The 136,882-nt window shown below is 57.4% G+C and overlaps 6 protein-coding genes across 14 annotated transcripts; 2 read left to right on the top strand and 4 right to left on the bottom strand.

The window, feature by feature from the left end:
* Positions 1-6,750: 6,750 nt before the first annotated feature.
* Positions 6,751-10,039, bottom strand: LOC113187645 (odorant-binding protein 2b). The gene is made up of 7 exons (XM_077798036.1): positions 9,871-10,039; positions 9,215-9,351; positions 8,904-8,974; positions 8,349-8,465; positions 7,732-7,833; positions 7,424-7,450; positions 6,751-7,002 (listed from the first exon to the last, which is right to left on the bottom strand). Exons 1-6 carry the CDS (start codon positions 9,961-9,963, stop codon positions 7,425-7,427), a joined length of 546 nt encoding a protein of 181 aa, XP_077654162.1. The 5' UTR covers positions 9,964-10,039; the 3' UTR covers positions 6,751-7,002; position 7,424.
* Positions 10,040-22,983: 12,944 nt separating this feature from the next.
* Positions 22,984-29,649, bottom strand: LOC113187668 (odorant-binding protein 2b-like). Its single transcript, XM_077797366.1, has 6 exons — positions 29,332-29,649; positions 26,331-26,479; positions 25,299-25,366; positions 25,111-25,215; positions 23,152-23,247; positions 22,984-23,020 (listed from the first exon to the last, which is right to left on the bottom strand). The coding sequence occupies exons 1-6, from the start codon at positions 29,647-29,649 to the stop codon at positions 22,992-22,994; spliced, it is 765 nt and encodes a 254-aa protein (XP_077653492.1). The 3' UTR covers positions 22,984-22,991.
* A 1,819-nt stretch (positions 29,650-31,468) lies between these two features.
* Gbgt1 (globoside alpha-1,3-N-acetylgalactosaminyltransferase 1 (FORS blood group)) lies at positions 31,469-40,733 on the top strand. 7 transcript variants are annotated; one of them, XM_026395585.2, is made up of 9 exons: positions 31,475-31,541; positions 31,681-31,804; positions 32,434-32,641; positions 33,185-33,250; positions 37,758-37,808; positions 37,882-37,951; positions 38,364-38,498; positions 39,486-39,720; positions 40,054-40,733. In XM_026395585.2, exons 2-9 carry the CDS (start codon positions 31,784-31,786, stop codon positions 40,168-40,170), a joined length of 903 nt encoding a protein of 300 aa, XP_026251370.2. In that variant the 5' UTR covers positions 31,475-31,541; positions 31,681-31,783; the 3' UTR covers positions 40,171-40,733. The 7 variants fall into 7 exon arrangements, with proteins under 7 accessions (XP_026251368.2, XP_026251370.2, XP_026251364.2 ...); XM_026395579.2 differs by having other exon boundaries at positions 39,486-40,733; XM_026395583.2 differs by lacking the exon at positions 31,681-31,804 and having other exon boundaries at positions 31,469-31,541; positions 37,882-37,917; positions 39,486-40,733.
* Positions 40,734-43,973: 3,240 nt separating this feature from the next.
* Ralgds (ral guanine nucleotide dissociation stimulator) lies at positions 43,974-84,865 on the top strand. Of its 3 annotated transcripts, none has more exons than XM_026395523.2 (18): positions 43,974-44,106; positions 73,298-73,408; positions 74,263-74,456; positions 74,934-75,029; positions 75,815-76,023; positions 76,228-76,637; positions 77,302-77,517; positions 77,783-77,886; positions 78,277-78,361; positions 79,701-79,769; positions 80,208-80,294; positions 80,690-80,722; positions 80,914-81,035; positions 81,221-81,316; positions 81,604-81,805; positions 81,981-82,223; positions 83,182-83,296; positions 84,007-84,865. In XM_026395523.2, exons 1-18 carry the CDS (start codon positions 44,089-44,091, stop codon positions 84,180-84,182), a joined length of 2,586 nt encoding a protein of 861 aa, XP_026251308.1. In that variant the 5' UTR covers positions 43,974-44,088; the 3' UTR covers positions 84,183-84,865. The 3 variants fall into 3 exon arrangements, with proteins under 3 accessions (XP_026251308.1, XP_026251307.1, XP_026251306.1); XM_026395522.2 differs by lacking the exon at positions 43,974-44,106 and adding an exon at positions 65,346-65,528 and having other exon boundaries at positions 74,970-75,029; XM_026395521.2 differs by lacking the exon at positions 43,974-44,106 and adding an exon at positions 65,346-65,528.
* Positions 84,866-90,813: 5,948 nt separating this feature from the next.
* On the bottom strand, positions 90,814-98,328 carry Cel (carboxyl ester lipase). The gene is made up of 11 exons (XM_026395624.2): positions 98,263-98,328; positions 96,198-96,348; positions 95,992-96,114; positions 95,570-95,767; positions 94,959-95,089; positions 94,729-94,836; positions 94,466-94,583; positions 93,138-93,324; positions 92,770-92,973; positions 92,125-92,322; positions 90,814-91,849 (listed from the first exon to the last, which is right to left on the bottom strand). Exons 1-11 carry the CDS (start codon positions 98,326-98,328, stop codon positions 90,814-90,816), a joined length of 2,520 nt encoding a protein of 839 aa, XP_026251409.2.
* A 6,617-nt stretch (positions 98,329-104,945) lies between these two features.
* Gtf3c5 (general transcription factor IIIC subunit 5) lies at positions 104,946-121,402 on the bottom strand. The gene is made up of 11 exons (XM_026395517.2): positions 121,016-121,402; positions 118,701-118,917; positions 117,257-117,455; positions 113,333-113,528; positions 112,299-112,403; positions 111,126-111,240; positions 110,683-110,763; positions 110,402-110,499; positions 109,305-109,387; positions 108,497-108,639; positions 104,946-107,763 (listed from the first exon to the last, which is right to left on the bottom strand). Exons 1-11 carry the CDS (start codon positions 121,166-121,168, stop codon positions 107,597-107,599), a joined length of 1,557 nt encoding a protein of 518 aa, XP_026251302.1. The 5' UTR covers positions 121,169-121,402; the 3' UTR covers positions 104,946-107,596.
* Positions 121,403-136,882: the final 15,480 nt, after the last annotated feature.

Here is a 136,882-nt window from a genome sequence, read left to right as displayed (position 1 = left end):
GGGAATCGGCCCCAGGGCCTCCTCTGGGCCTATGAGGTGGGTGCCCCACCGGGCTCCCGGGGAACTCAGCCTCCTGGCACCCAAGGCCCGGAGCCCCTGCCCTGGAGGAGTGTGGGACTCAGCACCAGGCATCTGCAGAACAGAACAGGACACAGTGACAGGACACCACGTGCAGGTGGCATCAGTAGCCTGTGGCTTCTGCAGGGCCCCATCCCCTGTGCTCTCCCTCTCTGCCCTCCTCTCTCATCCTGGTCCAGGGAACCAAGCTGCGGTCTCATGGCTGCCCAGCAGGCCCCAGGGGCCAAGGTCTCACAGTGCTGCAGCCAGCCTCACAGAATCCTGCCACTGGCACCAAGAGCTGGGAGGCGGATCCTAGCAGCCGGGCCTCAGTGGAGACCGCAGGCCCAGCCTCCTGAGAGGCCTGGAGAAAGATGCCCTGGGCTGACCCAGCCTGGATCAGGAAGTAGTGAAACTATGACATTTCACACTGTGGCTGCAGAGGTGAGTTAGGGGATGCTGTCGCACAGCCACAGATGACTGGTGTGGTCCCCAGGGCCCTGTGTGGCCTGCCCTGCCCTGCCCCCACCCCTCCTGCCCAGTCTCTCTCCAGCCACACTGGCCTCCTTTCCAACCTCCTCTCTGGCCACACCCTCTTCCGCCTCCCAGTGGGCTGAGTCTTCCCAGCATGCTGTTCCCAGGCTTCGGAGGGCTGGGTCCTTCCTGTCCCAGCAGACGTCACCTCAGCCAGCCCCTCAGCCCCCGCCTAGGACCCAGCCCTCTCTGCAGTGCCTGCCTGTATTCTCACAGCCAGGGCCTGAAAACCACTTGCTCTTTGCTCTTATGTACATTTGTTTCTGTGATGTCCACCCACACACCGGCAGGTCCTGGAGGGCAGGGCCCATGGCGGTCACTTTAAGGGTCACATCCAGGACCCACATGGTCCTTGCCTGGGGCGAGTGCTCCGGCATAGTATTTAGGGAAAAGATGAGAGGAGGTCTGAGCCCCTCCACACCCCTGAGCGGCTCACACTGTGGGCAGGGATACTAGTGATGGAGGTCCCTGGGTGGAAGGCAGGGCAAATAGACCATGACCCTGGGCACTCTTTCCTGGCTGCACTTTCTTCATTGGCACTTCTGCCCCCTGGTGGCCGGCGCTAGCACTGCAGCCCAGGCAAGAAACCCAGAAAACAAAACACACACCTTTGTTTGGATGTTGTCAAGGCAGCAGCTCTCCCAGGCCCCAGGAGGCAAAGGAGCAGGACCCAAGGCTCCAAGAGGAACAGGAAGGACCTCAGCAGCCTCACTTGCTCCCCTGTGTCCCTCTGCTGGCCCGAGGTGGCACGCTCACTCAGGAGGCCTCCTCACCCAGCTAGGACAGTGACCCTGCCCACTTCCAAAGGAGGACCCCAGGCTCCAACAGGGACAGTCTCTTCCCTGGACCTGAGATGCTGGTCCAGTGTGGGGCAACACTCTGCATGACCCCTACTGTCCTCAGTCCTCCAAGGCCCCCGCCTACTGTGTTCAGAAGGACCTCTAGAAAGGACAAAGCATTTTCCAAAGGGCTTGGTGGACAGTGGGTCACTGACGGAGAACTAAGGCCACTGGAAACTTCTAGGAACCTATGGAAACTGGGTCCCTGGTTCATGCACCCCAGGTTATAAAGCAAGAATTTGAGTCTTTCTCTCCTGTGCCACTCCACACTGCAGGGGTCTCATTCTACATCTCGGCCACCACACTGGAGACCAGGACCCCACACCTGTAATGTGGAGGCCACCTGGGAACCTAGGGAACCTCTGCCCACAGTCCCAGGCTTTCTGCCCCATGTTGAGATGCCACCAACGTCCCCCTCCTTCCCCCTTTGTCACCTCCCCTGACCTCCCACCTGGCAATTCAGTGTGTGTGTGTGTGTGTGTGTGTGTGTGTGTGTGTGTGTGCACATGTATATGCATGCATGTGCTTCAGGCTACTTGTAGCTGGACCTTGGACACCCAACAGGAAAGGGACACACCTGGGAGTGGAGGACAGAGGTGGCCAGGATATTAAGGGCTTCATTCTCAAAACAAATCCCCAAAGAGGTCATAGAGCCCAGAAAACTCTTCTGCTCTGGGCTCGACCCATCTCATGGACCCTGGGACAATCCAGCATCTCTACTGCCTCAGATTCCTGACTGTGTGACTAGGGGGTGGGCGTGGGCAAGGTGGGGTGCATTCTGGGGCACACACTGGCCTCTTCCCCACAGGCAGACCGGGTGACTTCTTGTAGGGCAGGCAGGTCTCGAGTCCAGGGGTGATGTGCGCAGGGGGTCTGCGTCGGAACCCAATGGCCCATGCAGATGACCTGCTGCTCCACGTGCACACCTCCCAGCAGGACACAGGACCATTCCTGTAGGGACTGCCCCACAGCAGCACTCCAGGCTGCCGGCTCTAAGGGACTGTGCCCAACCTTGCATGGAGAATACATCTCTTATCCCTGCTGATGGTCCTGGCCAGTGGACCTCCTGGGTCCAGCACTTTAGCCCCTTCATCTCCTTATTTTACTCCCAGAATACAATCATGGGGCGTGGTTACTGACCTATTTTCAATTCAGGAAACAGGCTTTGAGAAGTCACCCATGAGCCTGCCTGTCATGGGGCTATGGAGGCCCAGCTGTGGGTTGAAGCCAGGTCAGTGGAGCCCAAGGCTGAGCTCTGTAGAGGAGCTGAGGAGGTGGCTGTTGCCCAACTGTGGATGTGAGTCCATCTTGGATGGGGGCTTCCGGATGGTGCTAGGGCTGGGGGGCGAGTCCCTGGTGTAGAAGGCTCCAGGAGGCTCTGGTTATGGTTCAAGGTGGCCCCGGGAGGGTGCTGGGCCAGATCCCAGGGCTCTGAAAGCAGGCCATAATGCCCTGCTCACCTTGGGCCCAGAGCCAGGGGCGGACCACCGACCATGGACGGAACCTCTGAAACCATGAGCCACAATCGACTTTTCCTTCTCAACAGGCCTTTTGGTCACAGTGACACTACAGCTGATTGTGACAATGGTTCCTTTGGGGTTTATGGTGCACACACCACAGCCCATCCTGAAACAGCACTGTGCCTCTGGACAAAAGCCTTTGTCCCCTCTGGCCTTTCTCTTCTGGGTGTCACACACTCTGCATTGACTGGACTATAACCCCTTAACCTCGTCTAAGCCATTAAAAAAGCTTAAAAATGAGAAAAATCTTACATAATCACCACGCTCTTGCTCTTCCTGTGTCCATCCCCATGAGCACAGTGAAGGGGCTGACAGCTGCACTGGCTTGTCACGACCCGGATGACACCTGTCCTCCAGCAGCTCCCCTTCCCCTCAGCTGAAGATCAGTTCCCACAATGGAACTTTCCAGATGACATAGCATGGACCACCTCCGCTTCCCTGAGGTCCTCCTTCTGACCAATGGACATTTCCTGGGAGCATGCCTAAATTTTGTGTGAGGGTCTCCTGCTAAGATGCCTAAGCCGAGACAGTGGAGACCAAGGTGGTCTTAGGGACCAAAACTGGGACAATGGAGTTGGATCCGTCACCGCTCAGCTGCCACAAGGACCCAGGCTGGGGCACAGTGAGGAGTGAGAGCCCCCAACAATTCTACCAGGGTGAGCCAGGATGAGCTGCAGGGGAAGAGGCGTCCCCGTGCACAGTGTCTCCGGCATTCAGAGCTGCAGGGAACAGAGATCATGACAAGTTTGGAGTTGGCTGACCAAAGCCACCAAGTGCTAAGGAGATAGAGGGACACTCTTGTGGTCTGAGTCAAGTCAGGGTGTGAAAGTCAGAGGGCTTTTACAAGGGCTGGGGGTCTGTGTCCTCCAGACTCGTTTGTTGAACCTGACCCCCTGGTGACCCCTGGTGAAGGTGTCAGGAGGGGCAGCCCTACTGGGCATGGGGTGGAGCCTTCATGGATGGGATTGGGGCCCCCGTAGGTGCTGAGAAGGCCAGGGCTCTTCCTTCCCTTCCTCCACATGAGGACACAATGAGAAGGCGCCACCCATGAACCATAAAGCAGGTCCTCAGCAGACACGGACACTTCCAGCCTCCACAATGGCAAGAAATGAATTCCTGCTGTTTATGAGCCCCATGGTCCATGAGTATTACAGCTGCAGCCTGAGCCGACCAACACGCTCTAACGTGGCCTTCAAGCAGAGCTGCATCTTGGTCCCCAGAAGTAGTCAGAGCCGAGGACCAGGCTCAGGAGCTAAAGGAAGATGGCAGAATTTCAGAGGGGGACACATCTGTGCCTAGCGATTCCCCAGGGTCGCACACACCAAGCCAGGGCTGTGGGGCCTGGGACCAGGTCACCCAGGTCAGTGCCTTGAGAACCGTGATCCCCATCTACCCGAGCCTCTCTGGTGGCCACGAGCCTGGTGGACACTGGCACAGGCCCCTCACCTGAGGCCATGCAGAGGTCTCCACAAAGACCAAACCTAGTGGGACAATGCTCTTTTCCTGGGGGTCACAGGCCCAGCTATGGGCCAGCTGGTGACTGTCCCCTGGGGGTTGCTGTCCTGAGAAGGAATGGGGCCTTTCCACTGAAGGTCAGTCGGGCATGGGTGACCTGCAGGGCAGGACCCAGAGCACATTTGTTCCCAAGGGGCTGGAGCAGACAGTCCCTCACCCAGCTGGTTAAGGGAGAGGCTGGATGGGGACGCCCTCTCCCTTGGCCTGGAGCCTGCCTGGTGTGACACAGGCATGGGGCCTGGGAGCTCAGATGACAGTGGCGCCCAGCAGAGCTGCAGGGGACATCAAGGAGCCCACAGAGCGCAGCAGTCTGGCTGGCTCTGGGATCCAGGCCCCATTCCATCCTGACGCCCTGGTCAGGGGCTGCAGGAGCCGCCCGCACCCAGCTGAGGACACTCTCCATGACTGGCTCAGAGCTGGGCCCCAGAGCCTGGGAGGGCCCAGGAGAGGATCAGGAGAACGGGGGCTCCCAGGACAGGGGCAGCGGTGGCCACAGGTACATGACCACAGAGATCAGGAAGGATGGTGAGAGCCCTGGGCCCCGCCCCAGGAGGGGCTAGCTTCCCCCCACACCTGAGCCCGCTCAGCCCAGAGACACCCTGGGAAGGGAGCAGCCCCCAGTGCCACAGGCAGTGACTGTCACATGAGTTGGCTCCCACGGGGACAATGGACACTCACCTGAGTCACAGGCAGTTGGGAAAGGGAAGCAGGCAGGAACCAGGGCTGTGTCCTGGAAGGTCCAACTCACACTGACCTTGGGGAGCCGCACCCCCTCATGCGCCCTGTAGGGGGCCAGGTGGAAATGCAGTGCTGGCCCAGGTCCAGCCCGGGGGTCCAGCAGGGCCATGGGCCCTTCTGGCAGTCCGTTCCTAGTGCCAGTGTCTAAAGAAGGGGTGACTCCCCTGGGGTGGAAATAACGGGAGGGCACAGGGACCCCAGGCATCTCTCCCAAGCCCAGAGCAGGAGTCCCTCCCCTCCGCAGTGCTTAGGGAACAGGTGGGGCTGTGTGCAAGACGGAGCCCCAGGAGCGGCTCCCAGGTGCCACCCAGTGGGCAGAGACAGTGCCAGGGGGTTCCTGCCCTGTGAGCCTATTGGTGGATAATCCCAAGAGAGGAGAGGGCCCACAGGGAAGACTGGGGAGACAGCAGTACTGTGGCCTGACTGGGGAGGTAACACGGATTCACATGAGTTAGGATTCATGCCACGGTACCAGGGAAAAATCCACTTCACAGCTCAAATTTTTATTAAAAATGATTTCTGCAATGACGTTTTATTCTTCTTGTAATCAAATTTCTGTCTTTTCAACAAAGGTTTCCCCTTAGCTTCAATGCTTTGAAAATCTTCACCCTGAAATGAGGAAGCTTTTTCCTACTTTCTTCTTATCTGGGATCCTGGCACTGCCATAATTTACTTTGGGCCTGGAGTGTGGGGAGACAAACCTGCCCCCTGTCCTGAAGGGTCAGACCTGCTCTGCCCTCCCAAGTGCCCAGCTGTCTTGGGCTCCACCTCGCACCTGCTGGGTGGGCTCCATTGCAGGATCATCCAGAGGGCCAAGGAGGGGAGGGGGAGAGGACGGCAGGTCAGAGTGGAACTCAGGTAGCTGGGTTGCTGAGCTGATGGTCAGGCGGCTGAGCCATCAAAGGCCCCTCAGAGGAAGAGGTGGGCACTGCAGGCTGGCTCCCTGGGGAGCCGGGTCCCTCAGGTCCGTGGTTACTGGGGCCGCGTTTATCATCTCCTGGCTCACTGTGGTCCCCCACCGTCTGTGGGCCCAGTGTTCACAGAGACCAGGGCCTGCACAGACCACAGGGAGGGCCAGGGCGAGGGTGCAGACCAGGGGAGGCTGTGCCTGGCTCCGTCTGCCTGAGGGGTGACGAGGGAGGTGCTGGCACTGTCCCCATCACCTGCCCTGGGCCCAGCCTGCTTCATGTCTGGCTCCTGCAGGATCCTGGAAGCCCCCGTTGAGGCAGCAGCCCTGCCAGGGACCTGTGCACCTTCTGCAGCCCTGACACAGAGGTCTCCCCAGTCCTGCCCACCCCAGTGACGTCCCCAGTGCCCCTGCCCAGGGCCTGGCACCTTCCCAAGCCACTCAGGGCCGTGGCTCATGAGGAGGACCTCAGGACAGCACCCCTTTGTGCTTGGGGCCTGACCACTGTTGGAGCCAATATCTCCCCAGCTGCCCCCATGGCTCCCCCTCCTAGCAGGGCCCCAGGGAGCCATCGCCAGGCCCCTAAAGACTCGACCAAGCCCAGAGTGGTGCAGAAGGTCTTTATTTAGAGACAGGAGGGATGTGGGTGGGGACGGTGGCTGCATGGGAAGGGTGGTCCAGCAGGAGGGGTGGTCCAGCAGGAGGGGTGGTCCAGCAGGAGGCGTGGTCCAGGAGGAGGGGTGGTCCAGCAGGAGGGGTGGTCCAGCAGGAGGGGTGGTCCAGGAGGAGGGGTGGTCCAGCAGGAGGGGTGGTCCAGCAGGAGGGGTGGTCCATTAGGGCACAGGCCTTGTCAGTGGCAGAGGGGGCTCACGGGGTGCAGACCCAGGTGGCTCTGGGGACAAGAAGAGGTGCTGAGGTGGGAGACCCTCCCATGGGGAGACCAGGGGCAGGGCTGCAGGCTGAGCAGATCCAGGTGCACCTTCCTCCTTCCGCAGGCTGTGGAGAAGACCCTGATGGACAGCCATGGGCCAGGGAGGGCTCCCAGGTTGCCATGACCATCCGGGTCATTGATGGGCAGAGTAGATTGGATCTGGGGCCAGGGTGTGGGAGGGCACAGGAGCTGACCCTCACTGGTAGAGGAAAGTGTCCCCAAGCTTCCCGGATCGCCCCCAGGGCCAATACCTGAGGGCATCACCCCTGCCTGGCCAAGTGGGGTCTCCCCCTTGGGTGGATGGGAGGAGGCAGAGAAGGTGGACTGAAACTCCAGAGCCGGGGACTCTGGGCGTCTCCAGCGTCCTCCCGCAGTCACTTACCCTAGTCGTGCTCGGGAACACAGGTGTCTGCAGAAACCAAGGAAAACTCAGTGGTGAGGAGGCGCCAGGATGGGCCAGGCCCCCTCACACCCACAGCTGCAGCCCTCCATGACCAAGACCCAAGCAGGGCCCTGGTGTCCCTGAGGGGCTCGGGACATGGAGAGACAGCGAGGACGTAAGGACACAGAGGGGACATTGGGGTCACAGAAGGACAGAGAGACACAAGGGAGCAAAGACATGCAAGACATAGGGTGGCACAAGGAACACAGAGGGGACGTTGTGGGGGACAAAGGCAGCCGGCCCCTCACCCGTCTGCTCAGGGGTGAAGATGGTCTCGGCCAACAGTCCCTTACGCTGTGTGAATTTCCTAAATTCTTCCAGGGCCTCCAGGTTCTCCTCGGGGCTCCTCCCTGGAGAGAGGGGACCAGGAGAGCTGAGGGGGGCTGGCTGCACATGCTGTGGGGACAGGGCCACCAACTGGCATCCAGAGCTTTGCCCTGGAGGGAGCAGGTCTGCAGTGTCAGGCCCCTGAGCTGAAGCACCTCATGTCCCAGAGTCACAGGGCTGTCCCCTGACCCTGGAGGAACCCTGTCCCATGAAGGTCTTTGCCAGGACCCTCCCCCTTCAGGCTGAGCTGTCCTGATGCCCAAACACTGGGAAGTGGCCCTTGGCAGCCCGAGTAGCTGGAGCCCCCTCCTGAGTGGTCAGGACTCTGAGGGCCCTGTCTGTCCCTGTGCCTGACAGTCCCCCCCAAGCCGACCCCTGCCCACTTCAGAGCTCATCTCTGCCTGGGCAGCTCACAGGGCCTGGCACGCAGAGGCCAGCCAAGGCTCTAGTGCCCGGTGCCAGGGAGTGGCTGCTGTTCCTTGGCTGTGGGGAGTGGGGACCGTGGGGCAGGAGACGGGGGTCTCCCAGGAACCCTCACCCATGAGCTTGCCCATGCGGAACTTCTTCCCCGGGCCCTGGCTTTCACAGTAGAAGATGCAGTGGTGGCTCTCGGGCAGCTCTTCTATGTACACGAGCTTCTTGCCGTGGTCTGTGGCTGGACAGAGAGGGCAGCTCTTCAGTGTCTTCATTGTTAAAAACAAAACCCTGGAGACCACGTTGAGGAGGAGCCTCTACTTTCCCCTGTCCCCCAGGGGCCACAGCCACCCCAGCCAGGGAAGGAGCCACCCAGCTGTGGAGTCCAGGTGCCAGAGGCTGGAGGACGTGGAGGCTGGAGCTTGGCCCTGGCCCGGGCAGCTGCCCTGCCCTGTCCAGGACTCCAGTCCTCAGTTCCCCAAAGGTCGAGAGCTAGGACCTCTCAGAGGGAGCGACTGCCCAGTCAGCCCCTGCTGGGGACAGCGTGGGACACCTGGTGTCTGGGGTCAGAGCCACCAGGCCCTGGGAAGCAGAGGCAGCCCTGCTGGGAGGTGGACAGGACCCTCCCTCCCCCAGGAGCTTCCCTGCAGGGGGCTCCAGGCTCAGCGCAGGGACTCACAGGCGCTGTATCTGCCAGGCTCCTCGGTTTTCTGCAGAGTAACTTTCTTCTCTAGGCACCGCCCCTTAATCCTGGAAGCAGGAGGCACACGGGCAGCTGCTCTCAGGACAGGCACCTGAGCCAAGCTCGGCTCACCTGGTGGGCCAGCCCTCACCAGGTGAAACTGAAAATCCCACTTGACCTGCCTGAGCCTTGGGAAGCTTCCTGGACTGTGTCCCCTCATAGTAGGGGATTTGTTTCTGATGACACTCAAATGTGGATGGGTGATGGGAAGTGAAAGGGAACCGAGGGTCCTGCAGGGCAGCACTCACAGGAGGGTGGTCTTGGCCTCCCAGCTCCCATCTTCCAGGGCTGTCACCGTCACGGGGAACACCTTCCTGGGCCCCTTCCAGTCTGGTACCAAGGACTTGTTGACCACAAAGGCCTTTGGGTACCAGGTCCCTGTGATCTGGAGAAGGTCAAGGCATGAGTCACCTTGGCCCCGCCCAGATTCTCCCATCGCTCCCTGGCACGGGGACCTGCAGCCCAGGGGACTCCCAGAGCCCAGGCTGAGCCCCCCGAGACGGCTTCCCCCAGGCCTGCTCCCTGCCCTCAGTAGAGCAGGCCCCACACTCAGGTCTCCTGGATCCCACGGAGGTGGAGGGTTCGGCCCCCAAGGATCTGTTCATTTCAGGGACGGGGCCTGGAATGGATGAGTGTCACTCCAGAGGGCCCTGTCCCTAGAGGAATTCAGGTTCCAGTGTCACTTCCACAGGACCCTGGCCTGAACCTCCTCCCTGCGCCAGCCCTGTCCCCAGGAAGGGCCCTGTCTAGGGCCAGCAGAGGGAAGACCATCTCTGACCCTCAAGGGCGGGAGTGCAGGGTCAGCTGGCCTTAAGTGACCCCTGAAGCAGGGCTCCCAGCTGCTGCCCGCTGACCAGGGCTCAGGGCATTTCTCCCACCCGCCCCCTGGCCCACCCAGCCTCACATCCAGCTCCTCCGAGGGGAAGGTCAGGAGGTCCTGGGCCTGCAGGGCAGACAGCAGGCCCAGCAGCCCGATGGTCAGGAACAGGGACTTCATCTCCAGGCTCTGCTCTGGGCCAAGGCGGGTCACCAAGGCAGGTCACAGGGCGTCAGGACGAGGCTGTGCCTGCTCCTCACAGGACGCCCTATATGTCCCCCATGGCCAGTGTCCTGTGTGGACTTGGCACAGGACACACCCACCGCCTGTCACTCAGGGCCACATCCCCATCATCAGGGAGGGGAATGTCGTTATTGTTGGATCCCATGAGTCACCATTTGGAACCACCTAAAGGTGAAAGGCTCACAAGGCCATTCAGTGTCTGCACCCCCCAGGTGCTGCTCCAGCCCAGCCAGCCTGGAGGGGACAGGCGTGGGCTGTGGCTGGGAGCCCCGGGGAGGGAGGGCCCCGCTTCCCCAGGGACTGGCTTCTCTCCTGCTGCTGAGGGGGGCTGATCTCCAGGCCTCAGCTGTGCCCCAGCCCCCAGAACCCCGCTCTGCACCCTGGAGCTGCCCTCCTGGCCCTTCCTGCCTGGGTGCCCTCCCCAGAGCTCCCTGGAAGTGGGGACACCAGCATATGGCCAGGAGCAGTTTAGCCATCACCCCTCAGAGCTGCCCCAGGCCTCGCTAGGGATGGAGGAGCCTCCTGATCCACCCAGTGTGTGCCAGGAGGCCAGCTCTGCTGTCTCGAGGGCACTTCTGTGTCCCTCGCCCACCTCCTCTGTGGCAGCTGACGTCCCCAGGAGAGGGGCTTGGCTCCGCGGTCCTCTGCTTTATCAGGCAGCTGAGGAGCTCGGCCCGTGTTAGGGGCATGAAGACGTGTCTCCTGGGTTATTCGACTCTGCGAGTCTCCGTGGACTCCCTCTAACAAGGGGACACACAGCTGCTATCGCTCTGGTCGTCTGAGGACCCCCTGCCCCCGGCACAGCCGAGGCTCCCTGGGTGTTCACCTTCCCCCTGGAGCGGGCTTCAGGGGCGGGAGCCCTCACGCCTGCGTGAGCCCTCCCCGGGGCGTCCCTCCTCCTCATTCCTGCAGAGCCCCTCCAAAGGCTTCCCCTCCTCGACACCTTGACCCACCACAGGTCCCCATGACAGCCTGCTTCCCTGTGGATAGATCTCCTGAGAGGCTCAGGAGGCCTGGTGCCCACCTGTGCTCAGAGTTCATGCTGAGTCCCCTGGGCCCCTGCTCTGCTCCTTCAACCCCAGCTGCCCCCAGCCGGAGCTGAATCTTTCCCTTCGTCCTCCAGACCCCACAGTTCCTAGGCCTGAGCACCTGCCCTGAGTCCCAGGGGACCTTGGCTCTGGAGTCAGGTGCTGGGCCCACAATGGTGTCTTTGTGCCTCTCTGGCCTGGGTCTGGCTAAACAATACTAATGAGCACCCTCTGATAACCGTGGGGGTGTCCTGAGGGTGCTGGCTGATCCAGGATTGACCCCAGCCTGGAAGGTGCTCTGAGCAGGAAGCCTGTCCTCCCCGGGGTGGGGAGGGAGGGGCCCGTGCTCTTTAGGAGCAGAGGCCAGGGAGCAGCTGGAGGCTCCACACAGGGGAGACTGGTCTGCCTGTGCTCTGGTTTGACTGTTCCCTAGCTATCTTTTGTCCCCTGTTTTGTATGAGCCACTGATGGTTGGTCTTGTGACATGGGTACAGGCCTATGTTGGGTTTAATGGAAGATCTCCAGGCACCTCCTGCCGGCCACCCACCTTGCCCCTTGTCCCAGCAAGCTGACCTCGACAGAGCTCTCTAAATTTGCTCCTCCTAGATACTGGTTAAGTTCAACTTCTGGTGGACACCCTCACGAGGTGATAGGGCAAGGAGCAGGGATCATCAGATGGTGGACAGAAGGTGGGACAGCAGTTTGGGTCGATGCATGCCAGACAGGAGACAAGGCAGAGGTCAAGGTCCATTGATGGTTAATACAGCTATGGGATGACATGGCAGGAGGTCAGAATGGACCGGTGGTAGACACTGTCAGGATCCAGCAGGGAAGGAGGTTGGGGTCAACCCATGATAGAAACATCAGGAAGCTACAGGGTCAGGAGACGAAGGACAGGGACCTCTAGATCCATGAGGGTTTTTCCCTCCGTATTACTTCTTACAACTGCACGTGAATCCACAATTCTCTCAAAGCAAAAGGTGTCATTTAAAATCACCACAAGCATGCAGATGCCTTTAAATCAGCGGTGGCCCAGGACTCAGCAACTCCACTCAGATGTGCCCTTCCAACAGGGACAGTCCCCCGTGTGCAGAGCAGATGTGACCCACAATAACTTTGCTTAACTTACATATCGTGGAAATACCTTCAATATCCCTCAGAATCACAATGGCTCAGTGGAAGCGCCTATCTCCAGGAGATGAGGCATTAACGGGGCACTGCAGGAGCAGACAGGGCTCCCCTGTGCAGGACTTGTGTGCACTTCCTGCAGGCCCTGGGCAGGCACCAGGGAAGAAAAGGAGCCCGAGGCCCGGCTCTCAGCCCCCTACCCGCTCACCTCTGCACTGACCATGACCAGCGCTGACCCAGGCAACCTGGCAAACGTGCCCCCAACCCTGGGCGGCAACACCCCATCTCCCACCAGCTCTGACCAGCCTTGTGGAGGGATCCCCATGCCCCTATTTCTTCCTCCTCCATCTCCTGACCCCGAGCTGTTCTCATAGCTCTCCTGACACCTCCATTGTTACTTGTTCCTTGTACAACTTCCCTGCTCCGCCCACTGTGTGGCTCTGTCCCCTGGTCCAGCGTCACTCCTATAATGACCTATTATTTTAAAGGGAGGTGAGTGCTATGGGGAAAAGCAAATGGAACAAGCCGGACGGGCAACGGGACCAGGGTGTTTGTGTTGTAAATGGAAGGGTGCAGCCGGCCTCACCAGGTGACATTTGCACACAGAGCTGAGGAAGTGAGCCATGGAGGAGTCAGGCGGGAGAGGGTTCCAGGAGGGGACATGCGGTGCAGGCCGGGGGAGAGGGTGCCTGGCATGTGCCAGGAGCAGCCTGGAGGGCGGAGCAGCTGGAGCAGAGGACACAGGGCTAGACTGGCCGGATCCCAGGAGAGAGGGCGGCAGGACTGCCGGGCTGGCCGTGGGCCATTGGAAGGACTTGGCTGCTACTCTGACACGGGGGCCTGGGAGGGCTTTGGCAGAGTCGGGATGTGGCTCACTCTTCTAAAGGGCCCACTGGTGGCTGCAGTGGGGGCAGACATTTGGAGGTGTGGGGAAGCTATACAGCCTGAGAGATGAGTTGGAAGATATTGCCATAGTCCAGGCCAGAATGATGGTGCATGACATCTCTCCAAGAAGCAGGGAGTGACAGTGTGTGGACATCTGGATTGACCACGAATGGTTGGAAAATAAGTCAGAACTATTGAAATGATTGATTTTAGAGGTTGGGCCCCAGGTAATGCTGGTTTTGATGCCTTAGAGAGGGAATTAATGATGTCAGCCATTGTCAAGGCCACTGTGAACCTGGAGGGAATCCCATCACCAAGCAGAGCGGGGAATCAGAGGTCAAGACAGCTTTGCTGGGTTGATTGGAGGAGATTGGAGCAGTAGCAATGACCAGAGCCTGTGAGACAATGCCCAGATGGGAAGCACCTAAGGAGGAGGGGCCCCTGAAATGTGCAGAGAGTCCTGTGAGCAGGTAGGGAAATGCCCGTGTGTGGGAGACCAACCTTGCTCGTGACTGAGTCACACTCCCCGGCTGGGTGCTGAGGCGCTCAGTCACAGAAATGTGGCAGAGCTTTCCCCACCCTTCTTGGATTCGAGGGTCCATGTGTCGTGCATGGGTGTGTCTTCCTGTATCCCCATGGGTGGAGCTACGCTCACCTGTTCCTTTGTAATATAACCCCTTGCCCTGTTTAGGACAGAATCTTCCATGGAAGTGCCTTGTGTGTGTCCCCTTCTCTTACTGTGCCCTTGGGTGTGGCCTACCCAGGTGTCAGTCAACCTGCTGACAGTGGACATCATGAGGATAGACTCAGCCCCCTGAAACCTGACCCCTTGCCTCATTTGAATAGCTTCTCCTCAATAAAAGGTATCAGTGTGTGCTCTTGCTCTCTCTCTTCCTGTGGACCCTTAAGGTCAGAGGAGCCGTCACAGTGACCCCAAAGAAAAAGGTATTTGTGGGTCTTGTGTGGTTATCTCATGCAGCCCAGTCAGCCCAGTTTACCTGGAGTGACCCCTGAGCCTTTTAGTCATGAGAACAGAAACCCGACACCCATCCACACCAGAGGACAGAGCTCCACAGACCTGAGAGGTCACTTGCGTTAAGAACGCTTCCAAGAACTGAAGGGAAAACTGTTAGCTAGTAGTTGGTAATGAACAGTAGAATACAAACAAATAAATGTTCAGGGTCACAGGATTTTTTTTAAAAAATTGCTTTTAAGTCTAATGAATAATAATCGAACAACTTACAGAAAAATAGCACGTGCACAAATCTTGAGAAGAAACAGGTGGAAACTAAAGGGTCCAGTTCAGAAATACATCAAGAAAGAAAGACCAATGGCACAAACCCAGGCAGGTCTATGGGGTTGTTGTAAAGTGAGACCCACAAACCCCTCGTGTCTTTAGAAGAGAAACGTCTTTAGTAGCACAGGCACACTAAGGCACGTTCTGCCCATCGCCGGACCCCAGGACCCACATATTCACAGAATTGTCTCCCAGATGAAGCCCCCTGAATAAGATGGTGGCTGTGACAGTTCCCAGAGGACCAGCTAGGGTCACAACTCCCCTGCCCAACATGAAGGAGGAGCTCACCAACCAATGGCGAAGGCTGCAGAGGGTGGAGTCTGAACTCTGGAAAACACCCAGCAGCGGTGAGCGGAGGCAGCACTGTGGCTTTGTCCACTCTCTCCTGGGAGTCCACCTGAGCCTCGCCTTGCTTTCACTTACAATGAAGTCCTCTGCTTGGCTTGTCAGATCTGACTGAACTTTCTTTCATCGGAACCCCAGAACCAAGATCTCAGCTTCAGCTCCCCACGCTCCTGTGACCTGTGACCTGGTACCGTGACTTGGATGGATGGCCATCTATGGGACAGGAGTCTCCCCTCACCTCGTTCCCCTCCCAGCTTTGGCTGAGACGATGTCTCATTGGCCTCTGACATCCTGCCTTTGGCCTTGGGCTCCTCCACGTACACGTCCCTCCACCAACACTCTGAGGGTCAGGTGCTGTCTTGTGACATCGTGTCATTTTTGCTCAGCCGTCCATCACTGCAGTGACACCTCGTCTCTTCTGGGTAGAAGGCAGACCTACACTCTCTCTTGCCTTGGTGGCACCTTTTGGAGCGGGGCCACTGCCGAGGCAACGAGAGAGTCCCACTGCCGAGGCCGTTGTCCAGCGCTCTGCTCCTGACTGTCCTCAGGAGCGGGCTTCACAGTCTCCTCTCAGGGCTTCTCCAGAGGTCACTAAGTCACCTTCTTGGTCTACCTGGTCCTCATTGCTCTCTCACAGTGTCGATCCTGTTGAGGTTCAGACTTGCTGAGTTTCCAACACTGCCGCAGTCCGGCTGCAGCAAAATAGCCGGGGGGTGACGAGCAACTTGTGTAGATGGATACAGCAGGAGTGGGAGCCGTGTATTGTAGGACAGGAGGGGTATATATACATTCCACACAGCTTATCTAATTAACATAAACTAGATACAGCAGTCAACCAATCAGGAATCTCCACACTTAATGGCTCGCTGGCGTTACTTCACAAACCACTCCCTCTGGCAAAATGCCAGGCGCCATCCAGACTTGTTTACAGACCCTAACACAACACAGTGACACCAAAATATCCGCTCCCCTCTCCTCCTCAGCATCAGGCCTGTGCTGCTCTGGGGTGCCACATGGAAGGAGGAGGGGCCACTTCCCCAGGCTAGGTCAGTTGGCTGGCGTTTCTTAAATTGATTACAAACTTGAGTGGCAGGGTTTAGCAGACAAGGTGTTAGATATGGGACTTGGACAGGCATGCCATACCACGTTCTCAGGAGCCACACAGGGACGCCTCCTGGCTCTGGGTTTAGAATGGAATTTGTGGGAGAGATGCCTTCAGATATCCATCTCCCTAGGACCTCAGTGCTGCTGCGCTTGACAGACTCTAGCCTCACTGTTTTATAGATGGGAAATCAACCATCCCTATTGGCTACCACCCCACTGAGAACATCCTGGGAACCTGGGACCATCTTGACCCACAGATCCTGAAGAAGAGATGAGGTTTCTTTTTTCCTGTTACACTGAGAACAAAGACAAATGGCCCATCAATGGGAGCCTCACCTACCATGATCTTTAGATTAGATTAGATTCCTTTCCAATTAGATTCCTTTCGTAGGAAGGAAGCCAAATGGTCAGAGGTCCCCTGTGGACAAGCTTTCTTCCTACTAAGGGACTAAAAAGACTTGTGTGCTGCATGTGGCATTGATGACGCCCTTCTAACATGATGAGTCGGGACATTGCTGGCCTAGGGACCCCCAACCACACCTTCCTCCCTCTCAACAGGGTGCTTCCCACTCTGACCCGTCACCCCTAATTCTCCCACTGTTCCTCTGTTCCCCCATCATCGATGGCTCCCGCTCCCTGCTATCCTGGTTTGCCTCATCATAAGCCTGACCCCACTGAGCCCATTATCAGGAGAATTGGGGCCAGTCGGAATATAGGTGACGTTTTCTAGGCATCCACCTATAAAAGAGTGAAGTTGGACCTCAGGCCGTGAGCAAAAGTTTACTCAGAATGAATCCAAGACCCAAATGTGGGAGTCAACATCTTAAAGCTCTCAGAGGTCGTGGAAACCTTAGTGACCTTGGCTTTGACCAGCCATGTTTACAGACGACACCCACAGATCAGGGAAGAGTTCCCCAGGGGTTGAGTGGACTGTGGAGTGACCCTCACCAATCATCCCACACAGAAGCAGAAACCCAGAGAGGGGGAGGTGGCCATTAGAGCAGGTTCACTGCAAGGCACAGGAAGAGCAAGAGAAAGTGAGACGCACCCCCAGGGCCAGGCAGGCAGGTCAGCCAGGGACCAGGTGCTCCCAGATGATTTGGGGTGGGCTGTCATTTGGGTGGGACTGTTTGAAGTGACCCTGCTCTTGGGCCTGGCACTTGTGCAGCTGCTGCTCATTGGGGGGAAATGCTATGCCTACAACATGTGAATATTGAGGATACATGCCCGGGGCTTGCCCTTTCTGGGCAATCGCCACAGGGAATAGGCCATGTAAAGGTCAACTGACCCTCAGAGTAGCTGTGGGCACATGCACAGCCTTGGGATACCACATGTGCCCTTAAGCTAGAGAGGAGTGTGGTGGGCGCCCTGTGTGGAAGCAGGGGGAGAGCAATGGTGTGCTTGGTGGCTCCGAGTCTGGTTTCTCCCACAGCCACCCCACAGCAGAGGGGTGCTGTCCTCACAGCCGCGCATGACGGGGATTGGGTCCTCTGGGTCAGCTGCTGGCCAGGAGCCCTTTTACATCCTCCCACTCTCGGCTCCTCCTCTTCTCATTCCTGCTCATCTCTAGCTGCCTACCCATACTAACGGAACCCAAGGAAGACACAAAATGGATTTCATGCAGACTTAGGGCTTTGGAATGTCAAAGGAATCTTCACAGGAAAGGAAATGGCCAGACAAGGATGTGAGATCGAATTCATAAATCGCATATCGGAGAAGCACCAGTGACAATAACACAGGGAGTGCTCTTACAACTAAGAGCCCAGTGGAAAATGCCAATCAAAGCCCTGTGAAAGACTCATTCACACCCACCCAGGGGGCTAGAATCCAGTCACAGAATAGCAAGGGCTGACAGCAGGGTGTGTGGAGAAGCCCGCACATGCACGGTGGGAATAGGAACTGGTGCAGCTGCCCAGAAGAGAGAAGATCAGCATTCACCCAACAGTGAGGCAGAATCGCCACGCCACCGTACTTCCACCCTGGGTCCCTACCCGGGGAGATGAAACGCTATGTTCACACAAACACTGCACATGGATGTCCATGGTGATACCCAAAAGTACAAGTGGCCTTGATGTCCACGACAGATGGTTCCGTGGACACAGTGTGTGCAGCCTTATACACATGACAGAACAGTATTCAGTCGTGGAAAGCTATGGAGGTGTGGATCCCACTAAAGCACAGATGAACCTGGTGTAGCAGGTATGGCTCCCTCTACAGCACAGATGAACCTGGTGTAGCAGGTGTGGCCCCCTCTACAGCACAGATGAACCTGGTGTAGCAGGTGTGGCTCCCTCTACAGCACAGATGAACCTGGTGTAGCAGGTGTGGCTCCCTCTACAGCACAGATGAACCTGGTGTAGCAGGTGTGGCTCCCTCTACAGCACAGATGAACCTGTGTAGCAGGTGTGGCTCCCTCTACAGCACAGATGAACCTGTGTAGCAGGTGTGGCTCCCTCTACAGCACAGATGAACCTGGTGTAGCAGGTGTGGCTATCACTGCAGCACAGATGAACCTGGTGTAGCAGGTGTGGCTCCCTCTACAGCACAGATGAACCTGGTGCAGCAGGTGTGGCTCCCTCTACAGCACAGTTGAACCTGGTGTAGCAGCTGTGGTACCCTCTACAGCACAGATGAACCTGGTGCAGCAGGTGTGGCTCCCTCTACAGCACAGATGAACCTGGTGCAGCAGGTGTGGCTCCCTCTACAGCACAGATGAACCTGGTGCAGCAGGTGTGGCTCCCTCTACAGCACAGATGAACCTGGTGCAGCAGGTGTGGCTCCCTCTACAGCACAGTTGAACCTGGTGCAGCAGGTGTGGCTCCCTCTACAGCACAGTTGAACCTGGTGTAGAAGGTGTGGCCCCCTCTACAGCACAGATGAACCTGGTGTAGCAGGTGTGGCTCCCTCTACAGCACAGATGAACCTGGTGCAGCAGGTGTGGCTCCCTCTACAGCACAGTTGAACCTGGTGTAGCAGGTGTGGCTCCCTCTACAGCACAGATGAACCTGGTGTAGCAGGTGTGGCTCCCTCTACAGCACAGATCAACCTGGTGTAGCAGGTGTGGCCCCCTCTACAGCACAGATGAACCTGGTGTAGCCGGATTGGCACCCTCTACAGCACAGATGAACCTGGTGTAGCAGCTGTGGTACCCTCTACAGCACAGATGAACCTGGTGCAGCAGGTGTGACTCCCTCTACAGCACAGATGAACCTGGTGTAGCAGGTGTGGCCCCCTCTACAGCACAGATGAACCTGGTGTAGCAGGTGTGGCCCCCTCTACAGCACAGATGAACCTGGTGTAGCAGGTGTGGTACCCTCTACAGCACAGATGAACCTGGTGCAGCAGGTGTGGCCCCCTCTACAGCACAGATGAACCTGGTGTAGCAGGTATGGCTCCCTCTACAGCACAGATGAACCTGGTGTAACAGGTGTGGCCCCCTCTACAGCACAGATGAACCTGGTGTAACAGGTGTGGCCCCCTCTACAGCACAGATGAACCTGGTGTAGCAGGTGTGGCACCCTCTACAGCACAGATGAACCTGGTGTAGCCGGATTGGCACCCTCTACAGCACAGATGAACCTGGTGTAGCAGGTGTGGCATCCTCTACAGCACAGATGAACCTGGTGTAACAGGTGTGGCTCCCTCTACAGCACAGATGAACCTGGTGTAGCAGGTGTGGCTCCCTCTACAGCACAGATGAACCTGGTGTAGCAGGTGTGGCTCCCTCTACAGCACAGATGAACCTGGTGTAGCAGGTGTGGTACCCTCTACAGCACAGATGAACCTGGTGTAGCAGGTGTGGCTCCCTCTACAGCACAGATGAGCCTGGTGTAGCAGGTGTGGCTCCCTCTACAGGACAGATGAACCTGGTGTAGCAGGTGTGGCCCCCTCTACAGCACAGATGAACCTGGTGTAGCAGGTGTGGCACCCTCTACAAGCACAGAAGAACCTGGTGTAGCAGGTGTGGCACCATCTACAGCACAGATGAACCTGGTGTAGAAGGTGTGGCTCCATCTACAGCACAGATGAACCTGGTGTAGCAGGTGTCGCTCCCTCTACAGCACAGATGAACTTCCAACATGGCGCCAGGGGAGAGAAGCCAGTCTCAAGGAGCATCTGTACCATTGCAGGTGCATGGAACCTCCTGAACCCACAAATCCCTGGAGATGGGAGGCAGCTGAGGGGCTGCCATTGCTGGGGGGGCTGAAGGGGTACAAGTGGTGACAGGAGTGAGGAGCCTGGTAGATTATGAACTGCTTTACTCAGATAGTGGTGATGGTTCCTAGCCTGGAGAATACACTGAAAACCAGTGGATGATTTCATTTTAAAGGGTGACGCTTATGGCATGCAAATGACTTCAGTGTTTTCCCCGCCTCCTCAGCGAGGCCTCCCATACTTCCCAGGACGCCCCTTGCTGGGCTCTGCAGGAAGGTCTCTCCCTGGGCTTCCCTGCTCATTCACTCACAGCCCCACTGCTTGTGAATCTCCCATGTGGTAGGTAGGATGCGTAATGGCCCTGGAGCTGTCCTGTCCTCATCCCAAGAGCCTTGAATGTGTGTCCTCTTAAGGACTTTTCAGATGTGGTTCAGTTGAGAGTCCTGAGATGAGCCGTTCTCCTGGTACCTGGGTGAGTCCAAAGCAGCCACAGGGATCCCTGTGAGAGTGGGGGGAAGGGAAGAGGGAGGGGAGAGAGGAGGGACCGCGAGGGATTATGTGGGGATCAAAGAAGAGGGCAGAAAAGAGGAAAGACCTGCACTGCTGGCTGGGAAGAGAGAGGAGGAGCCGTGAGCCCAGACAAGTCCCCCTTGCCAGCTCCCCGCAGCCCTTGATTTCAGCCCATGAAGACGGATGGGAGTCACAAGTATGGACCTGTCTCATCAAAAGCTGAACGTTTGGGTTTGGGTTTGGTCATTATTGGGCAGGAGGAGCACGCCCAGGCTCCCAGCGCACAGGAGGGAGGGCAGGGCCGCCGTCGCCTCACCCCGCCGTCGACAGAGAGCAGTGGTCTCCCCACTGCCCTCTCCGCCAGCTCAGGCGGCCGAGCAGTCAGATTGTCCTCTAGCTCCTCAGTGAAAGGCGGTCCCCACTCTTGCCAACCACGGTGCAAGGGTGACGATGCCTATACTTGCAGAGCATAGGGGCATCTCGCAGATGGAAAATGGGATGTGGGAGGTGCAGGCCACAAAGTGACCCCCCAGAGCCTCCAGGTGTGAGCTGAGCTTGCTCAGGGACAGTCCCTGTGGGAAGCCAGGCTTTAGGAAAGGAACCAACATGTGGCTGCAAACAAAGACAATAACCAGAAGGACCAGGGATGGAGAGACTGCTTCTGACTGTGGTTTAGATGTGAGGTGTTTCCCAAAGCTCATGTGTGCGACTGCAAGAATATTTAGAGTTGAAATGATTGGGCTGTGAGAACCCTGACATAATCAGCACATTAATCCTGATAGGGACTAACTAAGTGGTAACTGGAGGCAGGTGGGGTGTGCCTGGGAGAGGTGGGCTCCTGGGGTGTGCCTTTGGGCTCTATATTTGTCCTTGGTAAGAGGAGAAGTGTCTCTGCTTCCTGATGTGATGTCCAGCCTCACCTCCGGCCCCAAGGAATGGAGACGGTTGTCTATGGACTGAGACTTCTGAAACCATGAGCCCCAAATCAATTTTTCCTCCTGTAAATTGTCATTGTCAGGTCTTTTGGTCACATCATTGAAAAAGCTTATTAAAATATGACTGTACTGGGGATTTCTGGAAGGAAATGTCAAGTTTTGAGCTCAGGTAGAGAAAAGAAACTTCTAAAGAAAGTCTTTAGAAAGAAGAGAGAAAACTATAAAGCACTAATTTTAAAAAAATGGTGGGGCGGGGGACAGAAAGGCTGTACCATATTCTTAAAACTATATGTGGCTTTCGTAGCCACAGGACAGCAGACCCCAAGTTTAATAGCAGGGGCTTCAGAATTACTTAGGGAGTCGCATTCAAACCTGGTGAAGTCCCAGGTCAATAGGGGGACAGGTTGACACACAGAATTGGGATGACAGTGAGGGTGTTATGGTATGGATCAAGGGTTCCTGTGTTTATGCAGGAGTGTTCAGGGATAAACTCATTGGATTGTAAGAATTGTGACCTAGTCAGTCCTTTCTAGTTTGAATGGAGTAACAGGGTGGTGACTGGGTGGTTGAGGCATGACTGGAGGAGGCAGGTCGCGGGGACCTGGGAAGTCATACTTTGCTTCTGTCCCTGACTTGCTCTCTCTTGCTCCCTGGCTGCCATGAGCCGAGCAGCCTTCCTCCACAGGGCCCTTCCCCATGATGTGCTGCCTCTCCTTGGGCCCAGTGGACTCAGCCATCTATGGACTGAGACTTCTGACTATGAGCCCCAAATAAACTTCTCCTCTAAATTGTTCTTGTTAGGCATTTTGGTCACAGGGAAAAACAAAAGCAAAAACCTGACGCAGAATGTCTTGATCCCCCATGGATGCCCCTGAAATCTCCTGCCTTGCCTGAGACCAGACTGTTCATTTGTGGCCTCCTGCTGCTGAGGCGGGGGGGGGGGGTAGGAATGGGTTCTAGGGTACGACACCCACAGTGTTGAATCAGGCTGAATCAACATGTGTGCGACGACAACCCCAGAACTCTCGACAACTCCCTACAAACTCTGCACGGTATGACCTCACTGTGGCAAGGATCCTCGCAGCATGAGGCCTCAGCCCTGGGGACCCCAGCCCTGCTCAGGTGCCTGCCTGAGAGCCTCCAGCTGCCAGGAGAATTCGCTCTTTTCTCTGGCCAACCCCTGGCCTCCTTTCTTAGAGCATTTACTGAAAAGGGCTTGCAGCTGTGACTGGTCACTGACTCAGCCCCCAAAGGGTCTCTCCTAGGGGCCTGAAAGCCTTTCCTTTGAAATGTGACCGTCAGGGGGCAGAGGACTGTCTCCCTGTCTCTGCGGGAGAACAGGGTCCTTAGGTGGATAACTGCCACCAGTAGGCGCACCAGCCTCATTTCATCACGCTGACCAAGCTCTGGGGTTTCTCATGTGGCCAGGGGCCATTGTCCAGCTTTATTAGGATGAGGTGTGAGGCGGCGTGGGCTGGGCCCTGCTCTTTCTTGCCACAGGGAGTTGCTTGTGGGAGGGAAAGGGTGGCCAGGGTTCTCAGCTCCATCCTCCGGGGTGCTCTGCAGCCCCCTCCTGCTCTAGGACTCTCTGGGCAACTCACAGGCTTCTGCAGACCCAGAGAGACACAAGGGATGGGAACAGGTGGTCATCATCTAATAGGAGGAAGGAGACCCAAAGGCCCAGCCGCTGGTGACGGAGATCACAGGTGGAGGGAGGAGAAAGGAGGCCCCTGGTTACCAAGGTGGGGAGGGGCGGTGATCTTGTTCAGCCCTTTGTCTTTCACAAACTTCTCAAAGATGCTCAGAGCCTCCGGGTCTTTCTCCAGGGTGCGGCCTGCAGGGCAGATGGAGGGAGGTGGGTGTGGAAGGTGGTGCCCCGTCCAGGGGGCATGAGGAGAGGGAGCTTGGGATCCTGGTGGGGCTTATCTCTCCAGTCCAGATACTGTCGTTCCCCCAGGGGGTTCCAGCCACTGAGAGGACTCAAGCCCACTGTGCCAGGGGCTCCAGGGACTGGGATGGAATCTCCCAGCACCAACCTCTCGGGAAAGAGCCAGCCAGGGGGCGTCTCCAGGCCACAACCACTTCTGCGTCTTCTTTGGGACTAGACACTTACACCTCTGAGCTCCCGGCAGAGCTCAGGGGCCCCAGGGGATTCCTGTCTCCCAGGTTTCCACAGGAAAGCGGTGCCACTCCCCAACCCTGGCAAGCAGAGGACCAATGAAGATTCCCTGCATGGGCACATCCTAGGCTCAGGGACACCTTCCCTCCAAACCCCAGTCACTCCAGGAGAAACAGCCCTGAGTGTGACCCCAGGGGGAGCAGAAGGAGGGAAGGGGTGGGGCCTACCTGTCAATGTCCCGTCTCCATGAGTCAGACCCCTGCCCCACAGAGATGCCCATCCTTGAGGATTGTCCCCGTGTGCGCTCAGCTCCTCCAGACCCCCATCACCCCCACTGCCCAGTCTCCCTGGCCCCAACCTCTCCTTGCAGACCTGGTCTCAGAGGCTGCACCCTGGGCCCCTCTAGCAATGTGCACATCACCCCAAGTTCTGTCGAGGCACCCTGCTCACACAGGGGCACTGGGCACGGACAGGGCACACTGCCTTCCTGCCCATCTCCCCCCAGCTTCCACCCCAGGAAGCCATTCCTAGGACTCTGGGACTCTCAGCAGAGAGCGATTTGTGAGCTCTTAGCCTCTCCAGTTCTCAGCTCAGATCCTGCCCAAGACCACACTCCACATGCACCCTGTTTGGTGTGGAGGTATGTCCTGCACTGGACCAGGAGATGGGGGGACATGTGAAATTCAATCTAGAAGTGATCTGGGGGCACCTGGAGGGTCTGGGCAGCACCAAGGGCCTTGGCCATCATCAGGGTAACACCAAGGGCCCCTGAGGTCCATGCTTATGATCAGAGAGTGGGGCCAGTGGGCAGGCCTCCCTGTCCATGTCTCCCTGCTGCTGCCAGAGCTCCCACATAGCCATCACTGGGGCCTTATGGGTCCAGAGCCTCCCAGGGGGCTGTGGGCAGAGAAGACCAGACAGTGGGTGCAGCACACACAGGACAGGCAGGACAGGCAGGGGCTGATGGGCAAGAGCAGGAAGGGCCCACTGCGGCTCTGTCAGGAGGATACTGGGGGCCAAGCTCTGGAGAACTCTGGCGGAGACTAGAAAGGCTGCAGAGAGCTGTGAGTCTCAGGGTGGAGATGGCTCCAAGGGTTAGTGGCCAGGGACAGGGTCTCCACCTGGGCACAGCTGACCTCTAGGGAGGGGTCCTCGCTGTGGGGGCATCCTTGCACAGCAAGGTGGGGAGCAGGGCTCCAGCCTCCACCCCAGGATGCCAGGGCCTCAGCTCAGCTGTCATCAGGGTAACACATCTCCAGATGTTGCTCAATGTCTCTGGGGACAAGCAGGCCTTCAAACAGGTCCCCTGGTCAGAGCATGACCAGCTGACTGAGCAGGGAAGGAAGGGGTCAGGGCCAGGTGGCCCAAGAGCGACATGGGCATGCGGATTTGTGATGTAAGAGCCGAGGATGAGAGGCCAAGATCTACAAACTCCTCTCCCACCGAGAGTCCAGGAGTCCCAGAAATGGCTGCCCGGGTGGGAACTGCAGATAGCTGGACTGGAAGGCATTGCACCCTGCCTGCCGGCACCCTGGAGGTTCACACCCAACTCCACACGGTCGAGAGGCTGGAGCGCACCCATGAGCATCGTCATCTGGTAGGTTTGCTGTATCTTGCCCTTGAAGTAGGCAATGGCGTGATCCTTCCCTGGCAAGAAGTGGACAGAGATGGTGTGCCTCCAACCTGTGGGCCACACAAGCCACTTGGCCTTCAGGTGTCCTTCTGCAGACCCTACTGAAAGAAAGAATGCACATCTGGCCACTTACCGGTTTGAAAGGTGCCCCTGGAGGCTACATCCAGGATCATTTGGAACTGAATGCATCCAATGGGTTTCCTGGAACACAGATCCAAGCACGCTTCTCCCCCTGGACACCTGCCCCTCCTTCCCTGCTGCCTCCCACAGGGCCCCCAGTGGTGAGGCCAGCCCCCATCTCCTCCTGACACATAACACTCCACAGTCAGCCTGGGCTCTTCAACTCTGTGGCCAGAGTCCCCAGGAGACCCCTGGAGCCTGGACCTCCAGTGCCTGGAATGGCTTCAGAAGGTCCCTTCTATAAGCAAGTAGGTCTCCTTGGGTGGCTGCAGCTGGTCAGGATCAAGCTCCCAGAAGGAACACAGATCCCAGGAAGACCCCACAGGTCCAGGCTGGATCTCTGAAGTCATCTGAAGGTTCCTATCCTAGTCCAGGGACGAGGCCAGGAGGTCCCAGCAGGCCCCAGCCCCCAGGACATGGATTGCCAAGGACCCCACATCCCTCACCCCGTGTGCTCCAGGTGGCACAGCTGGAGAAGCCTGGAAGGCAGCAGAGCCGTAACCCACGCTCTGGTCAGGCAGCCTGGTGCCCCGCTGACCCAGGCCTCTGCCCACCAAGGAGGCCAGGTCCTGCCCTGGGTCCCCAAATGCTCCTCCAAACACATCTTCCAGAGGAGAGTCCTGGTCCTGGAGCCTTGGCTCTTTACTGACTGCACGACCCCAGAGCAGATCCCAAAGGAGGCAGAGGCCGTCTCTGTGCAGAAGAGTGCTCTGTGCCCACACCTGGTTTCTCCAGGAGCAAGTCACGCTGTGCTGGAGAGCTGGGGTCACAGGAGCACCTCAGAGACGCACCAGCAAGTGGGCAAGTGGAGTCCTGTGCTCAGCTCAGAGTCCCCATGAGTGTCGTTGCCCTGGTTACCAAGGGCGCCTGGCAGGTTCCCGAGATCACCCAAGAGGAGGCTATTTTGCCCCTCAAGGGACCGGTTGAGATCAGGGACTGGGGGCAGGGGCGGGGGAGATGAAGGGGCCACCTGCAGGGCACTCACATGAGGTTCATCCTGAACTCCAGCTTGTTGAGCTTGTTTCTGACCAACTTGAAGGGAGGCAGCGGGTGGGTCTTCCTCTCCTCGGGAATAGGCAAGTCTCCTGCCCAGCTCTTCCAGGAGCTGGGGGAGGGGAGCCAGCTCTGAGCAGGCTGTAGGGGCAGGGGAGCCAGGGAAAGGGGTCCAGGTGGGGCTGACCTGGGGGCAGAGGCAGGAGGGATGGTTTGGGGTCTCTGCAGGCTGAGGCCTGAGGCACTCCAGGAGCCAGAGGAGGCCTGGTCAGGACATCCCCTTCCATCAGCAGGAGGCCGAGCCAGGCAGGCTGGGGCAGGGCCCTCCAGGGCAACACACCTCCTGGGAGGGCCTCTGACCCGGGGCCATGCACAGGCCACCCAGAGGGGCCCAGAAAGTCACCTAAAGGACTAGAGGAACTTCATTATTAGAGAGACGAGGTAGGAGAACAAGGCAAGGGACAGAGTGGACAGAGCTCAGGAGAGTCACAGGGGACCTGTTGATCCTGCATCAACTAAGCATGGCTACTCTGATAACCACGGTCACTGCTGCAGGGTGACCAGACCACAGCACTGGTCTCTGCTTCCTTCCCTTGCTGGCACCCGCTCCTCCAAGGACTGACTCACCCAAGTCCTCCAGAGACCAAGGGCAGTCAGTCTGAACTTGGGAGACAGGCACCTGACAGTGACGGGTCCTGAGCATTTGACCCCAGCAGCCTCAGCACTGGCTCCTGCCTCCTTCTGGCTCTGGGTCCCACCCGCCCTTGACCTCATCAGTCTCCTTCACCCAGGGCCTCAGGCCAGGGGGAAGGCCTGGAGTGGCTGACCCTGGGGCCTTTGCAGGGGTGCCGAGAAGATCCAGACCAGGGGTTGGGTGTGGAAGGGGCATGGAAGGGAGCTGGGTTGGACAGAATGACCAGCAGCTGTCCAGTCCCTGAGAGGGGACAGGAAGACTTGAGGGAACCATGGGGAGGCTCTGGGGGCCAGCTGTATGGACCCAGGAGTTTGACTCCTTGCTAAAGTGAGCAGGGACTCTTGGATGCCACCCTTGACCCCAGGGTCTGTTTTGGACTTGGTCAGTTTAGCTCCCTGGTCAAGGACACCAGGATAAGGAGGCAGCCACCCGGCACCTTTGTCCACCAGAGGTGGGCCTGGGCTGGTGTGTGGCATCTCCAGGGCTCTAAGTCTTGTCCTAAAACAAACCAGAATTTTTTTTAAAATCAGAAGTTCCTGGACAATCCATGGTGATACAGAGGGTCACCCTGAGCCTTTCACTGGGAGACAAAACACTGAATGGAATCCTAGCTGCAGAACCAGAAGCTTCTCGGACGCCCAGAAGCTGACAAGGGAGGAAGTAAATCTCTGGGCAGCGGGGCTGGCAAGACTCAGCCCACCGACAGTTTGGAGAGGCCTCACCCCACGGCCCCTCAGACTCTGGGGGACCTCACAGAAGGCAGGAAGGCACCCTGCTCTCCTCAGCACCCCTCCTGTGCCAGAGGAAGTCACCAAGGACACAGGACAGGGCACTACAAAGGTACACCTGGGGTTCCCATAGTGCACCAGTGCAGAGGCCTGACCTGGGACTCCAGGTCCCACCCCAGCCCTCCCCAGGGCTATTACCTCCTGTGAGCTAGCAGGAGTCAGCAGAAACTTCTGGGCTCGCGCCACCGAGAGCAGGCTCAGCCCCACCGTCAGCAAGAGCAGCAGCATGGTCCCCAGGTCACCTCTGTGCTCCTGCTCCCAGCCGCCATTTGTCCTGCCAGGCCGCCCAGGAGGCAGGACCCTGCCGCCCCACCTGCTCTGAGGCTCCTGGGCCACAGGGCCAGGGCACTGTTTTGCTTGGATGGAGGTGAAAGGTCAGCATGGAGCTAATCTGTGTGATTAGCCAGTGTGACTGACTCACGTGACCCATTCTGAGGAAGGCTGTCCAGAGGAGAATGTTATCAGAGGGAAGTGGTCACCCGGGAATTGGAGCCAGGGGGTGGCAGACGGCTCCTGGGCCCTCCCTCCCTGGGAGCCTGGCCAGCCCTGGTCCTGATGTGCTCTGCGGGGCCTCCGCCCAGGCCCAGGCCTCAGTTCCCACCAAAAGCAGTTTCTGAACCCCCCATTGTCCCACCCTAACTCCAGGCTCAGCATCCAGCCCCCCCAAACACCTCCCTGGCTATGTGATGGCGCCCGCAGCCCCGGCCCCTGGGCGCCAAGGTGCTGTTTCCCTCCAGCACCCCGTCTCCTCCCTGCACCCCTGAGCACCCTGGAGACCTGGCTGGCTCTCTCCCCTGCCCCCGCTCCTGCCCCATCAGCCTGCTGGCCCGGCCTCTGGAAGGCCTCCAAGCCCACCTCCCCCAGGCAGGGCCTTCCTGCTCCAGGCTCAGGGACAGGCCCCCAACAGGCCATGCTCCTCTCTGGACCACACCCCTCACTTGTCCTCTGCTCCCAGACCTGACCAAAATGTGACCGCAGCATCTTCCTCCTGTGCCCGTGTATGGGCGTGTGTGTGTGACACTTGTGGGTGTGTCTGTGAGAGTACATATTCTTGGGTACGGCTGTGCCGGGTGTCTCTGCCTGTGTCCATGTGTAATGCCTGACAGGCGGCTCTCCACCCTTCCCCAACCTCACCAACTCCTGCTTCTTCCTGCAGTTTGCCTCTTACCTGTGAACAATCTGCACTTTGACCTTGCATGCCTTTGTGTGATCACATGCAAAGGTCCCCTTTAAGATGGACCTGTTGCCCCATTTGCACATGAGGATACTCAGGTCCAGAAGGTCAAGACAAGCTGCTCAAGTGGTCCAGCCAGCACATGAGAACTCAGTGGCTGATGACTCTGGGAAGCCTGAGCCAGGCTATGGAAGGAGGCAGAGCAGGGGCCACAGTGGGGGCCCCGGGTAAACAAGTCCTGGGTGGACATCCAGCCTCAGCTTCTCTGGAGACTCATCACCTGGGTGAGCTCTGTCCCCACAGGTGGAGTGTTGTCCCAGGGCTTTGATACCCTCACACTGGTGGCCGCATCGCTGATCTGCAGAAGAAGCTCCCAGGGGGCCCGGAGAATCCAGGGAGAGAGGAAGGATATGGTGTTCTGGGGAACAGGCTCCACAGTGGGCTCAGGCGGGCCAAAGAGACATGTCCATGTCATCAGCAGCATGGTCACCCCAGGTGTCCCTGATCGAGGTAGGACCCTTTGCTGGACCTTGCTTGCCACCCTCTCTTCTGAAAGCAGCAGCTCCACATGCACAGAACCTTCAGCTTGAAGCAGGCTCTCCATGTAGGAGACCCCACCCTGCTTGGGAGGAGGTGGCCAGGACTGGGGCCCCATGTGCGAGTGCGAACCAGGAACCCAAAGGGGAGGGAGAGACGGATGTCTCCAGGACGCTCAGCCAGAGTGGTGCAGCCATGGCTCCACCCCCACCTCTGTGGAGGCGGGGCCTGGAGAAAGTTCCAGAGACTTTGTATAGAAACCCCCTACACAGCCAGGGGCTGCCCACCCTCTGCCAGCTCAGCCAGGAGGGCATTAGGCCTGAGAGGCGCCCCTAGAGCCTGGCCACCTACAGAGCAGCAGACAGGGTGAGGTGACTGCCTGGCACAGCCAGCTTGGGGACCAGGGTACAGTTGTTCACAGGCTGTCACCAGTGTGCACTGGGGGTGATCCATCTGCAGAGGGGCTCTGAGGTGGCACTATAGCTTTCCCAGCTGAGTGGGAAATGGGGTGCAAAGACTCCTCCTGGACAGTAAGCGGTAACAAACATGGGATTTGGGCCAGTCCTCTGGCCCTGAGGTGTAAGGCCCCCCACCCCCAGGAACAGGGAGTGCTCAGTAGGGGTGTCAGAGGTCCAGAGCCACCTGCACCGGTGTCTGGGCTGTCTCTGCTTCCATCTCTGACACTGGCATACCAGAAACCTCTGGCCAGTGTCCTCTGGTCTGTCCCTTTCTTCCAGCCCCCTCTCCTCCCCCTCTGGGACACCATTCACACACAGGCCCTGCCTGGGAAGCCTCTCTCTAAGGTTTATTTTACTTAAAATCCTAGCCTACCCCACTAACACGGTTCATGGCCCTCTCAGGGGCGTTGATGGCAGTCTGGGGGCTTCATTAGACACCATCATTTTATTTTATTTTTTTTTAAGAGAGAAATGAGAGAGAGAGAGAGAGAGAGAGAGAGAGAGAGAGAGAATTTTAATATTTATTTTTTTTTTTTTAGTTTTCGGCGGACACAACATCTTTGTTGGTATGTGGTGCTGAGGATCGAACCCGGGCCACACACATGCCAGGCGAGCGCGCTACCGCTTGAGCCACATCCCCAGCCCCAACCATCATTTTAAATGGCTTCAGAGCTCTGGCTGTGCTAGGGAAGAGAAGTCCCCCTGCTGGACTCTGGCAGCGTCCCATGCAGGGCTCTGAGGCATGTGAGCTCCACGCCCTGAGCTCTGGTCACATCTCCATCCTCCCTCTGGATTTAGAAGCAGACAAACCTGGATCAAAGGGAAGGATGTGGGTCCCACGCCTGAGCCACCATCCACCACTGGCGGACAGTCCAGACTGGCTGCTACCACTGGGGAGTGTCCATTCCCCTTGGCCAGCGCAAGGGATTCTGATTCTAGGGTGTTGGGGGCAAGTTGCTGCAGTTTGGAAGGTGAGCGATGACATCCAAATCACCGTCTCCTGTCCTTGTCCTTAGGAGGAGAGAGGCTGTCCTTCAGCCATTTCAGGATGTGGCCCCCTCCAGCTTCAAAGCCTGCGGACCCCGCCTCTCCCAGCTGGGTTCTGCTGCCGGGCCTGTGGGCTGTGAACCTGCGCACTCCCCACCCACAACCAGGGCTCCAGGAGCAAGTGCTTGACCAGCACTGAAGGTACCTGTCATCTCCTTTAGTGGTAGGGAAACTGAGGTTTTGCCCAAGGTCACTTAGAAAATTGGAGCCAGAGCCCTGGGCACATGGGTTGAGAGCTGAGGTCGGTTGTTGCTGCCCACCCTCAGGCAAAAATCAATGTCTAAGTCTCACCTGAGATTGTAGAGACATCTGCTTGACACCCTGGGGGCGGGGCGCGGGGGTGGAGTCAGGGCGACCCGCCTGCTGCCGTTTGGAGGGCGGGGCGCGCTGCTTCCACCCCAGGGACCTATCCGCCCCAGCCCAGAGACCACCCCAGGCCAGAGACTGCGCACCCGGCTTGCGCGCTGCTAAGTGCACGGAGCCGACTCCTTGGTTCCGGACAGAGGTACGTCCCTGCGTCCATCCTACAACTGGCGCGGCCTCAAGGAGTGAGTCTGCACTCCTCCGGGACAGTTGCGCTCCCACCTGCCCTACCCTACTGTGAGCGGAGGGAAGTCCGAACCCTGAGCCCTTCTGGCCCGCAGACATGCAGGTGCGCGCCTCGGCCCCAGCCTCCGGGGTCTGCACTCCAGGCGAGAGGAGAGGCCCTGAGTCCTGGGCCCAGCAGTGGAGGCGAGGGCTTGGAGGATGCTGCGTGCTGAAGCCCAGGTGGGGAAACGGAGGCCCCAGAGCGAAAGAGGGGGGAGCAGGATTGCCAGAGACCCTCAAGTGAGCAGAGGCCAAAACCCCAGAACCCTGACCCCGGGATGTCTGACCTTGATCCACCGCAGCGGAGCGCTTTACAGCCATTCCCGCACATGCCCACCGGTGGTGCGTGCTGTTCCCAACCCCTTTAGCCAGAACCCTGAGGCTGTCCAGGTCACCAAGCCAGTGAGGGCGGAAGCGCCTCCCAGTGGTCCCCTGGAAAACCTAGTCGCCCCGCTCCTCCCGAAGGAAATTCCTTCCCCAGAAATTTTCCAGCTGCCTGCCGCGCACCCCAGGGGACTAGGTGTGTTCCTGCCATTCTGGCGCTGGGCTTGGTTCCAGTTGTTGTTTCTGCAGAGAATCCTCTAAGCTCCGCCTCAGCGTCCCAGCCCCTGGGAGGACAGGCCTCTGTTCTTCTAGGCCGGAGGGAGAAAGAGAGACACCAGAGCTGCCCCAGCCACCTGTCCGCCTCTGCCTGGAAGCTCCGCCTCAGCGAGGAGAGGCCTAGGATCTGCATTGCTGGGAAGGACGTCACAGAGAGAGAGGTGCAGAAGTGGGTGCCCTGCCCTGGAATAAACAGCATTCCTTTGCAGGTGTTTTGGGGAACCTCAGCATCTCAGGACCGCCAAGAGGCAGGCTCAGAGCCTGCCTGCCCTGGGAGGAAAGGGACTGTTTGGCCAAGGAGCCATTGGTCTCTGAAAGTGGCCAGGCTCTGGTGCAGCACTCAGCCATGCTCCGCTGGAGACCAGCCCTGGGCCTGGGGCTCTGCCTGCTGGCCGGACCAAGCCTCTGGGCCCTGTGGTAAGTTGTCCCATGGACCCCCACCCTCCCTGCCTCTGCACCTCAACCCCAAATTTTGACCACCTTAAGGTCTTCCAGGTTCCACCAACCTCTTCTGGCACCTCTCCCCCAGGCCCAGCCCCAGCCCCAGCCAGACCTAATTAGTTTCAGCTTCTGAATTTTGCCTTGTACCGTCCTCCCACCTTTGTCCTGAAGTCTGCTCTGCCTAGACCATCCTTCTACCTGTGTCGGTGAGCAGCTCCTGTTCATGCTCCCAAGTTCACCCCCAGTATACCCTTCTGAGAAGCTGGTGAAGCTGCGCCTCACCCCACTGCTTTGTGGGCAACTGGTCAAGCCCATGCATGCCCCAGGAATAAATTGCTGTGGGTGAGCAAATAGCTACATCAGGGCCCTTTGGTGTCCACAGGGAATTCCAGGAGACCTTGTCCTAAAGACCACCAGAATGACAGGGGATCCCCCAAATGCACCACTGGTGTTCTTCACTTCCAGTAACGTGCACCACGTGGGTGTCAGCCTGGGTCAACAGGTGTCTTTCCTTCCCAGGGCCTATGTCAGGAACTGGCCGCCCGTCTCCTATGTGCCCTACTACCTCCCCTGCCCAGAGATCTTGTAAGTATGGGGCTGTGAGAATTGGGGCCCCTGGGGGCTGCTCACATTTCAAGAGACACAAGTGATTTTAGGGGCATGTTGTCTGCAGTTCCTGGGTCCTAAGCTTGTGTTCTGCTGAACTGCTGTGGGGTCTAGGGATGTACGGGCTGCCACAGATGTGGCACGAGATGGCCACTTGAGTTGGCGCATCTTTGTGCCCTGTGTGCTTTGGCCTTATATAGGCTGCACAGCTCTAAAATGGGATGGGAGAGGGTCCCCTCCTGGGCCACACAGAACCTGGATGTGGTGATGTACGTACGTGGCCTGGGGTTGCCCTGGTACAGAGCAGATGGCCAGTAGACAGTGCTCTCAGGACACGGCCTTTCACTCAATGTGTTCCATGTGGACTTCAGGAACAAACTGACATTTGACTAACACCTTCCTCATTTGGCGACTCTGCCTTTTTAACAGCTAAGAGTGAACAAAAGAGTTGGGACAACTCAAAGGGGCATCTGGGCCCTGGGGGCTTTTGACTCCACAGCCACAGGGAGTCACACATCTGGATGGTCAGCCAGTGAGCAGCCAGGCAGGTTGCACTGTTATAAACAGAGACTGTAGTAAATTAGGGCCGTGGTCCATGGTCACTTCTGTTGCTAATTACACACCTCCACAGGCTGGCCAGTTAAAAAGAAGAGGCTTCTGTTGGCTCAAGGTTCTAGTCCAAGGGCAAAGGGCTGCATCAGGTCACAGCTGGAAGGCCAAGGTTCGTCAGAGATTAAAACACACACACAGACAGCAGTGACAAAGATGAAGCACTTGACTGCAAGCTGGTGCTAGCTTATATAGAAAGTGAGAGTCAGTGATCTTAAACCAGGAAGCTCCAGGGCCAATCATAGTGAAGGTCAGATCATCACCTAGGGTGCACGTACGTCCACCCTGCATAAGATTCATGGGGGGCACGAGCTGTCCACGATCACGGAAGAAGGGAGGGCCAATTAGAAGGTTTTCAATACAACTTGTTATCCGCCCACTGGCAACTTGCCTGCCGCCAGGTTGCATTAGGGGCTCCTTATCTGAAAGGCCCAGAGAGTTCTAGCCGCCCACTGGCAATTTGCCCGCCGCCATGTTTGAAAGGCCCCGGGAGTTCTCAGGGAGACTCCCAGCAGCAGCCTTCCTGTGGACAGAGTTCCCAGACAGCACCAGAGGACCGTGGCGAGAGACGGGGTGCACGTGCACCTCTTGGTCTCTCGCCCCCTTGTAAAGCCAGCAGATGCACTCGCGGAGCCTCACCCTGGTCACCTTAAGCAACCCTGATGGCCTCCCTGAGGCCCACTGCTGAACGCCATGGTGGGCTCAGTGTCCAGCCTCTTCCTGCCTCTCAACAGGGGTCACACTTCCACACTCACACAGTGTCCAGCCCTAGCAACTGAAGCTGGGAAACAGAAAAGACAAAAGGCGAGCCACCACCCACCCACCCACCCGTCCTGCCCCCACCCTGCCTGTCCAGGGAGCCCACCCTCTAGCACACCCCCGCTAGTGCTGGGGAGAAAAAGAGAGCCACCATGCTGATTCCGGAGGTGGCCGTGCCCTCTCTGGTCTAAGCTCCACTCCCCTGACCACCCACAAGGCCCCCCCATGGCGGGCGTCACTTGCATTTCCTCTTCTGTCCTGGTCTGTCCTGGTCGCGGCTGTCGTGCGCCACCTCAGCCTTGGCGCGGAGGGCGGCTGCCCCTTCTTTCTTCCGGGGTGCCTCTGGGTTCTGTTGGATGCTTCTGTGACAGACCGAAAACCTGTGTCTGTTTCAGTTCTTTCTTCCTTTGGATTCCTTTACTTTCCATTTACTACCTTCAGAGGCTTAGAAATATGAAGTGTTTGGGGTTTTTTGGTTTTGGTGCTGGGTGGTGGAACCCAGGGCCTCACTCATGCCAAGCAGATGCCCTGCCACTGAGCGGCACCCCCAGACCCAGCTTTTATGTTCCTGGGTCTGAGGCTGCAGTGTGGCTGGTGCCTATTGGTACTTGTGGAGAGAAGAGACCTGAAGTGCTGTTGTAAGAAACGAGGGCAGAGGTCCAAATAGGTGAGCTGAATTTGAAAATTCATCAGTTCAAGAAGAGAGACTCAGCTGGACACAGTGCCACACGCCTAGATTGCCAGCTCTTCAGGAGGCTGAGGCAGGAGGATCCCAAGATTGAGGCCAGCCTGGGCAACTAAGTGAGACCGTGTGGGAGGCCGACTAGCACGTGACTGTGTCCGTCTCCCCTTCTGAGTGATGTGGCATTGTCAGTCACTCTGTGATCTGGTTGCCTAGGGAACCCAGACGATAACCCCGATCTTTAGGGTTCACGTGACAGTGTCTTCGTGCATGGGCGTGCCTTCCTACCTCCCCATGTGTGGAGCTGTGCTCCCCTGTTCCTTTGTAATATTACCCCTTGCCCTGTTAGGATAGAATGTTCCATGGAGACGCCTTTTATGTGTCCCCTTCTCTTACTCTGTCCTTGGGTGTAGTCCTTCTACATGTCAGTCAACCTGCTAGTGGACATCATGAAGATAGACTCAGCCCCCTGAAACCTGACCCCTGGCCTCATTTGAATAGCTTCTCCTCAATAAAAGGGCTCAGCGCGTTCGCTCTCATGCTCTTGCGCGCAGGCTCTCGCTCTCTCTCTCTTTTTTTCTCTCTCTCTGCGGACCCTTAAGGTCAGAGGAGCCATCACAGGACCCCCCAAAGAAAAACGTATTTCTGTCTCTGGTGTGGTTATTTCGCACGGCCCAGATCCCTTGGAGTGTTTTGGTCGCCAGCAACCTGGCAAGACCCTGTTTCAAAATGAAATTTTAAAAGTGCTGGGGCTGTAGCTCAATGGTAGGGTGCTCCTGGGTTCATCCCCACGACCAAAGAAATAACAGGTAGAGACCAATCACAAAAGGACGAGGACTGTGGGTCCACCTAAAAGAGGTCCCTGTGGTAGTCGGATTCAGGAAGCAGAGTTAGACAACAGTCACTAGTGACATGGTGGTCCTTTCCTGGGGACAGGGCCATAGGGAGCTACTGTTAACAGGTGCCACGTTTCTCTCTGGGGTGAAGGGAACATTCTAGACACACAGAGCAGTCGTATCTGTCGGCTTTTTGTTGCTGGGACAAAAGTACCCGAGGAAAGTCCTCAAAGGAAGAGCCTTTATTCTGGCTTCAGGGTTCAGAGGTTTTGGTCCATGGTTGATGGCCGCACCGTCTCTGGGCCTGTGGTGTGGCAGGACCTCATGGCAGAAGGACGTGGCAGACCAGAGGTGCTCGCTTCACGGGAGCCAGTGAGCAGAGAGAACAGAGACGGTGGGGACAAGAAATGCCCCTCCAGGGCACACCAGGGACTTTCCCTCCACTGGGCCCACCTGCCGGTTTCTACCACCTGCCACTAACACCATGAGCCACGAATCTACCGAGGGACTCATCCACGGAGAGGTCAAGCCTGCAGGATCCCGTCCCCTCCCGAGAGCCCCCCTCTCAACACCGCTGCACTGGGGACCAAGTGCCTTTGGGTGGCACCACGACATGGGCGTGCTTAGTGCCACTGAACTGTATGCTTAAGAATGGTTAAAATGGCAGATCTCACGTTCGTATGTTTTGCCACATGAAAGGAAGCCCCAGACTAGGGGTGGGAGAACTCAAGGAGGCTGCAGCCATCCTCTTACGTGACCCGTCTCTGGTCCCTGACCCTTGGGACCGCCTCCTGGAGCCGGTTCTACCACCACTGCTTGCTGGGCAGCCTTGGGCAGGCCTCTAACCTCTCTGAGCCTTAGCCCACTCCCTGTGGCAGGCAGAGGAGGGACAGGAGCCGGTGGAGTCAGGGTCTGGCCCAGGCCCCTCAGTCTGTTGGCACCAAGCCCAGGGCCTGGCCTGCAGCCCTGCCACCTCCTGTTACTTCTGCACTCAGTGTGACCTTTGTTGGAGCTAGTGGACACTGAAGTGGCCAGGACAACTGCCCTCTCAGTGCTGGCCAATGCTGGGCACGTCCTTCCTCCTGTTGGATGGCTGGCTCCTGTTCACACAGCCACTTGGGTCAGGATGGCTCCTGTTCCACAGATGAGGAAAGGTGCCAGTCGCAGCCAGGGAGAAATGAGCCAGCCAGCCACGGAGACCCAGAATGGGCACCTGTGCTGGCGAGGGCCTCCCGGCAGGCTGGACTCACTGGCAGGAGCCAACCCTGCGGTCCAAGGCCACACATCTTTTTCCTCAGTTATGTCCTTGCGATCCTTCGACTAACGTGACTAGGCCCACCGGGTTACCTAGGGCGAATTCCTTTATATAAAACCAACTGAGAGCTGGAGGTAGTGGTGCATGTCCATAATCCCAGCTACTATGGAGGCTAGGGCAGGAGGACAGCAAGCGTGAGGCCAGACTAGGCAATTTAGTGCTTGCTCCCTCTGGCCCTGGGCAGGCCGCACCCGAGGTCAGCAGGAGTCGGCCCAGCCCAGGCGGTCCCCCTCCTGCCAGGAACTAACTGCGTGTTCTCTCTCTCTCTCTCTCACCTCTGCACAGCAACCTGCAGCTGCAGCACAAGGGGGAGGAGCCCCTCCAGCCTGTGGCACAGTAAGAGATTGTCATTTCCCCTTCCCGCCCCAGGGGGGCTGCCTCCTCTCACACTGGCCCTTCTTGGTTGCAGGCCTCTGTACCCTCAGCCCAAGCTGCTGGAGCAGAGGTAGGAGGCAGAGAGAGACCTGGCATCGGCGGGGGTGGGTGACAGCACTGATTTGTAAGTTGGTGGAGGTGCTCATGTCTGGGTGGCCTGGGACCCAGTCCTGTCACTGGCTGCATGGCCTCGGGCAGGTTAGCCCATGGTGCAGAGCTTCTCCTGTGCAGGGGATCACAGTAGCACCTGCCCCACAGGAGGCTGGAGGAGCAGATGATACCAGCCCACGGGGTCTCACCTGGCTCCTCTAGACGTGCCCCACGCTGGTGTCAGCTCCAGTCCTCCCTGTCCTGCTGTGAGGTAGCTGGTGCCACCCCACTTTCCACATGGGGAACCCGAGACCCAGAGGCAGGCACGGGGTTGCCCCCGGTAACACAGCACAAGAGGCGGGTCAGGACGTGGCCAAGGCTTCCACCCAGGGAGGCCCTCAGCACTGGCACCTCCCCTGCCACCAGGCCCACGGAGCTGCTGACACTCACGCCCTGGTTGGCGCCCATTGTCTCCGAGGGAACCTTCAACCCAGAGTTGCTGCAGCTCATCTACCAGCCGCTGAACCTGACCATCGGAGTCACCGTGTTTGCCGTGGGGAAGTGAGTGGGGGGTGAGTGGGCGGGCGGGTCTCCCTGAGCCCCGGGAGCTCCCAGTGCAGGGGAAGGCAGGCCCTGTAGGGCACAGGTGCCAGGCCCAGGAAGGTGCAGGGCGAATGGTGATGGGGTGGGCTTGCTGGGGCAAGGCGGGGCCTGGCATGGAAGGTGAGGTGGAACAGCCCAGGTGGAGCAGCAGGAGGCGCCAGCCTCCCTGTCCTGGCCTCAGCCCTGCCCGCTCTCCTCTTCTTGACTCTACCTGTCCCTTCCTTCAGGAGCTACCACTGGGACCCCGATGGGGCCTGAGGTCTAAGGCACAGACCAGATGATGAATGGCCCCTGCGGGGTCAGGCCACCCATGCCCGCTCCTGGTACCCAGCATCCACCACCCACGTTCCCTTCCCTCTGCCATCTACTTGCTTCTCGGCTCCTTTCTTCCAGCTTAGCCTCAGTGGTGCTGCCTATAAGATGGGCATTCCTGTAGGCATCTATGAGAACATCACGAGACTCTCCGAGAACATTGGCACTTATAGTAAGTGCACAATGAAAGACAGTGTGTTTAACCAGTCACGGTGGCACCTGCCTGTGATCCCAGTGGCTCAGGAGGCTGAGGCAGGAGGATCAAGAGTTCAAACAGCAAGGCTCACAGCAATTTAGCAAGACCCTGTATCAAAGTAAAAAATAAAAAGGGCTGGGGATGCGGCTCAGTAGTAAAGCACCCTGGGTTTCATCTCCAGTACCAAAAAAAAAAAAATTAAAAAATAAGACTCTGCAGGCGGGCTTTCAGGTGGGGAATGCTCAGCTGAAGTAGGATTGTGGGCACTTGACAGACGAGAGCCCAGGGTCACCTGAGTGACGGCGGGAGGGAGGCAGCCAGCAAGTGGACCCCGGCCTGACAGCCCAAAACCTGTGGCCCGCATGATGCCAGCACATGGTGGGGACCAGGCAGTGGCCCTGAAGGGCAGCAGTGGATGGCAGGATTGTCGCCACCAGGTACACCCGCTTTGTCCAGCACTTCCTGGACTCGGCCGAGGAGTTCTTCATGCGTGGCTACCGCGTGCACTACTACATCTTCACCCACGACCCTGCAGCCATTCCCAGGGTCCCGCTGGGTGCTGGCCGGCTGCTCAGCATCATCCCCGTCAGGCGCCACTCTCACTGGGAGGAGATTTCCACACGCCGCATGGAGATCATCAGCCTGCACATAGCCAAGAGCGCACACCGGGAGGTAGACTACCTCTTCTGCCTTGATGTAGACATGGTGTTCAGGAACCTGTGGGGTCCTGAGACCTTGGGGGACCTTGTGGCTGCCATTCACCCTGGCTACTTCATTGCCTCCCGCCAGCAGTTCCCCTACGAGCGGAGGAGAGCCTCCACTGCCTTTGTGGCCGACAGCGAGGGGGACTTCTATTATGGTGGGGCAGTCTTTGGGGGGCGAGTGGCCAGTGTATATGAATTTACCAGGGTCTGCCATATGGCCATCCTGGCAGACAAAGCCAATGGCATCATGGCCATCTGGCAAGAGGAGAGCCACCTGAACCGCCACTTTATCTCACACAAGCCATCCAAGGTGCTGTCCCCGGAGTACCTCTGGGATGACAGGAAGCCCCAGCCGCCCAGCCTAAAGCTGATCCGCTTTTCTACAGTCAACAAGGATACCAGCTGGTTGAGGAGCTGACAGCAGAGCTGGGGCCACCATGAATGGGGACCCAAAGCCCTGCAGCCACCTGCCCCTGTCCAAGCTTTAGATGGGAAGCAGGCCTGTCCTGCCTACCTCCAGCTACCAGGAGATTCCAGCTGGGAAAGGGGTGAGGGAGGCGCACCCCTGATGGTGCAGTGGTCTGGCACAGGGATCGTGGGAGGGGAAGAGGAAGCGGTTAGAGAGATGGGGCCCGCAGCTTGCCTCATCCAGGGGTGCACCTTCTGACAGGCAGGCCCTGGTGTCTTCGCCCCCTTGAGGGCCTGAAATCCTGCCAGGTCCCCCAAGGTGCATATGGCCCTTGAAATTGCAATTTAACACCACTGTGTGAAAGGCACATGGACCCCTCTCTCTGGCTGCCTGGGTATCATGATGTCCCCTCAGCCATAGGCAGCCAGTTCCTCATTTGGGACCCTCGGAAATGGACCTGGTCTAGGCTCCCTCTGGGTTCCTGCAGACATTGGGGAGCCACTCTCACGGAGTAGCCGCTGCCTCTGTAATAGTTTTCAATAAAGGGGGCACATTGCTTGGCCCTAACCAGAGTTACCTGACACTGTTCCGCAGACTCCGGGGATACACCAGGCGGACAGTTATTCCAGAAGATCCAGGCTAAAGCTGGCTGCTGCCACTGGCAGGAGCTCATTCTCCTTCTCTGGGGAGCCAGGGAGATGTGGGAGCCCTCAGAGGTTTGCTGCAACCCTGCATGGGCGGGGACAGGCTGAGTCGATCAGCAGGAGAACCCCATGGGCTCTTGTCCCTGAGTACAGGGATGTGTCTGTCACCCTCCTATATCCAGGGTCACCTCAGCCCTGGAAGCCACTGGTGGGCATGGGGTTCCAGGGCAGTGGTGCAGGTCAGGAGCAGAGAACCTGTTGGGGCACTGATCCAGCATGAACCCAGGGGGGCCTGAGGCCCACAGCCATCTGTCTGCCCAGCCAGGCAGAGATGGACTGGGTGTGGGCTGAGGGCCACTTCCCTGGGGCAGCAGCATCTTCTCTGTGGATGGAGGAGACATGGAGTAGGTGTGGGGTGCACTGTGGTCATCCGAAAACAGTCAGATGCTCTGTAACCTGCCCCCTGAGCCCACTCTTCCTACATCACCTGTAGTTTAGCCAGCAAGCAGGGACACATCCCAGATGGTGGGCAGGTGGAGTCACGAGTGTGGAAACACAGCATGGGCTGGAGAGGCCCTGGCTCTTCGGGTGGAGAATGGACCATGGCCTCTCCATCCTGAGAGGGAGCGTGCCCGGGCTGCCTGGGCTGGGAGAGCTCTGTGAAAAGCCACTTGTCTGCAGCAGGAGGTGGCTCCTGGATGTGAAGACGGGGAAGGCCTCATGAGGAGGGGACCTGGGACCTAGGCAGGTCAGCCTTGTAGGGGAGACGCTGCTCCCAGCTTATGCCAGCCTTGCTCTGGGTCCATGCCAAGCCGTGGTGCCCAGCCAGACCTAGCTATGGGCCTTCTCAACCTGGGCCCAAGCCCCTGGACACATTGGCCAACCGTGGTCCTGAGCATGGCCCTCAGACACAACCTGAGAGACAGAACCCAACTGTCTGCAGACCTGGCTGCTCTCCCAAAAGGAGTGGAGACTGGGCCAGCATAAGGAGGCCAGGGACAGCGTCCCACCTGGCAGGATCAGATCTAAGCTCCCTTTAACTACAGGTGCCAGATTTGCAGGCAGCATGGGGTTCTGTGGGCTCTGAAGCTTTTTAAATTGCAGAGGAAGCACTTCAAGAAATAGACATTGCAAGTATCTGAGGACCACGGCCAGAGGCCCCACGAGCTTAGACTTGAGCCCCTTCATGGCCTGCAGGATTACATCAGATACAGTCCAACATCGTCGTTTGCCCCACAGGGCCTGTCCCACACACCTGTGGTCACACTGGCCACAACCCACCACTGGACCAGTTCCCTGGGACCTGCTCCTGATACCACCTCCTCAGGGAAGCCGGCCTGGATCTGTGCTCCCCTCCAGAGTGGGCACCTTTCTGTTTCCCGTTCACCCTCCTCATCCTGTGTCTTCATTTTCAGTGATATTGTGCCCCTCCCACCCTGTTCCCAGGCAGTAAGCTCTGAGAGGGCACTGATGGGCCATGGCCAGCTGGGTTTCCCCCGGAACCAGCACCCAGGAAGCGCTCCATGACTGTCTGCTGCATGCATGACGGGGGGGGGGGGGAATGAACACTAGTTTAGAGCTCTGTCCTAGAGCCTGTGGGATACTGGGCAGGTCACTCCACCTCTCTGAGCCAAGGGGCAGGAGTAAATCAGATTATGGCTGGGAGGCCTCTGAGCACCCACCCTTCTTGGGCAGCTGCCTTCATGTGTTGCCAGCTCTGGGACACCCTAGTTAGCAAGAGGGCACTGAGACAGGTGCTCTGAGTCCATCTTGGGTGGGTGACGTGTCTACTCAGCCCCTGAAGCTCTACAAGGCCACAGCTCCTAGGAAACTGCCTGGATGGGGTCCCCTGGCCCCTAATCTGCAGTGAGCCCTGTCTGAAATTGAATCCTGTGCATCTGGTCCAGACGTTGTCCCCAAGGGCACCCACACCCCAAGTTCCTTCCTGAAGCTTTCCTCACCCAGGGGGGCTCCCCAGGCCCTGCCCCTCAAGTCCCCATCAACGGTGGACTCACACTGGGCTACAGGCCACCTTCTCAGCTCCTATGTGGAGTTCACCCTTGAGGTCTGCTGCCCTGAGGTCCACACTGGACCTGCACAGCCCTGTATAGGCTCCGGAGTGACTTCTCAGAGCCTCAGTTCCCTTGATCAAAATGAGCCAGTGACTGCCCCCCATAAGAGGGTGTTGGGAGTAAAGCAGGGAGACAAAGGTGCCCAAGAGGCTGGACCCAGGAGGTCCCCTGCATGACATCCCTGTCACCAGACCAGACGAGCCTCTGTCCTGGATGAGTGATGAAGAAGAGAAGTGCTTCCTAATTCCCAACCCACAGCTGGTGTGGTCACTCAGAGCTAAGTGGCCTTGAGTGCTTATGGCCCCAGGTTTCCCTGGTAACGTGAGACCCACACCAGCCCAGCACCAGTTGCAGATCCCCTCCTCCCAGGTTCCCAATTGTCCCCCTTACACCTATGGGACAGGCTGGATCTAGTCGTGTCACAGAAGGGAAAGGATGGGCGAATGGGAGAGGAGGGGGCTACCTGACCTGACCTGAATCTGGTCTCCTCAAGTTCCCCTGACACCAGCCATCCACCCAGCAGGTGGCACTGGGTACGCGCCTGACAGGGTGAGGGTGTATAACTGGCGACTGCAGGCTCTGCAGGGACACCCAGCTCAGCAGTCCCCACCTGGCGACGGTGACAGTGGTCCTAGGTCGCAGAGGGTTGGGGAACAGCGGAGGCGGCTAGGGCGGAAGGACGTGTGAGACCGGCCAAGCCGAGCACTTGGTGCGTGACGCGTGCGCGGCGCGAGGCGGGGTCACGTGCGCGTGCCGCCCGCGGTTCCGCGCAGGCCCCGTGTGCGCGCCGGGCAGTGGACGCCAGGCTGGACGCGCAGCGCGGGGTCCAGCCGCGTGCGCCCGACGCAGGGAGGCCGAGCGCGCCCCCGAGCTCGCGAGCGGGCCCGGGCCTCGCACCTGCGACGGCCGGGGCGGGGCCGGGGCGGGGCCGTGCTGTCCCCGCTGTCCCCGCCCACCCGGCCCGAGCCCCGGGAGCCCGGGCGGAACCGAGCGCGGGGCCCGAGCGGCCGGCAGCGCGGCAGGCGCAGACAATGGGAGCAGCGCTGGCGGCGACGGCGACGGCCGCGGAGCCCGGGGCCCAGCGGGGACGCGAGGCCGCGCCATGAGCCCCGCAGCCGGACGCCCCCCTGCGCCGCGCGCGGGCCGAGGCGAACGGTCTCTGCGAGCCCCGGGCCCGCCCTGGGGCCGGCGATGAGCTGCGGAGGCTGAGGATGATGGTAGATTGCCAGGTGAGTCGGCGCCAGCCGGCCGGCCGCCCGCGGGTGGAGGCGGCCCGCAACCCCCGCCCACGCCCACCGGGGGAGGGAGCCGGCGCCGCGTCCACGCAGAGCGCGCGCTTACGCAGTTCCGCGTCCACCGCTCCTGGTACAATTGGGAAACTGAGCCAGAAAAGAGGCAGGGTCTTGAGGGACCGGCCAGGGCACGCCAGGTGGTAGAGTCCAGCCGCCTGCTTCCTGGGCCGCGGCTCAGTCCTCCTTTGGGGTTTGCTTTAGGAATGAGAGCCCCTAAAATCCTGGGAATCCCCTGCCCACCCCCTCCAGGCGGGCTCTTTACTCTGGACATCCATGCGCACGCTTACCACTCAGAGTTCCTAGGTATCAGAAGGATGGGACACTGGGGAGGTGACAAGGGAAAAGAAGGAAGAGGTTGGAGATTACCCTTAGGGGTAGGAGCAACATGCCAGGGATCCATTGCTTGGGAGGTGGGGACATACCCTGCTGATAGGCAGCTGGGTACTCAAAGATTCCCCAGTATGCCTGGCATGGGACATTCCCAGGGCAGCCTGGAGAGGACAGGGGGGGTCCTGTGTCCACTACTCTGGACACCTTGAATTAGGCTAAGCAGTCCTTCCCTGGTGTGGAGGTGGCCACAGGGGAGGTCTTAGTTTCCCCTTTAAAAATTGGGGTGGTTGGCCTTTGTGACTCCAGGGTCCCACAGACTCCCAGAAGTTTCTGATGGCATTAGTTCTCCATCAGTGACCCACTGTCCACCAAGCCCTTTGGAAAATGCTTTGTCCTTTCTAGAGGTCCTTCTGAACACAGTAGGCGGGGGCCTTGGAGGACTGAGGACAGTAGGGGTCATGCAGAGTGTTGCCCCACACTGGACCAGCATCTCAGGTCCAGGGAAGAGACTGTCCCTGTTGGAGCCTGGGGTCCTCCTTTGGAAGTGGGCAGGGTCACTGTCCTAGCTGGGTGAGGAGGCCTCCTGAGTGAGCGTGCCACCTCGGGCCAGCAGAGGGACACAGGGGAGCAAGTGAGGCTGCTGAGGTCCTTCCTGTTCCTCTTGGAGCCTTGGGTCCTGCTCCTTTGCCTCCTGGGGCCTGGGAGAGCTGCTGCCTTGACAACATCCAAACAAAGGTGTGTGTTTTGTTTTCTGGGTTTCTTGCCTGGGCTGCAGTGCTAGCGCCGGCCACCAGGGGGCAGAAGTGCCAATGAAGAAAGTGCAGCCAGGAAAGAGTGCCCAGGGTCATGGTCTATTTGCCCTGCCTTCCACCCAGGGACCTCCATCACTAGTATCCCTGCCCACAGTGTGAGCCGCTCAGGGGTGTGGAGGGGCTCAGACCCCTCTCATCTTTTCCCTAAATACTATGCCGGAGCACTCGCCCCAGGCAAGGACCATGTGGGTCCTGGATGTGACCCTTAAAGTGACCGCCATGGGGCCCTGCCCTCCAGGACCTGTGTGTATGAAGAGGCACAGGCTCTCTAGTTGTCCCTGGCTGTGTGGCAGCATCCCCCTAATTCACCTCTCACTACGTAGCAGGTGTGTGTGATTAGGTGAGGTCTCAGCCCAGCATATCTCCTCCAGGACTCTCAGGAGGCTGGGCTGGAGGACCCACCTCTGAGCTTGTTCCGTTGGCAGGGTCCAGCTGGGGCTAGATCCCTGGTATCCATTGTCTGGGATCCTCTGTGGGGGTCATAACCTCTGTAGCAGGCATGATGTCAGCACTTGCTTGCCCAGAATGAGGCGACCAAGGAAAACCAAGACAGTTTTTTGGGAATCTTGGTAGTGGCCTCACGTCACTTACTGAATTGTTCAGAAATCCTGAACACAACCAGATCCAGTGCACCTCAGGAGAGCAGATTACTCAAGGACTTGTGTGCCAGGAGGCAGTCGTCACTGGGAGCCTTGGTAGGGTCTAAGATGAAGACGTGGGTTTGAGCCTGAATGTACAGAGGGTCCCTGGGAGGCTTAGGCTGCAAGCTGTGATACAGGTTTGGCTCACTTCTCACCCACCTTGGGTGCAGACCAGGAAATCACTCGGGAGCACAGCCCCAGAGCCAGGCCTGGCGTGGGTTGCGTTCTGTGCTGGAGTCCTGCCCTCCTTGTGTGTCTTCCACCTCTGAGTTTGTGCAGTGGCCCCCGGGGACTTGAGCCCACCATCTCACACACACACCATCGTTGCCCAGGGAAGCAGATGTTAGAGTGACTCCCATTGTATGTGGGGCAGGGGGATGAGCAGGCCCTGAGACCAATGACCAGCCCAGGGTCACAGAAATGGCCACAAGGAGGACAGGTGACCTGAATGACTTTGCCTCCTGAGCCTTGGGGCTGGGGATGTGGTATCCAGAGTCCCCTCAGGCAGCCCCTCCTCACCTGCCATCACCCTCTTGCTTCCCTTCAGCCCGTCACCACTGTCCCTGGATTTTTATGGACATCTGAAGATGACAGAGTCAGGAAGGAATTCATTCATTCATTCAGATGGTACAGGTTTCCTGGCCTGGGCCACCAGAGGAGGCCATGAGGATCATTCCCAAAGGTGTCAGGGCTGGGAGGGGTGGTGTCCACCTGGGTGGGCGCTGAGAGGGCTTCTGCAAGGAGGCGTCCCGTGGTCAGGGTTGGCTCTTTGCAGGTGGGGCCTGGTGTCTGTCACTGTCCTGGAGCTGTGATGAAGTGCCAGCTCCCCTCAGCAGGACGGCAGGCTCCCAGACCTGGAGGCCACAGGTGTGAGGTCAAGGTGCGGCAGGGCTGTGTTCTCGGAGGGCTCCAGGGAGGATCCTTCCTGCTACTTCCAACCTCTGGTGGCTGCTGGCCATCCCTAGCTTTAGGTCCTTGTCCTGTAAATGCGTCACTCCAGGTGTGGCTCCACATGGCTGCCTCTGCGTGTGTCAGGTTTTCTGTTACTATGAGGACACAGTTAGTGGCCATCCCTAATGCAGTATGAAGTCACATTCATACTATCTGCAAGGACCCTATTTCTAAAAGAGGTCTCTTTTACCAGGGGTCTTTTGGAGGGACACAGTTCAACCCATAACAAGTCTCAGGAATGATTTACCTCCTGAAGGCCAGGTGTCTGTGGGGTTGGAAAGCAGTGGGGGTCTGAGGATGTGGCAGAATCAGCCCCTGGCTAGGCATTGTGGGGGCCTGACTGGGGCCTGCTTTGGCTGTTCCATCAGCACCAGCAGGTGGCGCTGTGACCCGTGTGGCGGCCCCAGCAGGCACTGGGCTGCTGCAGACAAAAGGTCCGGCTGGTAGCGTCCAGAAGGCAGCACCTCACAGTGAACACAGTCAATTCTTGATGACACATGCAGAAGGACATCAAGCCAGGATGGCCATGGGGTGGTGGCTGGGTGGCTACTTGGTGAGGGAAGCTGGGGTGAGAGGATGGCTCCTGTAGCACAGAGGATCACTTATTGCTGAGCCTGTATCAGAGGCAGGAACAGAAAGGAAGGCAGGGAGGGGCCAGAGCCAGGGCTGGGAGTTTGCATTCCTCTTTCTCTGCACCTGCAAGCTGAGACGGCCCTTCTCGGCCTTTCCAGGGGCGCTGCAGCTACATTACACCTGAGGTTTCCAAACAGCTCTCCTGTTACAGCAGAACATCCTCAGGTCCCGCATTTGGGGACCCATGGAAGGTGGCCACGGGCCCGGTAGGCTGTCCACGCAGGGCCTGGTGCTGCCCACTTTGCCATGCTACACCTGGTAGGGCTCAGCATGATCCTCCTAGAAATGCAGGAGGGGTAGGCCAGCGTGGGCTGAGGTGCAGCCTGGGCCCCCCACCACGGCCAGGGCTCCTGTGGACATCAGTGAGATGGGGCAGAGTGCCCCCCGGGAGTGGAGGCCATTCTTGTCATCATCCCCACCCCACCCCACCCCTGCCCCTTTCACTGTCTCAGCCCCTGGGCTGCTGGTCCTTGGTTGATTCCCAGCAGCCTTCCAGGGGGGCTCTTGTGCAGAGCACCTAGGCCCCTGACTCAGGATGAGGCGTAAAAAGACTGCAGAGCCGGGGTGTGGGGTGGGCAGCCGCTCTGTGGAGAGCTGTGGATGGGAGCCTCGGGACCTGGGGCCACCTTGGCTCTGCCATCAGCAGTGTAGCAGGTCACACTCCCACACCAAGCAAGGAGCCATGTTCTGCAGGGTTCTTCCCAGGCCCGTCTATACCTCTGTCCTGGGCTCTGGAGGTACCTGTCATGAAAGCCCCTCCCACTGTCCCTGCACCTGGTCTTGCATATCTGCCTGGCACCCTGAGATATGCCAGACTGGCATCCTTGCTCTGGTGGGGACACCAGGCACCCGAAGGGGAAGGGACTCCACAGCAAGGTGGGAGCCAGTTTTCAGACAAGCCCCATCCAGGCCAGGCACCAGGGCTGGGACCACATTCCTTCCAATTACAGAGGGCTTCCAGTGGTCGGGGCAGGGCGGGCGGGGCTGGAGCCCCCAAGGTGGGTCAGCAGTGAATGCAGATGAAGGCCTTGGGAGCCTCTCCTCCCTTCCCACCCTCAGGAAGACCTTGGACTCTCTCTCTCTCTCTCTGCATTTTCTCAGGTTCTCGGGTTAGAGCTTCAGAGGCTTCTAGGGCCAGGACTGGGAGGGGCCCTCAGGGAGTGGGGTGAGCTTAGGAACCCTCTGTGTCCCTTCTCAGGGCAGCTAGGCTGGGGTGAGGCTGTAGAGAGGAAAGGGTATGGGAAGCATCGCGGCACCCCCTAAAAATGACAAGCCCCAGAAGAAGAGATCGTTCCCGTGGCAACCTGAAACAGTTGCTAGGCAACTTCATGCCCCCAAAATACTTGCCTGCAGGAAGGCTCAGGGCTAGGGGCTTTCCAGTGGCCTGTGCTAGGTATTTCTCATAGCTGGTCCACCGCCCGCCCCCTGGATCCTTCCTGAGGGAAACCCCGTTCTCTCCTGCTCCCCATCACCCCGCCCTGCCAGCCTCCTGACACTGGGCCAGTCCCCTAGCAATGGAGGCCATTTCCTGTATACCTTTGCGACCGTTGATGGTGTGGGAGTCAGAACATTCAGTCAGAAGGCACAGTGAATGGGGCCAGTGCCAGCCAGGTGGGGGGTGGCAGGCATGATGCCTTGCCCCCCCCAGCCCTGAGCTCCCTGGACGTGGCACAGAATGGTAGGGCAGGTGTGGCTCAGGTGCAGCCCTGCAGTAGAGCCATGGTTCTGGGCCAGCTTTGAGACTGACTTTAGTGTGTTCCTTCTCTCTGGCCGCAGTTTCCCCATCTGTGTCCCATCTACCCCTCTTCTGGGGCCTTGGAATGCGAGGGTGGGGGCCAGGGCCTGCCCTCCACCTTGCCTAGTCCATCTCGGCAGCAGACCAGGCCCTCAGGGGAGCACTGTGCCAGTTAGCCACAGGCTGTGGAGCAGGACCCTGGGTGGGAATCCCAGCTTGTGCTTCTTACTGGGTGTCCTAGAAACCCTCTGCACCTGTGTGTCCCCTTCCCAGCCCCTGTCCTTTCCCCTCCCTGCTCAGGAGGAAAATACCTGCCTGCCTAAGGGGGTCAGGAGGCCTGGCCCTGTGGGCCCCACCTGTGTGCTGGAGGGTTGCCTGAGGGCACAGGGTGTTAACTGGGAGGGAGCAAGGCCCTGCAGCCCCTGCCGAGGGAAAGGGCGACAGCAGAGGGAGGAGAGAAGGCAGAGGGGGCAGGCCAGGCAGGCTGGACCTCAGAGAGTGAAATGCGAGTCCACTTGCCCTCAGACCATCTCCCTGGGGATGGCAGTGAGGGGCGTGACTGTTGTGACCATTGCACCCACAGGGTTTCCCTGTGCCCTGCAGAGCCAGGATTCTAGTCTGACTCAACTGGTCTCTGACCTTGTGCTATGACCTCACCCCTGAGCCTCCCTGGACAGGAGAGACATGCCCAGCTCCAGAGTCCAGAGGCTCTAGTACCCTCATCTCTTCTGCCTCTGCCAGTGCCAGGTGCATGTGTGACCATTGGGGCACCAGATGGATTGCAAGTAGGCACAGGAGCGGGCTGAGGCTTGCAGACGGTGTCCTGGGAGGCGCAGTGCCCCATATTCATGCTGGATGCCCCCAGAGCACTCAGGCCAGCACTGTGAGCCACAGCTAGGGTAGGAAGAGCTTTGAGGGCACAGCCCTCACCCACCCTCTGCACCAGTTGGCCTCCTGGCCCTGCCTGGCACTTGCATCACCACCTGCACAGCTGATCCCCTGAAGACTGCTCAGGCCCCGGTGGCGGGAGGGGGGGCCTGCACCGCAGACTGGGGCATCCCTTCTCCCGTCCTCCTTCCCTCTCTCTGGGCTGGGATCCAGAATCGGCTCCCCTGGGGAGGGCACCAGGCTCTTCTCTCTCCCTGCCCCCCCCCCAGTTGGCATGAACTCACCTCACACCAGCAGTGCCAAAGTACACAGCACTGTGAGCGCCCCCCACCCAGAGAGCAGGCGCTGTGCTCACCAGGCTGGATGTGCGTCTGCGCTCAGCAGAGGAAGGAGCCCAGGAATGGAGGAAGCAGGACAACCCAGAGAAGCCGCCCTCTCCCAGACTGTCCCCTCCAAACTAATAGAACATATATAACATAAACCATATTTTAAAAAACTGGAAATGCTTCAAATAACCAAAGACACAGCCTCAAGGTCGCTTTGACAGCTTTTGCTGTTTGCGTGCCCTAGAAGATGGACCTCCTCCGGACATCACCTGAGGTCGCAGGTGCCCCTGCAACCTCTGTGTACCAAGCACCATGGGGAGGGGGGGGGGTGTCCAGTCAGGAGGACCCTTGGCCAGTGAGCGGCCCTGAGTCCAGGAGCTCCCCCTCCTCCCTCCCACTTAGGACTCCATCCTGACCCCAGGCATCTTATTCCCAGGAACTTGGGGGTGGGAGGTCATACCCTTTTCCTGTAAATGTCAAGCTCAAACTGGAAGGACCCGAAGGCGGGCTGGGGAGTTAAGCCCCTAGGGCTGCCACCACCTGAACTGAATCCATTCCACAGAGATTCTTGCTCCCACCCCACCCATGTGGAAATGTGGCCCAGCCCTGATTATCTCAGTCATCTGTCACCTGTCTGGGAGGAACAGTAGTCCCCAGGAGGTCTGGGCTGTGCCGAGGTCAAGGGGCAGGAGGAGGAGGAGCCCCAGCACCTCACCTGCAGAGGCTTAGATGTGGAATGTGTGGGGTGTTCCTATGGCACCTGCAGGCCCTCCACAGGTGCAGGGATGTCTGCCCCCCCACACCCAAGGCAGGTGGCCAGTCTTGGGGAGCTGGGTGCAGGCAAGAGACAGGGACACGTGCGGACCCTGAATCGAATCCACTAGTGTTTTCAGACAAATGCCGAGTGAATGGCCCGTCTCGGGGAGCCCCACCTGATCCCGCTTCTCTGGGGCCCTGTCCAAGCTCCTGACCCTCTAGCTGCCCAGAGCTGGAGTTCAGGGGTGAGGCAGCCCGCCTAGACTGAGGCCCTGTGTGGGCAGAGAGTGACAGCTGAGGCTGGGGGCAGGGCCAGGCAGGTTGTGCCCATGGGAAGGGCTGAGCTGGCAGCACCACCCCCTGTTCCTCGGAGCAGACGCTTGAAGTTCTTTGGGTTTCCAAGAGGATTTCCTCCCCAGGAGCTGGGCCAGGAGATCCCTGGTAGAGCACGAGCCCCCACTCCTTCGACAGCCCTGCCAGGGGCCGGCAGTGACAGGCACAGGAGCTGGCTGCAGGCGCTGGGGAATGTGTTCTGGTCCCATTCATTTTTGGCAGATGTGCAGGGCAAGGTTGTACGTCCAGGGCCTCTGGGCCTGCAGGGGCAGGCTGTGCTCCTGTCCTGTGACGGACATGAGAGGTGTGCCCATGGTGTGTGTGTGTCGGTCTTGGGAGCATCTCCCTGACTTTGGATGGCCATGCCTAGGTTTGAGAGATGTGTGCCAGGGTGGGCACATACCTGGGTTCTGCATGCTGTAGGTGGCTAAGGAAGCTCACGTGAAGGGAAGAGTAAGGCTGCATGTGGGGACACCTGGCTGGGGCCTGGGGATGGAGAGCCCATGATCCCAAGTGTGTGTGTGTGTGGGGGGGGTTGCGCACGCACATGCATGACTTTGCTTTTTCAAAGCACCGAGCCCAAGCCTTGGCCATGGGGAATCCTGACGTCTCAGCACTGCCCTCAGCCCCTGAGTGTCAGTTTATCATCTGATCAGTAACTGTGCCCAGCTCCCGGGTTGTGATGGTGAGAAAGTGCTTGGCACAGTGCCTGGGACACACAGACAGAGGCTAGGGACAGGCAGCTTCTGGAGGGTGCAAGGCAGGCAAGGGCACCCGGTGTGCTGCATCCCCTGCTGGGCCTTCCAGGGTGAGCACAGAGGCCTAGAGCTGAGAGCCTCCCTCCCAGGAAGAAGCCAAGGAAAGGGGGGGCGGCACTGGTGTGGAGAGCCGTGGCAGGAGGGCAGGAAAGCAGCACTCGGCTTCACAGCCCAAGGCACCACCACCTCCCAGCCTGGGGGATGTCCTTGCTGGAAAAGGACTGTGAGAAAGAGGGCAGTGGGCACCAGCCCCACCTCCCAGCAGCCAGCTGAGTCCCGAGCCCTCTCCAGAAGCCAGTGCAGCTTAGGAGGTCCCCTTCTGAGAGGGTAGCCCTGCTTCCCAGGCCCGAGCAGCAGGCTGGTAGCAACCCTGGGCACACAGTGTCCCTGGCATAGCAGGCAGCTCCCTGCACCACAAGGGCCCATTTGTCCTGACTCTTCTGGCCCAGAGCACCGGGTGACCAGGCCTGCTGGACACGAGTGCCTGACCGTGAGCTCAGCCCTGCACGCTCTGCCTCTCCAGGCTAAGCCAACGGCGGGGACCCACTCCCCAAGAGCTGCTCCTGGCCAGAAATCTAAGGGGGCATCCCCTGCACTGAGCCAGGGCTGACCTGACCACCCACCTGCCCTGCTGACATCAAGGGTAGGCTGGCTTCCAGGAACCTCTAGGCCCAGCTTCTAAGAAAAAGGGCTCCTGCTTCCCAGAAGGCCTGGCTGCACCTCCTCCCACCCGCTGCCGGGCTCTCCTACCTCTGGCTCTCAGCCTGGCTCTGGAAGTCCCGTCGGTGGGGATGGCTGGGCAGGCACGTGGACCCTTCCTTGCGGCCGCTCAGCTCCCTCCAGCTTTGCTCAGCTTCCAGGCTCCCCTGGTGACCTCCCAGGAGGAATTCTGAATATTCTAGAGTCCAGGCATTCTGAGGCTGCAGGAGCCCTCAGGACCACGGAGTCCACTTGTTGATGTGGGCATTTGGTCAGAGCCCGCTGTGCCGGGGACCAGGCCAGGCAGCTGTGCGTGGGCAGGAGTCCCTGCTCTCCAGGAGCTTCCGTCCCAAATCCCCACCTGCCCGTTTTAAAGAGGGAAGGAGCCAGGGTTGGAACCAGTGCTCCTCCCTCTGGTGTGTGGTTGTGTGACTCACCTGTTGGCCACTCACGGTGGCCAGGCCCTCCCTAGGCCAGGCATCATGCTGGGCACTTGGGCATAGATGGGCGAAGAGCACTCATGTGGCTGCCCAGGGAGCTTCGTGCCACTCTGTGTGCCCGAGGCAAGAAGCAAGTGACCCCACAGTAGATGAGTTAGTTTTCAGGGCCCTCCTTGGAGCCCCCACCCTGCTGTTCCCACAGCTCACCTGGCCCATGAGGAGGTCACGCAGTCCCCTCCCTGTGCCAGTGCCCTTGCCCTGTTCTGTGGCCGCCTCACCTTCAAGCCTGTTTCACATATTACACCCCCAGGGGCAGAGGTGGTTTTTATCAGTTTTGTTCCCGGAAATATCGCCAGCCTTGGAACAGTGCCCAACACCTAGTAGGTGCTCGGTAAATCCGTGCCACAGCCACGCGAATGGTCATTGTGCCCCGGGGCGCTCTGTTGTATTTAGATGGTGCCAGCTGTGAATCCTGTTGCCCGTCCTGTACACAAACAAGTTGACAGTGCTTAGAGACTCGCACGGCCACCCGACATCTCTACAGTACTTCAGGCGCGGCTTGCAGAAGTCTCCTCCAGTTCTGAATTAAAAGTGAGAACCCAGTCCCGCATGGTGCACGCCTGTGATCCCAGAGACTTGGGAGGCCGAAGCAGGAGGACCCCAAATTTGAAGCCAACCTGAGCAACTTAGCAAGACTCTGTTTCAAAGTAAAAAGGGCTGCTGTGTGGCTCAGGAAAGCCCCTGAGTCCAATCCCCAGGCCCCGAAATAAAAAGGGCCTGTACACAGAACACAAGGCCCATGCAGGCCCCGTCCTAGGCGCTTCCCAACAGATATTCCTTTCACTCTGCACCGTGTTTGAGGCAGATTTTAGTCCCCTTTGTGGGCCAAGACCAAGGTGCAGCAAGGGACAGTAACCGCCCAGCCTCTGACAATCTCACCCAACAAGCACATGAGCATCTGGGGTTCAGACTTGAACCCCCAGCCCACAGCTGGTACCGGATACTTCCCGCTGGGCGTTGGGACTCTCAGGGCTTCCTGAGGGGCAGGCCCAGCGTGGGGTAGGGAGCTGCCCGTGCCCTTGGTGCTGCTGGATCCTGCTGGCCTGGATCCTCGGAGCCCTGGCTTCTGGGTGAGCCATGGGACCAGTGGCTCCTAGAGGGCAGCGGGCAGGCAAGGAGGTGGGCGGGCAGGCGGGCGGGCAGGGGAGCCCTGTGGTGGGTGAGTCAGCCCAGGGGTTGCGGTTCTGCCCAGGGCAGGGCACCCTCAGCTGCCAGGGCAAGTGCAGCCCCGTGTGGCCTTTCCCAGCTCCCGCAGCCTCTGCAGGGGCGTCCTGTGTTCACACCATCCCCCAGGGCCCTGTTCTCCTTGGCCTGGAGCAGGGGAAGGGGCCACCCCATTGAGGTATGCAGCCTTCCACCAGTCCCTCTGAGACTCTGTCCCCACCCTATTGGCCTTCCTGTAAACCAGGACCCTGAGGTCCTCCCCCTGCCCAGAGAAGGCACCAGGAAGGTCAAGTCACAGGAGGGCAGATGGAAATGCCAGTTGCAAGTCCAGGCCAGATCAGAGCACTGCTCTGCTGTGTGACTCTAGGTGAGTTTTGTTGTCCCTGAGCTGCTGCCCCAGGCCTGTCAGCCAAGCCCAACCTTGGATGATAAACGTCATTCCCTCCGGCAGTGCCTAGCAGGAATGCTGTGGTCCAGTTAGGCACCAGGGTCGGGCCGCAGTGATCCGGGGTGGAGGAAGTCAGAGTCCTGAGCCTAGGCCTAAGTGGGACAGACCACTTGCCCCAGCCCAGCATCCACAGCCCCACCTCTGCCTGTGTTTTGTGGGGCACAGATCTGTGGGGTTTTTGTTTGTTGTATTATTTTTGTGGTTCTGAGGATTGAACCCAGGGCCTCACACACACTAGGAAAGCACTGAACTGCACTTCCAGACCTTTTTATTTGGTTTTTAGACAGGGTCTCACTAAGTTTCCCACTCTGGCCTTGAGCTTGACATCCTCCTGCCTCAGCCTCCCAAGAGGCTGGGATTACAGTCACGTGCCACATTGCCCAGCTTACAAATCATTTGTGATCTTTAACTCAGTGCAGAGTAGAGAAAAGAATAAAGGAAAATAAGCAACCTGGGGCCAGAGAGACCTGGGCTTACTTCTGAACTTGGCACTGATATGCTGTGTGACCTCAGGCAAGTTGTTTGCTCTCTTTGGGCCTCAGTGACTGTGGCATCACTTGTGTGACAGATGGCTGTGTAGAGAAGTACTTTGTTCTCACTGAAGGGTGCTAAAGGCAGGGCTCTGAGGAACAAAGTGCATCAGGAGCTACTCTGCCTCCAGAGCTTCTAACTGTGAGTGGGTAAGCAAGGTACAGATGTGTTCAGAGCCCTGGTCCCTGGGAGTCTAGCAGTCAAAGCCTCAGAGGCCTGGATGCACCCTGCACCTGCCCCCGAGCTAGGTGTGTCTCCTGTAGGGTGCAGCACGCCCATCCATAGCAGAGCCAGCCTGGCCGGCAGTGTTTGTTGAGTGACTTCATGATGGACCCAGTTCCCAGAAACCAGGGAAGGGAGCTGGGTTTGACCCCCCGCAGGACCCGAGTCAGGTCAGCAGGCTGCAGGAAGAGGAGCGGAAAGCCCACCGCTGTCTGCTTCCTGGACAGGATGTTGTGCTGAGTAAACAGCTCATGGAGGAGTCACTGTTCCGGCTCTGAGTCACAGCTCCTAGCGACTGCCACGAGTGTTTACAAACAAGGCTCGCACCGGCCAGGCCTGCCCCGACCTGGAAGGGGAGCAGAGCCCCATGCAGTAGCTGGTCCCCAGGAAAGGCTGTGCCAGCGTTTCCAGGAGTCTGGGCCTGTGTGGGCATGGCCAGTGCATTATCCCAGCTGGCTGGGGGCAGAGCACCTTGGTGACCTGCAGCACTGGCCAGGTGCTGCCCGGCAGTACTGTCTTCACTGTTCAGGGGACCTGAGTGGTGGGGGTGCAGGCGGAGCTCCCCTGCCTGCCCCCAGCCCCCAGCCGGCTCGTCTCCGTTCCAGGCAGTGACAGTGATGTGGTGCATCATGTGGCACCAGGCCGGCTGGGAACAAAGGGCCTGCTCTCCCCCTCGCTGGGGGGGGGGGTGTGGCGGCCACTGGCTCCTCCCCTCCTGACGGGCGCCACCCATCCTGTGGCTCCCGCGCTTCCGAGCAGCAGCTGGTCCTGCCTCTTCTCTGTGACTCAGGCCCTTGGGCCTTCCCAGCCCTTCCCAAGCTCAGTGTCTGCCGCCCCAGGGCACCTGGCCTTGCTGGGAAGGAGTCGCCTGGGGCGGCCCCAGGCCAGGCCAGGTTGAGGGGAGGACCTCTGGGCCATGGATTTGGGAAGCCAGTGGCTCTTAGAGAAGGACAGGGAGCCTGTGTTGGAGATGTGGGCCTGTGTGGGGCCTGGTCCCTGGTGGCACTCAATAAATGCCTGGCCGTCAGAGGAACTAACACACACCCAAAAGCAGACTGGTCCCTCTTGGTCCCCTGCCCCTCCTCTGCTCATGAAGCTGGGTGCCTCCTCTGCAGGCCTCTCTTAAGCCCAAACACGTGGCTGCGGTCGACACCCCTTTCCAGCCCCCCACCCTTTCCGTGGCACTGGGCCCAGAGTCACACTTCTCCGACAAAGAAACTGAGGCAGAGGGAAGGCCCTCCGGCCTCCCGCCTTGCGTCCAGAAGCTCCCTAGTAAACCTGCCACTGCAGCCCAGCCTCGCCAAGCCACGCCCACTGTCACATGTCCAAGCCTTTAATGATGGGGGGAGAGACTGAGGGCAAGGACAGTGCAGCTCTGGGGGGGGGGGTGCAGATCTGTGAGGCCTGCCAGGGCTCAGCCCCTGGGGACTGGACCAGCGCCTGCGTGCCTGCCACCCCCAGCCTCCCCTCTCCCGGGCCGAGCACCCTCTTGTGTTTGCTTTTACATCAGCAGACACCCTGAGTTCCCCCGAGTGGGGGCCCCTCTGCGCACAGAGAGACCCCGCTGCAGAGCCCCGCAGTGGGAGCCAGGCCGAGGCACTCCTAGTGCACCAGCCGCACCCACCCACATCGGCTGTCTGTCCAGTGTGGGCCACCCTACAGGACCCCTCCGTGCTGCAGAGCCCAGTCCACGCACACAGCCTCCACAGGCGTGGCCACGATCCTCCTTACATCACCCTACATCCCCCGTGCCCTTGTGCCATTTTCCAGATGAGAAAGCAGGCCCAGAGACCTCCCTGCTTCGTCTGGCGAGGGGGGTCTGAAACCCAGCCGCCGGCAGCTCTTCAGCATACTGCTTTCATAGGGTTGAAGGTCAGCGGGGCAAGAGACCTCGGTGACGCTGACCACAGGAGACATGGCCTCAAGCCTGGAAGGAGCAGGACACTTGTCAGTGAAGAACAGGGCGGGGAGGGGCAGGCTGGCAGGGACAGCCAGGACTGGGGTCACAGTGTCACAGTCCCCACCTGGGGAAGTTCCTCCTTCCTGGAAGGAGGCATGTAGGAGCCCTCTAGGGCGAGAGCTCAGCAGTGAGAGCTCCGGCTCCTCTGCTGGGAAGGGGAAGGAGGAGTTTAGATTTGAGTTTGAAACTCCTGCAGGTCCCTCCCCATCCCCCATCACGGATCAGGAAACCGAGGCTCAGGGAGCAGAGAAACCTGCAAGTCCCCCAGGGAGGCAGCACCTAGCAGGGACAGGAACTGGGTCTTGCTCCCTGGCTCAAGTGCCTGGTCAGCCAGGCCCCTGCACCTGGCAAAGCCACCGGAAGAGGATGTGAAACCCTCAGGAACAGGGTGCTGGCAAGCTGCGTTGGACGTGACGCGGGGTCCCAGCCATCCCCACCACGCCCTGGGCCCCATGTGCCTTCTGGAAGGCTCCAGAGCCCCTGCCTCCGTGGCCCTGCACCTGCAGCCCAGTGTCCTCTACTCGCGCCCAGCATCTGGGCAACCTCCTGGCCAGGGTCTCTGGAGGGTAAGGAAGTATGCTGGCTTCTCAGCCTGCCTTCCTGGGACCCCTGGGAGGTCGTGGGCGGGCCGGGCTCCCTGGCCTCCGTTTCTGTGTCCGGCAGGCGCGTGCAGCCAGGGGAGAAGGCAAGAGGAGGGAGCAGGACGGCCCTGACCCAGTGTCCCTCTCTCTGCCGCCCTTTCTCCCCACAGCGCAATCTCCAGCTGTTTGCCAGCATCCTTTCCAAAGTGCTGGCAATGGTGGTGATGCCCCATTTTTAGTCACTACCAGTGACGTGAGCAGCTGGCAACTCTAGCTCAGTCCCCCAAGTTAAAGTGAAATCCCAAGTTGGCTGCCAGGGACAGGGGAGCCCTGCGATCTGGTGGGCAGGGCCAACTTCCAGGAGAAGTAAGGGGCTCTCCTGCCTCCTCCCACAGTGCCCGCCACTGCGGGGCTCACAGGTGGCGAGCCCTGTCCTCACCACAGTCTCTGGACAGGCACATCATTGTGCTCTGTGTGCCACTGGGTAGGCTCCCTGGGCAGAGCAGTGGGCACAGGGCCTTGGGCAGCAGAGGAGAGAGCCCAAGAAGAGGTGTTAGGGCCAGAGCTGCTCTGCCCGCTTGGGACAGCCCTAGCCACTCATCCTTGGCTGCCCCCTGGCCTGGTACAAGCCAGAATTCCTAGCCCTGCCTGTCACAGGAGCAGGTATGACAGCCATGTGGGTGACACCGGGCCTAGGCACTTGAACACTTGACTCCACCGTGACAGGCAGGCAACAGGCACACTGGCTGCGGGCCTCCTGGGGAGCCCTCTGTCCCCCAGGCTCCTGCCCTGCCATGGCCCCGGAAGCCGGCCAGGCCCATGCCGGGTCTGCCCTGCCCAGGGGGAGGAAAGGCTCCGTGTTCTTTGCTTGCATCTCAGTGGTGACTGCCAGACGGTGGGCTGTTGCCCGCCATGCCACCGTCCAAACCCCCATGCCTTGGCCGACACCCCTGCTGGCACCCGCCACCGAGGTGAGTCTGAGCGGGGAGGCCGGGTGGGTCACAGCCAGGGCTGGGCTCAGGCGCCGGCTTCCTGGGCTCCCTGCCCTTCCTTGTCCGAACAGGTCCAAGGAGTCTGACTGGAGGCTGCGGGAGCCTCAGATGCCTCCTCTGTGCCGGGGGAGGCGGGTTGGGGATGTCGCCCTGGTGCCCTGTCCTGGCCCCAGTGGGTCAGTGCAGGGTGGCCTTGGCTGCCAGCTCCGGGGCTCTTCTCCTAGAGTGCTTCTGGTATTCCCGCGGCTCCGCCCCGTCTTACCTCTGCTCTCCGAGAGTTCAGCAGCTGGTGGCTCTATCAATATCGCATCCCCATCTTCTTAACAAGAACTGGGGTTCAGGGAAGTGAGGCTGAGGCTAGAAGAAGACGGAGCAGGAGCTTGAACCGGAATCTGGACTTCAACTCAGAGTCTGCCCCTTGGGGCTGGTCCTCTGGTCCCTGATGTGTGGTGACAGATTCCAGCTGGCACAGGATGAGCTGAGGGCTGGCAGCTGGCTGCCCACCCTCCAGGGAAGGGCAGATGACAGGGTGTGGAGTGTTGGGTCCCTGCTGGGTGTGATGGGCACTTTTCAGACAGTGTGTTCTGACTTCTGCTGCCCTGCACAGCTTGGGACCAATGTCACCACCTCCCGATCCCAGGCTGGGGGATAGGTTTGGGGCTGAGACTGTGGGAGCCCCTGTGGTTAGTGTCGTCCCAGCCACACCTGCTAGTGCTCCCACGACTGCTCCCTGCCCCCGCCACGGCCGCCCTGCGAGGGCTGAGAACTGTCCCTCTGTGGTCTCCCGGTCCCTCACCCTCTCTTTTGTCCCCAGTTCAAGTCAGTCTCCTTTTCTGTCTGTCCCCTCTGCCTCTCTTCTCCCCTCTTCTGTGTCCCTCCACCTCTGGCCAGCCCATCACAAGTTGACACGGTGGCTCTCAGGGAATGAACAGCCAGCCCTCAGGGATTAAGGGACAGTTGTCAGCCGTCCCAGGCCCCACCACGGGCAGCACTTCTCTTGGTGACCCCTGGACTGCCATCTAGCTCTGCTCGACACCTGAAGAGCAGCGGGCTGGGCTGCGAGCACTCTTTCCAGGGGGCAGCAAGAACCCCGTGCCCCTCGCTGAGCCCCCGCCTCCAGGGCTCCAGGCTTTGGTGGAGCCCTGGACAGGAACGCCCTGTGAGGTCAGACTGGGGTGATGACCACCTCCTGTCCCTCCACCCTGTGCGGCCTCCCCGGGGCTTCAGTTCCCACTTCCTGACCAGCTCGGAGTTCCACCTCAGCCCCCAGAGACACCCCTGCCAATCCTGGGGTAGGAGGAGGCCACTGGTGGTCCCCAGGAACTCGGGCACAGAGGAGGCGGGGCCCAGGGAGGCCCTCCCATTGTGCTGGGCACACCCCTGCTCACCCAGGTGCGTCACGGCCTGCCAATGATGTGTGCTCACTCACCCACACAGGGCCACCCCGGGACCCAGGCAGTCCAGGAATGGTGATGTCCCTGCCAGGAAATGACAGAGGGGCTTGACCTGGCCACACCCTGTGTCTTCCCCTGCTCTAAATGTAGAACTCCAGGCAGACGGGGGTGACTCCACCTGCCCTGCAAGAGGAGAAATGCTTTTCCACCCACGCCCAGGCTGCGTCTGGAGCCTGCTGCTGCCCTGCTGGCTATGCCCAGTCCAGGCTGGAGGGCTGATACCCAGGCTGTGGTTGCCCCCATGTTGCCTGTACTCAGTTCTTGCTCCTCACTGCTGCCTGCACCCCAGGACTGGAACACTCTTCCCTGGGACCAGGGTAAAAGCAGGCCTGGGTCCTGGCTGGAACGTCCACTGGGTGTGGTGTGTGAGCCAGCTGACAGGTGCTCACCACAGGGAAGGTGGCAGGCTTCCAGCAGAGCCGGAGAGCTCTCTGGGGACCTGCAGCAGTTGTATGTGAGCCTTGCTGGGTGGGCTTTGAAAGGTCAGGACCCCTCTGGATGCTGTGTGTCTGGGAATCCACTGATGTGCAGGGACAGGAGACAGACATAGCCATTGGGCCCAAGTACACCTTTCCTGTGAGCCAAGGTGGACCTTCTAGACCAGTGAGTGATGGACAGTGCCCAGGTGTCTGTGGCAAACTCCAAGCCCATGTCTCAGCTAAAGGCAGCAGGGGCCGTCAGCTCCGCCTGGCCTCTCGGGGCATGTGGGAACACAGACCTGGTGTGGTCAGGTCATCTGAAGTTACAGGAGAAGCCGGAAATACAGATCTTTATATGAAGTCACCTGACCTTTTACTGTTGGCCGAAAATTTTAAAAACACTTTGCAAGCCAAACAAAACACACGTGTAGCCAGACTCAGCCTGGCTCTAGTCTCCAGCTGTCAGTTCACAGCTTTGAGAATTTCCCTTCGAGGAACATGGTGGCTGCACAAGATCCACACAGCTTTGTTCTCGGGGTCTGTCATGCTCCACCACCCCCCCCAGGAAGGGCAGATGCACTCCCAGGGTGGGGGGCTGGGGTGTGATGAGGAGGAAGGGAGAGACACTGCTCCCTAACCTCCCACTTCCCAAGGGGGACTCCCTGTGCTCCCCCTGGTTCCGCTTGCTTCTAGCAGGTACCCCAAGTGCAAGGGACAGCATTAGCCTTGTGCTCAGGCCTTCCCAAGGCCACTGGGGCTGCACACAGCCACCACCCTCCTCCGACAGCACCGTCTGGACATTAGGACTCACATTCTCCCAAGTGGGGCCACCAGCCTTTTCTGTCCTGGGTACAGAGTGAAGTGTCACTGCCTTGGCTGGGGTCTGAAGTCTGTGCCCCTCTTTAAGGCTGTGGGGAGTTTAAGGGGCATAGGAGGGTCAGTCTCCAGTTGAGCCCTTCTTGTTGATTGTTATTGTGACATGAAAACAAAAATGACATAAAGACACTCAGCTTTAACAGCCTGACTGTCCCCGTTTCCCACCATCCCCCAGTGGACAACATTTACAAATCCCAGGCACATCATTCCAGTCACAGATACTACAGTACGTGACTCTAATAGTAACCACAGTGCCATTATCACACTTAAAAATGATCATGTCTGATGACCTCAAATATACAGTAGTGTTCAAATACAGTGGTCACTCCTTATCAGCAATTTTGTTTTCTGTGGTTTCAGTGTCCCAAGGTCAACCAAGTTCCCCAAAAATTAAACAGAAGATTCTAGAAATGCAAAACTGAAGAGTTTTATATTCCATGCTGTTCTAAGCATGATGAAATCTCTCACTGTCCCTTCCACCCACTGGAACATGAAATCATCCCTTCATCCAGTGTATCCACACTGTATACACTACCTGCCTGTTAGTCACTGAGCCGCCTGGTTATCAGATTGATGTGCAGTATTGTAGTGCTTGGGTTCAATATTGTCCTCAGTTTCAGTTATCCACTGGGAGTCTTGGACGGTATCCCCTTAGATAAGGAGGGTCCATTGTAATCACAGTTCTCTCTCTTTCTCTCTCTTTTTAAAACTGTTGCCTTGTTCAAATCATGATCCAGAATCCATGCCTTGCACTTGATTGGTGTAACTTCCCTTCTGTTAATGTATAGTCCCCCCCACCCCAGGTGTATTTGTTGAAGAAACTGGTTGTTTGTCTGTAGAGGTTTGCACAACCTGGCCTTCGGAGGTTGCGTTCTAGTGTGCATCTAACATGTCACTTTGACCCCTGTGAGCCCCTCAGATGTTGGTTCCATGCAGAGGCCTCTCTGGATGCTTTGGGTTTTGGCAAGCACATGTGCATGGTGCTGTCCTTCCATTGTGGCACATGCTGTCCTTGTCTCCTCTTTCATATGGTCCTGTCCTTGGTAAGGGATCTACCTGTGAGGAGAATTCTGAGGGAAGGTTTGTTCACGTGAAGCCTCGGGAGAGGGTCTTGTATGCAGGAGGCGCCCAGGGAGTCAGCCTCTAATGGTGTGGCCACGTCTCAGGCTGCAGGGGTGAGGCACTGGGCACCCACACTAGGCAGGAGCTTCTGTTTGCTGCCTCAACAGCTTTTACCCCTTAACAAAGGTGACTTCCTGGGGCAGATGGGAGTCACAGGGTAGGAAGGGAGCTGGGCTCCCCTGGATCTTAGGGTGTGTCTGTGTATGCATCAAGAACCATAACAGGCTCACCAGAGGGGGGCTTTGTGAAATCTGGCAGACACCAGCCAGAGGGACTGGCTAGTAGACAATGGGGACCCCTGCATCCATGATGCACTGGTGGTGGGCCAGCAGGCAGTCAGGCCAGCCGTTGGGGGATCCTCCCCCTCTCCAGCCTCCTTGGGCCACCCCACCTGAACCTTCAAGGCTGGAGGGGTGGTAAGGCCAGGTGCATCAGGACTCACTGTAGGGGGCAGGGGCTCACCTGGGGAGAATGAGTTAAGAGAGGGGCAGGGGATCGAGCCAGCTGGCAGGTGCTGGAGTCTGAGCTCCTGCAGAGCTCTGAGAACCTGGCTCAGGAGCAGGTGAGAAGAGTCTGTGCCCAGGGCCATGTGCAGGTCCCCAGTCCCTCCTCTGATGTGCCCACCCACCTCACCCTCCATGGAGGCAGGACTGGGATGCTTCCTTAGCAATCTCTAGGGATCTTAGCCCCATCTTACTTTTTAAAACAAAACACCATTTAATACACCTACCTGGTTACAAAGACATTTTAGAAAAACTAGAAAATGTAAGAACACAGCCTCACCTGGAAATAACCAGCCAGTCTGTGGGGTCACAGGGCTAGGGTGGCTTCCTTGCCTCCCAGCTCCAACAGAAGTGTGGGGCTGGGCACAGTAGGTGTGCAGGGAGTGCTTGTGGAAGGTGTGCTCTCGCCTGCTCTCTCCTTTTACACGTAGAGAAACAGGCCCAGTGGTTTGGGACAGTTGTGGAGAGGTGGTTGACATTGCAAGGGCTGCTGACAGAGGTCCCCACCTCTGTGAAGATGGCACAGGTGCCAGGAGGAGACTGAATGTGAGGAAGGAACCCATTCATTCACCCATTCTACACGTGTTCTCCAAACCTGGCCTGGTCCTGCTTCCCTCCTCCCTGTCTGCCAGAAAGAATAGCTGAGGCTCCCTGGCTCTGCCAGGGAACTACTGCCCCAGTTCCATGAACGCTTAAGCCACCAGCGGCTCCAGCTGACCTGGCTAGGGGCCAGGGACTCTGCCAGGCATCTGTAGCTCTAGATCCCTCCCTCCTTGGGTATTGCAGGCCTCAGCCCACTCTCTGGTTCTCTCCGGATCCCTGGCTGCCCTTCCACCTGGACCCCTTCTGGGGTGGCCATAATACCCAAAGGGGCTAGACCTTTTTCTAGAAAGGGTAGGGCACCGCCCTCCCTCAGCCCCACACCACACAGCCCAACGCTGCTGTGTACCGAGGCCACTGCCACAGTTCCACTGCTCTTGTGAGCACATAGCCACGCCACGCGCAGGCATTGGCCCGGTGCCGCACGTCATGACCCAATGCCATCCTCCCAGCCGCTCTTTGAGGAAGTCGTTCTCATTACCTAAGTTTTCCAGATAAAGAAACTGAGGCTCCGCGCTCCGCGAGGTTAAGAACTGGGGGGTGGGGGAGGCCACACTAGGGAGGGGCTTCACTGGACTCGGGGGAGCCGGGCTGACTTAAGCACACCTTGGCAAGACGCATCTCACGCATGCAGCACACCCACTGCGCCAGCGCGTACGCGCACCCGCGGGCCGGCTCCACCGCCGAGTGCCACGGTGCTCTGGCACACGCGCCTGGTCTGGCCGGCCCCGCCCCTCGCCCGTGCCGGTCCCGCCTCCCTCCTGGGTCTGCCTCCTCCAGGGTCCGCCTCCTCCTGGGTCCGCCCCTGCCTGACATCAGCGGGGCCGGGCAGCGGGCGTAGAGCGCAGGCAGCGCGGAGCCGCGCCGGGCCGGCCCCGCGCCCGCGCCCGCGCCGCCCGGGGTTCCCGGCCTGCCGGCCGCCCGCGCCGCCACGAGCAGTCCATGGTGCAGCGCATGTGGGCCGAGTCGGCCGGGCCCGCGGGCGGCGCCGAGCCGCTGTTCCCGGGCTCCCGGCGAAGCCGCAGTGTGTGGGACGCGGTGCGCCTGGAGGTGGGCGTCCCCGACAGCTGCCCGGTGGTGCTACACAGCTTCACGCAGCTGGACCCAGATCTGCCGCGCCTCGAGGTGGGTGAGCTGTGTCTCAAGGGAGGACTGGACGGCGGCCCAGCGTCCTTAGCTGGCCACCTTCCTTCACCGTAGGTGCGTGGGTTGGGGGTTCCTTTTGCAGTAACCCCCTCCTCTTTTCATCCCCAAGGCAGCAAGGTGGGCATGGCGGCTGCTGGCACGCCTGTCTAGCAGTTCAGGTCAAGAGCTGGGTTTGCTCAAGCCCAGTGTGGCGACCCCAGCTCCTGCAGCTCAGGTAAACCTTTTCCCTGGGCACTGTCACCTTTTTATGTCTGTGGCCTGTGAACTTGCCAACCGCAGGGGCCTGGCCTGCTAGGGCCTGCTCCACATTGGTAGACTTCACAGTGCAAGTGCCCAGCAAAGGGTTGGGGTGGCTGAATCCTGGAATCCCCAGGTGGCTAAGACTGCAGGGGCCTTCTGGAGCAGATATGGGTCTGGCCTCCTGGAACCCATCAGTGCTGCTCAGCAGGCAGGGGAACCAGGCGTGGTTAGCTGGTCTACAACCTGTGGGACCAGGTGTCTAGGCAGGACAAGACCCTTGACCAAGGATGTGATTCATTTGAGCCTGATTAGATAACATGCCTACATCCTTAATCCACAGGATTTGGAAGGATTCAGAGGAGGGGGCTCACTCGCCCATCATGGATAGAGGAGGAGTACTGGGTGAGGGCTGGCACTCCTGTTTCTAATGTGCCCAGAACAGGGGCATGGCACTGGGACGGTGGGTGATGTCCTCTGCCTCAACCTGACTGCACCTGATGTTCATCAGGGGTAGTGGAATGAGAAGCAGCCCCCTCACCCCTCTCTGCCTAGACAAGGCCTGGACAAAGCATGTTTTGTTGCCCAACTTGGGAGCTCTGTGGGGGAACCCCAGGCCCCGGAGAACTCCAGAGCTTGGCTGGTGTTCAGGCTAGGCGTGCTGCCTGAACCCCATCCACCCAGCACTCTTGGTCCTCTGTCAGCTGGAGCAGGACCCCTGGGAGCGTGGGGGTAGGAGGCCTGACACCAGCCCAGCACTCATCTGGCTTTCATTACATCTGGCAGTGCCTGGGGCTTTGTGTGCTGGGAGGGTCTGGCCAGAATGCTCGCAGGGGCTGGGCAGGTTCCTGACTGGGGTAGGGCCGCTTCTCTCTGACTCTGTCCATCTGCATCCCTGAGGAGCCCCGGGAGAGGCAGAGCTGAGCTCCATCCCTCATGGCTGTCCACGGCTCGTTGCTCTCCCTCCCTGGGCCTCAGCACTGAGGTGCAGCTCATAGCTGCTGTTTAGAAATCAGAGGGGAAGCTTCTGGCTGGGGCAGGAAAGCCAGGGTCCTGGCAGGAGAGGAGGCCACTGCCGGAAACCAAACACAATGACCATTTAGCATGGGCCTGGGGAGGGGGTGGGGAAGTCCCTGTCATTCCTGCCACACCCCCCCCATCCTGGGGCTGATTTCCTGGTGGCTGCAGTGTGCCAGAGCCGAAGCAGCCCTGCTTGAGGCCACTGTCCTGTCTGGAAACCACCAGGCAGGCTGCTTCCCGACTGCCATCCCTCTTCCCACCAAGCCTCTGCCGGGCTTTCCCTCACAGGGGTGCCAGATGTCCTTGCACATCTGGGCATCCACCTGTCTTCTTGACTCTTAGCCAAGCCGTCAGTGGCCCAGTCTGACCTGTGCCGTTCCATGCTTTCTTGAGGCCGCCAGGTCCAGGCCCTACCTTGAGGCCATCCATCGTTGCTTGGTCTGGCAGAGGAGCGTGAGGGTCTGCAGCACCTACGAGCTGTGGGCAGCGGAGGTGGTGGGATAGCCAGTCTCTGGCACTTGGGGCCAGGTGTCCAGGCAGTGAGAGGACAGGGCCCTCGGGCCAGGATGCAATTCATCTCTGCCTGATTAGAAATTGGGAGGATTCCGAGAAGTGGGCCATTCCCGCAGTCTGCACCAGACTTCAGAAGGCGCCAACCCCACCTTCCAGGAGCCTAGGGGCAGAGAAGTGAAGCCCCTGGCCTGGTCACACATGCAGCCAAGGGTGGCAGCCAGGACTTGAACATGGGCTGTGCCCCTGTGGGATCCTGTCACCATAGAGCAGAGCTGGCTGGAGGACCACGACCTGGGGGCTCCCAGGGCTCGAGAGGACTGCAGTCAGTGAGGGGCAGAGAGGGTTGTTTATGTTCCAGAGGAAGGAGAAAGTGCTGCAGGCCAGAGGACCCTGAGGACAGGTTCTGAAGGAGGCAGGCCACATCAGACCCACAGGTTTAAAAAAAAAAAAAATGGCTTGGAGGAGGCAGTGCCTCCTGGGAGGCCTTGTGCTAGGTCATTTGCATGCATTTTGTCCTGTGGGGTCAAGACTATTAATAGCCCATTTGACAGATGAAACAACTGATTAGACTGCAGCAGGCAGCAAGCTGGTGGAGGCAGAGGAGCCCCGGGAGCCTTCCTGGGAGGCCCAGGGCAGGGCCCCGGCTTCTCCCCTCCCAGGGGCTTCTCCCCTCCCAGGGGCTTCTCCCCTCCCAGGGGCTTCTCCCCTCCCAGGGGCTTCTCCCCCATGCTCCCCTCCTTCTGCTGTCTAGCCAGCTGGTCACACTGGGCAGCTCTACAGCTCAACCCCAGGGCTCCTTAGTGCTGCCACTGGAGAGCCAGGGGCACAGTCTGAGGGCCCCTGTGTACTGTGGTCTTCCAGGAGTCTTCCCATCTAGTTCATGAGGGGACTGACAAACCACAGGCCCCCAGGACTCCCCCTGTTGGCTCTTACAAGAGATGTCGGGCAGCATGCAGGCAGGGCAGAGCCTGACCCTCAACCAGGAGGTGGAACAGAGTTTCTAGGCCTTGCCTGTGTAGCAGGCAAGAAGGGTCCAGGTAGATTCATCACTGCCCCATAGCAGACGGCCTCTGAAGGAGCCAGTGGGGAGGTTTCAGGAGGCTGCGCCCAGGCAGTTGAGGACAGGCTCCCAGAGGCTACTGGTCAGCTGCTTAGACGGCTCCCACAGTGTAGTACCACCATGCCATGGCCACCTTGTCCCAGGGCTGGGCCTCCAGCCTCACAGGCCCAGAAAAGCCGTGTTGCTAGAGATGCACCTCCAAGGTGCAACCCTCCCCAGCCCCACTCCAAGAGATGGAAGTTGGAAACTGCCACCTGGCATGGAAGGAGCTGCGCCTTCAGCAGTCCCAGTTCCCCCGGGAGGGAGAGGATGAGCGCAGGGACAGTCCATGAGCAAGGCAGGGGGATCGGAGCCTGTCTGGTGGGCACTGGACCGTGGGTGTTGTCAGCGCTCCTCCTCTGAGGTCTAGAACGGGCACTCGAACACCAACCTGGCGCCTTGGAGCTGACCTACTGCTGTCTGGGCCTTGGTTTCCTCATTTATACCATAGACATGATGCAGGTTCATCCCCCAGGGTCCCGGTGAGGACGTGTGAGGCAGGAGGCCTGACGAGCTGTCTGCACAGTGCCTGGCTCAGTATCAGAGCTGGACAAGCAACAGCAGCCACAATTAGGTTTCCTGAGCAGGTGCCAGGCCAGCAGCCGAGCCTGCCCAGTGCCCTGGACTCCTGGGGCACACCACTGACCCATCAGCATGGAGCCTCCCAGTCCGGGTTCTTGCAGCTGACCTGGGGCTGTGGTACTGTTAGCCCTTCTCCCGGTGTCCACAAATCTCCGTTCAGAGGTGCAAGTGTGAAGCACTGGCCTAGTCACACTGACCTGCAGAGTGACCTGAGGGAGCCCTTCCTGTCTCTGCCCTCCTCCACCTGTGCATGACAGGGGCCGGGCCCTGCTTTAAGGTTTCAACCGTGGTCAGAATAGCCACCAGGCCTGGGTGTGTCTGCACAGGCCAGGGTTCAAATCCTTGTCCTGGCTGCCGTTTCCTGGCTCCTGACCTGGGCGTACCCCTGCCCAGCTGTTTCCTCATCTGTCAGGTGAGGTGCTGGGAGGACTAGATGCCATGAGGGCGGGAAGGGCCTGGCACCAGAAGTGCCCGCGTGTGCTGGACACTGTGGTCTGTGGTGGTGGTGGTGGTGATCTGGACCTTCGGTCCTCTTGCAGTCCTCCTTCTGGCCCTGGTGGCTTGTTGCCTGACAGTCAGAAGCTGGCTGTTAGCAGACAGACAGAAGCGTGGACACTCAGCTGGAAGGCTGGTCTCCCTTACCCCACTGGAGGCCTCTTTAGTCTCCAATGCTAACAAGGCAAGTCATGGGGCCCAGGCTGGCAGAGAGGGTCCTGGGATTGCAGGACAGTCTCTTTGGGGGTTCGGCACAGGCTGGTCACCAGACTTCAGTGTCTGGGGTCATGGAGCTGCCTCATGGCCTTTGCAGCCGTGGGCCCAGCTCACTTGTTGCCATGGCAGCCAGGCACCCTGTGTAATGCCCGTGGAGGCTCTGTGTGGGGACTGGAGTGCGGCTGACCCCACATCCCTGCTGAGGTCCTGTTCATGCCCTGGGCCTCGGAATTAGGGGCAGGCCCAGGGTGAAGGGTCATGATGCTGGGGTCCCCCTCCCTCACTGGGACTGAACCAGGACCTGGATGTGTTCTACAGCCCGTCCCCGCCCCCCGGGCCTCTGTCTCCAGGCCCATAAAGTGAGGAGGGTGTCTGGCCTCCGAGGACCTGGAGAGCCTGGCATTCTGATACCTCTGCTCTGCTCTGGTTGTGGTTGCTGCGTCCCACTCAAAGGCTAAAAGTCCAGGAGCTGCCCCAGCACAGGGGTCAGGCAGGGTTCCAGAGCCTCAGGGGGCCTCACACAGGCTCCCTGAGGTTTTCCTGCCCAGGGTTTATTGCCAACTCCTGGGGGCTGTGGCGGGTCAGGTGCTGCCCCCCACACTGCCAGGCCATGCCCTCAACCCCACCCCTCCGTCACCTGTGGGAGAGCTGCTGTTCTCCCCGTCCACCAGACCTGGCTGGAGTCGGGGCTCTTTGTGAGGGTGGCATTCAGGTCTGGTGGGCCCTGGGGCAGGGCCTCGTGTTCCCAGAGCTTCGGGATGCTGACTAGAGGCTGGCCATGGCTCCAGGATGGCCCCGATGACTCGCTGGCCCTGGACAGCAGCCCAGGGGTTGTAATGGGGTCCCTGAGGGTTTAGTGCCACCTGCCCAAGTGGAGCTGACCTCTCCAGGTGAAGAGAGGAGACAGTGGTTCAGGCTTTGGCCTCCTCCCTGAGCCTCAGCCCCCTGCTCAGCCAGGCCTCCTGAAGAGAGCCCCATGAGCGCCTGCAGGCCCGAGGCGCCTGGGAACCCCTGTTGGAAGCTTCCACAGGAAAAGCCGTTGGAGCAGGAAACTGAGCTACAGGGCTGAGATGTGTGCAGACGTGGACCCCTGTGGGGAGGACAGAGCTGAGGCTGCTGTGGCTCCCCTCGTAGCCGCCACAACTCCACCTCCAGGGAGTCTAGCTCCCGGGGCTCAGCCGGCCACAGCTCCCTCGGGGACAGCTGGAGCTACAGCTGGTCAGGTGACATACTAACCACCAAGGAAGGCCCTTGTCCTTCTCCCTGTCCTGAGGTCCCTGGTCTGTGCCCCAACAGACAGGAGAGTGTGGGGGCCCTGTCTTCAGGGCCCCAGGGCACCGCTGCCCTGTCCACTGACCCACATCTATTCTGAGGCACAGCTCCTGACTGGCTCCTAGGGCCCTAGGGACATTGGGCGTGCTGAAGGGAGGACAGGAAGATCGTCCCCTGAGGCCACAATAGCCAGCCGTGTGGCATTCTTTCCTCCCACCATAGCCTGGGGTCGCTGCCCTTGGGAGGCATTTTCTCTGCCTCAGCTGTTTACTGGGCCACTCCCCTCCTGTCCCTCCCAGATCTCTGGGGACTTGGGCTGCCCATATGGGCTCTCAGCTCTGCTAGAAAAGGATGGCCTGTGGGTGCCTGGTGGCCCAGAGGGTCTTGGGGACAGATCCCAGGGCTGTTGACTGCTTTCTCTCTCTGTCCCTGGAAGAGGCGTCAGAGCAGGGAGTGGAGGCCCCCGCTGCTGTCTCTGCTGGGTGAAGGGGGTGAGAGGCCCAGCGTTGCTCCTGCATCTGCTTTATTCCTCCTGGAGCTCAGGGTTAGCTCCCCATCTGTGCCCCTGACTGGTGACACCCCTAGGGCAGGCATGTGTGGTGCCGACGTGCACCCCCACCCCCCACCCAGCTGACAGGAGAGGCCCCTTGGTTGGGGGAAGGGCGCAGGAATCACATGACACTGCACAGGGCCAGGGCCAGCTGCTGGGCTGCCAGCCGAGGCCAGTGGCTCACTGAGGAGCTGCTATTTAGACTTGCTTTGGCATGGCCAAGGCCACCTGGCCCCGCTTCTCCTGTGGGTTGGCCGACCAGATGCTGATGGAGCCCATCTCTGAGACCTGCTGTGGACTGGCACTGTGCTGGGCTCCTGAGTGGTTCAAGTTCATTGCACCATGGCACGTGGGTCCTACATGAGATCCTCGAGCTGTTGCCCTTGATGGGTGCTCAGATACTGACTCCCAGCTGGACCTGGTATGGCTAAAATCCCTGGAGACTCCCCAGCCACGTCTTGACCTCTTAGGACCCCTGAGGAGACAGGGTGGTCGGGGCCCAGGACCCCTGGCCTCTGAAACTCGTCTCCTCCAAGGCAGTTTTGTGTGCAGGGAGGGAGAACATCTGTCTCATTTTCCTGAGATGGAAAGGAAGTCCCCTTCAGCAGGGAGGAGGAGGGTCAGGAGGCCGTGTGGTGTCCACAGCTGTCTCTCTGAGGGTGGGCAAGAGTCACAGGGCCCGGGCTCCAGTACATGGTGTGTGGGCCTTAGAGAAGGGCTGCAGAGGCAGGCCAAGAGCTCTTTCCCATGGGTCCTCCGGGCTCCACACCCACCTGAGCAGTGACTTTAGGTGTCCATGGCCATGTGCCAGTCTCGCTTCCCAGCTCCTCCCTGTACCCTCAGGGTCAGCCTCTAGTCCCTGCTCCCACCACAAGCTCACCCCTTCCCGGACAGTGAGGTGGGTGCTCACCCTGCAGCGGAGGTGGCGTGGCTAAGCAGGATGCAGCCCCTGAGCTAGCCCGCTGGTGGGCAGAGTCTGCTCCTAAAATAAAAGCCTTTCCTTCTTGCCCTGGGGCCTGGGAGCAGTCAGAGGACCCCACTTTCTGCCCCAGCCGATATTCCATGTTTAGGGGGTTCTGTGGACCCCAGCACCACCACTGGTCCCATCTGCCCCACCATTCATATCTGCCACGCTCCCACGAAGAGCCCACGTGGGCACAAGGGCATAAATGAGCAGAGGGGAAGGAAGTGGCTGTGACGTAGCCCTCAGAGATGCCACACACCTGCCCCAGACCCATGCTGCTGACCCAGGGCTGGGCCAGGAACAGCTTTTCACTATAGCTGGGTCAGCTGGGGACCCCAGGTGGGGTAGAAGAGAGGTGGGAGCAGGATGGCTACAGCACCCCTGGCCTGAGGAGCTGCCTTCTTGGGGGGCCACAGAAGCAGGGCCTTGGGGTTCTAGCCACTGTTTACCTGAGGCAGCTCAGTGAAAGGTCAGCTGCTCCTCTTGGCGGCACATGCCCATCTCTGAAGTGGTCAATTACAGTGCCCGTCCTGGAGAGAGGATGGAGCGAGAGATGGCCTGTCCTGAGCAGCTGGTTGGGCGCTTGGGAGCCCAGGGGCCCATTGTCCACACCCCAGGGTGTTACTGGCTGGGTGAGAAGGGGAATGTGGGGCAGCAGCCCCTGCCCTGATGTTTTTATTTTACCTGGAGCTGGAGGTCTGCATGGCCACGTATCTGTGCCTCCTCTTGGAGACAGAAGGCTACTCAGGCCAGGCAGGCCCCTAACGTCAGGGCCCGGCTGCCGGGCACTGTCTTTGCAGAGCTCCACGCAGGAGATCGGTGAGGAGCTGGTCAATGGGGTCATCTACTCCATCTCCCTGCGCAAGGTGCAGCTGCATCATGGGGCCAGCAAGGGCCAGCGCTGGCTCGGGGTAAGTGTGTGCCAGGGTCTCCACTCAAGCCCAGGACACAGATCCCGAATGGCAACTGTGCCAGGCTCCTTCCCAGAGCCACCAGGGCCCTGTACCACTTGAGAAGACTCTGGGCCTTTGCTCCCCATCCCTCCCAGGGCCCCCCAGCACCTGATCAGGTGCCAAGGCCCTGATTACAGCGGCCAAGTGTGGGAGAAGATGTTCTCACTTCTGTCCCACCTCTCGTCAGGCTGCATCGTGTTCCCAGGTGTCCCCTCAGCTGTCAGCTGACCTCACTGCACCTTCTCCCAGCCCTGCATTCGTACACCTACTGCAGCTGTCTTCACCTAAAAAGCACAGGCACAGCTGTCACATACGCTTCCTGCATGTCCCCACCTCACAGAGAACATCCCCAGGCCCCTCCAGGTCAATGGGGGTGTGTGACTCGGCTCCTAAGTCTCCAGAAGGGAGGCTACTGCTGCAGCTGTTCAGCCCCGTGCTCCTGTGTCTGCTCCTGGGCCGTGTGGCGACCTCCCTCTGCAACCGAGGGAACACCGCCTGTGTGTCCTGACAGGCTGTTCCCCCACCCTAGGACAGTCCCATCTTCTCTCTGGATGGGTGCTCCTTAGGACTCCCTCGGAGAGGCTCACCATTATCTGAGGCTATGAACGTCCCTCACACTGGCCCAAAGGAATCAGTAGTTGTGATCACTCCCACATTTCAAATTCTACTTTTAAGGCCAAGACCCCTTTTCCTCTGGAGACCCTCCTGTCCCAACTCTGGCCACAGCTGCTGAGTACTTGGGAGTTTGGCCTAAGCTCCATCCACTCTGGAGGCTTGTGCTACCACAGACCGCCCCTCCCTTGTCTGCCCAGGGTGAGAACGAGTCGGCGCTGAACCTCTATGAGACCTGCAAGGTGCGCACCGTGAAGGCGGGCACCCTGGAGAAGCTGGTGGAGCACCTGGTGCCCGCCTTCCAGGGCAGCGACCTTTCCTATGTCACCGTCTTCCTGTGCACCTACAGAGCCTTCACTACTACCCAGCAGGTGCTGGACCTGCTCTTCAAAAGGTGAGCCCCAGCTCCAAGCCCAGAGGGACTCGCCACCTGCTGGCGGGGTCATGGGAACGCCTGCTCCTCTCTGAGCCCCAGTTTGCTCTGGGGAAACGCGGGTACTCAGAGCACCACCCTCAAGAGTAGTGAGGACCAAGTGGCATGAGTCTGAAGTGCCTGCCCAGCCTGGCGCTGTGAGTGCCCCTCCCCCATGAAGAAGCTCGCTGCCTGGGGCAAAGCAGTTTCCCCATTTGTAAAGGAGGGTCCAGATTCCATCTGGTTGGGGGGACTAGATGTAGCCACAGCAGGGACCCCTGGGGTATTGGAGAAGCAGCTGGTTGGGCTCATTCATTCAGCGAACATCTATGCAGTGCCTGCTGTGTGCAAGTACATTTCCAGGCACTGGGCATCACCTGGTGAAAAGAGCAGGAAGACCCCTGCGGTCCTGGCCCCTCCTGTCGGGGATCAGCCAGTAACCCTAGACGTCATAAGCAGGTACGGTAGATGTGACGCCCTCACGGCCTCCCCTAGATATGGCTGCATCCTGCCCTACTCCAGTGAGAACGGCGGGCCTCAGGAGCAACTTAAAAAGTGAGTGAGCTTTGGGTCAAGGGAGGGCTTCTGTCTCCAAAGTGGGGGTGTCGGAGGCTGTGCCTTGGGAGGGCTAGGCATAAACACTGGCTCCCACTTTTGATTCCTGCTGGCAGGCTGAGGTCTGGGGCTTTGCCTGCAGGAGGAGGACAGAGCTGTGGGTGAGGTCCCAGGCCCCCTGGGAGCAGCGGGGAGGCTGGGGCCCAGAGCTGGCCTGTGGCCATGCATCCCCACCCTGGCCCAGCCCAGCCCAGCCGGGCCTGCCCACCTGTCCTGTGTGAAGACTGGACTGGAGGGCTGGGGAGCAGCTGACCATGCTCAGCTCCTTGATAATGGGTTCTCAGCTGGTCCCCAGGGGGACTCAGAGATTGCAGGGGACAGGCCATGCCCTTCGGGAGACAAGACCCACACACAGCTCACAGAAAATGAGGTTGCGTGGCAGCACGAGCCACAGGCTGAGGTGTTGATGGGGCCCTGTGAGTGCTGGAAGGAGGTGGTGGAGTGTGCATTGGGGAGTGGGGTAGGAGGCAGACAGAGGAGTGTCAGGCTTCCCTGGAGACCTTTAAGGGGAGTTGGTCTGATCATTGTCCCAGGGCTCCCTCTAGTGGAAGTTCTTTGTAACCTTGCCTGGTGATCTGTACAGTCAAAGGGACTTGGGTTGGACTGGGTTGGACTTGCCTCTAGAGGGACAGGGTTGGCGCAGGAGTCCAGCCCCATAGGAATGTGAGAGGCCATAGGGTAGGAAAGGCCAGACCTCTGATTGCTGCTCACCCTCCGGTCCCCAGCGCCATCTCCTCCATCCTGGGGACCTGGCTGGACCAGTACTCGGAGGATTTCTGCCAGCCTCCGGACTTTCCCTGCCTCAAGCAGCTGGTGGCTTATGTGCAGCTCAACATGCCTGGCTCGGACCTGGAGCGCCGTGCCCACCTTCTTCTGGCCCAGCTGGAGGACCTGGAGCCCAGCGAGGCTGAGCCCGAGGGCGAGGAGACCTGGGGTGAGTGTCTGAGGGCACATGAGGAAGAGTCAAGCTGGGCACCATGGAGAGTAGGCTCCAGGGCTGGCACTGGGCCAGAAGCAAGGATGAGCCTTGCTGGTCGGGATGCACTGCAGTCGGGGAGGTCGTCCTGTGTGGGCTCGGGATGTCTCTGTCTTTGGACAGGCTCAGGCAGGCAGTCATGTGGGGTCTGTGCTCCTGCAGCTCTAGCAGCAGCTCCAGTGCTGGCTCTGAAACCAACTCCAGAGCTACAGCTAGAGCCAGCTCCAGAACCAGCCCTGGCACCCAGTCCAGTGACAGCACCAGCATCCGCTCCAGAGCTGCAGTCCACAGCACCAGCCTCGGAGCTACAGGCAGCTCCAGCACCCGTTCTGGATCAGGAGCCAGTTCCAGCACCAGCTCCAGAGCTTGAGCCCGTTGCATCACCTGCTCCAGAACGGGAACCGGCCCTGTCACAGACTCTAGAGCCAGAGCCCACTTCAGCACCCGCGCTGTCAGTGGAACCTTGCTGGCCTTCGCCTGTGTCCACGGAGAATGGGCTGAGCCAGGAGAAGCCTCACCTCTTAGCATTCCCTCCTGACCTGGTGGCAGAGCAGTTCACGCTGATGGATGCGGTGAGTAGCTGAGTGTGGCTTGGGCAGGAGGGAGTGGCCCTCCTTCTGTCCTCAGACGCACAGACCTGCCATCCCCTGCCCCAGAGCTGTGTTCCGATCCTAATCCCGGCTCCACCTGTGCAGAATACATGCCCTAGGCCCACTCCCTCGGGGCCATGGGACACCCCTGCTTTCCATAGGGTGACTATACAAGGACACAAGGAGACAGGACACAGCTTGATGGGCCTGACCCAGGGAGGACAGGTGCTCACTATGGAGCCCCCAGGCCCACAGGTCACCCAGGGTCTGCCCAGGAGGCCTCGCCAGCCTCAGCACTTATTAGGCACCTGATGTGTACTGTCCTAGCAGATTCTGGGTAAAGCCCAGTTGGGCATGTGAAATGGAGGGCAGAGGGTGCCTTGGGACCTCAGGCTGAAGCCTCTTCCTGGTACTTGGACAGAGACTGGCAGAGAAAACGCTATTTTTGCTTTCCTGCCGAGATTTCACCCTGGGTTCCTCACGTGCAGGGTGTCCTCGGTGGTCAGGGAACAAAACCCAGGGATTCCCACAAGGTCAAGCCACATCCTCAACTTCCTGAGCTCCAGCCCTGACCACAGGGCTCCAGTCCAGGCCTGGGGGACAGTGGTCTGCAACACAGGTGGGTGACCCTGACCTTCCTCCCCAGGAGCTGTTCAAGAAGGTGGTGCCCTACCACTGCCTGGGTTCCATCTGGTCCCAGAGGGACAAGAAGGGCAAGGAGCACCTAGCACCCACTATCCGTGCCACCGTCACCCAGTTCAACAATGTGGCCAACTGTGTCATCACTACCTGCCTTGGGGACCGGAGCATGAAGGCCTCAGACAGGGCCCGGGTGGTGGAACACTGGGTCGAAGTGGCCAGGGTATGTGGTGAGAGGAGCCCAGGGACACCTCTTCACCTTTATCTGCTCTCAGAATGTGGTGTATGGTCTGAGCCCCTGCATGGACCCCAGGCCGCTCCTCCCCAGGGCCATGCTGGCCTTGAGTCTGCCTGGGCACTCATTCCCCCAGGATCCCAGGCCTCCCTCAGGGACTCCCCTGGCACCATCTCAGGGGCTGGGCCAGCCCAGGAGTCCAGCAGGAGCTGGCAGGAGCTCCAGGCGTGGCTCACAGAGTCCTTGTCCCCAGGAGTGCCGAGTCCTGAAGAACTTCTCCTCTCTCTACGCCATCCTCTCTGCCCTGCAGAGCAACGCCATCCACCGTCTGAAGAAGACGTGGGAGGAGGTCTCCAGGTGGGCGCTCTCCCCAGGAGCTCGGTGAACTGGGGCAGGCATCAGCCCTGAGGGCGGGAGCCCTGGCGGGCACCGCGGGTCTCAAGACCCATCAGCATTCTGCATCAGGCCTTGGTTTCCTCCTCCGCCAGACCCCAGGTGGGGCCTGCAGGGCAATGCTCAGGTTTTTACCTGTAACCACAGAATCTTTGTCCAGTCCAAATCAGAACAGGTGAAAACACTGCTCAGCAGAAATGGGGATGGGGTCCCCCTTGCGCCAGCCAGGAGCTCCCCTCCCCAGGCTGTAAGGCCCTGGATCCCATCTGCAGCCCATTTTCCCAGGCAGTTGGAAGGCTGTCACACCCCTCCCCACCCTTCCCAAGTGTCATCTCCTCTTCGTTCTTCCTACAGGGACAGCTTCCGAATATTCCAGAAGCTATCTGAGATCTTCTCTGATGAGAACAACTACTCCTTGAGCAGAGAGCTGCTCATCAAGGTCAGGGGGGTCCTGGGGTGGATGGAGGGAGAGACAGGCTGGGGGTCAGATCCTCATCAAACGCTTCCTTGAAAACTTCCAGTCCTGTCTCTCTGGACAGAGGGAAGAGGGTCTGTTTCAAGACAGGAGGACCCACTGTTCCTGAGGGTGGAGGAGTAGGCAGGGTCAGCAGGCCTGCAGCTGTCTGCTGGGATGTGGCCTCACGCAGGCTGTAGGGTGGACCGAGGGCCAGGCTTCCTTCCTCGAGCCACCCAGGCCCCTGCCACCACTTCTGCGTGAATGCACATCCCAGGGGAGAGGTCTGCCAAGAATGGGAATCTGCAGGGGGTGCCCAGGGCCAGCCAACCAAAGGGGCCGCCAGGCTTGGGTCCTGACATTCAGACTCGAGACGCAGATCTGGCTGCCCTGGTGGCGCTGGGCTCTGCCCCTAGAGCAGAGGCTGCTGACAGGTCATAGAACCCTCAAGAGGTTGCACACTCCTTGGAGCAGGGGCAGGTGCCAAGTAGCCCACCTCAGAAGCCTCCCTATAAAGGAGAAAGCAGAGTGTCTCCACCCCAGACCCCTGGTCAGTCTGCGGTGGCCCCCAGGAGTCCCGAGTGGAGAATGACAGCTTTCTGCAGGGGAATGTTGCCAGGGCCCTGTGGAGACGGGAGCCATCTAGGGGCTGGGGCAGGCAGGAACCCAGACACCTTGTCCCTCTCCCCACTTGAGGTTCAGCTCAGCTGGAGACCCTGGGCATGCAAGCTAAGATCACGAGGAGTGAAGAGAAAGGCTTGTTCCGTGGGACAGGGTGGCCCAGGGCCCCTGGAAGGGACGCTTTCTAGCTAGGTCAGGAAGAAGCATCCCACATTTAAATCCCCGTGTGTGGCATGAAAGCACAGTGTCGGGAGCCTCGTCAGTGTTCCCGAGGGAAAGACAGAACCCCGTCACTGGCCAGAGAGGTGTGGACGGCCTGCCCTCCAAGCACCACCCCCCCCCACAGGCCTCAGTTTTCTCATCTGGCAAGTGGAGGAGTATAGATGCCAATTCACGAGGTGATGGGGCTCAAGAGGAAAAGGAACACGTGGGCTCTGAGCAGACTGTGCTGCCGAGGGCGAGTTGGGACAGCACCGGTGCCAGTAATGTGGCACCAAGCCCTCTTTGCCCCCTAGGCAGGTGTAGTCCTGTCCCCACTTTGTATGAGGAAACTGGCACAGAGAGACCAGGCTGCCAACTCAGGGTCCCCACTAGTGAGTGCTGGGGCAGCAGGAACTTGGCACCAGCCCGTGGGCCCAAGGTCAGGGGTACTGATGGATGAGGGGCAAGGGGAAGGCTCTGACCCCACCCTCCACCCTGGCAGGAGGGGACCTCCAAGTTTGCTACCCTGGAGATGAATCCCAAGAGAACCCAGAGGCGGCCAAAGGAATCGGTGAGTGACCATGTCCAAGGCCAGGGAGGGATGTGGGTGCTGGGGGAGTTGGAGAGGAAGGGGCTCCCCTACTCCCTCCCTCCTGTTGCCCCTGAGCCCCGTTGGACCTGATCTCCTCTGGACCCAGGCGGGGCCCCGCCCTGACCAGCTGGCACCATGGGGAATGAGCTGAAGCCCCAGACCCGGGGTCTGGCAGAGTTTTTGGTGGGGAGGGGTGATCAGGAGTCACATAACCTTGGGCATCTGGCACATGCCAGCCAGGGAGGTGCCCAGAGACAGATTGGGGTTCATAGAGTCTAGGAGGGGGACTTGGGACAGAGGTGGCTTAAGGTTCCCAGACTGCTCCCAGTGGGAGGCCACGTGGGATTAGGGTCAGGCTAAGAAGCCTTCAGGGCAGGGCCCCAGGCCTTACTTATCACCCCCCACCCAATGCCACAGGGTATCATCCAGGGCACCGTCCCCTACCTGGGCACGTTTCTCACTGACCTGGTGATGCTGGACACTGCCATGAAGGATTATCTGTATGTGAGTGAGCCCAAGGCCGGGGGCAGGGCAGGAACTGGGTTGGGGTCCTGGGTCCCAAGGCTTGGGAGGAGAGAGCCCTTGCTGGCCCCTGAGCCCGCAGTATTGCTGAGAGCTTCGTGGCCCCGTGCAGGGGAACGCACCACCCTCCTGTGTGCCACAGGCTGCCTGGCTGTGGGGCGTGGACGGAACAGCTCTGGGGTAGCTGTGGGCATGCGTGAAGGTCAGGCAGCCTGCGGAGCCCACGTAGGGCCTCCTCACCCAAAGCCTCGGTCCCCGTTATCCCCAGAGCCTGTGCAGGTGCCCCGTCCCCTGGCGGCTCTCGTGGGGGGGCAGAGGCAGGAGGCCTTAAAGGTGGAGGGCAGCTCCCTGAGGGATGCTGGTTGTCTGTCTTGCAGGGGAGGTTGATCAACTTCGAGAAGAGAAGGAAGGTGAGCATTGCATGTTTGGTGACTGAGAAGGGTGGGAAGGAGTTGGGTCTGGGCTAGCTGCCAAGGAGTGGCTGTGGGACACAGAGGGTCCTGGAGGGGCAGAGGGACCCAAGCAAAGTCCCAGAGGGCAGCCCCTGCCTTGCCCTGTGCCTGGACAGGGCCCCTCACCCTCCTGTCCGCCCCCCGCCCAGGAGTTTGAGGTCATTGCGCAGATCAAGCTGCTTCAGTCAGCCTGCAACAATTACAGCATCGCGCCCGCGGAGCACTTTGGGTCCTGGTTCCGGGCCATGGAGCGGCTCAGTGAGGCCGAGAGGTGAGGCTGGGCAGGAGCTGGGGACATTGAGGGTGGCCTGGACTGGCTCCCAAGAGGTTGGGACCTGAGATTTTGGTCGGTGTCGGACCAGGAGGGCAGTGGCCCCCAGGTCCAGCTTCTGGGGAGGTCCTAGGAAGAGGCCCGCATGCAGCTCCTGGTGGCCTCACCACCGTCCCTGCCTGTAGCTACAGCCTGTCCTGTGAGCTGGAGCCCCCGTCTGAGTCTGCCAGCAACACCCTCAAGACCAAGAAGAGCACTGCCATTGTGAAGCGCTGGAGCGAGTAGGTGCCCGACCCAGCAGCCAGGGCCAGAGGAGCTTCAGGGCCAAGCCACACAGGCCAGCACTGGGCTGCACCGTCTCTGACCATCCTGTGACAGGGCCCCGGTTTCCTCCTCTGGGAAACGAGCGCTTCTGAATGGTCTCAGACGGCTGTAGGTGGGAGGGGTGGGTCCTGGTGATTGACCAAGCCTCTAGCTAGTACCCCCTGTACAGAGTGCAGCAGGGGAAAGGACAGGGTGGGATGTGTCCCTGACGAGGGGCCCCTGGTAAGCCAGCCATGTCATCCAGCCGCCAGGCCCCCAGCACAGAGCTCAGCACCAGCAGCAGTTCCCACTCCAGGTCGTGTGACCAGCTCAGGTGTGGCTCCTACCTCAGCAGCGGGGACATCACAGATGCGCTCAGCGTGCACTCGGCCGGCTCCTCCAGCTCCGACGTGGAGGAGATCAACATGAGCTTCGTCCCAGAGTCCCCTGATGGCCAGGAAAAGAAGGTGCCCACCTGCCCGTCCCCCACCCTGCCTCCTGGCGCGAGCATCCCCACCCCTCCCCGCATCCACACGAGGGCCGGGAAATCCCATCTCACAAACGCGGCTCCGGCAGCCCTCCAGTGGCCCTCCAGGTGCCCCACAGGGTCTGGGCTTCTGCTGATGTCACCGTCCCCCACAGTTCTGGGAGTCGGCCTCCCAGTCCTCCCCAGAGACTTCCGGCATCAGCTCGGCCTCCAGCAGCACCTCCTCATCGTCCGCCTGCACCACGCCCGTGGCCACCACTCGCACCCACAAGCGCTCCGTCTCAGGGGTCTGCAGCTACAGCTCCTCCCTGCCGCTCTACAACCAGCAGGTGGGCGACTGCTGCATCGTCCGCGTCAGCCTGGACGTGGACAACGGCAACATGTACAAGAGCATCCTGGTGAGCCTGCTGGCCGGGGTGGCCCCTCGCGCTCACCTAGCCAGGTGGCAGACATGTTGAGCACCAAGGACCATCCCAAGCCCTCCTGGAGTCCATGTTCTAGGGGTCAAGAAGGGAGACAGGAATAAGAAGAAGTGGTCAATGCCAAGGGCTTCATCCCAGGGAGTGGAGGGGAGGAATGGGCCCACAGGAGCGGGGTTTGACCTTGACTTTGCTAAGGAAGGAGATACAGCTCTGGAGGCTGGAGCAGAGGAGGCAGCAGTGACTCTGGGTGCCTCCATGGGGCACTGGCTGGTGAAGGGGCAGGGAGGGATCCAGGCCAAGAGAGTGGGGGCAGCCACATGGTGGCAGCCACGGAGGGGCCAGCAGCAGTGCGAGTCTGGATGTCTCTGAACCCAGAGCCAATGGGGTCTGCCCGTCCAGGCCTCTGGCTGCAGGGAGTCGTCGGCCACCTCTACCCTGCTGGGTCAGGCATGCCCCATGGCACGCCAGCCTGCACCCAGCCTCCTGCTGCCAGGAGGTATCCTGGCTGTCAGTAAGCACTCACCTGCATGACCTTTGTCTGAGCCCTGCCTGTGCCCTGGCCGCCCTCAGGGTCCAGGCCTCCGGGCCTCTGACCTGTGCCACCCACCCCCAGCCTCCAGCCCAGAGCAGACCCGGCTCTCTTGGGTTGGATTAGAGGCCATCTGCTCCCCAGATGTGTCAATCCCTGGGGTTCACACGGCTCCCCAGGGGACATGGGGGACACAGTGGTCTCTGTTGTAGGAGAAGGGGGCTAGGAACAGCGGGGAAGGACCACCCTTCCTTCCAAGGAGGCCACCCTCAGGGAAGCAGAGGGGATGAAAGTGTGAGTCCCTGCTCTTAGAGCACAGGAGACTCTGGAGGGTCCCTGGCACTGCACTCTGGGGAGCCACTCTAGGGCCTGTGCCCTGAAGGACTGTCCCCCGCTCTGCCCCAGGTGACCAGCCAGGATAAGGCTCCCACTGTCATTCGCAAGGCCCTGGACAAACACAACCTGGACGAGGAGGAGCCCGATGACTACGAGCTGCTGCAGATCATCTCAGGGGACCGCAGTGAGTGACGGGATGGCGGGTGTGGGGTAGCACCGCTCCTGCCCCAGGCCACACAGTGCCTGCCCCAAGGCGGCCCTGGACACATCCCCGCCAGCCTTAGCCCAGTCAGCAGCGACACCCATCATCCCCGCGGGTCGCATTCTAGACCCTCTCCCCGCACCTCGCACCACTTTGGTTTGGTGCGCAGGATTGGGGGCACCCCTGCCTTACGGAAAAGACTGAGGCCTGGGGAGGCCAGGACTACAGTCAGAGCCCCACGACTCGGCCCAGCAGGATCGAGAGCAGGCTCCAGGCCAGAGGAGACTGGCAAGAAACGGCCCAGAGGAAGGACTTGCTGGCAGCCTGGGTCCCGTGGGGTGCACAGGGGGCCTGGGATGAGGCCATTGTCATGAGCACCCGGGAGAGGTGCTGGGTCTGCAAAGCCTGCTCTAGGAAGGGCCAGGACCACAAAGGCAGCTCTGTGGGCGGCATGGGGTGACCTGTTGCCAGCTCTAGGCCCAGCCGCGGCATTCTGGAGATCAAGACCCTTGTTAAACAAGACCCCAGCAGGGCCTCGGCAAAGTCTGTCTTCAGGCAGAAAGCATCCAGGGGGGAGCCGGACTGGGGGATCTCAGGCCTGTGGCTTAGGCCTGTCCTAAAGGAGACTCAGGGAGTGGATCCTGTGGGGGCCTATGAATACCATGACCACCCCTCTGCCCCTCTCTCACCAGAACTAAAGATCCCTGAAAACGCCAATGTGTTCTACGCCATGAACTCTACCGCCAACTATGACTTTGTCCTGAAGAAGCGGACCTTCTCCAAGGGGGCAAAGGTCAAGCACGGAGCCAGCTCCACCCTCCCTCGCATGAAGCAGAAAGGGCTCAGGATTGCCAAGGGCATCTTCTAAGGACATCTCCCTAGGGTGGGCTGGCCAGTGGCTGAGCACAGAGACTAGAGTGGCTCAGGACAAGCAGCCCCCTTCTACCCACCTGCCAGCCCAGGCCACCCCCAGACTCCAGTTCACCTGAACCTCTCCTGCTGCCGGGATTGACACCTGCCAGTTGACAGGCTGACCTGGCCTCCGTGGACCACCCGCTGCCTTAGGTGCCTTCTGCTCTCTGCGACAGAGGACTAGCTGACTTTGGCTAAGAAGCGCTGCCGGTGGGCATGGTGCTCTGCCTGCCCCTGGCCACTGCCCTCTGTACAGTTCCTGACACCTTCTCAGGTGCAAGTCACTACCACCTGTGCCCGCGGGGACCCCAGGGCACCCCTCACCCAGCGGGTCTGACCTCTGCAGTTCTCTCCTGGTGCCTACAGGCACTCGCCTGTGACCATCCTGGGGTCCCGGCCCCTCCTCCCACCACTCTAGCCTTTCTCAGGCTGCACCAAAGAGTCCACCTCCAGGGCCCACTGAGAGTCAGGGTGTCACCCACCACACACCCCGCCCGCCCTGGGAGCGGAGAGAGAAGCCCTCTCACGGGCCACACTCTTCCTGGCACGTGAGGACAGCTCCATTGGTGTCGAATCTCCTGCCACTGAAAGTGCCATTCACCACCGCATCCTGGGCTTTACAGACCACGTGAGACGGGGTTGGGGGGAAGGAGGGCTTGGGGGAGGGGGAGGGGTTGAATATTTGTATAAAAAGCAAAAAGCAAAAAAAAAAGTTTACTGATTGGGTTGGGGCAATATTTATTTGTTGTAAATAGAAAATGCTAGACTTGAATATTATATTAAAATTCTGTTTCTACTACAACCTGGTCATTATGGTTTTGTTCTTTCATTGCCTGTATTAACATAAATGGGACAGACTTTCACATTTCATGTTGAAATAGGAAATCTCACGGGATTCTCAGTTTATTCTTTGTAGGTGTAAGAAGGGCCAGCCGCTCTTCTCAGGCATGCTGAAGGTTGCAACGTGTGTAGCGTACATGGGGCACACATTCATCTCAGTCTCAGTAAGCTGGGTCGTGTGCTGAGGGCCCCTCAGAACTCCTAGGACTAGAGATCGGGGTGTTTCACAGAGTATGGAGCAACCTCTGAAATGTTGGTGTCTACAAATAGCATTTGCAACAGAAAATGGCAGAGTAGGAAGCTCCAGGGTTCAGTCTCTCCAGGGAAACAACCATCAAGTTGGGGGTGGGAGGGGACTACTGAAATCCCCTGCTTTGGAACACAATCAGACACAGTGACCAAGGAAGACACAGCTGAGATTCAACAGTTCAGGAAACCTCCATCACAGGTGACCCCAGAGACAAAGGAACAGAAAACTGACAGACTGCACACAACACGGAATACAGTCCTCACGAAAACAGTCTGCAAGAGTCACAGTAGAAACAGGAGACAGCCTTCCACAAGCCACAGAATTGGCTTCTGGGGAGGGACCATCTGCTTTTCAGAGCAATCCCATCATAGTACTCAGTGTTCAGTTTTCCCCAGATCACAAAACATATAAAGAAAGGAAAATATGGTTCACTTGCAGGAAGAAAAATAAAAAGGCTTTGATAGAAACTATTCCGGAGGAATTAGTAGCCAGAGATAGCACATCCTTGCATTAAATATGCTCAGTGAGCTCAATGAATCATGGACCCCAAATCAGTGGATTATGTATGAACAATGGGCAATTCAATAAGGAGATAGAAAGGATAAAAAGGAGCCAGTTTGAAACTTCGAACTATAATGACCAAAATGAAAAATGCACTGGAGGGATTCAACAGCACATCCGAGTAGGAAGAAGAAAGAGTCAGTGCACTTGAAGATAAGGCCCTTGAAATTCTTCTGTATGAGGAGCAGAAAGGAAAGAATGAGGGAAACTAGCATGCCAAGTGTTTGAATAGTTTTTTGTAGTGTATCATTTTGATTCTCCTTTTCCTTTATTTCTTTTATTAACTTTTATTCAAATTCACAAATTTGCTGGAGTATGTAAATAGGCATACCTAATAAGTTCAGTAAGTTTCAAACTGTAGATTCAAAGAGATCCACACCAAAACACACTACAGACAAATTGTCCAAAGAGAAAATCCTGAAAGTAGGAAGAAAAAAGCAATCTGTCATATACAAGGAATCCTCCGTAAGGTCAGCAGCCAATTTTAGTCTAGACACGGTGGAACAACATGACCAAGATGTGCTGAAAGAGGAAGCAAGACATCCTTTGAGAATAGAAGAGAAATTGAAGGTGTTCCCAGATGAAAACATGTAAGGAAGACTGTTGTTAGAAGAGGTGCCTTACAAGAAAGGCTTTTGGTCCTTCAGGCTGAAATGAAAGGCTTAGACTGTGGCCCAAAGCTGTTGAGAGCCACAGCCAAAGGGGCCCCAGCAAACTTCCAGCTGCCGGCTGATGATTGGCTCACAGTGGCCCCAGCAACATCTAGCTGATTGGCTCCTCTGCGGTGATGTTCATTGGGCTGTTTCCCTGCCCTTCAGACTGCCAGCTGATGATTGGCTCACAGTGGCCCCAGCAACATCTAGCTGATTGGCTCCTCTGCGGTGATGTTCATTGGGCTGTTTCCCTGCCCTTCAGACTGCCAGCTGATGATTGGCTCACAGTGGCCCCAGCAACATCTAGCTGATTGGCTCCTCTGCGGTGATGTTCATTGGGCTGTTTCCCTGCCCTTCAGACTACGGAACTGCTCATTGGGGGACTTCTTTGGCTCCGCCCATGCGACCCAGCCAATCGGCCTCAAGAGCAGGAGGATTGTGGGAGGTGGAGTGGTTGGTGTGGTGAGAGGCTTGTGGAAGCCGGTGGTGGCAGTTGGGCTCTGAGGGTTTTTCCTGAGGAGCTGTTTTGTTTGGCGTTTGTAGTTTTAAAAATAAAGTTTGTTTCTTTTGACAAGTGGCTCCTGAATTGTGCCCAGCCAGACTGCGGCACAAAGCCAAGTAAAGAAATAAAGAGCCGGCAGAAGCCACCAATAGGTGACCAGAATAGACAGCAGGATTGCCCTCGGCCTTAACTCTTCCTTTATATGTGATTTAAAAGCAGAAGTCATCAGACTGATTATGAATCCATGTGAGTAGACATAGATATGTAGTCCATGACAATAATGATATAAGGGAAGAATGGAAATCCATGAGGATTTGTGTACTGCTGACACTGAGTTGGTATTGAAAAGAGATGGTTAGAAATCAATTGTAATCCCAAAGATAACCACTAGGAAAATGACTAAAAGAAGTAAAGGAAGGGGGCTGGGGATGTGGCTCAGGCAGTAGCGCGCTCGCCTGGCATGCGTGCGGCCCGGGTTCGATCCTCAGCACCACATACCAACAAAGATGTTGTGTCAGCCGAAAACTAAAAAATAAATATTAAAAATATTCTCTCTCTCTCTCTCTCTCTCTCTCTCTCCTCTCTCTATCTTTAAAAAAAAAAAAGAAGTAAAGGAAAAGGAGAAACAAAAGATACACTACAAAAAAAAAATCCACAAATACATACACATTAGAATACTTTGCCTGTTAATTACAAAAAACAGAAAACTGAAGGGACGGGGGATGTAGGTCAGTGGTAGAGCATTCGCCTGGTATGCCAGAGACCGTAGGTTCAATTCCCAGCACCACAAATAAATAAGTCCATAAAAAGCAGTATTTGAGGAACTGAGCAAAGACCATATTAGACATACAGAAAAAAAAAAAAAGCTAAATGGCAGAAGTGAGACCTTCCCTCTCAATACTTGCTGTAAATATAAATGGGTTAAATTCTCTAAAGGGCAGAGATGGGCAGAATGAGCTTTAAAAGAAAAGCATGCTGTATTCAAAGAAACTCACTTTGACACAAAGATAGGAAAAGATATTCCATAATAATAGTTTATTTTAATGACAGCTATAATATCAGGTAAAATTTTATGTCAGAAAGTAGCAGTAGACAAGGAATGTCTGTATATACCGATAGAAGTTTCATCAAGAAGATAAAATTGAAACATGCACAACTAATAACATGCACAAAATATGAGAGGCAAAATGGACATAATTGAAGGGAGAAATCCAGACTGGGAGACTTCAATGCCTCACTTCCAATATTGAATAGAGGAGCCAACCAGAGGTGGATGAGGAATAGAGGTCTTGAGCAAGATGACGAACCCTAACCCTTAGAGGACCTAAGTGGTGGCAGAGGGTGCGTCCTCTCAGATGCATGTGGACAGACACGTGTGTGAGGCCAGGAACAGCGGGTACATCTGAAGGATTGACGCCTGCCGAGTCTCTTTCCAAGTTGAGTGGGAGAAACGAGAAGTCAACGGCAGAAGGAGCTGGGCTGATGGTGAATCTGTAGAATTCAGACAACACACTTGTAAACAACCAGCCAGCGGGTCAAAGACAGGATCATGGGGGAATCCCATGATGTCCTGCAAGTAGGAAAACAAAACACACGAAAGCACTGCTCAGAGGGAATGGAGAGCTGTGAACACCCACGGTAAAAAAGGAAAGATCTAAACCAGCTGCAAAGGCCGCACCTGTGACCCCAGTGACCCAGGAGGCTGAGGCAAGAGGATTACAAATTTAAGGCCACCTCAGCAGTGTAGTGAGACCCTGTCTCTAAAATTAAAAAAAAAAAAAAAATAGGCTAGGGATGTGGCTTAGTGCTTAAGTATGTGCCCTTGGGTTCAACCCTTGGTACCAAAATGACAAAAATAATAATAATAAAATAAAAAGATCTCAAGCTAGGTGAAACCCAGTAGCTCAGGAGGCTGAGGCAGGAGGATCACAAATTTGAGGTCAGTCTCAGCAACTTAATGAGGCTCTAAGCAACTTAGTGAGATTCTGTGTTAAAAAATAAAAAGGGCTGGGCTAGGTGGCCTTGGGTTCAATCCCTGCTACAAAAAAAAAAATCTAAAATCATAAAATCAACTGCAAAACAGTATGGCTTAGAACAAAAACAAAGACCCCTAAATCCAAAGCTACAAAAGGAGGGAAATAATGAAGATTAACCAGAGACAGAAAAGAGAAGAGCCACAGAGAATCTCAGTGAAACCAAAAGTTGGTTCTTCAAAAGGAACAATGACATCGACAGACCTTTAGCTAGGTTAACAAAGAAGAAAAGCGGAGGACTTGGATCACTCAGCGGAACGGGAACACACACGGGACACCAGTGCCCACTGGGCAGAAATGAGGAGGCCCACGGGAGTCCTGGGCACCATTATGCCCCAGCAGCCTCCAAGGGCAGGTGGTCCAGCCACACCCAGGAACGGAGGGCCCCCCAGGCCACAGCGCCACAGCGAGGACAAACCCGAGAACATTGTGATGGCCTTGAAGAAACATCTGGAATAGGTGGATTCATGGGGACAGAAAGCAGAGTGGAAGTTCCAGGCCGTGGGAGTGGGGAACGGGTGAGCTCATGGTCAGTGACCACGGAGCTTCTATTGGGGCTGATGAAGAATTTTGGAACCAGTAGTGTGATGGTTGCTAACCGTGTGGGTGGATTAATGCCACATAACCCTTCTCCTGAATAGAACTTTTGAGGCTTGGTGTGCGGTGCACACTTCAGTCCTCTGGAGTGAGGTCGGAGGATTGGTGGAGCCCTTGTGTTTGAGACCAGGCTGAGCAATGCAGTGAGATGCCAGCTCAAAAAGTGATAATAACAACAACAACAGCACTTGCAAGGACCACCGTTCCTGACCCATGCGCTGCCCTCCTACAGCGGAGGACCAAGCAGGACATTTGACACTTGTCTTGCTGGCTTTCTCTGATCACCAAATAGGAACTTGTGGAATTCAGCACCAGGTAGGGGAAGTGGCACAGGCAGGCTTACAAGGTGGCGAGGAAGTCCCCCAGGAAGAGGGCCAGCCCGTGGTGAGGGACTTGTCTCCTCGGTCCCTTACATGACAATCCTCTGGAATCCTTGCTCCAGACCCCCAAACTCCGGTCCCTGCTGTTTTGTGTTTGGGGAGAATGGCAACGTGCCGCTTAAGGCCACAGTGGCCTTCCACGCACCCTGCCACCCACAAGTCAGTGCCAGCACCCGCCACCCCGTGCACCACTGATTGGACCCAAAGGGGCCCAGACAGTTGGGCCCTCTGCCAGGTACCTCCAGGGCTTACCCTGGCTGGGGCTCCAGGGATGCTGAGAGCTGTTTACCAGGACTGGGTGCCGATTCCTGCCAGCAAAAGACCCCCCTACTCCACCCCTGCCCCTATCCCTTCTCTAAAATGAAGATCAGACTTTAAACATTCTGCAGCCTGGCACCTGACCCAGATGACCTGTAGCATTAGACCAAATGCCTGCTGCTATTAAGGACGACTGACAGCCCCTCCTCCCTTTAATCTTGAAGCAAAGACAGACACCAGACAAAAGCGATGCCGTTTTATTCAAAAGAGCTCAAGAGAGGAGGTGGACCCTGGGGTCCCACCCTTGTGGCCTCATGGGGCTGAGGCTCCTGAAACACAGAAGAAAGGAGTCAGTGACTACAGGAATCTGAGCCCCCTCGGGATTGTCCGCGGGAGGTGCTGCTACAGTCTGGGGGTCATCCACGGGGAGCTGGGGGGCCCTGGGACTGGTCCAGAGGGGGTACTGGGAGGGCCAGGGAGTCATTGGCAGGTGGGAATAAGGGGGGACGGGAGTCATTGGCGGGTGGGAATAAGGGGGGAACGGGAGTCGTTGGCGGGTGGGAGTGGGGGGGCCAGGGAGTCATTGGCGGGTGGGAATAGGGGGGGACGGGAGTCGTTGGCGGGTGGGAATAAGGGGGGACGGGAGTCGTTGGCGGGTGGGAGTGGGGGGGCCAGGGAGTCGTTGGCGGGTGGGAATAGGGGGGGACGGGAGTCGTTGGCGGGTGGGAGTGGGGGGGCCAGGGAGTCGTTGGCGGGTGGGAATAGGGGGGGACGGGATTCGTTGGCGGGTGGGAATAAGGGGGGACGGGAGTCGTTGGCGGGTGGGAATAAGGGGGGACGGGAGTCGTTGGCGGGTGGGAATAGGGGGGGACGGGAGTCGTTGGCGGGTGGGAATAGGGGGGGACGGGAGTCGTTGGCGGGTGGGAATAGGGGGGGACGGGAGTCGTTGGCGGGTGGGAATAGGGGGGGACGGGAGTCGTTGGCGGGTGGGAATAGGGGGGGACGGGAGTCGTTGGCGGGTGGGAATGGGGGGGGACGGGAGTCGTTGGCGGGTGGGAATAGGGGGGGACGGGATTCGTTGGCGGGTGGGAATAAGGGGGGACGGGAGTCGTTGGCGGGTGGGAATAAGGGGGGACGGGAGTCATTGGCGGGTGGGAATAGGGGGGGACGGGAGTCGTTGGCGGGTGGGAGTGGGGGGGCCAGGGAGTCATTGGCGGGTGGGAATAGGGGGGGACGGGAGTCGTTGGCGGGTGGGAATAGGGGGGGACGGGAGTCATTGGCGGGTGGGAATGGGGGGGGACGGGAGTCGTTGGTGGGGGGGAGTGGGGGAGCCAGGGAGTCATTGGCGGGGGCCCCTGGGGTGGCCCCCTCACCCACCACTGTGGGCAGTGCCCGGTAGGTCTGCGTCCAGTACTGCAGGTAGTTGGCCCTCAGGTGCTGCTTCATGGAACTGCTGTCCAGCTTCTTGGTGATCTCCAGGTAGCTGCCGTCCTCCAGGGTGTAGGGGTACCAATGTGTGGGCACGGCCGAGTGGCCCATGTTGGGGTCCCTGCAGAGTGAGAAGAGGCTGGGCAGTCCCAGGGCTCCCGGGAGGCTGCAACTCTGAGCTCCAGCAGCTCCATGTCCACACCCTGCACAGCCCTGGCCCTCTGAAGACCCATCTGTGGCCCAGCGTTGGCTGAGATCCTGGGCTCTGTGGGCAGCTTTTATCCTCAGGCACAGAAGGGGACACGGAGGCTCGGGCTAAATGACTTGCCCAAGTCTCCCCACTGGCAGGCAGGGGGGCAGCGGCAGGAGGCCTTGTTGGCTCCACCCACACCTTACCCGCTTCTGGCAAAGTTGGTCCAGTAGGCAATCATGGCCTTGGAGACAGTCCTGTCCTGGGGCCGGTAGCCCAGCGGGGTGGCAAAGGGCTTTCCAAAGACATACTGGAGGTCGTCAGCATGGTCGGCCCCCATCCATTTGGGGTAGACGGGCATCCGAGAGGGATGGGAAAACAGGTAGAAGTAGGTGTGGGCACTCCTGAGGGGTGGACAGACAGCTGGGTTGGAAGGGACACTTGGAAGTGGGCCCTGGGGGAGGCTAGTGGGGGAGCAGAAAAAGAGCTGGGGAATTCCCACCCGAACCCATGAAAAAAGTGGGGTATTCACACCTGGAGAAGGAAGAGCCGCAGCCCAAATTCATGAATTCCACAGTTCGATCATGTTTATGCCTCACCTCTATAAGATATTTGAGGCACCTTGCTCCTGTAATTTAGTATCAAGAAAGGGCTTTTTCCTCTCCATGTGAATTCGCACTTCTCTTTTGATTGGACAAGGTAAGGTATGTGTCCACATTTGTTTCCCTTTTTGCCTTGACTGATGGGAAGCTCACTGTATTTGTTTAGTCGGCCAAGAGGCCTCAGAAGTAAGGTGAAGCATCTTAGATGGCCCCTCCCCCCAGGAAGGCACCCACTTCCCAGAATCTCACTTGGCTTTGGCTCTGTGCTGTGCCAGGGCGATCTCTGTGGGCATCAGGAAAAGAATGTCAGTCTCCAGGTCCACCACAGTCTTTTTCCTGGTCACCTGGGAGGGGTCCTGGGCCCAGGACTCAGTGTAGATGTCGAAGGTGGCCTGGGCACCCCTGAGCCCCTTGGTGACAGTGAGCCCGCTGACCAGCCTGTAGAAGTCCTCTCTGAAGGGGACAAGCAGGCACTGGACCCTCCACCTAGAACCGCCCTCCCCTAGTACCACCCCAACCTGGCACCGACTTCCTGCACTCAACCGCCTGCTGAGCCTTTGCTAGCCTCCCCAGCTGTCCTCCAGCATGTGGCCCCGGGGTCCTGTGCCCCTGCTCACTCTGTGATGTCCTGGTTGTTCTTGTTGATGGCCGGCAAGTCCACGCCTGCAAAGAGGTGGCCATCCATGTTGTTGGTGCCTGCTAAGAAGTCTGTGTCGGCAGCATTGTCGAACAGGTTGACGGGGTCATCGGGGATGAAGTCTCCATCGATGACCGGGATGAAGGCCAGATAGTGAAGCACGGGGTCTGGGTGGAGAGACAAGGGGCTCTTGGACCTTGCCGTGTCCACCTGGCCCTCCCATCGGCCTTGTACAGCCTGAGTCCATCTCCTTCCTTCTCTGGTCTATCAGAGATTCTCAACCCTGGACCTGGACACTTTGGGACTGGATAACGCTTCGCTGTGGGACGTGCTGTCCTGTGCAGGGTGGGAGGTGGCACAGCATCCCTGGCCTCCACCGCTGGATGCCGTGACACCCCTCCAGCTGCGTCAATCAACATGTCTGCAAACCTTGCCACAGGGCCTCGTCCTCTCGCCCCAGGGGCAGGCACCCCTCTCCTCCCTCTCTTCTCACTCAACCTGAATCAGGAACAAGCAAGAGCTGAGAGTGAGGGAGGAGGAGGTGCCCACTACCGGGCTGGGTTCCGCCATGGGCAAGTCTGCAGCCTTCCAGAACCCCGACCAGCACCCAGAGGACCCGACAGCTGGTTCAGGGCAGGGCGAGGCCGTGCCTTTAGTTCCACTCCTTCAGATAGCTGTGGTGTTGGTAGAGAGCATGCTTAGCAAGCACAAGGCCCTGGGTTTATCCCCACACCCAAAACCGGGGAAAAAAGGGTCGGTTTGCATTTGAGCCCTCTGATTTTCTTTGGCTTTGGCTTTGCATTCGCAGTAGTTAAAGAGGCAAACGTAAGGCTTCCTTAGATTTGCTTTGGGAGAGAGAGCGGGACTCCAGCTGCCGAGCCGGCAAGCAGGGGAGTCCCTGCCGGGGCCTGCAGAGCCCAGCACTGTAGATGCTCAGCCAGTGTTTGCTGAATGAGCTGCGGGAGGAAGAGGGAGAGGGTGTGGAGCACGGGACGCTGGGCCTGGGGACCTCTCTAAAATGTGCGTGAGTCCTTGCGCGTACGTGTTGTTGGGGGCATGGGGCCCATGTTATCAGCTTCTCAAAGGGGGCACCATGACTCACAGACAGTAGGAGACCCCTCCCTCCAGGAGCCCCTGAGGCCTGCAGGGGGTGCAGTGGGACACTGAGATGTCTAGGGACACAATCCAGTGAGTGACTGGCCTGGCCCCAGGCCCAGTGCCTTCCTCTCCTCTCCAGGAGCTTGGCCTTGCCCGGCAGTGGCCTCCCACCCCATAGGTCCCCGCTCTCCCCCAGCAGCACCCACTCACACTCCAGGTCTGCCAGGGGCACCTTGTAGGCCATGGTCAGGGCGTGGGGGTCGGTGATCTTCAGACACCTGGCCAGCCTGGCGGTGTCATCCAAGGGACAGCCCACTTTTTTGGCAACCTGGGGGCAGAATAAGGTAGGCAGGTGACCAGGCAGGGAGCAGTCTGCGGGCAAGGATACGATCCAGGCGGAGGGTAGAAAGCAGGAGGCGCCCGGGGGCTCTAGCAGAACCCGAGCCTGCCATTCTCTGCCCTCCTCCACTTACCTTCTTGGCCCAGAAGAGTGGGTCTTTCTGGATGGCCCAGGGGCTTAGGGCCACACCGCTCTGGCTGATGGCTCGCCGGATAAGGCCCTTGTTGTAGGGGGAGAGGGTCTGCAATACGGAAGTCCTGTCACCCAGGCTGGCCCTGGCTGAGGACACCAGCCAGGGTACTCCAGGCTCCCCCTTGCCCCTCCAAACCCTGCAGAAAGCCCTCCTCTTAGGGACCCGCCAACCTGCAGAGAGACGCTGGCACCTCCCGCTGATTCTCCAAAGATGGTGATGTTGTTGGGGTCCCCCCCAAAGGCCCCAATGTTCCTCTTCACCCAGGCGATGGCCATGTGCTGATCCCGAAGGCCATAGTTACCTGGGACGGGGTGAGGGGAGGAGTCTGTCCAGACCTGAGCTGGGGCTGGCAGGGGGCTGCGGGCACCCAGGGCTGACTCAACAGGTGAAGCAACATGGGAGGAGGGAATTGTCCTCAGTGGCATTGAGATCCTGGGGCAGACGGGGCCCCAAGACATTTGTTGAAGGGATGTGGGGCTTGGGACAGGGAAGGGCAGTAGTCTGGCTAGGCCTGCTCATCTCCCCCGTCCCTGCCACAGTCCCTCCTGTTGTCTGTCTGTCCTGTGGCTTCAGTGTCCACCCCTGACTCTGCCCCAGTGTGTCATTGGTCTCCCCGGGCTTCCCTGCCCCCCTCCCCTTGGCCTCTCGCAGCCTCCTGTCTCCCCACGTCACTCAGCTTACTTCCCGGCTCTGGGAATGGATTCGGGCCTTTCTGTGGGGTTCTCAGGATCTTTCTGGGGCCAAGGGGTGCTGAGGACCCACCCCAGAGCCTCCCACAGACCTGGCAGGTTGGCGTCCCCCGTGCTGAGGAAGCCCAGGGGGCCGACGCGGTAGTTGAAGGTGACAACGATGACGTTCCCACGCGTGGCTATCTCCTGCCCGTCATACAGGTAGTTGTTGAGGAAGTTGGCCCCGTGGCCAGCCCCCATGAGGAATGCGCCTCCGTAGATCCAGATCATCACCGGCAGGTCCCGGGAGACTGAGACGCAGGAAGAGGCCAGGTGACTCAGATGCCACGCAGCCCTCTCCTCAGCCAGTCCCCTGCCCTCGTGCAGCAGGCACCTCCTCCCAGGCTGGGGACCAGAGGTGGGCGCTTCCCTCGCCGCCTCTGTGTCGGTTTCCAGGGAGCTCAGCCCGCAGCCCCCAGACACGGCCGGGGGCGGGGCTCTGATGTGGGGTTTCCTTGGGGGTTGAGAGGCAGACCTTGCTTCTTGCCCTGGGGCACCCAGATGTTGAGGTAGAGGCAGTCTTCATCCCCATAGGTGTTGTCCTGGGTGATGGTGGCCTGCAGGCATCGCTTCTTGAAGTCCTTGGCCTTCAGGGTCCCTGCGGGCAGTGGGAGGGGCTGGCGTGAGGAGGGCAGCGCCCTCACCACCCACCCAGGCTGGCCCAGCACCCACGGTTCCCACCTTGCCAGCCGGGGTGACGCTGGGGATTCTCCAGGGTCTTGGCAGTGGCAAAGGGGATGCCCTTGAAGATGTCGACAGAGTCGCCACCCAGGAGGCTCAGCTTCTTGTTGACACCTTCCACGAAGCCTCCTTCAGTGTACACGGCACCCAGCTGAGGGAGAGGCGGCAAGGTCAGCAGACTGGGACCTGGCTGGCCGGAATCCGGAGTGGCCAACCAAGAGGCACCAGGGGGCCAGAGGCTCCCCAGAGACAGCATCAAAGGAGGCCCCAAGAAGGCAGGCAGCTGCTCCCCGCCCAGCGTGCTGGAGGGCCTGGCTTCCTGTCCCTTCACCCTAGCCCCAGAGATCCAGAGTGGCCCCTCAGCCAGCGTGGACGTGTGGGTTCTGGCCGAAGCTGCCTATCTGAGACCTGGAGCCTCAGTTTCCTGATCTGTAAGACGGGACACCACAGAGCCTCCCCCAGGGCCAGCAGGCCACCAGATGGTGGGAAGACCCACCAGGGAGCTCCCCATCCCACCCCAGCCAGCAGGACTGCTCCGGGCGTCCATCCTCACAGGGTCCTGGAGGTAGGGGCTCAGCTGCCTGCTGCCCCGGAGGAGCTGAGGCTCAGTGGCCTTCCTGCTTAAAGTCACCCTGCTGGGAAGTGGCTGCCCAGCCTGCGCCCTCTGGGCGCTGTCTCCTGTGGGCCCAGGTCCTGCAGAGCAGCTCCCCTTGTGAGGAGAGTGGTGGCAGCCCCAGCTCTCTGGCTCTCCCGAGCCAGGTCCTGGGTGGCAGGAAGCAGGCCTGCACCCAGTCTGAAGCCTAAGCTGCCGGACCCCTGTCACACCAGGTGGGAGAGCGGGGCCGGCAGGGACTGTGGACCAGAGGGAGCCTCTTGACACTGCTGGCACCCTGCCACCCTGGCAGGCCCCCCGACTTCCTCGTTCCATCCCCCAAGCCACTGGGAGGAGGTAGAGGGCCAAGCCAGGGCTCCAGGGAGGAGACAGTCCTTCTCAGAGGGGTTTGTGAGTGGTTGAGACGGGTCTGAGGGCTTCAGGGTGGGGGCTTTGGGGTGTGGGGACCTAGAATAAGAGAAGTGGCAGTATAGGGAGCAATGACTGTCGGTGGGGGACCGGAGCAGTGGGGGGAACCCCAAAAACCCTCCCAAGAAAAATCATGACTTCCCCTCTGTGACAGAAGGGACCCAGTGCCAGGTCCCTGACTTCCAGGTTCCGGGGCAGGACCCAGGGGCAGAAGTAGGTAGAGAAGGGCCACCTGGAAGGAGTCCTGGGGGCTGGGGAGCAGGATGAGGGATGGACAGAGAACGGGGGGTGGCAGTGAGTGCGGTGAGGGCCTGGAGGCCCTGTGTGAGTCCTGCTGGGGACGGGGACTACGCCCTCTCTGACTTTGTGTGTCTGTTGGGGACTCGTGACTTGCTCCTCACGCCTCCGGAAGCCAGTTAAAGGGCAGATTTTGCAGATGCCCCAGAAGGCCGGTGCAGCCCTACCTCGGGGGGAGCCCTGCACGTGGCCAGCTGGGCTCAGTGCCCCTGTGGGGGGGGGAGGGGGCGAGCAAGACATGGAGGTGGCCCTGGGAGCCAGAGCCTGGCTTGAACTGCCCAGATTCGGATTCCTGCTGAGAACAGAAGTGGTGGCTATGTGACGCTGGGCACTTGGCCTGTCTGCCCAGGGCCCTGCCTTCCCTTCCATGAGACAGGGAGGTGGGTATCAGCGGGGCTGCAGGTAGGATGGCCCGACTTGGCCAGCAACCTTCAAGGGCCCAGGAAACTGAACCTCAGTTGGGCAGTGGACAGTCGTACCGATGCCCCCCACCAACAGTTGCTCGTGGTTTTTCTGAAGTCCAGCCTCACAGGGGCTCCGCCTCACGTGAGCGGGTTGGCAGGGAGGGCCTGGGCGGCCACAGCCCCCGGGGCTGGTGGGCTCGCTGGGTCTCTTGTTCTGGCTGTTTCTGCTGGGACTGCTCTGTCTGTCCTCCCTTCTACAGGCCCTGTCCCCACAGTTTCCTGATCTGGGTCAGCGAGGAGAGGGCCCCCGGGCGCCTGGCCCCTCTGCGGGGCTCTCGCTTACCTTTGCAGCGCTTGCCCCGGCCAAGCAGCAGGCGAGGCCCAGGACGACCAGCCCCAGGCGCCCCATGACGAGTGTCTGTCTCCAGGTGGCCCTGCTTCCAGGTGGCCCTGCCTCCATGCCCCGGGTATTTATGGAACTGGAGCCAAGGTCAGTGTGTGCGCACACACTCTCAGGCAGTAGGGGCCATCTCTCAGGGCGGGCTGCTCCACGTGCCTGGCTGGTGCCCACAGTGCACCTGTGTAGGTTACTGCCTCATGGGAGCAAAGGCAGGTGGCACGTGGGGCTGCCCGGCCGGGCCTGGCTGGGTGCTGGGCGCCCTGAACTCCTGTTCATTTGCCAGAAGGTGGTGTTCCCTTCAGAGAAGTGCCGGCCTGCTCCCTAGCTCAGCCGCAGTAGATGGGGACTAGTGTGGGACTTCTAGGCAGAGGTGGCTGGGGCTACTGGGCACCAGCTGGCGGACCCTGGCTGGCTCAAGAAGCTCTTACTGGAGGCCCCTGGGTGCACAGCCTGGCTAGGGGCAGGGGCCAGAATGCCAGACTAAGAGCACTGGGGGGTGACAAGGGTCTCTGTGTGGATGGGGGCAGCACAGGAGGCATCTCTGAGGAAGAACTGGCCATGGAAATGGCCCATGCAAGGGTCCTGGGGCACACGAGCAGAGAGAGACAGAGCCAGGGAGAGGGAAAGGCAGGCTTTGGGGGAGTTGACAACAGAGGAAGGGGTGGGTGGTGGTTATCTCCAAAGAGGCCACTAGCTTTTCTGGGAATACATGTCACTCTGAAACCAGAAAAGGTTATCAAAGTGACAGATAGCCATGAGCCAAGTCCCAAGAGGGTGCTTTTGAGGAGTTGCCTGCACCTGAGGTCACCTTGCACTGAAGACCTTGGGGCGCCCCACACACTGCACAGTCCTCTTCCATCGGTGGTGGGGACCTTGGCTGGCCAGGCGCAGCCAGACCCACCCAGGAGCTGTGCCTCTGGCTCTGACCACAGACCCTGCTGCCCCTCCGTGGCCAGAGGCCAGGCCTGGCAGGGATCTGCAGATCCACACCTGTGCGTCTGGTCTTTGTGATGCCAGGGGACAGAGGCCAGAGAAAGGTGGGGAGAAGGGCGGCGGGCAGGAGTGGAAAGGGAAACGCCCCTGGGCCTGGTTGTCTGCCCGCTGCTCCAATTCTGGGAAACAGGAAGTGCTCCTGAAGGGGGGGACTTCGCTCCAGGATATTTCTGAGGTGTTGTTTCTAGAAGCTGAGGTGGAAGGAGGAGTGCAGAGGGTAGGCAGGCAGGAGGGAAGGAGGCCTCTTTGTTCATTTATTTATTTGTGGGTTTGGGGGTTGAACCCAGCTAGTTCTTGCACTTGCAAGCACTCTACACTGAGCTATGTCCCCAGCCCCTACACTTTATTTTGAAACAGGGTCTTGTGAAATTGCCCAGGTTGGCCTCAACCCTGTGGTCCTCCTGCCTCAGCCTCCTTATTTCAGGGACGCACGAGGCAACAAGAGAGCAGGAAACAGTTTTATTTGGCTGCAGCCAGGTTCAGAGGGCACAGCTTTCACTGTAATCAATATCTCCTGAACCCCTAGTTCAGGTCATTTCAGAACTCTACACCCAGCATGTAAGGGGAGGGGCTCAGAAGTTCCCAGTCTGCAGAAAAAAAGTTCTCACAAAAGCAGCTTTTTCTTTCACTGTTCTGGGCAAGTTAACCCTTCAAGGACCACACCTGAGAAGGGGGAGCTGCTTCTCCCCTTTCTTTCCTCCCCTGCCAGCTGTTACTATGGAGCCCAACTGGTAACTTCTCATATCTTAGAAAAGTAGACATCTCTGTGAAGCCCAGCTCAAGGCCAGAGGCCTTGTTAAAAGATTTGTCTTTTTTTTTTTAAATCAAATTTTGCATTTGCAAACACACTTTTACAAATTACGATACTGGATAAATGTTTATGGAAAACTAGGAAAGGGGTGTCCAGCACCTGGAGTGCTGATTTCTCCCAGGCCAGCGGCCAAGTAAAATAGAGCAACAGGCCAAAATAGGAAGTTCACCTCCACTGAACTCTTCTGTTTTGTGGAGACTCTTTTGCTGATGGTACTGAAATCAATTATGGTGAAGGTTTCTGGAGGAGCTTAGTTAAGATATTCTGTGAAGGCAGGGGTGCCACTACGTCTCAAGTAGCTGGGATTACAGGTAGGCACCCCCTCACCTGGCTCATATCAAATTTTTATAGTAGAAAGGATGGAGTTCCCATGTCTGCCTGCCCCTACACATCTGTAGCCCTCTGCAGGATCCACACTCACTGGAGGGGGACATCTGTTACAATGAAGGAGCCCACACAGACACGTCGTCACACCAAGTCCAAGCGTACGGGATGGTGTTACTCTTGGCATTGGACATTTTATGGGATTGGACAAATGTATGAGGCCGTGTCTCCATTATTATGGGATCATTCAGATTAGCAGCACTGCCTTAAAAACCCCATGTGCCCCCATCACCCCCGCAACCACCCCCTTGGAGCACTGATCTTCGATCTTCTTGGTTTTGCCTTCCAGAATGTCAAGCAGTTGGAACTGGGCAGTGAGAGCCTTTTCAGAGTGGCTTTGCACACTAGGTATGGCGCAGTTGGGTCCCTCCATGTCCTCCCTTGGGTGATCGTGCTTTTCCTTGTGGCCCTGGATGGTAGCCGTCATCTGGATTGCCACCGTTTGTCTACCCACTCCCCTGCTCATGGATATATGGGTTGCCTTCAAGTTCAGGAAGTTATGAATAAAGCTGCTACAAATGCTCACGTGCAAGTTTTTGTGTGAACCTAAGTTTTCAGCTTCACGTAAAAACCAAGTGAGATTGCTGCATTTTTACAGAATCTGCCACACGGCCTCTGGAAGAGCTGGACATTTTTATTCCCAGCTGTGATGACTAAGTGTGCTCACTGTTCCACATCCCCGCCGGCACTTGATGCTATCAAGTTGTGTGGATTCAGGCCATTCTTACAGCATGAAATGGCATGTCACTGTGGTTGATTGACACTTCCTTGGTGACATGACTGGGAGCATCCCTCAGATGATTGCTCATCCTCATCTTCTGTGGTGGTATCTGCTGAGTTCTGTCCCGTGTTGTAACTGAGTTGTTTTCTTACTGCTGAGCTGCCGGCACTCTTGCGTGTTTATTTACATAGATCTTTGGCTAACATTTTTTCCCAGTCTATGGCTTATTTTTTAATTCAGTGTTTCTTTCAAATAACAGAATGTTTAATTTTAATTCATGCATCCTGGCTTTGGTGTTGCATTAAAAAGCCATGCCAACCCAGGACCATGTAGCTCTTTCCTGTTATCTTGTAGGTCGGCTTACACTTGGGTCTGGGATCATCGGGAATGAATTTTTCTGTGTCTAGATTCACTTTGCTGTATGTGGATGTCCAGTTAACAAAAAGGGTGGTCATTTATTTATTTACCAAGGACCCACATGGTCCTGCACAGAGTAGGTGATCCACAAAACCTAACAAAGAATGAATGAGCCTTTCCAGAAACACCCAGAAGAGACTAACATTGTCCATCCAAAAATAAACTCACCCCAGGGTGCCTGGCTATGCCAGTCAGACGTGTCTATGAGCTGCCTCTGCCTTGGAGAATTGATACCTGTGTGAGGTCTGCGACCACAGAGCCCCGGGGTCTGCTCCTTGGGCTGCCCTCAGCCTCAGCCCCTCTGCCCCTGGGGGATTGTGGGGGATGGCGACCTCAGCCTCAGCTGCTACTTGCCCTGTCTTGGGACATCGTCCCAGCTCTCACAAAAGGCCAGAATGGGAAAATCAGGCAAAACCAGAGGCAGTGGGGTTGCTCCCCACCAGCTGCACTATAGTAATTTGGATGACAAAATCTAATCAGACACTGGACTTGGAATTCCAAATCTTTGTTGGTGGCCCTGTTAGGAAGCTCAAGGGCAGGCCGTGGAGAGCTGTTGACATTGGATCTAATGTATTTGTGGCGTGCATATTTTTCTGTGGACAGATTTCACAGCCACCCTCAGATGCTTGGAAGTTCTGTGACCTCCAAGAAAGCCAGGCTGAAAGTATCAAAGTGTTAAACTGTGGGTCTGGGGTTGTGGCTCAGCGGTAGAGTGCTCATCTAGCACAAGTGAAGACCTGGGTTCGATCCTCAGCACCACATACAAATAAATAAAATAAAAGCATTGTGTCCAACTACAACTAAAAAAAATGTTTAAAAAAAGTGTTAAACTGTTATGGTTGACATAGTAGGAAACTAACTCAATTGATTTAAGAGCATATAGAACTTAGGGAAGTAATTTTTAACAAGTTTTGGGCGGGACTGGGAGAACTTTCTTCTGCGAGGGCAAATGTACATGTGCTGGTGTATTACAAAGCAGAGTCACAATCTGGACCACTACTGCTGTGTGGCCTGGCTGAGGTTTGGCCTCTCTGGACCTCACATGTCCCTACCAGGACTTTCCCTGAGGGAGACCATGACGAGAAGTTCTGGGCCTAGCAAATATTAGGGCTGACAGTTCTTGGTTATCAGGTAGGAAACTTAAATCTTGTTTTACAGACAGAGAAAGATCAGTTCAAAGTTGCAGGAGACACAGGTATATCAGCAGGTGGCCTAAGGAGGATTCCTCTGACTTCAAACAACCTGGAAACAAAATTGTGTATCTGTAGCAGAACTCACTTGGAGGGAAAAAAGCAAAGCAATCTTACATAATCCTTAGCATAATAATCCTTACTTTAATCACATATTGCTTTATGTCGAGTTTCGCAACTGAACACTCAGGGTCACTCCAGGTGAACTGGGCAGCATGAAATAATCACACAGAGAGAAATGCCTTTTTCTTTGGGTCCTATGACGGCTCCTCTAACCTTAGGGGTCTGTGAAAAAGAGAGTGAGGGGCACGTGCTGACCCTTTTATTGAGGAGAAGCCACCCAAATGAGGCCAGGGGTCAGGTTTCAGGGGGCTGAGTCTAGCTTCATGATGTCCACTGTCAGCAGGTTGACTGACACCTAGGAAGGCCTCACACAAAGGCAGAGCAAGACAAGGGGACACACAAAGGGCATTTCCATGGAACATTCTATCTCAAACAGGGTAAAGGGGTAGGATTACAAAAGAACATGTGAGTGTAGCTCAACCCCAGGGTGTTGTGCCTACTCAGAAGACTGGCCTTGCTATCTGAGTGGGGGAGAGACCGAGTCATGAGTCATGGCACTATGGCACCGGATTGCAGTGATCTTTCAGATCCCCGTGGTGCATCAGGACTGGAAGGGGTGGTGACTTATGTGGCTCCCCACAACTTTATATACTTGATCATTTATAAACATTTAGGGTATCTAAGTTCATCATTATATGGTTAGTCATGTTTTATATTTTGAAATTGGTGCATGTATGTTATAAAAGAAAGACAATAAGCAGTGCTGGTGTTGTCAAGACTCAAGATTCTTCAGTGTAGCTGTAAAATGAGAGGTAAAACCCTACATCTTACATTTCATTTGGGAATATCTGAACTCTTTTTACAGAGAAATACACATTTCCTGCTCTCCCTATTCAAAGCCCTGGCAGGGAAGAAATCCAGGAGCACCACCAGACTGTGGTCTCTAAACACCATCTTCACACCTAGTGTTGTGATCTGTGTTGAATGTCCCCCAGAGGCCCTTGTGTTGAAGGCTTGGTCCCCAGCTGTGGTGCTATTGGGAGGTGGTGGAACCTGTAGGAGGAGGGCCCCACTGGGGGGAAGCTGGGGCATTTGGGGGTGTGCCCCAGAGGGGTTACTGGGACCTCAGCCCCTGGGTTTCACTTTGCTTCCCTCCTTAGTCACGTTGCCACCATCAGGATGTACTTTGCTGCCACAGGCCCAAAGTAAGTGGGCCCAGGGACCAGACTGAAGCCTCTGAAACCACGTGCACTTCCTGCCCAAACCATGCCTTAGGAGGAAGCACACGGTGGAGCCTGGGCCTCATGGGCTGGAAAGTCAAGGACCTGATGGGACCCCAAGCCTGCAGGGGCAGTTCTGAGGCCCCTCAGCCAAAGGCAGACAAGGTGGGTGTCAAGAAGCATCCTGCAGGGCTGGGGCCCTAGCTCAGCGGCAGAGCGCCTGCCTAGCATGTGTGAGGCCCTGGGTTCCATCCTCAGCACCACATAAAAATAAGCCAATAAAGGCAATCTGTCCATCTCCAGCTACACACACAAAAACAAATTAAAAAGAAAAAGAAAAGTCTTCTGCAATTGACTGAAACAAGTTACCAAGCTTGGAAGGAGAGACTGCCCACCTCATCCCTGGCCACTGCCAGAGCACCGTGTTAGACAAGCAGGCTTCCCGGTTCAGCTTTACCCAAGACAACCACTGCCCTTCACTTTCAATAGGGTGTTCAGCTACACGAGGGTCAGACCTGAGTGTGAAGCAGGCTTGGCCCCACTGCAGGCCAACCGGTGGGCTCTGTGTGTGTGTGACGCAGGCTGGGGAAGGAGCTGCATTTTCCCACTTAGGATACTTTCTACCCCAACTCGGTCATGGCGCTGTAACCACATCGTTGGTCAAGGGCCACTGCATTCTGGAAACTGACTAAGGGGAAAACAGATATTTACCTCTTTCCTGTCCAAATGGTATTTCAAGGTAATCAAATGGATAAGGAAGAATCCTTTAGTCTTCCAACCAGTAAATGCAGAGAGAACCGAATTCTTTTTTTTAAATATATATTTAGTTATACATGAGCACAATATCTTTTATTTATTTTTATGTGGTGCTGAACCCAGTGCCTTACATGTGCAAGGCAAGCACTCTGTCACTGAGCCACAACCCCAGCCCCAGAATTCTTAAAGTAACTACTTTGCCATCACTGAAGAAGTATTCAAGCCAGGCACGGTGGTACACACTAGTTATCCCAGAGACTCGAGAGGCTGAGGCAGGAGGATTGCAAGCTCAAAGCCAGCCTTAGCAACTTAGAGAGGCCTTAAGCAGCTTTGTGAGACCCTATCTCAAAATAAAAGAATTTAAAAAGGGCTAGGGATGTGGCTCAGTGGTTGAGAGCCCCTGGGTTCAATCTCTGGTACCAAAAAGAAAAAAAAAAAAAAAGAAGTATCCAATTCAGGTGACTATTTGATCAGTAGCTGATAAAAACCACCAGGTGAAAGACCAACGGTTGGACTGACACCTGGATGAACATACATCCCGTGTCTCCCTGAGGGCATTGCCTAGGTGTCTTCCTCCGGTTCTCAGGAAATAAGGGGGACAGCAGAGCACGACCAATACCACCATGAGGAAGCAACCAGGCAAAGCCAGAGCAGGGACACTCCACAGGACAAACAGCCCTTGGCTTCCCACTGGAGTAACAGGAGGCCTGGACCGCGCGAGCTGTAAAGAGGGTTCTTTGGGCTGGTGGCCTCGAGGCCCCAGAGCATGGTGCCAGCACACCTCAGCTCGTGGTGTGGGCTGTGAGCCGTCACTTTGTGGTGAAGGCAGACGGCAGAGAGGCGAACTCGTCTGACCCATGACCCAAAAGCAAAAAGACATTTTTAAGGCAATCAGGGGAACGGGAATATGGAACAGGATTATATACTAAGAAGTCACTGGAGATTTGTTAGGTACTGTGATGGTTAACTTTATGTGTCTGGACACCTGGCTGTGTCCAGACAACTGGTCAAATATTATTCTAGAGGCTTCTGTGAAGGTGTTTTTTGAACGAAATAAATGTTTAAATTGGGGACTTTAGCAGATCACCCTCCATGTGGGTGATGGGTGAGCCTCACCCAATCAGAGTTCACCTGCAGACCTGGCCTGAGCAAGGACCCTGCCAGCACACTGCCAGCCACTGCCGCCTGCAGTCGTGGGACCTGCTCCTCCACTGCCACAGGAGCCAGCTCCTAGATGTAAATCTCTGCCCACACGGGGCTGGACAGGTCTGCTCTCCTGGAGAAGCCCGAGCAGCACACACGTAACTGCTGCTCAAATGCAGCAGCAGCTCTGAGCTGGAGCCAGGAAGCACGGGGCTCCCGAGGACGGACGCAGTGAGACTGCACCACGGCGTGCAAGTTGCTGGGCACTTACCTGACATTTCTCACGGTGCAAGGTTTATTAAAAGGGAGGAAGAAGCCACCATACCTCTCGCAATCTGATAGACCTTGGGAAGCCCTTCTGGTTGGGCAGACCTGAGGCAGGACCAGCCCTGTCCTAGGTTCTGGGGGAGGAGGGTAAGGCCTAGTTGTGCTGGCACCTAGTTGTCCTAGCACCTCCCCAGATTTGCACAGGGACCAAGGTGCTCCTGGGAAGATGGGACCAGAACCCAGAGGCCCTCCCTGAGGACTGGGGTTAGTGATGCAGAGGAAGCGGGAGTGGCCCCAGCGGAGACCTGGCAGAGGCCAGCTGCTCCTGAGGGAAACTATGGCCAGGGGCCGGGCCAGGCCTGGGCGGCCTATCCTTAGGCAGGGGCCGTCTCGGTCTCTGGGCTGAGCTTCTCCCAGCTGCAGGGAGTGAGCCACCTGGCCTGCTTCCCCTGCGCAGCTGGCTCCCAGGCCTAGCCACTTGGGCTGAGCCACTGGGTTCCTGATGTTGTCATGGGAGGGGGCTTCCCAGGAACTTGGTCAGCAGAATGGGGCTGGTCTGAGGCCTTTGGTTTTGAGACTAATGTGTTTCTATTTTGCCTGCCATGCTGCTGAAGGGACTCATAGCCACACAGAAAAGCAGGCCAAGGCCCATCCGGCTCAGGGCCTTGGTGTTGCTGCCCTGGGGCACAGGAGGCAGGCTCTGCAAGGACAGGAGAGTCCACACGGGGAAGCTGTGACACAAGAACTCTTTCTGGGAACTTCTGAAGATCATATCCATTTGGAAGTCAGGAACAAGCCTAGCCTTGGGCTACTCCCAATGTCCTCGTCTCACCCAAATGAGGGGCTTAGGCCGGTGCCAACTGTCCCAGCACTACCAGCACTTCACCGGGTGAGTGAAGGAACTACTAATGCACTATGGGAGCCCCGAGGGCAGTCTTTGGCCATCTGTGACGTGGACTGCGGTACCTATCTCTGCCACTGGTCACGAGGCCCCTGCTGGGACGGGCTGTGCCAGTGCACATCTCCGCCGCTGGCTCTCCCTCAGCCAGAGGTCGTGAGCACCAGTTCAGCCTGCCAAACTCGGGCCTGTGTTATGAGTGCGTGAAGCCAGGAACATCCAGAGAAAAGGGTAGCACGGAGCAGCAGGCCACAGCCAGGGCCAGGGCCTGTCCCCCTGGGACTCCCGCTTTCCTCAGAGGGGCCTCTGGGGCCAGCCTTGCTACTGTGGACGACAGTGGGGACCACAGCTTGCTATGGCTCCCACACCAGGATGGACACCAGTCCCCTGGTCAGCCTGGGGATGAGGGTCTTGTCACACATAGTCCAGAATCTCCGTCTCCATCTCATTCTCACTCCCATCCGAGGGCTTGAAGTCCTCCTCTTCTTCTTCCTCTTCCTCTTCCTCCTCTTCATCTTCCCCAGACTCGAACATCAGCTGCCCTTTTGCACGGTCAGCTTTGGCTGGGCTGGAGAAGAGTGCTGGGCCAGGAGGAAATCAGACAGTGTGTCCCATGTGGGCTTTGCAGGTGGCCCTCAATGGGATGCAGGGCTGCTGAGAGCCTGCTCTCCGTGCTAGGTACTGGCGGCTGTGGGAAGCACTGGGGGCCCAGGAAGCTGCAGTCTAACAAGCATCCCAGAGCACACGGGAGCAGGCAGGTTTGAAACCTCTGTCCCAGCAGAGCCACGGGTGGCCTCCAGGCCCACCTTCATCTCTGGGAGAGGTGTGTGGCCTTGACTGGATTCCCAAACGGGCTGTGTCTGCGACTTAAGCAAGACCACAAGCCTCTGCTCTGGCCCTATCCTGGGAAGAGCCCCAGAGGCCTCATCACTCTCCCAACCTCCTCAAAGCACAGCCCAGCAAGTGCTGGCCCTGCTTCCCCAGTGGCCAGCCCTGACCCCAGTTGGGGAAGGAGCCTGGGAAGGCAGAGCAGCAATGGACCACAGGCTCCTCCTGTCCCTGCTCCCCACAGTGGAAGAAGCCAGGGCAGAGTCAGCCCATCCATGGCTGGAGGATGGAGAAGAGGTCAGGGCATCAGGCAGAGGCCTTGGATTGGAGCCCCATCCCTGCCTGCTTCTGCCTCGGACCCAGGGCCCAGGGCCCCGGGCCATGACTTCCACCCAGGCAACCTCAGTTGGGACACTGGCACCTGGACTAGGTCCTGGTTCTCCAGGCCTCCCTCCCAGCTGGCCTCCCTTCACCCCATGCTCTTACCAGGCCTCTTGGAGCGGATGGTCTGCCGAATCATGATGGACATGGTGTCCCTCAGGTCATCGCTAGTCTTGGGGAGGCACCACCCATCCCGCTCTGTGCACAAGTCCTCTGCCCCGTCATTGCGGTGAATGATCTTCTGCAACCTGTGGGCAGGAAGAGGTGTGGGAAACTGGCAGGGTCTCTCTCAGGATGCAGGGGGCAGTCTTGGCAGGGTTTCTCTCAGGGTGCTGGGGATGATCTTGGCAGAGGTGGCACTGTGCTGAGAAACAGCCCTCGGCGTGGTCTGCAGAGCGGCCAGGCAGTGAGGTGGAGGGGCCACATGCTCCCAGCCAGGTCCTAACCTGCGAGACCCTGGCCCCAGCTGCACGTGAGCTGGGTGTGTGCCACACACACTTTTCTGACAGGAGTCTGTTTTCTCAGATTAGAAGCCGTTTCCCCTGCTGCCCCGTCACCTTTATCCCAGTGCCCCACTCCTCAGACTTTTTGGACATCACTAAGCACAAGTGGACCAAAGGTTCCTGGAATTCTGACTGGCTGTGGAGTTAGGAACTGTGTCACGGACCTCAGGTGGGCAATGGTGGGGCTGCAGGGCAAGGGTACCCCTGACCACAGAGGCCCAGCCTGGTACCAGGCACGGTCAAGGCTGGCACAGCTGGGGCCTGAGGCAGGGCCCTCAGCAACACCCACTCGAGTGTGGGTCTTCTTGCTGAGAGTTCCATGCCAGCACCCAGTGGAAGGGCTGCAGAGACGCTGGTCCCCAGGGACGTCCCCATACTGCCCAGAGTCCCACAGGCCCCTGTGTACATACTCTTCCACGTTCAAATCACACAGCTGGTAGAACATCTGTCGATAGGGCGGCAGGGCCCCCTCCCGGAAAATGTAGACTGAGTCCTGGGGAGAGGGAGAGAACAGCAGCTAGCCAGAGCCCAGGGCAGGCAGTGGGAAAGGCCCAGGCTGCAGGACCTGGGTCTCTCCAAGAGGCTGGTCACCAGGACCAGGGGACAAACAGGCAGAGCTGGGGAGCAGATGTGACAGAGCCAGCTGACTCCCTGGGGGTTCTGGGAGAGCGGTGAGGAGAAGCCGCCAGCTTACAGCACGGGGCTGGCAGCAGCCCGTGCTGGCCTCTGCCCTCTGTGCCTTCCTTCAGGACCTGGCCATCCATTCCTCATCGACTGCTGCTTGCTGGTCACTCTATGTCCCCTGCATGCTGCCCTGATGTCTCAGGAGGAAGGCAGGGCTTCATGGGTTCTAGAGACAGGGACAACTGCCTGAGTTCTTGAGAGGAAGGAGGCTCCCTCTGGCTGGCACAGCCACCCTCATCCAGCAGAGTGCTAAGGTCTGGAACACCCAGCAGGCGGGGCGCAGGGGCCTGCGTGCTGCCCCTGCTGGCCTCACACTTACCCTCCTCCAGCCAGGCCTCCAGGGTGGGGCACCTGCTGGCCTCCCTAGGACCACCGCGAGCACCACAGCCCGGGGGTGGAAGGCTTAGGAAGTGCCGAGGGCTGCTGGATGACACCAGTGACGCTGTGCACCTGTGGGCTGGCCCCTCCCAGCTCCCAGCCAGCCTCCACTGGGCCCCAGAGTTCTGGTTTGGCTCTGCAGCACATGTGTGCCCGATGCCCACCACCCAGGTGGCAGCTACAGGCCTCTGTGGGGTCCAGGCTCACGAGGGGCAGCCACACACAGCTGCTGGATCAACACCTCTCTGCCAAGGGGCCCTCAATCCCCATGGCCCTGGGGAGTTCATACCCTGAGTTCTCACTCTCAGTTTCTGGAAGGTCCCAAGGCAGGCAGGCAGAGGACCACCTCAACCAAGCCATTCCCAGTGCCACCCACAATGCCAGCCCTGCCCACAGCCTCTACCCCAGTCGGTGGGCTGCCCTCCTTGGGCTCCAAGACACCCACCTTCAGTTTGTACTTGTTGGAGGCCAATTTCCGGGGGCCGGCTATCCCCGAAGGGCCCAGGCCTTGCTTCAGGTCATGCATGGTGACAAGCTGGGTGGCTGCACAGGGCAAGGACAGGGCTGAGGCAAATGGGCAGAGACTTCGAAGACCATCCAGCACACCCTCCTGTGCCACCAGGAGAAGGGCCAGTAGTAACCCGGAGTGAGCCCCATCCTGCCACCCTGGTGCCCACCACCCCAGTGTCCCTCCTGCTGGCTGCACGCATGGGCCTGGGCACTTACGTGTCTTCTTGACAGTGATGGGAAGGCTGTAGTTGTAGGTACTGCGCTTTGCTTTGACAGGCATTTCACCGGAGCCATATCCTGCAGATGAGGGTGGGCATGTGGGAGGTGCCAGGCCCCCCGGATGGCAGCTAGGGCCTTACGGTTCACAGGCTAGCTCCTGTGAAAGCAGACCCAGGCCACCACACCATAGGGGAATGGGCACTGACACCCGTGTGGTCCTGAGTTAGATACTTAGCAGGGCAGGCCTCATGTCACATGACCACAGGTCACTGTGGAACTGCAAACTAGGGACTGTGGCTCAGAGATGAGGGTCAGCAGTGCACAAGGACAGGCTAGGACCTTTGTTTCTGCTACTGTGACCCACAGACTCTCTACCAAAAGAGAAGGCTCAGGACAGAAGGCGGCAGAGGGGACGGGAAGCAGAGCTCTTCACAGCTCACCATACTTCATCCCACAGCGGAGTCGGAAGTCGAGGACTTGGTAAATCTTGGCCTCTGGGTGTTTTCGGGGGTCATATCCAAATCTAATCCACAGGCTCCTCCAGGGGCCCGTTATCTGGAGACAGAAAAGGCAAGTATTAGGTGGGCCAAAACCCAGGTAACTTGTGTCAGGGCAGGAACCAAACCCTGTGCTGAGGCAGCAGACCCTGAGAGCTGGGGACAGGACTCTGAACGCCCACCCTGCTCTGCATACGTGGGCTCAGCCACCTTGACAGGCACCCTGCCTCCAAAGCCTCAGGCTGCCCACCAATGGAGGTCACAGAGCATCTTCCTCCAGGTTCTGGGAGTCACCTGAGACCAGGAGCCCCTAACATGGGCTGGCACAGGGCCAAGTGCTAGCACTGTCCTGGTGCACAGGCCATCTTCTATCTGGGTGGTACCCCTGAAGGACTTAATGCTAAGATACCAATGCTAAGTGACAGATGGTGACTCTCCAGGGTCTGGAGTCCAACAGAACTAGAGAACTGGCTTTCCTTCTGCTCTCACCAAAGTCCTGGTCACATTGTATGCATCGTATGCAGCTCCCCCATACATGGGACCCTTGGCAGGTAAGATCCCTTTCCTCTGGCACCTTTGGAAACCTCAGCAATGCTACCCCGTCTCTATCCCCCTCCTGGGACGAATCTGCCCCACTCCGGTGCAAGGAGCTGAAGCGGGTGGCACTGTAGTTGGGGTCCAGGACCTGTGGCTAGATGGCTGAGGCCCCAGGTGGCCTTGCAGAACCTTGATGTGTCACATCACCTCTCTGAGTCTGGGCTTTTCCCTGGGGATGATAAAGAACGTGATGGGCCCCCAGTCTCACAGAGCGCCTGGTCCCTGAGAGCTCTCACTATCTGGTTCTACAGCACACAACCTTCACCCACGAGCCAGGGAGTTACTTCACCCTGAATCCTCCAGATAGGCCAAACGTTACTAGGGATTGTGAGTGCATCGTGGATGTGGGCAGCTGGAAACCTCTCTAGTGGCTTTGACAAGCCATCTGGGGTGCAGGACAGGGGGAAGGGTACCAGGAGACAGGGTCTCCTGCTCTGCTGTGGCTCTAAGACATCGTGTCAGGGATCCAGGATCACACTGGTGGGAACCGAGGGGGGTGTTGGGCTAGCTGACACTTACCATGTAGTAAGCCACGAAGGGAAGCAAGACCTTGAGCTTGTCAGGGTGGACGCTGATGTTGGCCTTGACAGCATTTCGTGACCAGATGGGACGGATGTCAAATAGCTGGGGAGGGTCAAGGGCAGAGCCTATGGTAAGTACCAGTGGCCCCCACCCTCCTGCCCAGCCCCAGCAGGCCCTTCCAGTGGGCAGCCATGGGAGCAGGCCATAGCACACAGGCACTCACCCACCTGCTGCTCAGTCACCCCTTCCCTCCTCCACCCCTCCCTCTTTGAGGCACAGATTGGAGCCTTGCACATGCCAGGTCCAACCATGGGGCCTGGGATCCTGGAACGGCCACAGGACATGGTCCCTGTCCTCATACAGCTCACACTGCAGCAGGTGCAGGCCTGTGAGGCGGTGTGCTGGAGCCCCAGGACCCCACACAGCCCCAACCCGGAGGGTGGGTTCCTTGGCTATGACACCACAAAGACAAAGAGCTGGTGCCACCTGATTCTTTCTGGTTGTATGTTTCTGAATTTTTTTTTTTCCTAACAAGCACAGTTTACTGTCACAATCAGAAAAATAGTTGGAAGAGGACAGCTGGAAACGCAGCGGGGCCGACCATCTCTCAGCAGTGCCCAGGGACAGGGTGACTTCAGCTTAACCAGGGAAGCAGGCTGGTCGGGAGGACCCTGTCCCCACAGCACCACAGCCAGAGGACAGGTGCAGTGGCTCCACCCGGGGCAGAGGCATCATGGGCATGTGGCTGCAATGGGTCCAGGGCTGCAGGAAGGCCATGACGCCAGCTCCACGTGGGTCTCATTCTAGCACCACACCCTCCCGGCTACCCCAGGGGCCACTCGAGCACCCTCAGAACTTTCTGCCTCAGGACTGCAGAACTTGTGGGGCAGGCTTTCAAATGCTACGTCTGGTGGCGAAAAGCTCCCGTGCACTACTGGGTAGCACAGCCAAGCCACAGTGCTAGGGGACCGGAGCAGCTGGGTAAACAGGGTCAGGGCAAGGGGCCTGTGGGCTGGCAGGGCACAGCCCACCTTCCTCAGCGCCTCCTCCACCTCCCGGTCTGCGGGGTTGGTGCAGTTCTTCTTCCATGTCTGCGCGGCAGCCTCCAGTGGCTGCACAGGTACCTCTGTGTCCTCGAAGTTGACAAAGATGGCATTGTGGGGGCGCCGGGCTCTGCTCAGGCCGATTAGGTTCTCACCTGAGAGTGGTGGGTTGTTGTAGCCTTCCCTGGGGCACAGAGGTTGAAGGAGAAGCACTTAGGCCTGGCCAGACAGAGAGGGCCCATTGCTCCCTCTGCTGCCCACCTCCTGCCTCCTATGGTGGCTTCCAGCTGGGGCCATATGTCACCATGATTCTAACTGAGTTAGGGGTCACGGGTTGTTGACTGCAAAATCAGCAGGACTAGCCTGGAAGGCTCCAGAGAGGAGCGAGAGGGGCTCAACACCCTTGAGATGGAGGGTCCCTCAGGCTGGCCCTCCAGCCTCCCCACACTCAGGGAGGGACCGTGAGGCAGCGGCCAGCCCAGTGCACCCAGGAAGGCAATAGCACAGAACAATTGATAGCAGCCTGGGAAAAAAACAGGTTCTTTCCATCTGTGGAAAACCAATAAATCCCAAGGGAGGGAACGCGGCCCAGGGGTACTACCCCCCACCTCAGTCCACCCCTGAGGCTTGGAAACAGCTGCCTTCTGGGGCAGGACAGGGACTGGCTGCTCCCAGTGCCTGCAGACAAGGCACAGAAGTGATCCACTTCCTTCTTTTATATATTTGTTTGTTTCTGACTTTATGGGGCTGGGGCTGAGCGGTAGAATGCTCACCTAGCATGGGCGAGGCCCTGGGTTCGATCCTCAGCACCACATAAAAATAAATAAATAAAATAAAGGACTGTGTCCAACCCAACTAAAAAAAATTAATTAAAAAAAAGAGTAAATTGCTTGTAGGGGAGGGGAACCACAACATTTCAGAAATGTTACTTTAAATTGTGTCACCAGCTCCCCACTGAAATCCCGTGGGGGGGGGGGGCGGCGGCTGGGGGCTCCTGATGCATTATTCTGCACAAGGTTTCAGCAGGGAGCTGGTGCCACCTGATTCTTTCTGGTTGTATGTTTCTGCAATTTTTTTTTCCCTGTCACAATCAGAAAAATAGTTGGAAGGGGACAGGGGATTGACAGAGTAAATAGACTTGGGAGATATCAATCAAAGGCAATGTGTACAGCCCTCCTCTGGCTCCTGAGTAGCTTTAGAGACAACTGAGGAAGCTGAAGGAGGCCCTACACGGGCGCCACGGCAGGAGAACCCTGAAATCTGCATGGTGCAGGACTCTGGTACAGGTGTGTAGAGGGGCACAAAGTGGTTTCTTCAGGTAGCTGGGCCACTGGGCGAGGATGGGCCCAGGTAGCGAGGGAGTGAGGGCAGTAGGAATCGCTCCCAATGACCTAGACATTTCTATTCTAACTTCCGACCATATTTTTTAAACTCTGTCTCCCTCCCTCCTTCCCTCCCTCCCATCCTCCTGCCCTCTCTCGCTTTCAAGATGGGGTCTTGGTAGTTGCCCAGGCTGCCACGAACTCCTGGACTCAAGTGATCCTCCTGCCTCTGGGACCACCAGCATGTGCCACTGTGCCTGGCAGAGAATAATGCCCCTCTGAGGTTATGATCAAAGCCACTGCCACAGTCTAGGCCACACCCCACAAGCCCTTGGCCCTCGGATACCAGCTCTCGGTCCTTCCTTTGCATGTGCCAAATCCCTGGTCTGGAACGTTCTCCCAGATCTTCACCTGCCTGGCTCTGTCACTCAGACTTTGGTTTCTAACACCAGCTCCTCTTGAGCCCTCAGCCCTCCCACCCTCCCAGCCACCAGTTATCTCCTTGAAGTCCCCATCCATTTGCTCATGCTCCGCAGTCCCCACTCAAAACAGAGCCTCACCCCATGGGGTCGCAGGGGGTCCACAGTAAGCACCTGCTCAGGACTTGTTGAAGGAAATGTTTAATTAGGAAAGGGGATGCTCCCGTCCTCCGCCCTCTGGAGATGACCATTCTGGGCCCACCTTGCAGACTTTCCTATTTTCTAGGCTTCTATTACACACCACAATTTATTTTGATGCCTCAGAATGTGTTCTAGTGCCTGCCCTGTTCCCAGGGAGGTACCCGGACATGTGCCACTCGGTACTGGCAGTTGGCTCTCCGGAAGCTGCATAGATGGCAGATGTTGCCGCCTGTGGGCCACATTGCACATGCGCTTCTCCTTTACATTTCTCCTGGTGCCATTCTTGCCCCCAATGCTTCCTAGTGAGGCCCAGATACTCTCAGAGCACCTCACTCAGGACCAGCTCTGTGTAGCCACCAATGTCACAGCAAAGAATGAAGCAGGCCAAACTGTTCCTTTGGGGAACTCACACTAAGAGGAGAAATTTTTTTGCCAGGAAACAAAAGATCATGAGTTCAAAGCCAGTCTCAGCAAAAGTGGCTGAATGCCCCTGAGCAATCCCCAGTACCAAAAAAAAAAAAAAAAGTACACAAAAATAAGGTCAGTATGGCACTGAGCCCCAAGCAAGGCCTGAGGGATGGGCAAGACCAGGACTAGGTGCTTCCCACACAGCCTGGGGACCCTGGGTCTCAGCTTCCTCATTGGCAAAACAGAGTGATAGAGCCCTGGTGAGTCACACAGCCCAGCACCCTGGGGATGCCAGGGAAAGCAGCACAGTAGGCGAGTGTCATCAATCTCAAGCAGGTGGTCTCAGACTCATGTTCTTTGTTTTTTCCCTACTCTATTCAGCTCTGGCTTTTCTACAAAGCAAATCCTACTTCTTCATTTCAATGTGTGGCTGGCCTCTAGGGAAAAACCAGCCTTTGATAATGCCCAGGCCTGCCTTTTCAACAACGCCCCGGTCTCTAATTATGTCAAGACCATCTCAAGTAAAGAGTTCACTGCGTTTGAGTTGCTGTGGTTCATCACGTAGGGATGTGCATATGGGGGAGGGCTGGGAGACATCCTACCTGGGCTCCCCTCGGTGCAGAAGCCCACCCAGAGCCTGTGCTCAGGAGCTCACACAGACAGGACACAGACCACAGCCAAGTGCATAGTGAGCCATGTCCAGCAGAGGCACGGCCAGCTTGGGATGGCACAGGAGACGGTTGGGCTGGGCAGACTCAGAAGCAACCTCCAGCTGCAGGGGGGCAGACCTAAGGTGGCCAATAGCAAGGGTGAATGGGGCCAAAGTCCTGCAGATGAGCCTGGCAAAGGGAGAAGACAGAGGCAGGATTGATCACAAGGATGGCTGTGAAGTCTGCCTGGGATGGAAAGGGCCAAGACCACAGGGAAGGCAGAGGAGGTGGAAAGGACAGGGGTCAGAGTTGGGGTTCACAGGTAGTGTTGCTGCTGTTGACCCCAAGGTCCAGAGAGTGGCTAGTCAGCTATGATCAGGGGCCAGAACCCCAGAGAACATTTCTCAGCGGGAACCCTCAATCCCACAGACAAGTTCTCTGTACTGTAGTGGTCCTTGGGAATGAGCCAGCCTGGGAACCACCAGGCTCATGCTATATTCTACACTGTGCTAATAAAATGTGCTTTTAAAATTTAATCCAACTCCTGGAATGGTGGCCACACCCAAAATCCCAGCAACTGGGGAGGCTGAAGAAGGAGGATCACAAATTCAAGGTCAGCCTGGGCAAGTTAGTGAGACCCTGTCCCAACATAAAATAAAGACTATGGATGTAGCTCAGTGGCAGAGCATTTGCCTAACACGCAGGAGGCCCTGGGTGCCATCCCCACTACTGAGAAAAAAAAAAGAAGAAACAAACAAAGGAAGAAAGGAATTTAACCTAAGAGCTACTATTGTCAGTGGGAATCTGAGGCTGAGAGGCAGGCCTGAGGCCTCCTGTCAGGAGTCCTTGGACCCAGGCCCTCTGGCCGCAGGGCTCTCTGACCCCAGCCCTGCAGTGGGGCAGGGTTCTTACCGGTGCTGCGTCTCGGGTCGATAGAAGTAGTCCACTGGGGTGTCCAGGCGGGAGAAGATGGGTGGGGGGATGTAGAGCGGCAGCTCTTGGTGGAAGAACACCTCCTTCTCGGGCCTGAGCAGGAGTACTTTGTCATACATTGACATGTGCCTACCACTGGCTTCCGTGTGTATGGCCAAGTACTGGAAGTCAGACATTCCTAGAAAGAGAAGAGGACAGATGGCAGACACCATGGCCAGGGACACTAACCTAGGACCTGGCAGCTGCCACACAACACCCATATCCCCCCAGGGAGGATGGAGGTGGGAGATAAAGCAGCATCCTCCCACATTCCCCATCCTCCCACACTCCCCACACTCCCCATACTCTGAATCACTTCCCGTAAAAGCGACTGGGGTGGGGGGGCAGGGTGGTGCTTCTTAACTTGTGGAAGAAACACCTGGGACCCACCTTCTACCAAGCTCGGAGGCTAATGCTGCCAGTCCAGGGCCACTAAGCAGCACAGGCTGGCTCAATTAGAGAGAGAAATGCCAAGTGTGGTATCTCAGGGACCACGAGGAGCACCTGTCCCAGAGAGGATGCCCCCTCTCTGAGGAACATGGCTTCCACAGTGTGACTGGCATCCCAGTGCAGCCAAGTGACCCCAGCTCTACTCTGCTTTGGTCTCCTCTCCACTTCCCATTTTCCCCTTCAACTTCCCTTTTCTCTCCTCAATCTTTAATACTGGAATCTGTAACTTCTGGCATTTCTAAGGCTTATTGGAAATCTGCCATGAGCCTCCTGTGTGCCGGGCCCAGCCCTTTAACAAGCACCATCTCCAGAATCTTCTCAAGGCCTAAGGAACTCAGGGCTCTGCAGTCCCCTTGAACAGGCAAGGAGGCAGAGACTGAGGGAAGCAAGTCGTCTGCCCAAAGAACCTGGAAGAGCCCAGAGTGGCCCAACTCCAAAGCCTGTGCTCTTTCTTACCCCACCTCCCCAGGCCCCGCTTATGGCCCCTCCAGGGGCTCCCTGTAATTACCAGCCTGACTCCACAGAGGGGAGGCAAGAGCAATACCATCAAGACCAAGATGCTGATCCAGAACACTGGGCACAGATTAGGCCTGCCCTCCAGGCTGATCTGGCCCACAAGGTGGCTTCACTAACACTCAGAGAAAGCCAGAGTCCTGGCTTCTCTTAAGAATACAGAAGACTGGACAGTGACGAGCCCCCAGCCCCCAGCCCCCAGGGGAGTGCTGGCTGGAGGAAGGAAGGCAGCCTTCAGGGCAGTGCCTGTGCTCTGCTGCTCCACATAGGCCAGCCCCCAGGCCAGGGCACATGCTGGCAGCTGTAACTATGAATATTTCTAAGGCTTGCTGGTAATTTGCAATGTGCATTTCACTAGGCAGTTGACCCACATGCCTCCAGAGCAGGCCTGATAACCCAATGCCTCAGAGATGTCAATTACCCTGAAATTTGTAAATGGTAGAGACGACGCCCAGGATCTCCATGTCAAACTCGACCTTGGAGTAGGCCTCCGCTGGCACTCCTCTCTGCCGCTTGGTCCTCTTCCTGATCCGGAGCAGCAGGCTGCTGGTACTGAACCTGTTGGCACACACTGGGTGGCAGTATGGGTCCTTGGGTCGGAAGTACAGCTCCAGCCTCTTGGTGGGGTCTGTATAGATCTGCAGTGAGGGGAGGGAGACAGGGATGCAGAGGGCAGCTGAGCAGCCAGTGGGAAGCTGCCCCTCCCAAACCTGTTGGTGACTGAGGAAAGTCAGGAGGCTCATGTTCCATGATGCACGCTTAGTTCCAAAAGGCTCATTTTCTAAACCCAATCGACTCAATCTCTTATCTAGTAGAGAAAAGAAGGGTGAATAGTCTCCCTCCTTCTAAGGGCTTATAAAGATAACAACTTCCAATTAATAAAAGCCACCATCTATCAAGTGCCTCTTCAGTGGGGGCATGACGTGACTCTTCTGGCAACACTATCACCCTTGTTTTGCCTTTGAGGTAACTAAGGCTTATGGGGTTGGGCGATTTGTCAACACTACCTACTCCAGGAACCATGCACTCTGCCAGAACTGATTATGGTTTTCAGTTTCATATGCAAATATGTCTAGGTCCAAAGGAGATTAAATTAGTACTTGTCTCTGAGGAGCAGTCACCTACAACTTTCAAAGCAAACCTTAAGAATAGTACCCACCTTCCAGGAGTATTACAATAATTAAATTAATTAGATGTAAAGCACTCCTCCTCATGCCTACCTCAGGGTAAACACTGTAATTTAAGTATGAATGAGAGTTTGCCCCATACTGGGAAAGAGGAACTCAGTGTGCCTTTGGAAGCAAGGGATGAGACCATCTGCAAGCTGACCTGATGGCTGCCCAGCACCCCAGACAGGGTGTGGCCCTCAGGAAATGCTCAGGAACTATCTAAGAACAATGGTTACAAGAGCCTCAATCCTTGGGAATCCTGTTCTCATAAAACACATTTCTCTGCATCCTGATGGAGTGGAAATGAATGCAGATGTGGGCCTGAACAGAGGTGGTGCTCAAGAAATATGAGTAGAACTGATGTCTGATGAAGGGGTGCACTTCCCAAGGGGCTCACACGTGGTTTTGAGTCAGACACACAGGAGTTAAGTCCTTGTTGTATCATTCAAGAGATACTGAACCTAACCTTTCTTACCTGTCTTTAAGAAATAGGAATTAAAACATAGTATCTAACTCATTAGAGTGTTATGAAATTCAATCATACATTTGACAAAAATTAAGAAGAATCAGGCACTCATAAATATTAGGAGTACAGAAGTCAAGGAGAGGGGTTCCTGCTCTTAGGGAGTTTACAGCCTCAGTGCCAAGGAGCTGAGACAGACAATAAATGTCAAAACAAAATTTCAGACTGGAATTAAAGTTATAGTGTTCAGAGAAAACCTCTCTAAAGAACAGACATTTCAAGATGTGGTTCATGTAAAGAATACAGAGAGCCTCATTCCCAACTGCCCCACTTGCTGTGTGACCCTGAATAAACTATATCAGTCCCTTATAAAATGCAGCCACTAGCCAGGCACAGCGCCAGATGTCTTCACCTGGAAGCTACCAGATATATGGTATGTTTGCTACTGGAAGGTTGAGGCAGGATGGAAAGGTGAGGCCAGCCTGGGCAATTTAGTAGAAACTCTGTTCAAAACAAAAATTTTAAAGGGCTGGGGATGTAACTCAGTGATAGAGTGCTTGCTTGTCTACCATGCCTGAGGTCTTGGGTTCAACCCCCAGTACCACCAAAACCACAAATAAGTACATAAATAAATAAAGCGCAGGTCCGACCCTACACCTTCGTAGGCTCTACGGTGGGTGGAATTTAATTAAAATAGTAGAACGTGCCTGGCACAGAATAAGAGGTCAGCTCGTGCACCTCTAAGCCCAGGGGCGGGCAGGAAGGTAGGCAATTCTTAATCCGGGGCGGGGAGGTGGGGCTTGCTCAACACAGGCCGCGGGGCGGCGGCTTGGCCACGTTCGCCGAGCGGATGCCGAGGGTGCTGTTCATGCCAGGAGACGGGATGGAAGAGGGCCCAGGACCTCTCCTAGATCCTCCCCACAGGGTCCCTTGGGTGCTGAGCGCGCCCTGGGCGCCCTGGGCTTTCTACGAAAACCGCCCACTGGCCGCAGGCCCCACCTCCGTTGCCAGGGAAACCACATTTCCCATCGAGGCCCCGCCCCTTCAGCCACAGTCTCTGGACTCGGTCCCTCCCCCGCTGTTCAGAAGAGTCCCCGCTCTTACTCGGGAGACGCCTTCCTCGCCGCCCAGAGTCGGTAGCATCTTGGCCACGTCGCGCACCACGCCCGGGTACTCCACGCACACCAAGCGCCGCTCCCGCCGCAGATCCACAGGGACCGCGGCCCTCGGCCCCGCATCAGTCTTCTCCGCCGCCATCCTTGCACGCCTAGGCGGACCCGCCACGGTCCCTCCCTCAAAACGCTCCCAGAGGCCTCGCCTCAATGGTTCCGCGAAGAAATCATTCCGACCTCCCTCGCCTGTCGCGTATCCTTAAATCCTCAGGTTCAGAAAGGCTCCAGGGCCTCGGGCAGCAAACGCCCCGGGCTAACCGCGGAGACTTTGGAGTGAACCACAGCAGCGCCTCGGACTTTTTTTGTTTAAAACGAAGAGGGCGGGCCCGAGGGGCGGGGCCGGGGCTCGTCTCTCGCACCAGCTAGCAGGGGACCCGGAGGATTTTAAGACACCACCCTCGACTTTAGCCAATGAGAAGCCGGGAGCTGAACTGAGATCTTAGCCAATGAGGAGTCCGGAAGAAGTCGGTTTCCGCCCCTTCCTCGCTCCTCGGTATTAGCCAATACGGAACCAGGACTTGCTCTCTTCCACAGATCCCACCCAGTAAGGGCTTGGGGGCGGGCCTTGGGCCTCTGGCACGCCTCCTGCCGTGGAGAAGAGTTGCCGCCTGCCGCGTTCGAGCCGATCCCGAGTCCGCCCGGCGTCGTGGAGTGGCGCTCGCCTCACCTCCCGCACGCAGATCCCGAGCTCTGGGCAGGGCGCTGGCGTCCTCTTACTAGACTGCTAAGCCCCTGCTGTGTGCTGACACGCTTCCGACCCGGCGGGGAAGGTGGGCGAGACTCCGCGGCTGGCGCGGGGCCCCGAAGCCCAGCCGAGCGGGCCGAAGGGGTCGGAGGCCGGACGGCAGGGAGAGGACGTGCCTGGCGACTTGGCCTTTTCGGAGTGAGGCCCGGACCCCGTGAAGGGCTTTCGGCGGGAGCACTATGGCGTTTTGTATTCAAAAGAACTCTCGTGTGGTGTGGGGAGTGTGTCCGAGGGCGAGAGGGGTTCGGGCCAGCCAGCCGAGAAGCCGCGGGATCCTGGCGGAGACGCTCAGGCCGGGGGCCAGGGAAGTGGCCCGGGGAGTGGAAAGAAGGGACTAGATTTGAGGATGTCAGGAGATAAAAATCAAGAAACCCTTTGGGTATAGGCACCCCCGAGTTTTGAAATGGTTTCTGAATTACTCGTCGTTGTGGATGGATTTAAGAAGGCAGAACAAGGCCGGGCGAGGTGGTACAGCCTTGTAATCCTAGCAACATTGGGAGACTGAGGCGGGAGGATCGAAAGTTTCAGGCCATCCTAGATGACTTAGTGAGACCTTCTCTCCAAATAGAAAGGGCTGGGGGTGTGTCTCAGGGTAGAGTGTCCCTGGGTTCAATCCCCCAGTACGCACAAAAAGGGCTGGGGGAGGAAACCAAATACATTCCAAAAGGAAAACAGCATGACTCCATGTGCAGATGTCAGCCGGGAACCCCAGATCTTGGAAGCAGGATCCCCTGTGAGCAAAATGAGAATCAGCCAGCAAAGGGTGATGGGTGAGCCAGAAGAAAACCATGCATTTCAACAGAGCTGCCTACTAGGGTGCAGCGGACCTGGCCTGCCTCTGCAGGGGAGACTTGTGCATTCAGCCACAACAAAAGGAGTTCTGTGTAGTGAAGCCAGGGTTCTCCTCCAGAATTTTCCTGACCTTGAGATAAAATTTTCTTTCAAGCTTCTCATGTCCTTTTTTTCCTCATTTGGTGCTCTCCAAACAGTCATATGATGACTTTTTTTTTTTTCTAGAAAGGAGAATCTGAATAACGTGCATATTTTACCCCTGCTTGCAGTTGTAAATTAACAAATTGGATTTACACCAGACCCCTGTGAGTCTGGTACACCTGAGTCAGTCTCAAAGCCTTTGTCACTATCAGTAGAGCTGACATAAAATATTGGATGCACATTGATGCAATATTTGGGACATATATTAAATATTCATTGTTTATCTGAGATTCTGACTTAGCTGGGGTTTGTTGTTGTTGTTGTTTTTGCAAAATACAGCTCCCCTACCTATGGCTGTGGAAGCAATTGAGTTTCTCATCTTGCAAAGCTGATTCCAAACTACCTGGAACTTTTTTTTTTTTTTTTTAAAGAGAGAGTGAGAGAGGAGAGAGAGAATTTTTAATATTTATTTTTTAGTTCTCGGCGGACACAACATCATTGTTGGTATGTGGTGCTGAGGATCGAACCCGGGCCGCACGCATGCCAGGCGAGCGCGCTACCGCTTGAGCCACATCCCCAGCCCCTACCTGGAACTTTAGTGAGCCTGCTCTCCAATCTGATGGTCCTCTAAGTTTTTTTTCTGTTTAATCTCCTCTTGGGGAAGCAAGAATGATTTTTCTAGGTTAAAATCTCACTCTGTCCCTGTCGCTAGTGACTCCCCCACAACTTCTCCCTCCCATACCTGGTCAACTTCTCCTCAGTCTTTAAGTTTCTGCTTAGACTTCACCTTGACCCTGAAAGTTAGGTTGGTGCTATTTTCTGTGCTTCTGGCACCCAAATGCACCCCATCATGGAACCTGGTCTTGTTTTTTTACTGGCTGTTCTGTTCCACTAAGCAGCAGCTTCCTGAGGGCAGAGACTGGTTACCCAGTGTCTTCACAGGGTGTGGCACAGAGCAGCTGCTCAGGAAAGGTTTACTGAATGAGTGGATGAGGCCTGTGGCTCATTCCAACCTAAAATGCAGTCCATCCCCTGGGTTAGGGGATGGCCACGGGGGTATTCAATCAGGGCTCATCCAGTAGAATAATGTCCCCAAAGTCCACAGGAACCAAGGACAGAATAAAGAGTAGAGGGGAAAACAAGGGCCAACCTCAGAGCATCAGACCAAGCTTCTGGAGGACAGAGAATTGGTCCTGCCTGGGACCCAAGCAGGGAGGTCAGAGAGGCTAAGAAACATCAGGAACCAGGTTAAAGGAGGCACCATGCACACGGGCACCATTTAGTAAATGCTCCCTACTATGTGCTGGACCTTGTGCTTGGCTCAGACAATGCAGCCAAGAGACCACAGACCCTGCTTCCATCCATATTTGACTAGCAGAGACAGCTACCAAATAAAAGGTAGCTCAGTAGTAGAGCACTCCCTTAGCATGTATGAAGTCCTGGGTTTGATTCCCAGCACCATCCCCAAAGGGAAAAAGAATCCACCTGTCATAATACCAAGTAATGCAGCATTAAGGAAAACCCAGGCCCAGTACATTGCTCTGTTTTTCCAACAGGCCCCAGCCCCCTCCTGCAAACCCAGGAGTTCATACAGTAAGCTCTTAAACAGACTTCTGTGCTGTGGGCTTAGAAGACAAGCACCAAACTAACCCCACAAGGTCAAAATGAAATCTAAGCTGAAACCTAAAGAATGAGGAGCAGTCAGCCAGGTGAGGGAGGGACACTAAATAGCAGCAGCCTTTGCTTGTTCAGGCTCAGCCCCTCCTTAGCAGCTGGGGCACGCTGGTGTGGGAGCGGGTGGGGTGACCTGTTCTGCACCCTCCACCGCAGCCTCAAGCACTAAGGTCATACCAGACCCAGCCCTCGGCTGTCCTGTGTCCAACTGATGTACTGATCCATATACTGACCTGGGGAAGGACAGACCACTGTTCTGCCCTCACGGTGACCCAGGGCAGTGGAAAGGGACTGGTGGCTGATTGGCAAAGTCTAATCAGCTGCACCTGTCCACAGGCAAGAGTGGTGGGAAAGCCATCTGGTACTTCTGACCACTGTAATCTCCCCTGTCTGTCTTCTAGCCAGGCCTTAAATGCTGAATGACATCAGGGGACCCCCTTCTGTGGTGGTACTGGAATATATATCCTTTTGAGGGGGGGTTCTGGGAATGGAATCCAGGGTCTTGCACATGCTAAGCTCGTACTCTACCATTAAGAGACACCCCCACCCCTGGATCCATATTAACTAAGAGGAAAGAGAACTTTTTTCTGTGCTTCTGTAATGTTGGGGTGTCACTCAGGGGACAAGGCTCTAGCATGATAAGGTCCTGAGTTTCATCCCCAGTGATGCAAGAAAACTCCTTTTGGCTTCAGAATCTGCATATTCCTCATTGAGCTTCTAGGTGGGTCTGTGAAGCACACAGTGGGTGCTTTATATTCCCTAGCCTCACTTGACTTGCTGCACCCTGGACTGGAGCAAAGACCTAGGTTTGGTGTTGGCCACCAGAGGGCCACAGAGCGTCCTTGTGGGACAGCCATCTGGTGGTCACAGGTGCTCATGACACCCTGGGAGAAAAGGCCAAGTGGCTGGCCGGGCATACTGCGGCCAGAGGCCTAGGTACCTGGCAACTCATGAAAGGTTTGCCCTGGACGTAGTCAGCATCCTTCTCTTGAGGAGGTGAGACCCTGCACACTTACACACAAGCCAGGGTCAGGAATTGTCCCACACAGTCCCATCACTGGGTGACAGGTGACAGGAACCTGGGGATGGGTCTGTACAGAAGTTTTCAGTTTTCTTTTACTTCCAAATGGGACAGATTATTCCAAAGGACATTCTCCTCCCCCATCAACTTGTATTCCAAAGAAAAATTAAACCAAATACACATAGGAGTGAATTTCAAAGTTTGTTCATAAATAGAGATTATGTTAAATATCTTTTTAAATGCCCCCTGGTAGAGGCAAATTTACAATGAAAGTAATAAAATTGAAGGACCAAGGCACATCAATTGTATGTGCCTTTTTCAAAGGCCCTGGGAGGTTCCTGTAAGGAGATGTTTCTATGCAGGCTGAAATAGTAACTCATCTTAGCTGCAGTGGTAAACCAGCTGCACCTGTCCCATCCAGCCAGTGGTCCATCTGGCTGTGTTGGGAGATCCAGGCACTCAGGTGTGGGGGCCTTGGCTAAGGGGAAGCTCACTTAGGAACACGTTTAGTTGAAGTGGGTGTGGTTTGCAGTCCTGGGGTGAGGTGTCGCTCAGTGGTAGAGGCCCCCTTAGGTTGTGTGAGGCCCTGGGTTAAGCTGTTGCTGGTCATCATGTAGCAATGGCTTCGGGGGATGCACACTCCTTCACCTTCTGTGACAACTCACTGATGCTGCGACATGAAAGGCCAAGGCAGGATAGTGCTCAGAGCTATAATCCAGATGGTGGGCAATTGCACCCCCTAGTAGACGTGCACAACTGGAAAGGGTGGAAAACTGTGGCAGCTCCTTAAATCAGTTAAAATAAGATTGCCCTCGGATACTGCGGCTGGACCCCTGCACACCCACGCCCATAGTGGCAGCAGTCCCTGCAGCCAGGAGGAGCCGCCCATGTCCCCATGCCGGATGGGGGAGTAGACCAAGTGTGGTGCAGCCCCGAGGTGGGGTATTACTCAGCCTGAAGAAGGAAGGAGAATTCTGACACCGGCTGCCACACAGATGGAACTTGAGGACAGTGCACTGAGTGAATGAGCAGCCATGAAGGGGCGAGAGGGGCACAGTGCCACTTAAAGAGGCCTTGAAACCAGGAGCCAAAGTAAAATTGTCTTTTAAGTAGTTTTTACAGGTATTTTGTCCCTTCCAAAGCCCCACGTGTTAAAGGCTGGGTCCCCAGCTTGGCCCTGTGGTAAAGGAGTGGGAGCTCTTCAGGGTGGGGGACACACCCTTAAAGGGTAGCGGGACCCCAGCCCCTTCCTCTCCTCTTTCAGTCCCTAGCCATCAGGCGAGCATTTTGCTCCACCTGGCACTTCTGCCATGGGGCACTACCCATCCCCCCAAAACAACATGTCCTCTTGACCACAGGTTGGAGCCTGCGAAACTATGAGCCAAAGTACACCTGCATGAGGGGGCCTTGTGTCCGTGATGGGGCTGACCAGCACGCCTGGCCCAGCATTAGCAACAGTTTTGGAAGCTGATAAGTTCTTTACTAGCAGTAACAAAGAACAAAACTTGATCAGCCACACCAAGAACTCCATCCTCTCTGGAGAAATCACAGAGACGAGCAGAGAATGCAGCCCAAAAACCTAGCCAAAAAGTAAGGACAACAACACTTCATTAATATAGATACACTTTATCTGGGTTTTGCTGCTTTATAGAATTGAAAATTTGTTTTAATTTTCAATTATCTTTTTTATTCACACCTAATTTTGATTCTTTTTGGAGGGAATGCTGGGGGCCAACCTGGGGGCCTCATGGCTCCTGGGCAAGTGCTCTGCCATTGAGCTGTGCCCCAGCTCTGTTTTGTTTTGTTTTGTTTTGGTACCAGGGATTGAACCTAGGAGCACTTAACCACTGAGCCACATCCCCAGCCTCTATTATATTTTATTTTGAGACAGGGTCTCTCTAAGTTGCTTAAGACCTTGTTAAGTTGCTGAGGCTGGCTTTGAACTTGTGATCCTCCTGTCTTAGCTTCCCAAGCCTCAGGGCCAGCCTTGGTTTTGTAGACCTAATTCTGAATGCTTTGGCTTGAAAAAGACACTAAATGATATAAGCTTAAGTTCTGCAATTGCCTGGAAGAGGCACAAAAATATGTGTGTCAAGTGAGTACAGCCACAGTCACACAATGACACCTGGGTCAACAGACCAACCTCCCATGGTGGCTCCATGAGATCCTGTCACGGGGGAGGTTGCAGCAGTCTGGGTTTGTGCAAATACACTCTGATGTCTGCATGGGACAAAATGGCCCAACGACCCGTTTCTCAGAACATTTCCAGGTCCTCTACAACACTGAACTGCATGTGAGTGGTGGTGGCTGCCCCTCCTGGAAGCCTCTCCACATTGACACCAACTCTCCTGCCCTGACTCCATGTTTCTCCCACTCCCACCCTGATGCATATTGGTGGCATCTCATTTTTAGAGAAAAGGGAAAAGAAAAAACCTTTGGGGCTGAGGACAGTGGTAAAGCACATGTCTAGCATGTGCAAGGGGGTTCCATCCCCAGCACTACAAAACTCATACACACACAGAGACTTTTTAATTGAAACATAACCAAAAGCATGTTGTCTTAGTCCATTTTCTGTTGCTAGAATGCAAGGCCCCAGATTGGGTAATTTATAAAGAATAGAGGTTTACTCAGCTAGGGTTCTGGAGACCTGGAGGTCCTGTGTGGAGGGGCTGCTTCTGGCCAGGGCGTCTTGCTGGGGGCCAGGGCTCTGTCTGCAGTGCTTCCAGCTGCCAATGGTGGAGCTGGGGTGTCCAGCAACAGGGAGGAGAGAATTGTCACTGGCCCCATGCCCTGCTGACTGACCCTCAGACAGGAGGAGAGACAACAGAGGCATGATGCTATCTTAAGCAACTCTCTTTGGGGACCATTTGTTTTGTAGCCTGTGTGAACAGAGCTTGCGGTTCCTGGTTCCGCACCACTATGGACCCAGCTGCTGGAACGCTGCCCTGCAAGTCATTCCTGCTGCCGTGAGCCAGGTGCTGGGATGGAGAAGCTGGGTCACCTGGAGAGTGAGTGCTGACCTGAGGGGAGACTGAGGCCCTGTTTTCCATGAGCCTGCGCCATCTCACACTTTCGCCAGCCACACTTGAGAGTCCAGCTAGGCTTGGTGTTCAGTCACTTCTCATTACCTTACCACTGAGTGGCAGTTCTGTCTCCTGTGTCTTAAGTTTGCATTTCTTTCCTCCCTAGAGATATTGAGCAGGCAGGTGCAGTGCCCCACACCTGTAATTCCAGCTGCTCAAGAAGCTCAGGCAGGAGGACTATTTCTGGGCAACTTTGAGACCCTGTCTCAAAGATTAAAAAGAGTAGGGATATGTGGCTTAGTGGTAGCACTGGCCTAGCATACATTCAGTACTGGGTTCAATCCCCCAGTACTGAAAAAAAAAGTTTTAATTGTGCAATAGTATTATAGTTGCAAAAGATTTGTTTTGGTTAGTGTTTTCACAGTATATGAATATTTTTATATTTTCACAGTATATACATTTTTTCATCTTTCCACTTTAAATCTTTCCTATCCTTATATTCTTATAAGCAGCATGTAATATTGTTTTTCCTTCCTGTTTAATATTCTTTGTCTTTTAGTTGGAATATTTGGTCTTTTTACATCTAATGTAATATTGATGGATTTGGATTTAAATCGTTCATATTACTATTTGTTTTCCTACCTATCCTATGTCCTTTTCCTTCCTGTTTCTTACCTCCTTTTATACTAATCATATTTTATTGCTTTATTTTACCTCTAACAAAAAGTTGCATCAACTTTTACTGGTCACCCTAGAAATTATAATATGAATCCTTGGTCTAATACTGTAGAGTCAAATACTGTACAAACTAGTACTTTGCCACTTCCATGACGTTGTAAAGACACATTTAGATGCCTCCTGCCTTTGGAGCTATTGTTATCATGTCATGTATGTATTAGTGTATATATATTTTTGAATCAACTTTATTGGGGTATAATTTACATGCAACACAACAGGCACAGTTTAAGAGTATAGTTTGATCAGTTTACAAATATATCAATGAAGTTACCATGTCAATCATGATACAGAATATTTCAATCACCCCGAAACTTTCTCTTGTTTCTTTGTAGTGAGTCACTCCATCAACCAAGCAGGGGAAACAGGGCTCTAGGGGATCAGTGGGTCCTCTGCATCACTAACCAAACCCTAAAACTCCTAGCATGGGCCAGAACTTGACAGCTGAGGCTGGGTTATGGGACCGTCTGCCAGAGGTGACTGAGGAAGCATGTGAGCCCAGGACTCATCCACAGGGGCCATGCTGGGAGGTGCTATCCCCCCATGGTTACCTACAGGGGGAATTTCCCCAACGGTAGGTACAGGGGGTCCTGGATAGTCAAAGGGAGAAAAGGTAAAAGATGCTCAAACTGAACTCCTCCTGTATCCTCCCAAACCTCTATTTTTTTTTACATTTTTATTTGAGCATTATAGTTAAACACAATAGTGGGATCTTTATCATATATTTTACATGTAATTTGGTCATTTTCATTCTCCAGAACCTTCCCTTCTTCCCAGACCTCTTTCTCCTGACCTCCTGCTCCAGGGATTCCTTATTCTCCCCTCACCCACCCCCTTGGAACAACAGCTTCGGAAACCTGGGTGTCAGCTGCCCCCACCCCAGCATCCTCCACTGCCAAAGGCATCAGGGACCTTTCTCCTGCCATCCCTTCTTCCCTCTCAGCTCTACCACCGTGGACTGCCTCCTACCACCCTCCCACATTCACTTACACCTGGGGACAGGTAACCACACAAAAGTGATTCAAAATTCAAAAGTCACCAAAAGGTACTCAGCAAATGTCTCCCTCCTGCCCCCCCAGACTCTGAGACCTTCTTTTCTCTGGAGTGACTGACATGAGCAGTTTCTTGCTTCTCTCTCTGGAGATCATCTACACAGCTATAAGCAAAACTTTACCTAGATTCCCATCCCCTTTGAAAAAGTGAGTGGGTTTTATTATTCTCTTTGTCCTAACAGTTGCACTTACTGGCTTCCCTTGAGGTTATAACAGACTCTCTGATCTATTAAAGTCAACAATCAATCAGTTGACCGCAAATGAAAGCTCAGCGTGCACGCCCTCCCCACCTTCCCTTTTCCTTGGCAAGGCAGCATGGAAATTACTCCATATCCATTCACCCGGCACTTCCTCATTTCTCCCACAGACCCACACTGTGCCCCTGTCTGCTGGACCTCCATTTCCTCAGCCAGCCCTCTCCGATGGGCACTTAGGTTATTTCCAGGCTTTATCCAGGGCAAACACTGCTGTGATGAATGGCTGCCGTGTGTCCTCTCACACACAAGCTGGCTATCTGTGGGACTGTGTCAGGTCAAAGACTGTGTGCACCTGTGATTTGGTTACACCTGACTACATTTCCTCATTGGGGTCACAGGAGCCTCTGAGGCATGAAGCCATCCTCCAGCAGTGACCCAGAGCTGAAGGTGCTGGTGTGTGTGTGTGGGGGTCCCTAGGACCCTGAGCTGTTCCTTCCTGAGGGGCTGTTGGACTCCCCTCTAGCAACCCCCAGAGCCATAGGTTTTTGTGCTTCATTCACCTTCAGGATTGCCCTCCCCACAAAATCAGAGGGATTCTCTTCCCAAAACTCAAATCTTGATTCCTCACTGACCTGCCTGAGACCAGCTGTAACTCCCTATGGTTCTGGGGTGGAACCCAAACCTTCAGCAGACTCTAGGGATCTTCTCTTTCCATCTCCTCCCAACCTCATCAGTTTCACCCTCTACCCCCAGTTCCTAACCCTGCAGCTCCAGGGCCCTCCCAGGACCTCTTCAAAATGCTGGAAAGGTTCACCTGGAAAGGTGTTCATAGCCAGAATTTTGAAGAGGTCTCTCCCTGCAACACACCGGCCGCCCTCTACCCCTGGACGGATGGTTTGTCGGGCTGGTCTCTTGGGCGGGCATCTCCTGAGCCGGGCCCAGACTTGACCCACAGCTATGCTGGTTGATGCGCAGCCCACGCACCAGGACCGCACTCGCGGGCAGCCCCGGTGCGGCCACTAGGGGGCGCCGTCTCCCTCGGCTCTGACTGTCCTGGCACCCGGGAGTGACCGGCCACGCTGGAGCGCTGCAGGGACCTGCGGGTCACGCGAGGAAGGGTGAATGACCGCATCATCAGATGCAGGCCGCCCACCCGTGGCCTGGGACAGGGGAGGGAGAAAAGGAAAGGAGGTGGGAGGGATGCAGAGAGGGAAGGACTGGGGCAGGGCTGGCCCTTTCCAATCCACTGCCCTTCTGCTCACCCCTTGCGTGCAGCCTGCCCAGCCACACTGCAAGACCTTGCTGCACAGTCCCGGGGTCCCAGGCGGAGAAAGGCCAAGGGGCCAGCCCCCAATTCTAGTTTCCTGGAGTGCTGGGCAGTGGTCCTTTGAAGTTCAGTCCAACTTTGGCCAAGGCTGTGCCTCAGTTTCCTCATCAGGGATAAACGGCTCCTGCCACTCACTGAGGGAAGAGCTGAGCCAGCAGTAGGCCCCACAGCAAGGACCTGGGGGGGGGGGGCATGGTGCCACTGGGCCTGCTTCCAGGATGCTGAGTTCAGGCCAAGGCAGAGCGCTTCCCACACACGGGGCCTCCTCCAGGGCAGCTCTGGGCTGGGTCCCTGGCATCCTCCCCCCATGGCCGAGGAGACAGCTCCTAACCAGGTCCACGAGCTCAGGAGGGACTGGCAGTGGTTCTGAACTCCAGCTCATATCCCAAGCAAGACACCAGGAAGTCCCACCTGCACAGTCAACTCCAACTTTGACCCAGCCTCGGGTCCCTTTGGGAGGGAGACCCATGTGTCCATCGCCCATTGTAAAGTATTTCTTACTGGATACTGGGGAGACAGGGGGGACCTTTGTAGAATGAGTTCGCACAGCTGCTTAATGACAGTTATGACCAGCATCGGAGGAAGATGCCTGCGGGCTGTGAGAGTCTGCAGAGGGGAACGGAGGCTTCTGTGGGGTGCAGGTGTATTGGGACTGGAGTACAGAAAGAGAAGAACTGGGGACACTGCCTCCAGGCAGAGGGAACAACACTCCAGGGGGCTCGGAGGGAGGCAAAGCCAGCCTGGGAGGACCCTGGTGTTCTGGTACTGCTGCCTGGCGGGCGCTGGCTCACCCCTAGAGCGAGGAGGCTCTCCTGCAGTACTCCCACAACCTGCTCCCACCCCAGCAGGGCTCCCTGGATGTTGGCTATGGGTCCCGGGGCCATGGCTTGCCCTGTCATCTGGACTGTGAGCTGTTGGGGGCTGGGATCTGGTCTTCAAGCCTTGATTCAGCACAGACCAAGGGCACACCATGCCCACTGGCTTTGTTCTTCCTTTTGTAGTGTGGCATTGTTGTGTGCATGCTGAAACACAATGACGAACTTTGCCATCTCAGGCCTTTCCTAGTATCATCTATGGCATTAAGTACAGTCACATGGTTTTATAGCCATCACACCCTCGACCTATAGAACGCTCTCCTCCAGTGAGGCTGAAGCCCTGTCCCCATTAAACCCTAACTCCGCACACCCACCCTCACCCCACCAGCTAGCCCTTGGCAACTACAATTCTGTCCCCTGAACCTAACTGCTAAGGGACCGCATAGAGGCAGGGTCCTGTGGTCTTTTCTGTTTGGCTTATTTCACTTAGCACAATTTCATCAAGGTTTTTCCATGTCCTGGCAGATGTCAGAATACCCTTCCTTTCTAAGGCTGAATTACATCCCATCCTATGGATGGGCCCCTTGTGGGGACTTGGGTAGCTGCCACCTCCTGGCCACTGTAAACAATACCACCCTGCTGCCCATCAGCTTTCCCAACCTATGGTTCATACCTTGGCCCACTACACACGCAATGAGCAATTTGGTTTTTGTTTTATGTTGTTTTTGCGATGCCAGGGATCAAGCCCAGGGCCTCTCACACATGTGCTGAGCCAGTGTCCTAGCACTGAGCTACACCCCCAGCTGAGCAGTTGGTGTTTTGCAAAATTCTAGAGTTTCTTAACCACTCTCTTCTTTCTGCACCTCAGGGACCAAAGCCCAGTGGGAGAAAGGGACCTGTCGAGGTCATGGCAGGAGGGCTTACGTATGTATCAGGCCCCCAACCAACACTAGCACCTTAGTGGTTTCTGCTCCACCCCTGTGGTCCTGCTGTGTTCTGTGTTCTGGACCTGCTTCCACAGATAATAAGTCTTTAAATGGCTGGAGCTGGGCGTAATGGCGCATGCCTGTAATCCCAGCAACTCCAGAGGCTGAGGCAGGAGGATCTCAAGCTCAAGGCCAGCCTCAGCAACTTAGTGAGACTGGCTCAAAATAAAAAATAAAAAGGGCTGGGGATGTAGCTCAGGGTAGAGCACCCAAAAAATCCCCAGCATCAAAAAATAAATAAATAAATAAAGATCACTGGACCATCGAACCCTTATACCAAGCACTGTTCAGGCCTCCACCCAAACTGGCCCCAAGCTAGGATATGTAGACCAGAGCCTGGGGTGTTACCTGCTGGCCGAGGTCCTCCCCCAGGGCAGCCCCGCTGCCACCGTCCTCCTCTGATTTCACAGCCAGCCGAGCAGATAGGGTGATCAGGGAATGGCTGCTTAGGGTGACTTCCAGCTCCACTTCCTGCCTGTCACTCAGCCTCCTCCACTGGCAGAAGGAGAAGCCCTAGGTCCCAGCTCCCTGCAGCCTCCACCCATGACCAGAGGGTCTCCTGCATCCAAGGCACCCTGCAGGGGAGGTCTGCAAATCTGCACCCTTCCCCAACACCAAGAGCCAGGATTGCCCCAGAAAGGAATTGGGGCTGACATTGCTGACCCCTTATGTGTTTCTGGTCTCACAGGCCAAGGTTGACGAGTGTCACGACCAGGACCCCAGCCAGGCCTCCCCAGAGGAAGCTGGGCCTTGGAATGGTATTCCTGGCTCCCCGCTCCTTCCCAGGCCAGGCACCTCACTTCCCCAACAGAGGCTGCTGGGCTGCCCCGAGCCTGCGCAGCTTGGCCCTGTGAGGAGCACGGTTGCAGGCTGAGCTGCAAAGGGGGACACACACCCTGGGTGGAGGGCATCTGTGGGGCACCCTGCCATCGAACTTTCTGAGAAGGCCCCCGCCCTTCACTGTTTCCCTCTGTGCCTGGGGTGGGATGGCAACAGCAGCGGTGGCCGCGGGTGCTTCCTCTTTGCCCAGCTCACTGCATGGTGGCTAAGCCCAGGGAACCTGAGTCACCACAGGGCCACCCAACGGCCCTGTTCCCTCCTGGACTTCCGTGGAGCCAGTCCCCCCAGCCACACCTGCTGCAGCCCACCGCTGCTGCTTACAGGCTTATCTCCCCGAGGGGCTGGAGGGCGGGGAGCGGAGCCTATCTCCCTGCTGGGGGCCGCCCTACGGTTGGGGCTTTGTAATCTGACTTTGTGATTTTTTCACCCTTGTTTTCCCCTCTTGGAGGGAGATTTGCTGAATCATGCAGGGGAGGGGGTTGGAGGGGCTGGGGGCCAGGCAGCTGGCGGGCAGCGATAAGTCTGAGATGAGATGAGGGGGCTGGGGAGCCGCCGAGGAAACCCCAGCCTTGCTGTTTCCAGCTAAGATTGCTGGCCCTGCAGAGGGGCCTGGGGAGCTGAACCCCAGGATCTGGACCCTTCCCTCCACAGGAGTCAAGGGCAGGGCCGGGCTGCAGGTGATCACGGTGGCCAGGCAAGCCTGATGGGCATCTTGCAACCCTGCGGGGACTGGAAAGCAGGACAGGAACAGTGGCCACAGTGGAACTGCTCTAGGTCACCATCAGATTACACGATGGCCTCCTGGGGCCCTGGGGGCACTGCTGGCCTCCGCCCCTCAGCAGGCTGGGAGCGAGCTGGGGCATCCCCTCTCCTGGGTCTAGCCCCTCAGGACTCAGCCACAGTGGACACAGCTAACACTTATATGTCTTGTTTAGTTTGGTACTAGGAATGGAACCCAGGGGGGCTAAACCACTGAACCACATCCCCAGCCCCCCACCCTTTGTTTGGAGACAGTGTCTTGCTAAGTTGCTTAGGGCTCACGAAATTGCTGAGGCTGGCTCTGAACTTGCAATTCTCCTGCCGCAGCCTCCCAAGTTACTGGGCTTACAAGAGTGCACCACCGCGCCTGACTAGCCAATATTTGTTGAATGGAGACTTAGGGTCTCTCCTCTGGCCCCAAGAGGAGTTGTCTTCTAAAATCTGAGGCCTGCAGGGTGGGAAGAGATCTCTAGAGGAGATGGCTGGCCCCCAGGGCCTCCCCTGCTACAGAGCAGACCCAGGGACTGGGAGAGGTGGGCCCTGCGCAAGCCTGCCACCCCCTCCACTGTCCTGCCCTGCACTCTCCCCACGTGGCCTGGCCTGACCTCCAGGTGCCTGGTCCTTCAGCCTCTCCAGCTCCTGGGAATACAGTGAGACAGATGTCCACCAGTGACTGCATGGCCATGGGCCTCTCAGAGATGAGGGTGCTGGGCACAAGGGCAGGGCCAGGGCAGGAAGGCCAGGCTGGACGGTGGTGGGGGCATCCCCAGAACATGCTCAACCCTTGGTTTCTGATTCCCTCGAGTCGTGGCAACCACAGCCCCAGGGAGCAAGGGTGATTGACACCCTGAGTCAGTGCCCACATCCCCTGCCGCTCCCAAAAGGGGCTTTGGGGGCAGGAAGAGCTGCCCACCGTGGTAGCTTTGCTCCCTTCCTGCTGTCCAACTGAGCTCAGAGATAAGTCCTTGTGGGGTGAGGGAGGCCAGGGGGCTCAGGCCTCCCCAGAAATCATGTCAGAATCCCCATGTAGAGGAAGGGGCCTGAGGGCCTCGATAACTCCTCTATTTTTAAGAGATCCGGGAGGAAGTTCCCAGTCACCCTTTGCAGAAATAGCTCTGCACGTCTGCCTGGCGTCTGGGGCTGGGCTGTCAGCAGGGACGGGAGACGGGTGAGACACAGCTCGGCTCACCACACAGTGGCCAGGCCCACCTGCTCCCTAGCCTTGCCCCTCAGGGCCGGGCCTGTGCCCCATGCTCAGGACTCTTAGCCATGAAAATGACAACTACCTTTATCATGGGCTCAGGGGCATCCTGGGCGGCTCACATCCCTGCCTCAGGGAAGCACTGAAATCAGGGCAGAGCCTAGCAGAGCCACCTGGAAAGCATCTGGAGCTGGCCGGGCTGAGTGTGGGAGAGGGAGAGGCTCTCAGGTACAGAGACCGAAGGAGCAGAGGCCAGGTGCAGCGTTGGTGGCTGTGGACCCGCCAAGTCATTGACCTCTCTGGCCTCAGTTTCCCCATCAGGAAATGGGAATAACTGAGGGTTAATTTCTATGAAGTATTTGCAACAGCACCTGGCACTACATCCACTCCCAAGAAACACTACATTTTAGCAATGCCAGGCAGAGGTCCACGTGGCAGAAATGTGTCAGAGGCCACTTTGCTATTGTCCCAGCCCTTACACAGGCTGTCTG

Source organism: Urocitellus parryii, chromosome 4 (assembly GCF_045843805.1).
Source record: "Urocitellus parryii isolate mUroPar1 chromosome 4, mUroPar1.hap1, whole genome shotgun sequence".
Classification (NCBI taxonomy): domain Eukaryota; kingdom Metazoa; phylum Chordata; class Mammalia; order Rodentia; family Sciuridae; genus Urocitellus; species Urocitellus parryii.
The sequence above is the reverse complement of the archived record's forward strand: the minus strand, read 5'-3'. Positions and strand labels throughout refer to the sequence as shown.

Coding starts and splice junctions, on each gene's coding strand:
- LOC113187645 (XM_077798036.1), bottom strand. CDS start 9,963: ATGAAGTCCCTGTTCCTGACCATCGGGCTGCTGGGCCTGCTGTCTGCC. Junction 9,352..9,870: donor TCCCCTCGGAGGAGCTGGAT/GTGAGGCTGGGT, acceptor GACCTTCTCCAG/ATCACAGGGACCTGGTACCC. Junction 7,834..8,348: donor CCGCATGGGCAAGCTCATGG/GTGAGGGTTCCT, acceptor CCCTCTCTCCAG/GGAGGAGCCCCGAGGAGAAC.
- LOC113187668 (XM_077797366.1), bottom strand. CDS start 29,649: ATGGGGCCCCAGTCCTGGCCACCTCCTCCCAAGCAGGGTGGGGTCTCC. Junction 26,480..29,331: donor TCAGCGATGCGGCCACCAGT/GTGAGGGTATCA, acceptor CTGCCCCTACAG/CCTGCTCAGAGCTGGCTCCC. Junction 25,367..26,330: donor GAGTTCAGGATGAACCTCAT/GTGAGTGCCCTG, acceptor TCTGTGTTCCAG/GAAACCCATTGGATGCATTC.
- Gbgt1 (XM_026395579.2), top strand. CDS start 31,784: ATGCTGCGTGCTGAAGCCCAG. Junction 31,805..32,433: donor TGCTGCGTGCTGAAGCCCAG/GTGGGGAAACGG, acceptor ATTCCTTTGCAG/GTGTTTTGGGGAACCTCAGC. Junction 38,499..39,485: donor ACCGTGTTTGCCGTGGGGAA/GTGAGTGGGGGG, acceptor TGTCGCCACCAG/GTACACCCGCTTTGTCCAGC.
- Ralgds (XM_026395521.2), top strand. CDS start 65,346: ATGGTGCAGCGCATGTGGGCCGAGTCGGCCGGGCCCGCGGGCGGCGCC. Junction 65,529..73,297: donor CAGATCTGCCGCGCCTCGAG/GTGGGTGAGCTG, acceptor CTGTCTTTGCAG/AGCTCCACGCAGGAGATCGG. Junction 75,030..75,814: donor CCTCAGGAGCAACTTAAAAA/GTGAGTGAGCTT, acceptor TCCGGTCCCCAG/CGCCATCTCCTCCATCCTGG.
- Cel (XM_026395624.2), bottom strand. CDS start 98,328: ATGGGGCGCCTGGGGCTGGTCGTCCTGGGCCTCGCCTGCTGCTTGGCC. Junction 95,768..95,991: donor GCCCCAGGGCAAGAAGCAAG/GTCTGCCTCTCA, acceptor CCTGCGTCTCAG/TCTCCCGGGACCTGCCGGTG. Junction 94,837..94,958: donor GTGCCAGCGTCTCTCTGCAG/GTTGGCGGGTCC, acceptor TCCGTATTGCAG/ACCCTCTCCCCCTACAACAA.
- Gtf3c5 (XM_026395517.2), bottom strand. CDS start 121,168: ATGGCGGCGGAGAAGACTGATGCGGGGCCGAGGGCCGCGGTCCCTGTG. Junction 118,918..121,015: donor GCGAGGAAGGCGTCTCCCGA/GTAAGAGCGGGG, acceptor CCCTCACTGCAG/ATCTATACAGACCCCACCAA. Junction 110,764..111,125: donor CCGCTGTGGGATGAAGTATG/GTGAGCTGTGAA, acceptor CCTCATCTGCAG/GATATGGCTCCGGTGAAATG.